Source organism: Pinus tabuliformis, chromosome 5_2 (assembly GCF_031772625.1).
Source record: "Pinus tabuliformis cultivar Carrire ecotype Pingquan chromosome 5_2, CPIR1, whole genome shotgun sequence".
NCBI lineage: Eukaryota > Viridiplantae > Streptophyta > Pinopsida > Pinales > Pinaceae > Pinus > Pinus tabuliformis.
In genome coordinates, this window is record NC_142306.1 from 1,004,478,766 (window position 1) to 1,004,622,944 (window position 144,179).

At 38.5% G+C, this 144,179-nt stretch overlaps 1 protein-coding gene across 2 annotated transcripts; it reads left to right on the forward strand.

Moving 5' to 3' along the window:
• The first annotated feature begins 13,746 nt into the window (after positions 1–13,746).
• Positions 13,747–110,196, forward strand: LOC149162684 (V-type proton ATPase subunit F). Of its 2 annotated transcripts, none has more exons than XM_089437340.1 (5): positions 13,747–13,925; positions 34,915–35,061; positions 62,293–62,374; positions 86,814–86,896; positions 109,806–110,196. In XM_089437340.1, the coding sequence occupies exons 2-5, from the start codon at positions 34,999–35,001 to the stop codon at positions 109,968–109,970; spliced, it is 393 nt and encodes a 130-aa protein (XP_089293466.1). In that variant the 5' UTR covers positions 13,747–13,925; positions 34,915–34,998; the 3' UTR covers positions 109,971–110,196. The 2 variants fall into 2 exon arrangements, with proteins under 2 accessions (XP_089293466.1, XP_089293467.1); XM_089437341.1 differs by lacking the exon at positions 13,747–13,925 and adding an exon at positions 14,222–14,328.
• The last annotated feature ends 33,983 nt before the right edge of the window (positions 110,197–144,179 follow it).

Consider the following 144,179-nt stretch of genomic DNA (forward strand, 5'->3'; position numbering starts at 1 on the left):
ACCTTCAAGGAAGGTTATATCAGAATGCTTGATTGACAAAGCAAAGACTGCTTGTCTGAAAGGTGTTTGAACAGCAAGAGGCTGATTGTAAGCTTGTTTTGCAGACTGACTATTTTCCGAGTTTGCAAAGGTAAAGGGAAAGCTGTTGATAGTTCAATCTAGGAAGGACAAATAGGAAGAAGGGTTGAAGGCATTCTTCTATCCCTAAGACCTCAAGGCAATCCAAAGCACAAGAGGTTTGTTGCAAGAGGTTGCTTAAATAACTCTTTATTTATCTTGTTGAAGTTTTTTTGTTCATTGGCATAATGACAACTTCTAAAAGTGGGTCCTCAAATTCTGTTCTCTTCACAAGATTCTTTGATGAAGACATGAAGCAAGAGTTGTCCACCATGATGGATATGGTGAGAGAAATGTATTAGGATGGAAGGAAGAGCAACATGCTTAGAGAACAACTGAATTCCATGAAGGAAGAGAAGCAGTTGCTTGCTGACAAATTGCAGGAAATGGAGAGGCAACTTCATATTGCAAATATGAACCTAAAAAGGATGCATGAGTTAGAGACACAGCTCTTTGTTGCCCAAGAAGCCTTAGTCAAGTATCAGCTTGAAGAAGAGGTAAACCATTATAGTTTGTCTTCGAATTCTTCTGAGAATGCTTATATTGGTTCTTTTGAAAAACATACTAAAGACATAATGGCAGAAGTGTCCTCAGACACATAATTTTATTAATCAGAAAAAAAAACAACTATATAATTGATTTTGCAAGAGTTTACACCTGAACAACCAAACACTCTTGCAATGAGCTATTTATAAGCTCCATGTCCTAACTACCTCTAATTATGGATCACTTATTAAATAACAAGTGTCCATTTACATTAAATGCTATTCAAACCAATTAGCTAACTAATCTCCTAAAATAGAGCCTAAGATACGACACATTTGGAGAGTCATATCTTGTTACAACAATATACTAATTCTAATTGTCTCCATTAAATAATTAATCATTCTAGAATAATAATTATTAATTTAATTTCTTAAATTAATAATTATTTTATTTCAATTTTATAACCTATGATAATAAATTATTTTTGGATCATCTAACATTCCCCCCATGATCCAAAGATACATTACAACAAATACCAAGTTCATCCCTGAACTTAGTAAATTTTATTCTGCCAAGCGGTTTCGTGAAAATGTCGGAGATCTGATCTTCGGAAGGACAATAAACTGGCTTGAGGACATCTTTGGCAATGAGAGATCTGATATGATGATACTTGGTGTCCACATGCTTTGTCTTTGAATGAAAAACTGGGTTCTTGGCAAGTTTGATGGCTGACTGGCTGTCAATGAATAATGATGTAGCTTCTGCCTGAGAAATGCCCAAGTCCTGCAAAATTCTGCGCAACCAAACAATTTCACATGCTGCTTCCCATGCTGAAATGTACTCTGCTTCTGCTGAAGAAGTGGCCACTGTAGCTTGTTTCTTACAACTCCAAGATACTGCTGCTGACCCCATATTCATTAAATAACCTGATGTTGATGCTCGATCATCAATACTCCCAGCAAAGTCGGGATCGGAATATCCACCAAGTACAAAATTTTTAGTCTTTGTGTAAAGAAGACCAAAATCTTTTGTTCCTTGGATATATCGAAGAACTCTTTTGGCTGCATTCCAGTGGCTGTCTCGTGGTTCCTGCATAAAACGTGAAAGAATACTGACTGCATAAGATAGATCAGGACGAGTATTTGTCAAATAAATCAAGCTGCCAATCAACTGTCTGTAAGTTGTACTGTCCAACTATCTTGCATGCCAAATCGCTGAAGAACCTTTGCGGCATACTTACTCTGAGAAATGAAAATATGATGTGGACGTTGGAAGACTTCAACTCCAAGATAGTAGTGAAGTAATCCCAAATCTGTCATCTTAAAACCTGCATGTAACTCCTTTTTCACCTGTGCAATATGATCATCATGATTGCCAGTGATGATCAAATCATCTACATACATAACAAGAACGACCAGATATTTTCCCTGTTGTCACACATACAAAGTATCATCAGATTCACTTCGTTGAAAACCAACTTTCTTAAGGTATTCATCCATCTTTGCATACCAAGCTCGGGGAGCTTGTTTTAATCCATATAAAGCCTTGATCAATTTGCAGACTTTATGTTCTTGTCCTTCAACTTCAAAACCTGGTGGTTGGGTCATACACACTTCCTCCTGTAAATCCCCATTGAGAAAAGAACCTTTCACATCCATTTGATGAACTTTCCATCCTTTTTGAGCGGCCAATGCAAGTGTTAATCGGATGGTGTTCCATTTAGCTGTTGGAGCAAAAGTTTCTTCATAATCAATGCCTTCCTGCTGCGCAAAACCCTTTGCGACAAGTCGGGCTTTATACTTTTCAAGTTCACCCTTCTGATTATACTTAATTCTGTAAACCCATTTACATCCTATGGGTTTAACATTTGCTGGACAATCAACAAGTTTCCAAGTGTTGTTATCAATTACTGCTTGATATTCTTCAACCATAGCCTGTTGCCATTCTTTATGTTTTACTGCTTCTTTGTATGTGGAAGGTTCAGTAAAGTCATTTGCTATCAAGGCAAAATTGCCTTCACTTCTATGTGCCCTTCTGGTGCCAGTTTTATTCTGTTCATCAGGCTTTACATCTTTCAAAAGTTGAACTACCCATTTCGGAAGTTGGTGCTCACTTGTTTGTGCTTCTGTAAAGTCCCCATCATTGTAAAGAGGATTAATATAAACTGATGTTCGTCGTTCAGGTGAGGAATGTGGAGAATCACTGTCAGAAGAACTGCTGCTGCTTGGAGATGCAGATGAACTGCTAGAAGACCCAGATGATGTTGTTGATGTAGATGGACTGGATGACTCATCTTCAGAGGAAGGAAAATCAAGTTCATACCAATTTGGTGAAGTTGGTTGACTTTGCATTTTTCCATTTCTTTTACTTGCCTTAGTTTCTAACTTGTGAAGAAGATTTTCAATTTCTTCAGCACTCTTACTCTCTGTTTCATCAAAAATGACATCCCTGCTCACAATGAATTTTCCATTGGTCAAAAGACGATACCCTTTCTTCTCATCAGAATAGCCAATCATTATGCATTTTAAACTTCTTGAGTCAAGCTTAGTTCGTTTTTCTTTCGGAACTAAGGCATAACACACTGAACCAAAAACTCTAAGATGTTTAACTCGAGGTTTGAAACCAAACCAAGCTTCATAAGGTGTGATTCCATCTAAAGAAGCAGTTGGAGATCTGTTTCTTAAGTAGACAGCTGTATGGATTGCTTCTGCCCAATATGTTGGACTTAACCTTTTGAAAGTTAACATGGATCTCGCCATTCCTAACAAAGTGCGATTCATTCTTTCGACTACTCCATTTTGTTGTGGAGTGTAAACATTAGTAAGATGTCGTCTTATGCCATATTCACTGCAATAAGTTTTGAATTCATTCGAAGTGAATTCTCCCCCATTATCTGTCCGGAGAGTACCTATCTTTTCTCTGACTTCATTTTCAACAAGTTGGCGAAAAATTTTAAACTTATCAAATGCTTCTAACTTGTTCTTCAAGAAGTAAACCCAAGTCATTCTGCTGAAATCATCAATGAATAGTAAGAAATATTTACAACCGCCAAATGAAGTTTGTAGTGGACCACAAACATCACTGTGAACTAGTTGTAGCCGCCTGTTTGCACGCCATGAACTTGTTGGAAAACTTTCTCAATTTTGTTTGCCATAAATGCAAGCTTCACATTTTGCATTTTCCCTTTTGAATGTGGGAAGTCCTTTAACCATTCCTTGTTTCTGCAATTGAGAAAGACTCTCAAAATTCAAATGTCCATATCTTACATGCCATAGTCTTATAGGTGGAATACCTGTAGTCACTGCCCCTGCAAAATCAGAATGCCTTGGAATAACTGTCCCTTTCATCCGTAACCGTTTTCCATCTTCATAACCTGTCATCACTGTTTTCAAGTTTTGTTTCACTGAATTAATCTTCACTAAACCATCTTCCATAATCACCTGATGTCCTGCTTGTCGAATCGTGACTAGAGAGAGCAAATTTTTCTTGAAAGTGGGTACATACCATACATTGGAAATCATTTTTTCTCCAATACCAGGGAAAAACTTTTACTACTCCTTTTCCATAAGGAGTATGTTTTGTATCATCAGCAAGAAAAATGGAATTAAGTTGGCAATCTTGAAAATTCCAGAAAAAATCACGTCGACAAGTCATGTGCTGAGTTGCCCCGGAATCCAAGATCCAGGCATCTTCATAGTCACTTCTAAGATGGGATGAAATTTGTGATGCTGGTGAGGAAGTAAAAACATATTCTGAGTTATCTTCATCTTGATCATTTGCAAATTGTGCTGAATGCTGCTGAAACTTGGGAATTTTATTAAGTGATGTTCAACAATCTTCAGCATAATGGCCAACTTTGTTACATCTTCAACACACAATTTGACTTAAGTCTCTTCCTCTTCCTGAAGATTGTCCTCTGCCTCTGCTTTGACCTCTATTTTGAGATTGTCCTCTACCTTGATTATTATATCCTTGTCCTTGAAAATTGCCTCTTCCTTGGTTGTTTCCTCTACCTTGAAAATTATTTCTTCCTCCTCTGTTAAAATTGTTGCCTCTGCTTTGGCTTCGACCTCGATTATGTGCTGCTTGATTCTGATTCCCTCTGCCTCTTCCTCGAGAACTATCTGCTGATGACTTACTAGTGCTGGCCTCTGTGAGAAAAACATCTTCACCAACTTTCTTCTTCTTCCCAAAAGTTTTATCATGTTGACTCAACATTTCACAAAGTTCATCAAACTTTAGTTTTTCTAATTTCCCAGTTACTTGAAGAGTCTCTAAAAAATGCGTATAGGAAGAAGGAAACCCGGCAATTACAATTGTGACCATAAAGCTATCATCAATTGCGAGAAAACCAGCATTAATAATTTCTTGCCTGATATTCTTAAGTCTTGAGAGATATTCAAGAACATCACCGCCTTCAGTTAATTTTTGTTGCAACAATTTTAATTGTAGATCGACTTTCTTTGATTCAGGCTGAGTATCAAAGAGGTCTTTAAAAGTTTTCAAAGCAGTCCATGCATCTAAAGCATTTTCTATATGGACATACATTTCATCATTCACAGACGATTTAATAAGAGCTAAGGCTTTAGCATTCTTGATTTCCCATTTTGCTAGTGCAGCTGCATCTGTGGGTTTATTTGGCTTAACATCTCCATCACATATTCCCTGCCATAATTCATTGTAAATGAGTGTGCTTTCGATGAGTCGATGCCATGTTTTATAAGATTTGGTGCCTTCAAGTTTGTCGGAATCAGAAAACAAATTAATCAACTTAGACATTTTAGCGTTGAAGCGTCGCACCAAGAATCAGAACAGAAATGACAAGATAGTCAACACAACATGCAAAAAACACGATCTATCGGGGCTTGGCCTTGACCCTCGAATAGTCGTCAAAACAGGAGACAATTGACTGAGCTTTGCACTTGGCTCTAGTCAATTTCTCAAATTTTTACAAGGCAACTTTCAAAATTTGACTTTTTACAATGGTGCTTTTGCACAATCTGGTAAAAAATATTTACCCCCCCTCAAAGTAAAATTACTTTGAGTTACACTTATCTCTCCAAAAATTACAATTAAAATCCCCTTAATATTCCAAAAACAATAAATTCCCAAAAAAATCACCAATCTCTCCAAAATACAATATACCTTATCTCTCCAAATATTTGCAAAATTAAAAATATTCTTTATCTCTCCACAAAAATTACAAACAAGGGAAAAACCTTATCACTCCATTAACATTACAAAATTAAAATATATTTTTTATTGCAGGAACGCTGACTTGTTGCTGACAGGCTGGCTCATGCTGGCAGGCTGGCTCACGCTGGTAGGTTTCACTGGAGTTTTAATTCCAATAACCCTTGGAGTAACCAAATTCTGAAACAATGTCCATGACTTAATGAAATGATTTCAACAACAATTCTGAAATGGAACTTCAAAATTATGAAACGATGTATATTAAAAACATTTTCTGCTTTTTTTTTAAATTGAGAAATTGCATGAAGAAATATGTTATGGATCAGGCAATGATAATTTCGTGGCTTGAAAAGAGATTGCATACCATCGAGCAGCAGACGATGATATGTAAAAATGGCAATATATTCTGCGTTCTTCAACATTTACTGTTCCACTTAATAAACACAATTACTTCAACATCAACAAAAATCTGTTCACAAGACTGACATCGCTCCAGAAATTTTGGCGCTCATTCAATCTACAGGTCGATATTAGAATTGAACCCCTCTGACAATTTCCTCTGTTCAATGCAGACTCTTGCTACGTGACATTCCAATCATAAGTCGAAATCTTCAATTCTGGATTGTTTAAACACACGAGCAGGCAGCATTGCTATCATTATGCATTTCTTTCAACATTCAAACTGTATTTAAATTACCTCTGTTCCCATTACATCTCGTTGGTCTTGAACCGAGTCTTCATTTTGTTAAAAAATCTTTGTCGCCTTCAATTGTTTATTATGCGCCCTTTATACAGCAAATGGATTCTCCAACCAATCGATACCATCCTGTAGCAATTGCTGAGCAATTCAATGGAGTTTTGCACAAACTTGTAGGGCTGGAATCTCCTCTTCACATCCACTGCAGCATTACTGGAGCTCCGATACCACAATAATGGCAGAAGTGTCCTCAGACACATAATTTTATTAATCAGAAAAAAAAAAAAAAAAAAAAAAACAAAAAAAAAAACAAAAAACAAAAAAACAAAAAACAAAAAACAAAAACAAAACAATTACATAATTGATTTTGCAAGAGTTTACACCCGAACAACCAAACACTCTTGCAATGAGCTATTTATAAGCTCCATGTCCTAACTACCTCTAATTATGGATCACTTATTAAATAACAAGTGTCCATTTACATTAAATGCTATTCAAACCAACTAGCTAACTAATCTCCTAAAATAGAGCCTAAGATACGACACATTTGGAGAGTCATATCTTGTTACAACAATATACTAATTCTAATTGTCTCCATTAAATAATTAATCATACTAGAATAATAATTATTAATCTAATTTCTTAAATTAATAATTATTTTATTTCAATTTTATAACCTATGATAATAAATTATTTTTGGATCATCTAACAAGGCATAGGTTCCAAGCTAATGTCCAAGATGGGCTATGAAGGAAAGGGCTTGGGAAAGCATGCACAAGGTATTTTTGAACCAATAATGGTTGAAGAAAGGCCTAAGTATTTGGGTCTTGGCTATGGACAGAGTTCCAAAGCTGCCATGAAGGCCATTGAAACAGTCCCAAGAAGGAGTTTCATTTCATGTCCTCTACCTCAGAAGTGTGAAGGTTGTATTCTAGATAAATGCAATGGCTTGAAACATCACTTGCAGAATGCAGGTGTTCAGGAGCACACACTTGAACCACAGAGTTGGGGAGACTCCAACAACCTTGAAGAGATTTATGGTGTTCCAAAGGGAGCCACTTCTTCATTTGCTTCACCTCCACATGAAGGCAATAGAGGTGAAAGAGAAAGGTATAAATCTGGTTCTAAACACATTCCTTTTGATTGTGCAAAGCATGATAAATTTCCACATATGTATGGGAAAATAATTGCATGTTCCTTTTGTGGTTTGGATAACCATGATGTTTCTAGATGTTGGAAGAGAATGTCCACATACAAGAAGCAGAAGAAGGAAAAGAAGCAAGAAGCCAAAGGTTCATTGGACAAGGCAAATCATGTTGTCAAGAGGATGCACATGCAATGCACTTACTGCCATAAGCAAGGACATCTTACTGCAAAATGTTGGACTCTGAATCCAACAATGCTTTCACAAACGCTGAAGAAAATGGAAAGAGAAGATGGTAGAAATGGAAGTGAAGATTCCATGAATGATGTGTCTCAGAATGATTCACATATTGATATTGATGTGCAGACAAAGGTAGTACCTTTGGAAGGGATTGGTAAGGAACGGTTAAAGTTCTTATTCGATTAAGATTGCATGTCTATTGATGCATCTACATTATATTTCATTTCAGCTTCGAAACTATAGTGTGCTTAAGTGAAAGTTGAAGGATGAAATGCATGCATGAGCATGAGATGCATGAACACAGGGATGTTGATGATTTCCTTGTTTTTGAACATGTATGTGTAATTAACTTGTAGGGTTGATTGCTTTAACATGCATGTGATGCCATGTTGACTTGGAAGAAGTTAACTTGGTCTCCAAATGGAGATAATGATGAAGTGTTTCATCTTTTGAAAAAGAGTCCTAATGGTCTTTTTTCTACATGCTTAACTTGAAGGGTCATTTGTTTAAATGCATGTTTTGTGGGTTTGTTATCTAGTCCATCATTTGTATGTAGATGTAAGACATGGAGGTGTTCATAAGATGTGAAATCTGTTTCTTTTGTTGAAGCAGGAGTTAGTCCATCTAGTTGTTGTCTGTATGCCTGTTGTTGTTAATAGTTATTGTTGACAGCTTGTCCAATAGGCACAAATGAAATTTTTGTGGAGTAGATGTACTTCACATTTGTTTGAGCCACCTTGGATCAATAATCAAGGCAAAGAAGTTCAAAACACCTTCTATGATCAGTTCAGCAGAAGTTCTGCAGGAAGGCAAGGAGGAAGATAATTCTTCCCAGAAAGACCAGCGCATCCAAGAAGGGAGTGGTCAGAAACTTTGGTTCAGAGACACTATGCAAAGGCAAGTGTAGGGAGGCTGAAAGCAGAGGGTGAGTCACTCTCATTTACTGTTCAGATCAGTATATCAGTCTTTTGGAGACCAAAAGTTCTCTTAGTGGGAACGTGTGATCCAAAAATGGCTCCTGAATAAACCTCTAAGTCTAAAAGACTTCATATAAGAGGTAAAAGGTGCCAAATAGCACAAATCCTTTGTAAATCAGAGGAAATTGAAAGTAGCAGGCTGTTGTCATAAATAGTCTCATTGTAGAGATCTCCTCATTCTGAATCCAACGCAACTTGAATGGGCGAAAACGGACTTCAAATGCAGAAGCTATCATAAAATGAAGTTGCCCTTTTTCAAAGGAAAAAGAGGCAAAACAATGGCTTGGGCAGTGTATACAAGGCAAAGGTCCCGGGTTGATGTGATGGTGTGATCACCGAAATTGGTGGATCGCAATCGACGAAGGTAGTCGAGCGCATAACGCGATGGAACCAGGCCGCTGCGATACCGCGATCGCTAATATCGGCGGATCGCAATCGGTGAAGACAATGGAGCGGGGCTTATGTATATATGCGATGCGATATGCCAATCGCCGACGATCAGATCGACGAATCGGTATCGGTGATGGCCAGACCCGATGGAACTTATAAATGCCTCTGTATAATATTTCAAGTCTTATAAGCGGGATTTTTCCATGTTTTAACGTATTTTTAAATACAAAGAGGAAAACCATGGAGCGGGCATTGCGACATGCGATGGCGACTTACGAGTGGACCCGATAGAAATATAAGGCGGGATTAAGGACTTTTGAAGTCCGAGAGACAATGTTTCTGTGGATTTTCCCGTGTTTACAGCGTTCTCTGTGTAAACAGAGAACGACTGTTTCTGAAGGTATTCAAAGCGCAGGTGGCTCCCTTCCATTATCAAATAGGTGGCATTCATCCCCGAGGGCGTTTAGCAATGATTGCTAACGCTCAAAGAAGAGATTCAAGCGAACCAAAACAGGAAGACGAAGAGACCGAGAGGCAAATGAAGCAACAACGCCATTTTGGCTTCAAAGCCATGGATGTCAAAGACAGAGGGGCTGGCTGAGTTGTTGGGGCGCTGTTGAGTGATTGTTGGTTGCTATTGTTGATTATTGAGGGTTTGCTGCTAAGGCAGAAGCCAAAGAGAGCAGCGCAAAAAGGCAGTAGTAGAAAGAGAGCACAGAAATCAAAAGCAGAATCGCGCGCAACCGAGGGAGTCACTTGGAGTCCAAGTGAAAAGCCAAGAGAGAGCTGTAACCTGATAGAAGGCAGAGAGAAGCCAGAGCCAAGAGCCAGAGCCAAAGAGCCAGAGTCAGAGCCAAGAGCCAGAACTAAGAGCCAAAGAGCTAGAGTCAGAGCCAAGATCCAGAACCAAGAGCCAAGAGCTAGAGCTTTAAGAGCCAAGGGATAAAATGGTGTCTGAACCCACTGTTTATGTGTAGAAAAATAGGAGTTGAGCCAAAGAGCTTGTAAAAAGACTTATACCATAATCCCAGAGAGCCTAGTTGAGTTGACCAGAGCTCACGGAGATGTAGCCCAAGAGTTGTGGGTGAACTCTTAATTAAACTGTTGTCTTGTGTGTTTGTTTTTACTGCTATTTTATTTACTGTTATATGCATTTATATATCAGTTTCAGTACATTAATTTACAACACAACAACATAAATTAAAGCAAGTAATCAGTTGAAAACAAATACAAGCATACACCCATATTTTCAAGCATTTCTTAATTCCACATTGGTTAATCAATAAGACTTGGGAAAATTTAAAGCTTTGGAAGTGGGAGAGGTTCTTGTTGTTGGACAAGAAGCCTAAGTGCCCCATTTTCAGATCATGGATGCAACAATCACAAACACAAAGTGAACAAATAGCACGTACAACACCTAACGGAGTAGTCCATACGAGTGCGACAGTCGTTATGACAAGTTTACAAGAATGAATCTGTCTAGTGTCCGGCGAAGTAGTCCACAAAAGTGAGACATCGATAACAACTGATACAACACATTTCCAACAACATATGCACTAAAACAATTGAAATAGTTCAACTATCTTAGTACAGGTTAAAGCAACATGCATTACAAGTGTCCAAAGAATAGTCTTACAAACAAATATAATACATGCGTGAAAACGTGTTGGCTTGTTAACGGGCTTCTAAATTAAGCGAAAGTTCCAAGACACATCTGTACAGCATACATCACTAACCCCAATAGTGGGGCGTTGGAGCCGTTGCTTGCTCCTCAAAGAAAAGACTACAGACTCTCAAGTCTATGTGGGAGGAACCAAGGTGAAAAGTCTTTTGCATGTACAAATGAGGGGTTTATATAGGCAAAGGTGAACTTTACCCTCGTGACTCTTCGACTTCCCTCATGACTGTTTGACTTACATGACTCTCCAACTTCATATGTAGGTCTCTTGGATTTCCAAATTATATTACATTGATTACAACAATATGGCCCATGGTAGTGATGTGGCCGAGACAACTCATGACATGACTCGACATGACACTGCTGGTATGTTCATGCTGATGGTGGTGTCCATGTTGAGTTGTTGTGCTGCTGAGTGATGATTGTGTTCTTGGTGTATCATAGCTTCACCTCCACGTGACAAGATGTGCAGAGTCTTCAATGGTCTTGGTGTTCGCTTGATGTTGCATGTGCATGTGTCCCCTTCGTTGGTACTTGGCATGTTTTATGTTTTCATCCGTTTGTGAACAAGTCTCCTAGCATGCGCTCCTTCTTCATCCTGTTCATTGTCGCACCATGTCTCATCCATGTACCAGTATTTGTAATCACTCATGATGAGATGACATCAAATCTAGAAATCTCCTAGTCTACCATGATACATCATCTTTTGCTTTCGGGTGCAGGTGACCTGGAGAGAGGACAAGGCTCTGAAACTGCGTAGAGCACATTTCAGGCTAGGATTCGAGGCTCCGAGGCACTATCAGCAAAAATCGTGCAGAGGTCACTAAGAGGCTGGGTTGAGCAGTTCGGGACAACAGTGACATCTGTGGGATCCGGCTTAGCTGGGAGGCAGAATTGCACAATTTTTCTGCGGAAGGCAATGCGGGCGGCAGGAGGCATTGGCAGTGAAAACTGCGCAGAATGCCTTAAGAGGTCGGGATCAGGTTGCGGGAACCTGCTGGTCAGAACTGCGCAGATCTGGGAGGCAATCAAGGAGGACATGTCTGCGCAGTTTCTGGGTTGAGCGGGGTGCCGGGCAGCAGATGGACTGTCCATGAAAACTGCGCAATTTTTAGGAGTGGCAAGCAGGCCGACAGGGGATTGTCTGAAAAAATTGCACAAGTTCTTGGGACAGTGCAGTGACAGGCATGGGGTTCCTATCCCTCATGTCTGCGCAATTTCTTTAGGCGGTGCAAGTAGGCAGGTTGATAACTTCTGCACAGTTTTGGGGATGAGTGCATCCCTGGGTCACTGCTTAAGTCAAATTATCCGATTAACTAGCGGGAGGCTTGATGGATAGGCTTGCAGGAAGCGCAGACGAGAGGTCTTCTTGGGCAACTTTTGTGCTGTTCCGGGTGACAGTCGCCCAGGTTGATTCCAGGATTGTGCAGTGCAGACTGCTTGGAGGGCAGCCTCAAGCTCTGCGCAGTTTCGGGCAACAATGTTTGGTCAATGAGGGCTGAGATTGTGTAGTGCAGCTCAGTGGAGGTCCGACTGATGGAGGGTGGTCCGATTGACAGATCTTCGACAAAATGGTTAAGTGTGTGAGCGAGTGAACTCATGTATACATGACCTTGCGAACACACACTCAACATGACTCGACGACAAGACACCTTAAACCAACAAGACAACATATGCTCAGTGTGATTGACTAAAGGGTGAGAGCAACAAGTGCAACACTTGAGATAGATCATTGAACGACTGTGATGACATTTGCGCGACGTTTCATACAACTTCGTGTGTGAGCGCAATAGATATTTACAAAGCGAACACAACTCATACACACAAATACATACCTTCATCATAGCCAGAACAAGACCGCAAGCATGACATTGCAACCAACATTCTAAAAGACAACCGATGATCGGTCAAGCAAAGAGGGTGTAAAGGCTCGACATGAGCTTATGGGATGAGCCCAAGCCCATGTGTTTGCAATCATCAAGGAAAAAAAGCTCTGAAATTGGATGCATGCCAAAATTTTGGAGGGTGTTGCAGCCACTACAATAGGATGTCAAGAAAAGGAAGGCTCCCATTGATTTCACATTCCATAGTAAACTTTATGGAGCTAGACTGATTATTAAGAAGATGGAGAAAAAGATCCAACTTATCCCGACCATGAGGCTAGATAAAGCAGGTGTCATCCACAAATCTTTTCCAAAGCTTTGATTTGTATTGAGTTGAGGACAAAACCTTGGATTCAAAATCCTCCATGAACAAATTAGCTACAACAAAAAAAATGACGAATAACAAATTTAATAAAATATATAATATTTTTAATTAAAAGTTAATTAGAAGCAAATTAGAAAGCACAACATAATTAAATCCTTTTATTGAGAATATGAAGGATGCGGGGATGAAGAGAATGGAGAAAAATATAATGACCACCATGGACGAAGAGAATAGAGGAGTGTGAGATATGGATGAAGTAAAAGATGAAGTGTTAAGTTAGAAGTGGAACTTTGCACGCGAGTGCATGGCTCGTTGGTTGGGGCAGTCGGCTGCCACGCTCCCCACCAACGTTCGATCCGGACCGCTGCGCAGCAGCATATTTGAAACATTGTGATTGTATATCAGATTGATAGAGATTGATGTGACATGTATATATTGTAAATTATGTACTCTTGGACCTAATACAGCTTCTACAGGGACTAGCCCCCATTTAAAAAAAAAGAAAAAAGAAGTAGTTAGAAGTGGAACTTAAAATGATATCACGGCAGGTTACGCTGGAATTAATATTATAATATAAAATGTTGTTACCATTAATATTATAATTTAAATGTTATTACCATTTTGATGTTAAGGTCACGTTTCGTTGGCAATAGCGCGAGGAGAGGAGATCGTCGGCTCGCTTTGGATAGCTTGGGCGCTGATTGAGGAAATCGTGGGCTCTGAACTGTGTGATTGCGTAAAGGATTGAGTCAATTGGGCGAGCAGCAGCTTGGCGATACCAGATCAGGTTTCCAGGTAATTGTAAACTGACGAGCTTTGAATCAGCCGGCAAAGAGGATGAGGATTTTATGCTATTTTATTACGATGCGATATTGCTATATTCATTGTGCAGATTTGATTTGCGTCCACATTGATATTTGCCCTCTTACTTTAATTTAATTAATAATCTATTCTTAATATTTGAAGTAGGATAAACTATCCAGGCGTTGCAAATTTGGGCTTTGTCCTTTTTAATCCATCGCCAATCCATAAAACTGTGTGGGACATTGAAATCAAGTGAAGGGTGGGTTAAGGAAATGAAATTTGACCATAAATATAATGATAAGAAATCCATAAGGCAGAGTTGGCACTGCTTTGTATCGGTGCTCCTGTCGAACTGGGCGAGGCTTCTTTCTGGAGATTAATATCGACCTCAAAGGTGATCAGCTCATTTCCATTGTAAAATTTAGCCTGAATTTTCACATATTCTGCTAAGTTGCAGGAAGCATTTTGGTTTTCCCCATCCGCAAACTAAAGGTTCAAGTTATGCTGAACTCGATCAATATTCCGGTCAATCTGTTGCTGGGAAGGGTTTGGTAATGACCGATGCAGGATACTGTTTAATTATCAGTTTAGCGACATGCCTCAAGCATACAAGAGAAAAACCCAGACACATTAAAACTATCAATAACTATTACTAATAATTACACAATGGCAAGCGGAGAAGGAACAATCTGGTGGTGGCCTCTTTCATTGCAATGAATCAATATCTTTGGGTCATTTGTCTGTAAATCCTTTTAAGTTTTGTCTCATCTTTATCCCAGATCTCCATTTCTGAAATTTCGGATCTCAAAGTATAGGAATTTTATCACAGGCAGACTAGTACCATGCTTTATACATAACAAATGATACGGTAAAGGTCTGGGCTGTTCCAATAAACTGTCTCTGATTTGATTTTAGAATGCTTTGAATACGTATTTGGGGATTGTAATCGGCATATTGTATTTGAGTTTACGTTCAAATCGAGAGTTTGAATGCGTTTTTGGGGATTTTACAATGCTTTGAATGCCCATTTGGGTATTGTAGTCTACCTACTGTATTAGATTTTACAATGCTCTGAATGCCTATCTGCGTATTGTAATGCTCTTATTTTGTTTAATTTTACGATATTTTGAATGGCTATATTGTATTTCATTTTGCAATGCTTTGAATGCGGTATTGTAAACCACTTATTATATGTGCTTTACTATACTTTGAATACTTGTTGGGTATTACAATCTGCTTCGATACGAACCGAACCAGGATAAATATAAATTTCCCTTTTTCAGGATAGTTGAATTAGAGTCTTTTTGATTTTTTTATTTAACAGGATCTCATAAATGTGTTATTTATTTTACAAGGGATTTGGCTTTATTGCAAGAAAGTTGACATCCCCATCAAATAATTCACTTTGTTTGATTTAATTTTCTCAGTTTTCCTCGTTTTTATAAGTTGCTTTGTAAAACATTTCCGAAGGTTGGTGGTGCACCATATAGAATGGATTTCCCTTGGATCAGGTGCCAGGCCTGAGGGCTATATATGCTGCCAAATTTGCCTGGTTGTTGCACCTGGCCTCATCATGCCATTCACATTGAGCAGAGTACAGCAAGAATTGAATTCTGGTGGATTCCTCACTAGTGAACCAAGGTTGCTAAAATAATGACATGTTTTCACAATTGACTGTTTTTTTATGTATACTATTCAATTCAGCATTTTCTTTTCAACCGGCCCTGTCCTTGCAATTGATGAAGGCTTTAATCATGAATTTTGTTTTATTGCTTATTTATACTCGCCCAAGTCATATATTCCCACCCTTTACCATTAGCAGTGGCAGTGCTCTAGTGATCACTATTTGGGGTTATTTCTATGTATACTGTTCAATCCAGTGTTTTCTCCTTAAGAAAGCTGTCTTGTCCTTGCAATGCATGAAGGCTTCTACTCGCCCAAGTCAAATATATTCCCACCCTTTATGATTAGCAGTGGCAGTGCTACAGTGGTCCCTATTTGGGACTATTTCTATGAATGCTATTCCATTAAGTGTTTTCTCCTTTAAAAAAACTGCCTTGTCCTCGCAATTCATGAAGGCTTCATTGGAAAATTCTGTTTTATTGCTTATTTATACTTGGCAAAGTCAAATATATTCCCACCTGTTATCCTTAGCAGTGGCAGTGCTAGATTGATCCCTACTTGGGGCTATTGTAAGTGGTGCAGTGGATTTACACCCAGCAAGATTGTAATATCCCCAATTAAATTAATTTTGTTAAAAAGAATTTCTATTTTTGCAATTTGGGTGTCGAGAAATATTTTGGCATGTAAAACTTAGGAAAGTGGGTTGAGGGAGCCCCCACTTAATTTTTAGAGAAAAAGAGGCCACCAACATTAGAGAAAAGGAAAAATTAATTTGGTAGTGCGATGTGGGGCCACCTAAAGAGGGGAATTTGAACCCCTTGGGAAAATCGAGTTAGGGAGGAAGGAGAGAAAGGAGGTTGAATGGGTGGAGCCCACAAGGAGAGAAGGGGGCAGCAAAGATAAATAGAAGGAAGAAACATCATTTTGGGGCTTTTTGACAAACTGAATTTCTGAATTAGAGTACTCTTGAAAGTTGAGCTGCTTAGCCAAGACTACCAGTACTGCTTAGCACAAAGAGAATTTCCAGGTGGAGATCTTAGAGTGCCACCCTAGGGGAGTCACTTGATACCTTGGGAACTATTTTGGAGCTAGGACAAAGATCTTGCTTCCACTTTTGCACAACATTGGGAGATTGGAGGAGAATTCACACTTCTTGGGGGAGTCAACTGTGGAGCCGCTCAATTACCAGAATTTTCAGGGCTGAATTGGAGCTATATTTTCAAGAGTTTTTGGGTGGTTTGGAGGTCAGCTACTGAGGGAGATATCAGGGCCAATTAATTGCATTCCAGGGCCCGCATAGTCTTCTGGCAGAGGCACATGTGGGGGCATAGGAGTAGCATAATTTGTGGGCTTGGTGGCTGGAGGAATTAAGGGAGAATTTGTGGGGAAATTGCAGGAATTTTGGGGAGCCCTTTTCTGGAAGCTTTGAGTAGTAGCAGCTCATTTCCAAGCAGTGCGTTCAACTCGTGAGATTGGAAATTCGCAGTGGTGGGGTTAGGGACCAATTCCTTTCTGGGTCTTGTGGTGAAATTTTAATGGAGGCATCAACTGCATTTTCAGAGGAATTTCAGCTCTATTACAGCAGATGATTTTCTGTAGTTATCTGGCAGCTAGTTCGGAGGAGTAAGCTTAAATTTGGGGTCCTAGGTGGTCGGTAAAATTTGCCCAAACCCTTCCTGGGTTTTTGTGGGTTTTATGTGGGGAGACTTCAACAAAAATTGCAGAAATTTCTGGGCACTTTTGAGGGGTCAAATATAGGGCCGTTCCAGTTTACAGCAACAATTTACACTAGGCAGGGCGTAGTTTATTCTGGGAGCTTTCCGATGCTTGGAGCCATTGATTTGACACCTGGGTTTGGCCTTAAGCCCATGTTTCTCTTATCATAATTATTGTACTCATAATTTATCATATTAATATAATGGCTTAGAGTTCTTGCCCACATTTCAGTGCTTAATTGTGTATGGCTGTGCATGCTTGAATTTTATAGTTGTAGCTAGTTCTTTGCTTCTGTTATCTACTGTATTTCCCCATTGGGAACATTACAGTGGTATCAAAGCATGATCTTGGCCAACTGTGGGGAAACTAGCAAGATGATGGAGGTTTTGGTCATGCATGCATAGTCACTGGTGAATTTATGTGCATTCTAATGACACAAAAAGGGAAGAGTACATAGTGGATCATGTAGGACTCATGAGTTGATGAGGCAGAACTAACAATTGAGGAGGCAAAACAACAGGTCCTAGAGAGGATACAACAAATGATGGGGACATTGAGACCAGTGTTTTAAAAATGGCCGGTTTGAATGGTAACCGGTCAAACCGGCCGGTTAGCAAGCCCACCGGGTCAAACCGGCTTAAAAACCCGGTTTACCTCCTCAAGTCGCCTTTTTTTTGCCCTAATTGTGGTCAAACTGGCCGGTTTATTGCCAAGGCAACTATAACCCCCACAAAATGCGTTTTTGTGAGTTTTGAAGTTGGTTTGAGGGAAATTTGGGGTTGTTTTTCTCCAAAAATAGTCCCTCCAAGAAAAACACGCCTACCCTCTCATTTTCCTGACACATCTCAACCCTAACAATGTTGGCAATTAATGGTAATGTTAAATTCTTAAAAGTGACATTTCCTTTAATTTTCATTTTCATCCTTTTACTTAAATTTTTAACATTACCATGAAATGACTCAGGATGTTTGAGAGTGGTTTCAACCTCGTTGGATTTCATATGCAGAAACTAGAATTTTACATTTCACTCAAAATTCAGCAGACTTAATGGTTTTCAGGATTTCATGGTTTGGGGGTTTGCAATGTTTCCATTTGATTCTATCATGTGTGAGGGTATGAGATTGGCATTTGATCAAGAGCATGAAGCCCTTTAAGAACCTTGATTGTGGTGGCATTGATTGTTGAACTTTGTTGATGTTGGTGGTACTGATTGTTGAAGTCCTCTACCATGGCCTTAACAAGAATGCACCCTTCAACCAAAGGAAAACCACTGGTTAGGCATGGTAATCTTTTTCTACCACATTATAAGGTTGAGGAGATGAACCCTATACTCAAACCAAAATCATTGGTTAGGCATGTTAAACCTTTTCAATTTCTATTATGTTATAACCTTTTCAATTTCTATCATGTTATAAGGTTGAGCAATCCAAGTCTGAAGAGTTTGAGCTAGATGATGTTCATGTATCTCTTGTTGATGATGTTTATGTATTTCTAGTAGTGTTGAATCAATGATGAGTTTCATGAGTGACATGTTGATCAATGGTTTGTATTTTTGATGTCTATTTTTGCTACTACTAAAGTTGTAGAGGAGTTTTAGTAGTCCTCAAACTCGGAGGCATATTATTTATGTATCTCATGTTGATGATCTCTTGTCTAGTAGTGGTGATGAGTTTGATCATGATGAGGAGTGATCATGTTGTTGATCATTGATATGTAGACTTGTAGTAGTTTAGTGACCCCATAGCTTAGAGCATTGTTTGCGGACTCTAGAGGCCATTTAGAGCCTCATTGATTATGTATTTTTTTGTGGATATATATTGCATTCGATGCCATTTTGATATATTCACCTTTACATGGTATATAGATGAGCAAACCTTGCATATTTTGTTTCTATTGGCTTGGAATCATGGTTTTAAATTTTAATAATAGTTTTGTTTTCATTAAAAATTAATTATTAATGTATTTTTTTAAACCGGTTCGTTTAGACCTAACTAGTCCTGCTTCGAAACTCGGTTCATTAGGTGGGCCGGTCTGGTCACCGGTTTCGGTTTTTAAAACATTGATTGAGACATAACTAGCAGAGAAGCCACACACATGCATGCACAGTCCCGCAGAGCAATACCCATGGCAAACCCAGTTGACTAGCATGCCTCATTCTCTGGATGAACCGGAGAAGGAGAGGGAACCAGACACCTTTGTAGGTCTGATGAGGTCCTTCGTGGATAGGATTGATGAGTGTGAGGCGTTGGATCCTAGGATCAGGAGGGCTCTCTCATTTGAGAAACATGGATCAGGGACTAGATCATCATATAGAGGAGGATAGTTAGAGGATGAGACCATGAAGCACTTCTGCTACTGGGGACCTGACTTTAGATATAAGGAGCCCAAGGAGGAGATTGAGCAGGAGGCCAACGACACAAAAGAGTGCGAGGAGCATGTAGACATACCCAGTGTGACGTAGCTGTCACCATTGTTGGAGATCCCTTTGCTAGCTCCGGTCGACACCTTAGTGGAGAGAGTAGGGCATACACTCAGAGGACCACCTGTTGATGAGGTGTCGTCAGTTGGTGAGGTAACCAGGGTTGTGATAGCTGGCCACATTAGATTGATGAGGTGCTAGGAGACACAAGGATATCCATTGATGGGGTGCCGTCCACTGATGAGGTGCCATCCATTGATGAGGCACCTGTTGATGAGATGTCTAGGACCTTGATTGAGTTTCTAGATGATAGCCATCCTCAACGAATTCGAGAGCTTAGTGCCAGCCTTCTAGCATTGGGAAAGAAGGCCAAGATAGTTAGGGAGGTCATTCTACAACAAAATGAGGAGTTGGAGGGCATGAAAGCGGTTTGTGCCGAGTCAGCGACCAAATTGACTCGCGTTGGAGAACTGTTGGATTCCAAAATGGTACAACTAGAGCCCACATTGGAGCATCGGAGCAACCCTCTTTAGACATACATAGATAGGGCTCATAGTGCTAGTGGATTGCCCTTGCACATTGGAGAGGGAGAGACCGAGTTACCTAATCAGATCTCATGTGTTGACCAAGACAGTGAGACGAGGCAACATGAGTTGCGGAGGGTGCAACATTCACATGTTGAGGTTGTTGCACATGCTGGTATAGTGCATTTGATCCTGCCCTTGGGGTTGGATGGCGAGAGATTCTGAGTTAGTACTTGGTGGAGTGGACGAGATTTATGGGGATGGTCGTGGTCGGAAGTGAAGCCCAACAAGAGCTCCCAAACATTGGGGACACTGGAGGCCCAGGTTGGCATTGGGATCCAGGTGGAATTCCCCACCACCTTATGGATTTGGCTAATGAGGGTATTGGTGGTATGATGGTTTTGGTGATTGAGCATCCACACAGTTTCGGGTCACCATCAACATTAGTGATGGATTGGATTAACAGGGGAGCAGGCAGACTTCACGAGTTGTTTGGGGATGCTGGCCATGCATGGATTCACGAGATGACTAGCACGCTTTGGCAGAGGCTTGTTAGAGGAGGTGGCATTGGCAGGTCGCTGGATAGGGCACTGTATGGAGATGATGCTCTCCCATTGATGTATTAGGCACGAGAGCCATGGATGACAATGATATCCCCCCCTAGCATGTATGGAGTTGGGCCGCTCAGGTCTACCAGGATAGGTGAGGAGATATGTCACGCATCATGGTGGGTCCACTAGCAGAGTGGCAGATACATTGGCACGCGTGGGATGCCTTAGGGTGCAGGGTAGCACGACAGTAGGCAGTGTTATCCAATGGGAGCACATAGGTGTATGGAGGTGTACTGTGATGTGTGGGCTTGCCTTGTAGAGTAGGAGGAGCGATTGACACCCCTTATAGTTTCCGCATGGAGTGACGACTGGTTCGACACGAGGGATGCCAACTGATGCAGGATGATATGGTAACTGGTAGTGGTATCCAACAGTGCACAAAGGGGTGCAATTGGGTGCAGTCGTGTGCCGAGGGGCACAGAGATACATGTTTGTATGTAGGGGAGCGTAGGGGAATTTGGCCGTATGTAGTGAGTTGTGAAGCTGCCCATGAGGACTTTGGAGTGTTACCTCTAGGGAGACTGCCTGATGGGGACGACAGGCATGCCATTGGGTATAGTTAACTCAGGATCAATGACGACGCAGATGATCATCATTTGATGACATCCATAGGGTCTTGCGTGCCTGCGTCACTGCCACATTGCTTGCAGGCATAGAGGAGTTGGAGGAGGCTCACTTGAGACAGTGAGTTATGACACAAAGTATCCAGAGAGGCTTTTCAGCGGTCGCATTTGGTCAGGGCACGAGATGACAGATACAGGCTTGGGGAATGCGTGGGTTATTGCAGAGGTCGTGTATGCTCCACTACTTAGGGAGGTGACTAAGAGGGAGCTGCATGGTGCACTTTTAGCAGGACAACTCGAGTCGTTAGGTGAGCATGAGGTACAAGGGATGGTAGTCCTTGTTGGTAGGAGGATGCCTAGGCTTCTGGCAGTATCTGAGCACATCATCAGGAGCTGGGATAACAGATCTTGCTGTGTGATTTGGCAGGTGTAGAGCAGTTGGTTATTTGTGGGACAAATTCTTGAATCTCAGTGCCTACCTATTGGATACATGCAGGAGTCAGAGACGAGGCACAAAGGGGTCCCAACAGTGAGCAGCATACACAACAACTGGCAGTGAGGATTGGGAGTTGTGGACCTCCAGTATGGTTATGGGATCGAGGGATCTAGTGGGTTGTTGACATACTCCACTTCTCAGTGAGCATGGTCAGGATAACAGGTGATCTGTTTCATTCTCAGGTTGACACATGGGGGATCACCGAAGTCTTCACCAAATGGCGAGGCAGTTTGTTGCTAAGGATTAGGGCTAACCATGGAGTGTTAGGCATTGACATTGTTGAGTCGCTTTTGCAGGTTGGGCCTAGCCTCGATCATCACATATATTACGACCGAAAGTTACAGGAGGGGAGGCTCTAGTATGAGCATTCTAGGCGACTCGGTCATGACCAGAGTGTCATAAGTTAGCAGGACAGTTTCTTGCTGCGATGGGCGTGGGACCCTAGCGTCATAGTACTTAGTAGTTCAGTTACCCGTAGGGGTGAGTTGGTTTCTACAGGGGAGGGTCATCTAGATCTTCCATCGGGTTTTAGTGATTCATTGATGGCGTGGGGGACTTCCATAGTGTGGCAGGGTGATCAACAGGTGGAGACCAGGGGAAGCTCATGCGGACAAGGATTCAACCCCATAGGGTTTGGATTGTGACTTCAGGAGTCTACTCCTGAAGTGCATGAGAGGGACTATTCTGTAGAGCAGTTTCATGAGGAGATGAACAGGATTTACTACTTGATGCTCTACTTAATAGGGGTTTGCAGAGGGCGTCTGGTGCCTATGCTGAGCTGGATAGTGAGCAGAGGAAGGGATGCCTCATGCTGATCATGATGGCTTGGGATCTTAGCAAGACAGGGCACAAATCAGGGATGATTCGGTGGCACATTTGGGACCCTGGTATTGTGTGTAGTGATTGTTTGGGTCAGCTGATCGAGAGGGTGCTTGTTCAGGCATTGCTTGAGGACAAGCAATTTTTGATGGGGAGGACTGTAATATCCCCAATTAAATTAATTTTGTTAAGAAGAATTTCCATTTTGCAATTTGGGTGCTGGGATACATTTTGGCATGTAAAACTTAAAAAAAGTGGGTTGAGGGAGTCCCCGCTTAATTTTTGGAGAAAAGGAGGCCTCCAACATTAGAAAAAAGGAAAAAATAATTTGGTAGTGGGATGTGGGCCACCCAAAGAGGGTAATTCAAACCAATGTTTTAAAACTCCGACTCCGACTCCGACTCGGCCGAGGATCGACTCCGACTCCGACTCCGAAACGGTAATGACTCGGCCGGCTCGATTTCAATGACTCGGTCGTTGTAAAAAATACATTAAATATTTATTTATTTTTATTAAAAAACATAATTTTAAATATTTTAAACATAATTTTAAAGATTTTCATTCATGTTTCCAAACACACAGCATTATAATATAGATGGAAGACAACATATGATCAAAGTAGGCTCATGAACCAATCCACTATATCAAAATGGTACCCAATGGCAATAGATAGTCAACTGTCATACATGATCAAAGACTCAAAACAAAATACAAATAACCAAGGAGGCTAGAAATGGTCTCTACAACAAAAGTAAACTGTGATGGTGACCAGACTGCAATACTAGTACTACTGGGCCACTGGCTAGTAGCTACTGCCAGAGGAGCCAAGATCATCTCGACCAATCTCTGGATCATCATCATCAGAGTCAGACAAGGGGCCCCATGGCTCCTCCTCATCATCATCGTCTCCAACTGCAACTGTAGAAGTGGTGCCAGTACCACTAGCAGGCTGTGCAGCAGATGCAAGCTGAGATAGAGTAGATATGCGGCTGCGCTTCTGTCGTGGCTGAGCAGAGGAAGCACCTACAACTGGAGTCCTTGCTGGCTGTGAGACTGAGGCTGGTGGATTGGGATCTGCATTCAACTGAACAGGCTGAAGTTGAACAACATGTTCAAGTTCAACTGATGTCTCCATATCTATATCTACATCAAGATCCTCATCAGGATCAAAATTTGGTGGACGACTCTCCACTACCCAATCTGATGTTGGATCAATGTCTTCCAACACAATGGGATCTGAATCAGGTCTTTTGTTCAGCAATTGGTTTCGTCTGAGCCGAAGGTTGTATTAGACAAAAACTAGATCATTCAACCGTTTTTGATCCAAACGGTTTCTCTTCTTTGTGTGAATCCTCTCAAAGACAGACCAATTGCGCTCACACCCAGATGCACTGCAAGTTTGACTCAAAATGCGAATTGCAAACCTTTGCAATTCAGGGCACTGGCCACCAAAGGCCTCCCACTATTGTGCTGCAAAAAACATAGGAGTGTAATGAATTATGAGTTAGATGAAGGCTGAAGCTCAACAAAATTACAAATTATATCTAACTTTCAAATTATAAATGATTTAACAAACTTTAATAAAAAAAGTAAAACCATTAAGAAATTGAAAATTGAAATTTTTGTTTACTTGGCTCATCTGCTTCTCTTGCAATCTTTGCTAGGTTCTTCCCAAAGGTACCTGTTGCATTGCTAAAGGATGTGACCTGTCGATGTATCTCCAGCTGATCAGACTTCGATGGGATCATGCGTTCAATGCAATCAACCAGTCCATCTCTGACCTCCCCCCTCAAAGCTTCTGACTCCTTAGCTTTATAATGATACCGTGGATTCAAAAAATACCCAGTTGCATGTATAGGGCGATGGAGTTGATTGTTCCATCTTTCATCAATGATTGCCCAAATGGGCCCATACTTTGCCACTCTATCCTTGTATGCTGTCTTTATTTGCTCCTTTGCTTGATCCATAGCCTCATAAATGAAGCCCATAGCCAACCTTTCCCCATCCACCAACCGCAACACCTTAACTAGTGGCTCAGCAAGCTTCACAATCTCTGCTGCCTTTCTCCAAAAAGTTTCTTCATGGACTTTCCTTTTCAATTCTTTGCCTTCTGGTTTGTTAGACCAATTGCTTTGATTCCATTCATCACTGGAAAACATCTTTTGCAAGTTTCTATGTTGGGAAAGCATAGATTGCAATGTCAAAAATTGTGTAGCAAATCTAGTGATGGCAGGCCTAATAATATCCTTGCCTCCAGTGTGTTTCCTCATGAGACTCAATACCAGTGTATGATTGCAGATAAATTTTGTTATGCTTTTGGCATGATCTACAGTGTTTTTGACCCATTCTAATTTTCCAATATCCTCAAGCATGAGGTCTATGCAATGTGCAGCGCATGGGGTCCAAAAGATGGTCTTGTGTTTTTCCTCTAACAGTTTACCAGCAAGAACATAGTTAGAGGCATTATCTGTGATGATTTGAACAACATTAGCCACCCCCACCTCCTGAACAACCTGATCCAATAGCTGAAACAACAAGTGGCCATCTTTTACCTTATTAGATGCACCAACTGATTTTAAAAACATGGTTCCCTGTGGGCAGAAGACAAGAAAGTTTATGATGGTACGGTTTCTTTGATCAGTCCATGCGTCTGACATGATGGTACACCCTGTTCTTGCCCATGAGTCCCTGAACTCTTGCAAATACTCATTAATGGATTGAATTTCTTTATGCAAACGAAACCCCCTTAGCTCATGCATAGTAGGGCCTTTGAAGCCTTTTCCAGCAGCATGTATGGCATCAAACATAGGCTCATAATATGGTGAACGAGCAGCATTAAAGGGGATATCAGCATCATACCACCATCTAGCTATGTAGTCACAAGCAGTCTCCCTCAATTCTTTCTTCCAATGGTCATCTAAAGTGGGCTGAATTTGAACTTTACTAACTTCAGGACCATGTGCATCTGATGGAGAGGAGGGAGTGAAATAACTTTTGATAGTCACATCACCCTTTTTCAAATTCATTCTACCCTTTCCCTTATCTTGAACAGAACCAAAAGAGGGAGGAACATAACGGAAAGGGTTGGATGCCTCAGTTTGAGGGATAGAGGAAGAACCCTCAAAATCATAGTGGGGGTTGGTAGCCATCATTTTTTGTATCTCCCTCTTCCTCCCAATTTCAGCCTGTATCTCTTTTTGCCTAGCCTTATCTTCTTTAATTTTCTCAAAGCTGGCCAACAAATTCTTTCTAATCTCCCCAATTTCTGGTGAGGTACATGGGGTAATTTGGCCTCTAATCCCTGCCAAGTGTTGTTTCAGCCTATTAATGCCCCCAGGACCTTCCTTAATTTTCCTATGGCAAAATTTGCAATGCATTTGACTATCAACCATTTCAACATATGCCCAAGCAGGATCTTTTGCTCTAGGTGCCATTTTTTGACTAGGAAAACAATCTGAAAATGAAAAAAAATAAAAAATTGATTCAATGTTCATTTATTTGACAAAAAACACTCTCTAAGCTTTCTTGATATGCACCTAAAATTTACTAAGCAAAAACAAATTTATAGAGGTGGAAAAAAATACCTCCAGGCACAAACTGCCTCCTCAAGCTTGCTCCAAGAATCAGCTCCTCAATGCTGCTCCAAATGGCTGCCCAAGAAGCTCCTCACTCCAGCTACAATGCTCCTCCAAGACTCCTCACTGCTGCTCCAAAACAAGCTCAAGAACTGCTCACTAATTCTCAAAGCAGACTCTCACTCAAATGCATAAGACTGCTGTGAGTGAATGAGAACATTTGGGTGTCTTGAATAGGGTTTGGGAGGGGGAAATGGACCCCAAAAACATTTAGCAAATTACTATAACACTTTGAATCCATAAACTGCATTAAACATTTGAAAAAATACCAAAAAAATGTTGTTGTTGTTGTTGTTTGTTTGTTTGTTTGTTTTATTTTTTTTATTTTTTATGTTTTTACGCTGCCCAGCTGTCCCCTTGTGACTCGGCCGAGTCATATCGGACACGGCCGGTTGACCGAGTCATGTGTGACTCGGTCAACCGGACCGGTTACTTGGCCGGGTCAGTCCTCAGGCTATTGAAACGGTTCGACTCGGCCGAGTCGGTTTCGAAACGGCCGGTTTGTAAAACAGTGATTCAAACCCCTTGGGAAAATCGAGGTAAGGAGGAGGGAGAGAAAGGATGTCGAATAAGTGGAGCCCACAAGGAGAAAAGGGGGCAACAAAGATAAATAGAAGAAAGAGGCATAATTTTGGGGCTTTTTGACAAACTGAATTTTCTAATTAGAGTACTCTTGAGCTGCTTAGCCAAGACTACCAGTGTTGCTTAGCACAAGGAGATTTCCGGGTGGAGATCTTAGAGTGCCACCCTAGGGGAGTGACTTGATACCTTTGGAGCTATTCCGGAGCTGGGACAAGGAGCTTGCTTCCACTTCTGCGCAGCATAAGGACGCTGGAGGAGAATTCACACTTCTTGGGGAGCCAATTGTGGAGCCGCTTAATTACCGGAATTTTCAGGGCTGAATTGGAGCTATATTTTCAGGAGATTTTGGGTGGTTTGGAGTTCAGCCAGTGAGGGAGATTTCAGGGCCAAATAATTGCATTCTAGGGCCTGTGTCGTCTTCTGACAGAGGCACACGTGGGGGCATAGGAGCAACATAATTTGTGGTTTTGGTGGCTGGAGGAATTGAGGGAGAATTTGTGGGGAAATTGCAGGAATTTTTGGGAGCCCTTTTTTGGAATATTTGAGGAGTTGCAGTAGCCCATTTCCAGGCAGTGCGTTCAGCCCGTGAGACTGGAAATTCACACTTTTTGTGGGTTCTCCAATGGTGGGGTTAGGGACCAATTCCTTTCTGGGTCTTGTGGTGAAAGTTTAGTGGAGTCATCAGCTGAATTTTCAGCTCTATTACAACAGAGAATTTTCTGTAGTTATTTGGCAGCTAGTTGGGAGGAGTAAGCTTAAATTTGGGGTCCCGGGTGGTCGGTAAAATTTGCCCAAACTCTTTTTTGGGTTTTTGTGGGTTTTATGTGGGGAGGCTCCAACAAAAATTGCAGAAATTTCTGGGCATTTTTGAGGGGTCAAATATAGGGCTGTCCCAGTTTGCAGCAGCAGTTTACACCAGGCAGGGCACAGTTTCTTCCGGGAGCTTTCCAGTGCTTGGAGCCATTGATTTAATATCTGGCTTTGGCCTTACTTGCTGTAGCAAGCTCAGGTTTCTCTTATCATAATTATCGTACTCATAATTTATCATATTAATACAATGGCTCAGAGTTCTTGCCCACATTTCAGTGTTTAATTGTGTATGGCTGTGCATGCTTGACTTTTATAGCTGTAGCTACTAGCTAGTTCTTTGCTTCTGTTATCTACTGTATTTTTCCATTGGGAACATTACAAAGATAGACCACAGAACTCAAAATAACATGGATAAAATGCTAACACGTATCACACAAAAAGTTGACAGCAGTGAAATTTGATATTGTATTAGCAGATCAGAAGATGTACGACAAGCAAAAATAGAGTTCATAACCTTTCTATGATAGAAGTGACTATTAAATACTATTCTCATGGTACTGGATTACCTTGTATTCCCAACTCTTTAACACTTCCAATTTACATTATAATTGTTATGAAAATAATGTACATTGAGGAGGATGAGAAACATTAATGTGTTGTCACTAGGCTCCACATGTAGATATTTGTGCTTCTTGGCCATATTGGCGAAGATATCATGGGAACCCGTAATGTGACAACATGCTTCATTGTCCACAAACAAACACCCCTCTTGTAATGGTGCTAGAAAGACAGGATACTAGAGCAAATTCCTTCTCAAAATTTTCAGCCAACTCATCCATCTGTGTAGATGCCACTGTTGTTGTTTTCCCCTTGCCTTTCTTCTTGTTTGGACATTGTTCGGCATAATGACCGAACTTATGACATGCAAAGCACCTGAATTTGCTCATGTCTTTCTTCCCTTCTGCAAATGCTCCTCCACTCTCGTTTTGCTTGGCTTTACCCTTGCCCCTCTTTGCTTTCCCAACAAGAGCAAGGTTCTCCTCATCTCCACCTTTTCGCTGCTCACCGGTCATGGATTCCTCCCAAATCTCCTTTTGGGTGAAATCGTCCCACAATCTACCCAATCAAAAAGCTTGTCTCTGGCCAGGTACCTGTCACAATGTAGCCCACTACTTGGTACACCCTTCTAGTGCTACTTTGACAGATCCATCTCATTCACATCTTCCCCAATCGCTGAAAATTCATCACAAACTTGTTGAATCCTTGTGAAGTATGAGGCCATAGTCTTAGATATGTTCATAGGTTATTCAACTTCTCGCTTAGTACCATCTTGCTGTTCTGGTTGTCACTCTGGTACAACTTTTTCAAAGCTGTCTACATTTAATAGGCTAATTCTCTCTTTGTTATGTGAGGGATTATGTGATCCTTCACACCATCCATAGTGATGCCCCAACTCTTGTATCTTTTATTTTATGTTTAGTTGCTTGGGAAGCATCTTGAGGAACTCAAATGTCTTGGCTTGCAATTTCCCATAAGCCTTTCACCACTAAAACTAGGGTGATTCGCTCCTTCAATGGATTGAAGTTTACAGCCCCCGCCAACCTTTCTTCATATCTCAGACTTGATGATGCCATATTACTAGATCAATTTCACCCACGAAAACCTCATTGCAAAATAAAAATTCTGATGCCATAAATTAATTCACTGATGTAAAACCCTTGTGATATATGATCCCCCCCACAGAGTTTCTATAACTCTCATACCATGTTGAATTCTTTTATACTAGATCTGATTTACTTCAACAATTTAATAAAAACCAAGAAGATAATATTCTCAAATATTTCTAAAATTGCTAATAAAATAAGCACATTGGTATATTAACCTAGAAAATAAAATGTAGTAGAAATAAAATGGAGAGATCAATCACACTACAACAACAAATTTGTGCTTGTTGACTCTGCTGCCTACACCTACCTACAAGTTAGTGAGAAAAGCCTTCAACCCCACAAGGTGTGGTTGGTGGCAGGGAACTCAGAGAAGGGGCTGTCTAATTAATCCCGACTCTCTCCGTTTGAGCTATCTTCTAGGTTTGCTAAGGGGGTGGTCCCTAATGAAAAGTTAAGTTAAAAGATGTGAGTTTCTAGGAGAATCATTAGAGTTAAATAGATTATTTCTTTAAAATTTATAAGCGAAAACTGATATGAGCAATAACCATCAATACATAATATAAACATGAAATACATAAACAACCAGTGCCTTCAAAGTATTTCTCTTTAAGAAATGAAATTGTATTTGCTTAAAATGAAGTGAAATTCTTTCAAATGGAAAGCCAAAGTAACCCTGAAAAGTGAAACAATAAATTGTTAGCACAAGATATTATAAATGCTTTTAAGATGAATAAGTCTACAAATCAAAGCATGGAAATTATCTTGCTCAAAAGGATACAAAAAGAACTCAAATGTTAGACCAAGATGACAACATGCAATTAAGTTTTCAACCCAAAATAATAGTACTCGAAAGTGAAATCAACCATTCATGACAATATGCAATTAAACAAAAAGATGAGTCAATTTCCAAGTACAAGAAAATGAAACTTGTTGCAAAATTAAAAGATATTACAATGCTTTCTTCCAAAGGGCCTCTTGAAATAAGATTTGTATGTGTGACTTTAAACTATCAAGATAGCAAGAAATTTAAGAAACTTTGCAAACAAAGCAAATGCGATGGAATGTTGTTCTTGGTTTATTTTATTAATTAGTGCTAAGGCAAAGTTACAATTGAACTCTAGTCTTCAGACCTCATCTTTGCCCAATTATTTGGATCTCACAATGAGGAGTCAATAAAGGTAGAGGGTCCCTAAAAAGTTTATTCAACCAACTTAAGTTGGAGGTAAGTTTTAATGATGCTTGGGGCATGTAAATAAATTAACCAAACAATGAAAATTAACTTCTACTTGAAATGTAGTTGTTTGACATGAAATAAGATGTTACTTTATGGAGAAAATTTGTCCCAATAGTTGATGCATGTAAAATGTGTTTAATGGTGAAGCATAAGTAAACTTGGAACTATGTTCAAGCCAAATAAGATCAAATAAAAAGTGATTGCATGCAAAGAATCTGAACTTGTTATGGATTTAAAACATGTAGTAAATTAAATTAAAGTGCATGCAAAATGAGTGTGATGCATGTTGTGTCAATTTATCAATTAGATGATATGCATGCAAAATGAAATAATCCAACAAAATCAAACCGCTAAGCCTCGCCAAAAGGTGGACAGATAGGGATAACAATGGGTAAAACCCACGCTCCCAAAATAATTTTTTTATTAGTTGTTACAAGAAGGAAAAGACAACGAAGTTTTCTATAAAATCCAAGGAAAGTCTTAACAAATTGGCATCAAACCATAGACCTTTCCTCACTGAAAATTTCTGTAATTTGAGGCCCACAAAGACTCAACAAAATGCAGTTTTTTTTTGAAGAAGAGAAGATAAGCCTCCTCTATGGCCACGGCCAAGAGAGAGAAAGAGATGGCCAAAATGAACTTGGCCTCCCTCAAGAAGAACACGGCCTTATCCAAGATGAATTCGGCCTAAAGGTGGAAGTAATCACTAAATCTGAGCTCCAAGGTCCTGCATGCAAACTTGTAAGTAATTTTCTGATGATGAATCTTGCAAGTAGCTGCAAGAGAATAGATTAGAAACAATCTACAACAACAAATGTTAGCTCAAGATATCTACAAAATATGTAACAAAAATAATCTACAAGAGGCTAGGCCAAAGAGTATGAGCAATCTCTCCTCTTTGACTAGCCATGACTTAGCTCTTTGAAATAGCCAGATATTGATAAATGAAGTACAATACGTACAAAAGATAATTTTTATCCAAGTTTGATATTTTGATGCACGAAATAAAAGCTTTAAGAAACTTGAAAGAATCCCTGGATGAGACTTTGGAGTTCAACACATGCGGGTTTTCCTTGAATATTTTTCAAGAATGTGTTGATTCTTCCGAGAATTTCCCTTCACACTTGAAAAGCTTGACCAAATAATGATTCATTTACAAAACTTTACCACAAATCATTAAATCGACATGAAATTAAATAAGTGCAGTGGAAAGAATTCCTAGAAATACATCTATTATCCACTAGAAGATTTCTTTTCCTAACACAAATAATTAATTCTTATGCTAATATGAGATAGCTGCATACTAATATAACTTGAAACAATCATGAAAGAAACAATGACATAAGGAAATAAATAGAAGCATAACAACAAGTCAAGAATTTACCGCACATGCAAGGAGAAGAACACCATCACACTTTATCCCAAAGACTGTTGTATTATATTGCAAATAGTGAATACAATCCCACAGAGTCTCCTCAAGCACAATAGCTCGTATTACATGATACAATATGAGAGCACATAGCCTCATTATATAAAGAGTTGGGAGCAAATCCCAAGGAAGAATGCATGTGAGAACTGAACTTGGAGCAAATCCCAAGGAAAGATAAGTCAAGTTCGATGTGGAGAAGATAGAGACACCAGAGCAAAATCGAATTCCATATGTGCACCTCAAGGGAAATCGAATTCCATATATGGCATAGTAAACATATCCATGAGTGAACCAAAGCAATGAGATAACTCCAGTCAAACCAAATCAAACTCGAACCAAGTGCCGCCACTTCAAATGATGATCCCAAAGATGCTCTACGCAGATCCCTAGGAACTGCGTGATTTCCTCAAGTGAAACTCGTAATCCTCCATGTGAAGTGCTAAGTGTAGAAGCAACTCGAATTAACAGTGAGATAATGCCCCACGAAATCCTCAGTCTAAATATTCTGTAGAATATTCCTTCAGTACATGAGTTCCTCTAATAAATTTGATTTTCCACATGTGCAATTGTTGCTTTATCTCTGGGAAATTCGATTTTATGAAATAATGGTATATTTATGATGCAGTGTGCTCAGTCATCTTCCACATGTCCGTTGACTCAACTCTTTGACTTAGGATAATTTCCAAGTCATTTTGTCACATGGAATAATTTATTTCTCTCTATTTTATTTAATTCTAGCGTAATTAAAAGCCACAATTTCCACTAAAGTTAGGAAATGTGGGTTTTGAGGGTCCAAAACGCATTATCAACCCCTCAAAGTTTGTCATAGTAGAAAGTTGAGGGTGAGAGGTGTAATTTTTATTATTCATACCCCATACAACTTCTCTAGACTACCCTTGTTACAATTTAAATACAATTTTATTTGCGATTTTTGACTTGCGGGAAATTTAAAAATTTAAAAAATGACTACCTAGACCTAACCAAATTCCACGAATTATTTTGTGTGATCTAGTATGGCAATATGCATCAACTCTAGACACTCAGATGTGTTAGGGGTTCAATCTTCAAACCATCACCTTGACTTTGGGGTAAAAAGTGAGTGAAAAAACCCAGAAAATTATCCGCCTCTGAAAAAGAAGGGATAATTAACCAAATAAAAAAAACACTCCAAGGTGTATTCGTTTGCTAATCGAGTCCCAACATCCTAGCCTTGTTACAGACTCAAAACTCATCATTACTAGTATCACTTATTACAATTTACCGCAGGGTGTGGAATCTGGGTATAAGAAAGATGATGAGAAAATACAAGTAGAGTTAAAAAACTCGGTTGATTGATGATATCTGATGGTACAAGTGTCCCCTAGATCATCCTTGGGCATGGAGTCTTTCATATAATTATCAGGTGTCATTCCAGTGGTCAATAGTACTCAACACAAATCTTCCTTCATATTATTAAACTCTGGAAAAATTTGGGTTAGACCAATTAGACCCACAAAGAATACATAGAAAAATACAACTGTTGGGAACTTGGGAAACTTGATCCCATTGGGAAAATCGGCCTCAAGGAAATCAACCCTTGGAAATTGACCCTCCTAAAGGAACTCGGCCTTGGAGAATTAGTCTTGTATCACCAGCAATTCGGCCCCTCTCTTCTCACCTTGTATGACCCTTGCGCACTTGAGAAAATTGACCTCTTTGGAGATTTAGGTCTCCTCCACAATTATGCCCTCCTCTTCATCAATTCGGCCTCCTTGAAGTTCTCCCGAAATTCCTTGATGCACTTCTACTCACTTCTCTCTCGTCTAGTCAATTCTCTTTCTCTAGAGAAAATCAGTTTCTCCACAATTGTGTGTCTTCACCTCTCCCTTAGGCTTATTTTATAATTTCAATTTTCATTAAACCAAAATCCCTAACCCTAATCTCTTAAGTGATCGATGGCTATGATTAAATCCTAAGCCTCACTTGAGATCAACGGTTGAGATTATATCTAAGTCACTCAAAAAATCCTTAGAACTTTGGCCTAATAGTCCACAATAATTAATTAAATAGGTTAACTTACCCCATCAAGTAAGCACCTAAAGAGGCAACCGAATATTTTCTACATGCTAAGACTCCAAGCCGACGTAGAAGACCTTTTGAGGCTAGAAAATCAACATGTAGTGAAGTGGGATAGTTTCTTGAATATCTGATTAGTTCTTAGCTTTGTACATTTATATTTATCATAATCTTATAGTTTACATTTCCAACATACTGGTCTCACATGAACGTTTTAAGTAGTGGCATATCTTTCTGTTAGAATTGCATGAAAGCAGTACAATCCATGAATGGCAGCCTGACTCATTATGCTGACCAGCTCTGGCCTCCAAGAAGGTTCTTCGCTGTGTGTGGGGCTTCCTGTTATTTTAGTTGGCAGAAGTTCATCTTGTAATTGTAGTGGCAGTAGTGTCGAGTGGTGGTAAAAATCATCAATTTTAGCGAAAGATGGACATAAATATCAAAAGCTCATTGCTTTTTGTTGTCAATTTTAGCACTATTCTGCGGTTGTTTAGAGAGTTAGGTCAACCGAAATGGGAATATAAAACCCTCCTTTTCTTCTCTCTTCACATGACCCTATTTTTCTTGTGTTTTTCTCTACCCTTGTAGCTTTAGAAATAAAACTGTAAGTTATTTGAGTGTGGTTTTTTTTCCAGTGCAAAACTAAATGTCAACATGTTTCTTTACATGGCGTCCTCAATCTTAAGTTCTGCAAAAATTGAAGGCAAGTGGCTCATTGAAATTCCTTGGCATAGATACAATCTTTTCATAAGATGTTTAGTGAAGACTGTCTTGCTAACTCTCTCTGTATTTTACAGGTTAGTATTCCAGCTTTGTTTGCAATCGTACAATATTACCAGAGGAGAAGATTTACATTTGAGCTGGCTTGAGTTTCTTCTGCAATGGCTGGAAAAGCTACAATTTCATCCTCTAATTCTGCAATCATTGCTATGATTGCTGATGAGGTACTTATTACCCTGTCAGTTCAAAAGCAGCATCATTTTGTTTTGATAACTAATTACAAAAATTTTCAACTAAGGATTTAATATTTTTTTTAACATATAAATAAATTCTACATCTAGAATTACATGAAGAATAATTTGTAGGCATTTACCTGTGAAGGACCATGTATTTACTTTCAACAGATATCATGCTAATCAGGACAGACTACAGAGTTAACATACTTGTTTAAATGATATATGCTCTCACAATGAAGATTACCATAGTAGGTCTTGATGGACCATTACAAGCTGGAAACTTGAGGGGACTGAGAACTAGAGCCTTGAAGTTTGACTAAATGTTAGGCCTGTAGACAGTGTGTCTGTGGGGGTTGTGGCACGAAGGTCTAAACTAAGAAGACTTGGGACACAACTATGGAGTTGAAACCCCATGATACTCGGGCTTGCACATTTTTTTTTATATAACCCCAATTAGTGAAGGTACATGTATGTGATACACGGATAGCTTGCCCTATTGAAGGGGAGCTTGAGGACGCTGTAGGGATTTTATGTCCTGTAGCCCCACCCAGTTTTAATTTGTTTAACACATCAAGTTTAATGCCCAAAGCCCATGTTCTTTGCTGAGATTTAACTTGAATATAAATTGCAACTGAAACACTAGAAGCTACCACTACTTTTACACTTTCAGCTGATAATTTTACAAGCATGCACACAAATTTAGACAGTAGATTTTTGGTTAACAGACCCTGGAAAAACCCCGAAGGGAAAACCAGTAGGAAGAGGATTTTATTTGCTTTTATCTCAGAGAAGTTTACAGCATTAATTACAACACTGGTATTTATCTCCTTCCTTGGAATTCGGGTCAGCTTCTAGAAACTCGTGCTGCTGTCCAGACTGCCTTGAATTTTGTGCCATAGTCAGCACTTTTCTGCCCTGAAAATCATGCCACTGGACTGACAATTCTGTCCTCAAAAATCGTGCCTGTTTGACAAGTCTCTGCCTCGAAATCTGCGTGGTCAGACTGACTCTCCTCGTTTTTGTGCCTGTCAGACCTGAAATGTCTACCTGGAAATGTGTGCTGTCAGACTGATATTTCCTCTTGGAAATTCATGCCTTGGTCAGCACTTCAGCCCCTCAAAATTTATGTTAAGTCTCTCCGATTTTCGGGCTGCTGAAAGGTTTGTGCCTCCTCGATTTGCATGCTACAGCTCTGCCTAGGAATGCATGCCTGTAGCTGCCTTTTCCTTGCTGCAAATTGGTCTCTCCTTCAGGAAATGCCAACTATCTCAGCAGTCTCCTCTCTCGTCTCCTCTTCTCCAAAAGCTACACATGAAGAATGATCTCCTTTTTGCCTTTTTCCCCTTTTTAGTCTCCTTAAGGATGAGAGGACCTATGCCTAAGATCAAGGGCTGAGACTAGATCTCAGCTTCTCTTGATCAAGGGTGGAGATCTAATCTCACATTGACCCCTTTGTGAAAATTTCTGAATTTAACAAACCATAAATCTTACTGCAATAAACTGATTTGCAATACCTACTTGTGTTCTTCATTTTAACAAGTTATTTTCAGAAATATTCAGAAAATATTAATGCAAATACACTGCAGCCTACACCAATATACAGATCAAGTACTGAAAAATAAACGAGACAATCACACAAAGGGCACACTTATTTTTGGATTAAACATCCTCGAAAAAACCCAGTGTGGGAAAAACGGTGCAGCAGATATGAGGGTTTTATTATTAAGCGAATTTCTGAATACAACTAGGGTGCCAAATCCGGCTCACCCAACAAAGAATAAACCCGGCAAAAGTACCTCAAGTACCTCTTTTCGAGAGGACCAAAATCGACCTAAAGATCATCAAATTTGGATAAGGAGAAATAGGTTTTTGAATTTATGTTCTCTCACATGTAAATCGTCAAGGTTGGCCTCATCTATATGTCGGTTCATCAAGCCCAATAGTCACGTCTCTTCAATCCCATCTACTAGTATATATTGAGGTGCCTACAACCTTATTTCACACATTCATTATCAAGAATATCTCTGCGATATGGACAATGAGTTAGAGGTAGCTTGGTGCAAGGAAGACGAGGTTCTTGAGGAATAATTTTTGGGTGCAGATTTGCTGTGAAAGTAAGCCGCAGTCCTAGGGCAGCTTGAGCTAGACGGATTGTTTAAGGCAACTTCACCTGTGATTTAGTGCGTCTTCTCTATCAGATCAGGTAGCTAGAATGAATGTGAATTTGAGGTCTAATCTTTCATGTTTTTATACTCTGGTTTGGACTGCTTTAAATGCTATTACAACAACTAGTTGGAAGCTCTTATGGAGAGGCCTAATGACCTAACTAGAGTCCTCTACCTTAGCGGCAGTCAAGGAAAGAAGGCCATAGTATAAACAGAGGATGTTACACTAGTTTGTGGGCAGATTCATGTCATTGTTAGTTCAGAGCTGCTGAAGGGTGCCTTGACAAGGAGCCTCAAGTCCTTGTTCTTTGTTGAATGCGTGGAAGAGGTCAACTATAGGAGCAACTCATTAGGAGAAGGTTGCTTAGTGACTTCTTGGAACCCTAACCTGGCAGTAAGCTACATCAACCAGATTTGTCGACTTTGCAAAACAATGATTTGGCAAGTTTGTTTTGACTTATAATATTGTATTCTCTCTCTGCTGAACATTTGATATAATAATAAGAAGACTTGATCAAAGGGTTTTCCCCATATTGGGGTTTTTCCCTGGCATCCACCAAATTTGGTGTCCTCTTGTTTTGGCTTGTATTCTGCATTTATATTTGATGTTCTTTCATCAATTATTGTCATGGCTAATGTGATAACTTTTGGATTAATGGAATCTTAATGGGCTAATGGATAAATGAAGTATTTGATCTAAGCAAAGAACATGTTAACTAAAAAATTAACATGGTATCAGAGCTCAGGTGAGGGCAAGCTCAAGCAAGAGAGAAAGCAATCACTAAGATGCTTATTGACAATTCTTTATGACCTCCTTTGTCACCAAAGATCAATCATCTTGTAGCATTGAACTATTTGGTCTCACTTGCAAAAATCCTTGATTTTTCTAAGCTTACTTTTGGGCTCATTCAGCTACGTTGATCTCACCATATTGTTATTGGCATGACTTCGACTTTGTAATGGGGCACTGCTTGTTACACAGAAATGTGTGTTAGGCACCAAAAGGTGAAGACTAAAAAAAAAAATCTCCTCGGCCCTTGTGACGAAGTGTTGCATCAAACGCGAGGGTTTAAGAAGAATCAATATTCAGGGTTTTGTTATATTTTCTTTTGAGTTTTGTTTTGTTTGGGGATTCGTTGGGTAGGTGCTCATTGTAGCTAGAAGATCAACCTATGTGACATATTTGGAACAACCTTTTGTTTCTTCATGAGTTGAATTTTGGGTTGCTGCCATCTCTGAGATTTGACCCTTATCTAGGGCACAATTCATTATCTCTTAAGACAACGAAATTATTTAGTTCTTCCTTTTGAAGCAATGGAATATGATAAGCTATTGTTCCAACCTCAAATTTCTGCAGACATATGGCTACTATGATGATGTATCCTGATATATATTTATATCTACAGCCTACAACTATCGTTGAAAGTTTTCTAGTGGTAATTCATTATAGCGGACTGTAGTGCTTGAAGTCTTCGGAACATCTTGGGTCATAATCTGAATTGAAGGTGTTGTCACACAAAATGTCTAGACACCGCGACAACGGCTCAGATCGGGGGCTGTCACACTGATCCCCAATCACTTCGTTTGAGTTGTCTCCCAATAGCAGACTAAGGGTGGTAGACCCTATGGAATTGGAAAAAGGAAAGATTAGTTGGGAACCAACCAACTTGGAAGACACAACTAAGTAACCAATACTTGTTTTAGATTGCGCAATATTTTAAGGATTCAAAATGATTTGAAGAAAGTGATACCAGTGCCTCGTGGAGTCAACTATCTTGCGAAGAAGATAAGGTTCAATTAAAAGATGGGACACTGCTGCTGAAAAGACTCGAATGTCTCGTATGCAAATGAAAAATTTAAAACTATGTGAAATGCAGGGACTTGGTTAATTTTAGTTAAATGAGGGCCTAAAATTATTTCTGAAATATGTCTTAAATGTTACTTAACTTAAGGCTCAGAAATGTGGTGATCTAAATGTGAAAGTAGGTACTTATACCAACACTGCAAAATGTAAAATCTGCACAAATAATCACTGAAATGCACAATGGATTGAAAGTTGAAACGTAAAATGCTGGAAATAAATAACTTTTAAATTCAAAAATTGATTTGTATGAAGTATTCAATCAAGGTCATTAGATGCATAAGTAAAACTAGAGTACTCCTACTTGCATAAGCATGTAAAAAACAAATGAACTCCAAAAATTAAATTAAATGTTTTAAACTCATATCACATTAATGAAATATCAGTCTAGTAATCCGCTTTTACATCAAATCTTAGAACCAACAATATATTCTAAAACAATAGTCCTCTAACCATGCAATATTCATAAATTTCTATGTATAACAACATGAAATTTTAAATGACAAACTGATAACTACAATTCATAAAATTTCTGAGTTTAATTATTTCTAATCTATTAATGTATTTGATCTAAAAACTCAGAAATAAACTACCCAACAATAGTAATTTTTTTTCAAGAAATTTGTTTGCAAAAGTTACTGAAACTAACTTCTATTTCAATAATTATACAACAGTAAAAATGTAAATTAAATATGCTGCTAAATTTAGAAAATTTCTGAATTTAATTTTTCTGATCTATTGATGTATTTGATCTAAAAACTCGGAAAATTACTGAAAAAAGAGTGAAATAACATTCAAAAAATAGCATGCAAAAGTTTCTGAAAGTAATTATATTTTTGAAATGGAATGCAGTGAAAGATACAAACTAATTTGCTGTTAAATTTTAGATACCTAAAATTTTATGTCAGTATTAATCTTGCTTTAAATTAGATCAATGAAAGAGGTAAGGGTTTAGAGGATGCCCACCAGCCAGCCCCTAGGGGCTTGAAGACACTTGAAGATGGGTTGCCCAAGTCATTGAAAATCCTCAACTCAGATTTTTTTTGTGAAAAACTTTTTTAAATTTTTTTTGGGAATTTTTTTGGAAAAAATTTAGGAAAAATTAGTGAAAGAATTTTGGTGAAAGAGGGGAGGCTGTAAGGCTAAAAGGAAGACCAAGAAAGAGGCTGGAGATGGCCAGCGCAAGGCCTCGAGGCCCTAAATTTTTTTTGCCCACGATCTTCTTGAAATTTATCTTCAACCTGCAAACAAAATGGAGATGCCCTTCGGGGCTTAGATCTCTCTCCAGAATCCACAAAAATTACCTGCAATTTTTAGATCTGTTTCTGCACAAACAAAAGATAGAAAAACCCAAAGCATGTATATACAAAAATATGAAATACCCAAAACCCCAATGAATTAAAAAAAATTGATATTTACAAATCTACAATAATATTCTACAGATCTAAGAGATTTGTAGATCACAGCCCTCTATTAGTCAGATTTAAACAGATTTTTGCACAATATTTAGAAATAAATTTGAAATTTTAAAAATGCACAAGCGCAAGCAAAACCCTGCAAATAAAATATTCTATAAAATGACTTCAGAAATTAAAAAGATAGTGGGCTCTTTTAGATTCTGTAAACTGAGAGTCAGTTGGTCCAGCTGAGGACTTCCCCAAACGCCCAAATTCTGAATGATAACTTCTGCACACTTAAATTTGCTTGTTAGATTAATAGAGATTTAAAAAATGATCATAAAATTATCAAGAAATAAAGATACCTGCTACTTTTATCAAATTAAAATGATATTCTAAAAAACCCAGAAATCTGTGCAAGATACCTGTACACAGATCAATCCTCAAAGGCTATTAACCAACAAATGCAAATAAAAGCAGCAAAATATTAAGAACAATATTACCACATAAATCTGAAAGAGGAACACCACGATCTGAAATCCCAAAGTCATTGCATTTTATTAACCATAAAAAAGTTACAAGAGCTTTCTTAGAGCAAGTACACGATTATTTAATTTGATCCAAATAATGGAGAGAGGCCTTTCATTTATAGAAAAATTCTCCAACGTCTAGTTGGCTTGATCCCCATCAAAGCAATCTCAACCGTTGATGAAGATCAAATGATCTTTTAATCATCACCGTTGAAATAAAGTTACTTTTTGAGGAAATTCGAATTTCACTTTTAATTTCCTTTTAATTAACTCAAAAATGATTATTTTGAGTTAATTGCCGCAAAAAGTTGACTTTGAATTAACTACTATAGCCCAAGGGTTCAAAATATCTTGAAATTTTCAATATTCCCTTGGCCGGGGACCTCAAAAAATTAAAAACTTTAAAACCCACGAATTTTAAATGTTGGAGAATTTAATTTTTCCTAGGACCTAAATTAATTAAATTTCTGGCTTTAGCATTTTAATTTATTTTAGCCAGAAATTTTAATTAATTGACTCATGAGGGGATTATTAATTTTTTCAACCCTCTAATATTTAGCCATGGTGTCTAACTATGAGAGACTATGAACTAAATATTTTTTTATATGAAATATTACATTTTTAACCCATGAAGGAGGAACACTCGTTCGTTATAGACCCTCAATAATTATCCGTTTCTGCGACACAAAATATAATCTAGTAGACTAAGTGACTTGTAATAAAATAATTTAACCAAATAGTTAGAATTATTCCCCAATCACTTTTACAGAGACTTGATAAATAATATTAGGACTCATTTAAAATCCTGACGACAAAATCCACCCTAGCTTTGGGGTGAGGCTGGAGGGAAAAACTTTGCCGATCATCCGTGTTTAGAAACACACATGAATTGGTGAGACTAAAAACCTCCTAGGATAAAAATCATCATCAGAAAAAATAAATTTACCTAGGTTGTTACATACATTTGCCTTACTAGGATCATGTACATTACAAAATGCAGAATGAGTTTACAAAACTCAACATATAGCTGATAATGATGAATCTGTGGATCATCTGAGTGCTCGGACATGATGGAAATCCATGCGCGAAAAGATGTATAGCTATGGGGTAGTTGACATGTAGTGGGGGCAATTTCTCTCTTTATAACTCGATTCAGATATTTTGTATTAAATCAACTGAAAAGGGTGTTCTGGAACATCGACATGAAGCTTTGATGTTACACTATAAATTTATGAAATGGATCTCTAAGTCTTAGATCTGGCATTATAAAAGGTATTCACCTTTTCATGCATCACTATCCTCATCAAATCTAAGCCGACACTCATGGAATTATGCTGTGAGAATCTATTGCACTTTTGGAATACGTTTCATAAAGTTAAGAATCTTTCGGTCCAGTGCAATTGTAATCCGATGCGACCTGAAAATCTGTTAAAGCATCTCAGTAACATCATTCTTTTACAGCATCGTTAACTAAAGCACTGATCTATACTCTCAAGCCTGAAGTATCCTCTACAAGAGGCTGCGTCCCTCACATAGATTTGAAGCCACTATGTTTCTCATCTGAAGTATCTTAACAGTTGTACATTTTTCCAGATCTTGCAATCTGAGTTGTTGTAAGATATTGAAGCCCTAGGCAACGAACTATTCAGTAAAAGTTACTGTGGTATTATTTCCCTTGCTTATCATAAACAAGAAAGGGTTTGGTCGAACAAAAGGTATAGTAGGGTAGTCACCAATATTGATCTGGCAGTCAGTACTTCAGTTGACATTCATCTACAATATGGGTTTCAGTTGAGGCAGGCTCTCAACAGTTAAGGTTTTGAAGGGTCATAGTATTGAAAATGTAATACCATATCCCTGCAAGAAGTTTTGTACAACAGGAAGAACATCTTCATCAAGTCTCGGCCTTATCTAGCAGCAAACCTATCATTTTTCAGAGTTGCTCCATTTTTGCCATAGTGTGATGGAAAGACGACTTATGACGGTATCAGCACCTTGACAGCAGAAGTCCACAATCTTCTGCTACCTTTGAAGGAATCTAATACATCAGCAGTCATACATATTCTAATGAATCTAGCATCTGTTGCTAAGAAGTAACTTAGCACATCTTGATTCGACCTATGATGGCAGGAGATGTTTGGAACGGTGCCAATATCAGTTAATCACCTTGATACAATCAGACTTGTAACAGTCAGTTAAAAAGTAGCAGAGCTGAAACTCTACTGAAGGCATGTCTCTGGGATAATATCTTGAATCTCTTCCTGTAGTATGAAGACCTGAATCTACCAGTCATGAATAGAACCCTGTGCAGTAAAGTTCTTGGTTACTTATATATGGCATTAGTTCTGCTCTACCCTTTGTATGGCATCTCAAGATATACAACTCAACATCTTTTATTGTCTCGTTTCAGTCCCAAATTTCATTACAGTTCAGCAGCTATGTTGATATGTTGTAACCCCAGTTGATTGATAGTCTTGTTCACAAACGAAGTTGTGAACAAGACAAATGTAAATCTTGGATAGCTTATCTTTTGAAAGGTTATTTACTATGAAAAAACTACTGGGATATGCCAGTGAAACTAATTGCAGCACCTTTGTCTTTGATGAGAGGTGCATATTACCTGAAGCTTTTACTCTTAAAAGGAAGTGCATGGAACTCTGGAATATTTCTTTGTATCAATTCATTGTTGTTTAGAATCATTGTTGGGCAAAGCATGTCTGGTCAATTTAGCTGATATAGTTGAGAAGCACAGTGATGAAGGCTAAATGATCAATTGAAGTAAGAATTCACAGGGAGCTATAAAATAGCCTGATAACTCTTCTTGCCTGGGAAAAAAGAAGAAGAAGGATAAGACATAAGCACTAATTATGATGATTCTGACAACGCCCTTGATATATCCCTATTACTTGAAAAGCTGCATAATCATTAACCTAAGGGTCTAAAGAAAGAAAAGGAACAGGTTTCAGGTGGCTTCACGACTGTGTTTCGGCAAGGTCACTGTCTCCATATGTAGAGGGAGTTATGGACAAACCATTAGAGTTGATCTTTTTAAAGACCCAGTCTGAATGAGGTGAAGAAGCCACTAATCTGCATATTGTATACTTTGTGGGATCCCTGCTGTACTTGATTAATCACCCTATCAGTCATATGCCTCACTATGAATTGATCTATGGATGAGCCTCATATATTGTAATTGCTCAATGAAATATCTCTGTGATGTTATTATCTCCTGGAATCTAAGACACCATAAATATTCTAATGATAGCCCGGTTGACAGCTTGATATCTCATGATTTGGGTATACTAGAAGCACTGCTGAGACTGAAGGGTCTTAGCAGCAAGTTTGTCCATGAGCCATTTGAATATCATATATTGGATATCCTCCAAGCTTTATCACTATTGATGAGATATGCAAGAAGTAGAGGATTTCTAAGTACTGCCAAGAATCAATGTGTTTGCTGTTGAATAGAGCTATGAGGCTCCCATCAATCTAGTCTTGACTTTCAGAAAGCAGCTGGCACTATTCCCTATATAAAGGGATCTTTGGTTAAAGATTAAACATTGAACTCTGGGAGCTCCTAAAGACTTGGGGACCAGGGTACTTATTAAGCTATAAGCAACCATAGGGTGAGTGGTTCACCTCCCCCTATAGGTGCGCAATGTACAAGGTGAGTGTTTCACCATCCCCTGTGACAAATGACATGTGCGTAGGGTGAGTGGTTCACCTTCCCCTACGACTGATGACACGTGTGTAGGGTGAGTGGTTCACCTTCCTCTATTGTTGATGACATATGCATAGGATGAGCGGTTCACCTTCTCCTATGACATATGAGCAAGATGAGTGGTTCACCTTGTCCTGCGGATCCCAGTGAGAGATGCTTATATGCATCTGTTGACATGCCAATGGGACGTGTTTCATCCTTTCCCCACATGTAGGATGCTTATTCCCTATGATCTGTGGGATGTGGTTCATCCTTTCCCCATGTATAGTATCCTTCCTACTATTGTTGGTTTGCATGCGTGTCGGATGTGGCTCATCCTTTCCCTACTCTCGGTGATTTGCATGTGTGTAGGACATGGTTCATCCTTTTCCTACTCTTGGTGTTTTGAGTGCATGTAGGACGTTGTTTATCCCTTCCATACGATGATTGTGATATGTGACTGTAGGAGGTGGTTCATCCTTTCCTTACGTGTGGTTATGACAATTGTTTGTAGGATGTGGTCATCCTTTCCCTACGTGTGATTATAACATGTGTTTGTAGGATTTGGTTTCGCCTTTCCCTATGAGTGGTTGTGAGCAGGATGTGATATATTCTTTCCCTGTTGATGTTCTTGCATCATCCTACCCATGTAGTCCAAGACACATGGGTAGTACCTCTCATTTGGCCAATGAGTTGGGAAAAGTGGTTTGGGACCATAACACTACTGATGGACGCATCATGTATTGCCGTACTCCCTATGTCTAAGGATGAATGATGTTTATTCAACTTGATCACTTGGGATCAAGTCCGATTGGAGTTCACCCTTTGATTATATGGACTGACTTTTGTCAGTGGAGAGAGGCAAGGTCTTGTGACTCACTCTTGATCGATTCGTCTTTATTATTCATATCAGTGTTCAGCATAGCAGAGCAGAGATGAAATACCGAGATGGTTCATGACGACAGAAATGCATGATGATTGATGATGGATGGATTAGCTAGTGAAATTCTCCCTAGTTGAAAGGGAATGTTAAAATTGGCAACTAGGGCCAAATTCCACTTTGGACAACTCCTTTGGGGAAGATAATTGTAGCATTGAATTTCGCTTTTCGAGAGGACCAAAATCAACCTAAAGATCGTCAAATTTGGATAAGGAGAAATAGGTTTTTGAATTTATGTTCTCTCACATGTAAATCATCAAGGTTGGCCTCATCTATATGTCGGCTCATCAAGCCCAATAGTCACGTCTCTTCAACCCCATCGACTAGTATATATTGAGGTGCCTACAACCTCATTTCACACATTCATTATCAAGAATATCTCTTCGATTTGGACAGCGAGGTAGAGGCAGCTTGGGGCAAGCATGATGAGGTTCTTGAGGAATAATTCTTGGGTGTAGATTTGCTGTGAAAGTAAGTTGCAGTCCTAGGGAAGCTTGAGCAAAGGCTAAACAGATTGTTTAAGGCAACTTCACCTGTGATTTAGTGCGACTTCTCTGTCAGATCAGGCAGCTAGAATAAAGGTGAGTTTGAGGTCTAATCTTTCATGTTCTTATACTCTGGTTTGGGCTGCAGGAAATGCTATTACAACAGTTGGTTGGAAGCTCTTATGGAGAGGCCGAATGACCTAACTTGAGTCCTCTACTTCAGCTGTAGTCAAAGAAAGAAGGTCGCAGTGTAAACAGAGGATGTTACCCTAGTTTGTGGGAAAATTCATGTCATTGTTAGTTCAGAGCTGCTGAAGGGTGCCTTGACAAGAAGCCTCAAGTCCTTGTTCATTTTTGAATCCTTTGAAGAGGTCACCTATAGGAGCAACTCATTGGGAGAAGGTTGCTCAGTAACCTCTTGGAACCCTAACCAGGCTGTAAGCTACATCAACCAGATTTGTTGCCCTTGCAAAACAATGATTTGGCAAGTCTATTTTGACTTATGTTATTGTACTCTCTCTGCTGAACATTCGATATAATAATAAGAAGATTTGATCCTAGGGTTTTCCCCATCTTGGGGTTTTTCCCTGGCATTCGCCAAATCTGGTGTCCTCTTGTCTTGGCTTGTCTTTTGCATTTATATTTGATGTTATTTCATCAGTTATTGTCATGGTTAATGTGATTACTAATGGATTAATAGAATTTTAATGGGCTAATGGATAAATGAAGTATCTAATCTAAGCAAAGAACATGTTAACTCAAAAATTAACAAAGAGCAAAACGAGCATGTCCTTGAATCTCAAGCTATAATTTTGCTCTTAAGATTGTTTGTTGTGCCATTATTTTTGCTTCCATATGACCTTCCATGGCTCTATGTTGTCATTTTCATGCTAGATAAATTTTGCAAAAAACTGTATGGTCTACTGCTTGTGAGCCTCTGAAGTACTTTAGCCTTCTTGCTTGAACTTGTCTTAGCCTTTAGACACTCTTGAGGTCTTCTGTGAATGGTTAGCTTGACCTCCTACAAGTTGATTTTCTACATGAGCCAACATAATCTAACCATTCCCATCTCCTGTTTGCAGATCCTAGACATTTTCTTATTTTCCTTTACCAACCACACACTACTCTATCCTATAAACACACTCTATTGCTTCCATTTGATGTTGTGGAGACCCATGTTACGAGCGATGGTATGTCCAAGAGTGGTTTCTGGGAGAAACCTGTCATAAATGAAAAACTTGTCAAAAACATTATTTTTGGGATGCTTTTGTAATATTTTAGCATGTAATGTGTTGTGGGATAAGCTTAGTGCATTTTGTGAGAAAACTATTTGTTTCTCAAAGAAGTGTTGAAGTTAGTGGTAGCTTCAGAAGGTCTTCTGCATAGGTTTGGTGTCTTAACATGTGGTAGACATTATTTGCCTCTTCTAAGTGCTTACTTGGTGGAGTAAGTGATTTATGTCTTCTTTCCTAAGTCTTAACTTAGGAAAAGTACAATAATTAAAGTCAATTAATTATTGTGGACTATTGAGCCATTTTCTAGGAATAAATAATTTAATTATTTAAGTGACTTAGGAATAATCTCAATTTTTGACCTCCAAGATGGTTCTGGAAGGGAGATTGGGGTTAGGGATTTGGACTCAATGAAGATTATAAAGGGAGCTCAACAAGGAGGTGAAGACACAAGTTGTGTGAGGGGGTCATCATTCAGAGAAAGCAATTTTCTCGAAGTGCAAGTGGCTCTGTGGACTAGGAGCGCAGAGAAGGAGAGGTGGGAGTGGATTGGGGCGAATCCAAGAGGGCCAAGTAGGAGGAGATTGCAAGGCTGAGTTGATGAAGAGATCGATTTTATCTGGAGAGGCAGAGTGGCTGGAGGGTCGAGTTTTCCCTAGTGCGCATTAGTGGCAGGTAAGGACGGTGCAGGGCAAGTTGTTGACTGAGTATTTGGGCCTAGTTCTCTAGGCCAATTTCATCTGGAGGCTAATTTCCTAGAGGCTGAGTTCCTTGGGCCGAATCCATTTTGAGGGAGTTGTGTTATAGGTTCCGGGGTTTTGTATTTTTTCTTGTATGTCTGTGGGTAGGAAAACCCATATTTTCCAGATAATCAAATGACGAAGAATTGTTGTGGGTGATTTTATTTTGCAATGTGTGATTAATCTCTCTGGTTTATTTCTGCTGCATATATTTAATTATAGAAGTTAAAATACCAATGATTTTATTTTTTGGTGATTCACTTGTTATTTGGGTAAATAAATAAATTGTCGGGGATAAATTAAATGGCGTGAGAAAATAAATTTGGCTGGTATTAGAAATTTAACAAGAAGCACCATCAATTACTACTTGCATTTCTAAAAAATGCTAAAAAATGGGTTTGTCCAAAAATATTTTAAATATTGCATAGAAATTGACAAAAAAGATGATCACAAAAACCCTAGACCTAAACTCATTACTATAAAAACTCATAATTTACCTACTGCCCCTTACAATCATTTGGCCTCATAGAGTTTTGAATTTGTTTGACGCTGTTCGTCTAAAGCTTGTGTTGTTCGGTTGAAATGGTAAGTAACCAAACCTATATAAAGGAACTAATCCAATCAATTTCGAACATATGCAAAGGTATCTGTTAATGGGCTCTTGAGTTAATTTTCAGCAGCATAACTAGTAACAAATACCACAAGTTGAACTTCAACCTCTATTCTATCATCTAGTACAACATCCTTAATGGGAAAACTCCAATTCAGAGATTTTTGAAGTAGGCCACCTTCCTTTGCTATTGGAAACAAACTACTCGGAAGTGATGGAGTGTAGCAAGAAGATAACTCCTCAACATGGTTGTGATCTAAAGCAATGTCATACTTTGTAAGGGAAGTTTTTGGTGCAAGTAAATCTCCATGAACTTGAAGATACCCATTTTTGCGTAAGAAAAGTGGGGAAAATTGTAAAAAACATCGGCAAGAAGGGCCTTCTTTTTCAACTAAAGATATAAGTTTGTTAATTGTGTTTTTTCTTCAGATATATAGTTTTGCTTTAACTTTTATATAGATTTTGATATATCATTGTGTAAGTAAAAATTGAATGATTTCCCAAATTTTTAAATTTTTTGATTTATTTGGCATATTAAAAAAGTCTAGAAATTCCTAGAAATGTTACTTGTGTGAAACTTGAGATCATTATTCGTAATGCCCTGTTTTGCATTTCTTGTTTACAATAACATAGATGGAGATCGTTGACCATTAACTTAAATTTCCTAAGTTGATCCTAAGAATATTAAATCCCTTAAAGTTTAATATTTCCTAGCCTTAACATTTCTTATTTTTAATATGCACATATATATTTACTAATTTGGCATTCTAAAACACATATACATGGTTTTCTCTTCCTTGGAGAATCCAGATGGAGGGTGATGCCAACTAGCAGTTGCAAGAATGAATGGTAACATCGAGAGAGTTAACTGGATTGGAATTTGCGACCTCCTCATTGGTAAGATGCCTTTAGTGGATGATCCAATTGATTGAGCTAATCCTTGGGGCTTAAAACACACACACACACACACACACACACACATATTTGTATGCTCGAATCCTCCCCAGGCCACTTCGTTATTGGGATTTTTATGGAATTACTGCTCCATGCTGTCACTGTAGCTTCACTCTTGGGGTCTATGAACTATGTTGCTTGAACCCATGTGTAGGAGTGATTGGGTGTGAAACTATGTTGTAGGAAGTGCTTAGTACAGGACCATACTAGGCTCGTTTCCATACAAAAATGTGGAAATGTATGTGGTACAACCTTGAAATGTGTTTTCGGCCATACCTCATCAAAATTCACATGGAGAAAGTAGAATTTCATATCCCATTCAAAATGCACGGACTTAATAGTTTTTAGGATTTTAGTATTGGCAGTGTTAGTAGTTACTACAAAATCTAGTACCCCTAATGTGTAAAAGTCCCAAGCAAGAGGTGTTATTTTATGTAATTGAGGAAGGCTACCCATTGTCTTGACAGTAGCACTTCCACTCTCTTTAGGGTGGTTCCTCCCCAACTCAAGGGGGGTGTCCCTGTGCAAAATCTAAGTCCAGTTTTTTCAAGTGCATCAATGAAGTTTATTGGACCAATGTGTTTGTGTTTTGGAATCTTGTAAGCACGTTTTTCAAACAGAGGTGTGAGTGAAGTTTCCAAATCAAGTTGTAAGTCTTGTTATAGTTATTTATCAAAGTTTATTAGACTTGCTTCAAATATGAAGGTTAATGATCTTGTAGAGGAATGTTGTTTCAGATTTGCACATGAATTTGTTGGGAATCACGATTGCCGTTAGACCAAAACCTGCAGGTGTTAGTCAACGATTGCATCGCCAAAGATAAGGATCCACGAGAGGTGGTTAGTCCATGTCACGAAACACACGGGGAGCGTTGGTTTATCCAATGTCCAACAATCTCCCCCCAACGTGTGCCGGGTGTGTATCAAACTCGTGACCTACGCTCTGATACCACTTGTTGAGAATCACGGTTGTCGTTAGACCAAAACGCGCAAGTGTTAGTCAACAATCGCATTGCCAGAGATAAGGATCCATGAGAGTCGGTTAGCCCTTGTCACGAAACACACAGGGAGCGTTGGTTTATCCAATGTCCAACAAAATTAAGCACACTGAACGAGAGAAGTAAACAAATGAAAGCACAATGCTCAAATGCAATTTTGAAAAGTAAATTTTTACATTTAAATTAGATACAAAATGCAAAATTTTTTTAATCTAACTTTCAGGTACGAGTTTCAAAATGCTTTCCCCACAAATTGAAGCAAAATTATGATTCTAAGATGTAAGTTCCAGACCTCAAACAATTCTGGAAATGATCTGGATTGGATCATTATATTGTTTGTCATCCATCTTGATGCATTTGGAGTGGAAAAAGTGGAGGAATCAACTCACGGGACTGTTTTTACCGGCAGGACCCAGTTTGGCGAAACGGGGTCTGAAAACTTCCAGGAGCATTTTGAGGCATCAAATGATGTTTTTTGGGGATAAAAATTTGCCACTTTAGTGTCACACCATTTCATGCTATTCTACACACAAAGATCTTTCCAACGATGCAAGAAGCGCATCAATCATAGTACATATGCAAAATTTATGCCACTCAGAAGTTGACCTTCTTTTTTTCACACCTAGAGTTCGGGAGGATGCCACGTCAACCCCCATTATTGATGGAAAATGAGCTAGCCACGTGATTATGATGTAAAAGACTCTAGAAAAGTCTATATTGTAACTCTAGTTAAGAGTTGATGTAGTCAAAATTAACCACTAGTAGGCTATCGGGCTGTGTTATAACCGGGCCACTAGAAGGAAGAGGCATTCCATTCTTTCGAGAGCATTTTGTTCCATAACTGAGCAAAGATAGCTAGGAGAGATAGGAGGTAGAGCACACAAAGAGGATCTGTGCACTGTAGCAGCCCACGGGCCACATGCATTACTTCTTTGTACCTGCAACCATATTTCTAGACAGAGAAAGGGAGTGAAGCGACCTCACTTTCCAAATGGGTTTTCTTCCGAAGGGGTTTCCCAGAGAGCATATCTTGTGTCTTGTGTGTGTGTGTGCTTATTTTGTCTTTCTCTACTTTTTTTGCATAATTTCCATTTGCATGCATGCACTAATTACAATTAAATCTACAGATCTTAAAGTTTAATAAAACTGTGATAGTGTAGTATCTCAGATTTTTAATATAATATTATCAGATCTATTGTGACGAACTGTCTAGTGGAATATCCATGACAGTTTATGGATTAGGAAATTGAAATTTTTGCAATAAGTTAATTGCTGGAAACAACAATTAGCTTAGAACATAAAATAATATACAAGTTCCAAAATGTGGGAATTAGAAATGCCTAATTATGATGCAAGAAATAAAGCTCCTAGGCAAAAGTAACGCTGAATACAAAGTTCTAAATGTGAAAAATTTAATGGAATTGATATAAACATTCATAAAATTTTAATCTAATTTTTAATGAGTGTTGGGCTAATTTATAGAGTAAATTAACACAAGTATTTCATTATCAATCCAAGGTAAAGAGAAGGAGTGCATGTGTTTGAATAACTTTGGGGGGGGGGGGAGGGCGCTAGGGCTTCATTAGATGTGAGCCACACAAACAAAAATAAAAAGGAATAAAGAAATTGGGGGGTGGGGGGGAGGGCGCTAGGGCTTCATTAGATGTGAGCCACACAAACAAAAATAAAAAAGAATAAAAAAAATTGCAATTTTTTTTTGGCTAGCTTGCTTGTGTATACACTATACGGAACTGGTTGGACTAGCTGGTTCCACCGATTTTGGTTCGGGTCTAATAGCATTGCATCTAAGAAAGCCCTAGGAAATACACCACCAAGCTAGAGGACACCACAATTGGGAAAAAGACTTGAACCTAGCATGAAATGACCAAGAGAAAGTAATGACTGGAGCAAAATGAGCACAAGATAAAGATATAGGAGATTTCTTTAGCAATAGTCAATCATGGAGTACCACCTGCAACAAGATGAATACACATAATATGTCATTGAAGCAACCTCCACCAATGACACAACATATGCCTAATAAATTTGATAAGTTGAAGTGAGCAAACGAACATGATAATGATACAACCCAATCATCTTGCACACATGTCACCTTCCCTTTTGGTTGGCCAACGATTATATAAACAATGAGGGTAGCACAAAATAACTCGTGCATTAACAAAGTGCCCATGGATCTACAATTGTTACATAGAAGGTCTATGAGTGTCATCTTGCTAGGTCTCATGAATTGGTCCTAAGACATTGTTTACAAATGTATGGTGTAACATGCAGGATTGTATCATTTTCATTGGATTCTATTGTGTATGAGGGTATGGGATTGGCATTTAATCAAAAGTACCAAGTCCTTCATCTACCCCAACCTTAGTGGTGTTGATTGTTGAACTCCTTTGTCATGGCCTTAGTAGAATTGCACCCTTGACTCAAGCGAAAATAATTTATCAAGCAAGTAAAGATTTTTTTACCCTATTTTTAAGTCTTGGATTAGGTAATTTCATAAAAAATGGACGGTGTTGATTGATGTCCATGGAGGATCAAGTTAGAAGCACATGCTAGACAAGAGGCAAAGTGGTGATACTAATGATGAGGATCCTGATATAAGAGATGGTGGAACATTGCTTGTCATTAATGTTCTTGTTCATTTATTCATAATGTTTTCTTTCAAAGTTTCAATATGATGTGTTATTTATTTAGCTCATTTTATACATGACAAGCGTTGTTCCACCATTGCTTATATATATGCGACTAATGATAAGGATACAAATATAAGCAATGGTGGAACGTTGCTTGTCATATATTAAATGTGCTATTTTATAAATAACACATTATACTAAAACTTCAAAAGATAGCATTATGAATAAGTGAGCAGGAACACTGTGTGTGTGTCCTCGTTTCAAAATTTTTGAGGCGTCATGTTTCTAGCATGTTTTTGTTTTGGAAACTTGTACCCATTTTGCTGTATTGTGAAACTTAGGCGTGAAATCTTATCCTATCAAGGTCCATCCTTTAATAGAGTTAAAATCTTTCCTAGGGTGAAGCCTCTTTAATATTGTTATGCTCATCTATGTAGTTTCCCTATGGATCCTGATTTTTATTGAAAAATATGTGATTTGCTTTTCTAACAATAGCCTCAATTCCTACCTATGCCTAGATTGCTTCCATTCCATTCCTTAGATTCCTTCATTTCCTTTAATTCAAATTCCACAACAAAAAGTGTAAGGGAGTGAAGTTCATATGAATTTTGGAACACTTTTTTCTTCCTCCCCTTATTTCTCTGGAAAGACTTCATTCTTCATAATGATTCTCGATGAGGTAAATTCTTTCCATTAGCTTTACACTTATACAAAATTGTTTACGATTTCTTTTTAGTAAATTACTAAATTTACATTAAAGGAATAGATGTTCCACATTTTCTTCCTTTTCTTGTATCGGTAGACCTATTTGGCCCATGGAAGCTTCTTCTTTTTCTAGTTGGTGATGATCTTGTTATAGATCATTAGCCAATTGAAAACCAAAATGTTTAGCAATATATTTTGGTGTCGTATTTTCTTCCCAATACTATCTTCTAGCCCCCGTAATGGGCTAACATGGTGCTATGACTAGGATTGACTGTATAGATGCCACTCTTTTGTTGTTCTTTATGTGTATTTGATGTTCCATCCTTTAATGGAGGTTAAAATTTTCATTCAGATTTTTACAGGCATGAGACATTTATGTAGAGACTATATGGAACCCTATGTGAGATTTGAATTCATCTCCAAGAGCTTTTACTTGTAGGAATAAAAGGAAATTGAAGACCAATAGTAGTAAATCAATTTTAATTTATCAAAGTATATGGCCATTCATTGATAATATTGGCTTGGTCCTTAATTAATTATTTTGATTTGAGTTATTATCACTCTTCTTATTCTTAAGGGCGTGAATCATCGGTCTCCAAGAGTTTGCCATGATAAGATCATCATCCTTGTTAAAATTATGAAGATGTTTTGCTATTTTGACAGCCTCCTAGATGTGTCTCTTATTGTAATATTCTCCTGGGACCAAGCCTCTATAATCTCATTGTCCTCATCTATGTAGTTTTCTTCTGGATCTCATTTTGATTGAAAAACACTTAAATTGTTTCTCTTTTTATGCTAGGTTCTTTTCATTAATGAGGTTTTAACATATACGGTGTTGACCTTGAGTGACCTCTCTAACTAGATCCCATCAAGTGGATCACCTCTTCCTTCCCTACTATCTTGTTTGTTGGCGACAACAAAGCAGAGGTTGAGGTCCATTCCACTACAAACACTAGATCAATGATACCTTGGATTTCTTCTTGAACCTCCCCAATGGGTCGACTGACCTCCACAAGAATTTTGCGAGCTCCAATCCCAGATCCCACCAAGTTTGCAGATAGACCAGCTCTAGGAGGTCGTAGCGATGGACTTGGTTTGCACAAAGCATTGCTCTATGAGGTCATTTGTGTAAACCCATTTTCAATTCAGAAATTCCTCCTTCAGCCTTGTATGTTAGGAGTGATGGACCTTTTACAACTCGGGTCTTCTCCTTAGATTACAAAGCTAGCCTCACCTCAAATTTGGGCATTTTTACACGACATCATTAGATAGTGCATTGGTGCCTTTGTAGTGGTTAATGACTTTGTTTGGGATTTGTTAAATTTGGACAACTAGGTCCAAACTCCATGTTCTGATGCTCAGATTAAGAGGCTAATATTTTTGTTGGATTCCTCTTTCTGAGAGGTGTAAAATCCATATAAAAATAGTCTTAATCCGATGAGCAGAACTTATATTTTGAATTTATTATTCTTAATAAATTATATGTGCAAGGTCAGCCAGTTTTGTAATGTAGGCTCACATGCCCAACAGATGTGTCACACACCCTCATTGATGGATATATATACAGGAAAAGTTGGAGAGAATTTGAACATAACTCACATCTTCCTCTCTCATCCTAAAAAGTACGAGCTACCTGGAGGACGAATTTCAGCCACACGTGGGAAGGACGAAGAGGATTTTTTCTGCTGCTAGGGTTTCTGCTGCTAGGGTTTTGCAGAAGTTTGACCAGCGTTGACTTTGGTCAACGCTTGGTCCAAACAAGCTGAAAACTTGTGGGAGGTTCGATTTTTGAAGGCCGTACTACCTGGCACAAAAATCGAGGTCAAAGGGTTGACCGTTTTGCTGCTGCGTTGACTTTTAGCTTGCTGCCCCTGCGTTGACTTTTCAGGACAGCGTTGACTTTTGTAGAACTGACTTGGGTTGACTCATCTACTGGTTGGAGGGTTGTTGTGACACATGCTGGGCTGGCTGACCAAAGGAGACTTTGCTGGTTGAAGCATCCTGTTGACCACCGAAACGAACACATACATTTTTCTTGTTTCTGATTTGTCTTCTGTAAGATCTGCTTATATGTTCTATCTGCATTTTGCTTATCTACTTGTATGATTGCTGTGAGAAAAGTGAAATTGCTCTTAGCATAGAACATCTACAAAACTTTACATGGTATCAGAGCTGAGGTGAAGACAAACTCTATCTATAGCAATCATCATCGAAGGAAATGGATTCCTCTAAGCTTGAATTCAGGGAGAATGACAAGCTGACTGGAAGTGATGACTTCCATGCCTGGAAGATGTTATTAGATCTCAAATTAGAAGATCATGATCTCCTAGATCATGTGACAGGGAAGATTCAAGAACCTCCATCAAATGCCTCTGCTGCTGTTAAACACAAGTATAAGAAGGGAGAAATCAGAGCAAAGCTGCTGATCAGGGAATCCATAAATAAGAGTCTGGTTGCCTACATATCTGAACTAGGCACATCCAAGGAGATGTATGACAAACTGATACTTATGTTCCGAGTAAACAATGTGAACCAAGTGCTATTCCTCAAGAACAAGTTGAAGAATATGAAGAAGGGCCGAGACGAGTCTATTCAAACTTTCTTTATGAAGTTGACCGAAACCAGGAACAATCTGCTAGCTATTGGGGAGACAATAGCTGATCGTGAGATGGTTCTCACCGCACTTGGAGGACTTCCATATGAATGGCAAGTATTCACAACTACCATTCTCAACAATAATACCATCCCTAACTTTGATGAGCTTCTGTCTAGATGTATACAAGAAGAAACAAGGATGAAGGAATTTGATAATGAAAGAAATGCTGCCTATGTTGCTCATTCCCGAAAGAAGAACTCTGGTGGTTCCAAGGACAAAGGAAGGACTAAGACTCAAAAGAAGAAGGGTAAATGTTTCACCTGCCATAGGACTGGACACTATGCTAGAGAATGCCCCTTCCAGAAGAATTCTCCCGATAGTGACGACAACAACAACAACCGAAGGAATGGGAATCGAAGAAATGACAAATCCAAAGGAAAGAGGAAGGCTCACTTTGAAGGAAACAATCCACCTTCTAAAAGGACCAGAAATACCAGGTATGAGGAGTCTAATGTTGTTGATAAAAGAAATGAGTATATTCTAATATCTGCTCTCTCAGCTGCATCTCCGCCCGACACTATGGATGTCTGGCTAATCGATAGTGGTGCCTCAAGACACATCACCGGATTCAAGGAAGCACTTTCTGACATGGTTGAAAGGGATACTGATCTAGAAATTATCCTTGGGGATAATGCCACTTATCCTGTGAAAGGGACCGGGACTGTGACCCTCCACTTGTCTCAAGGACAAGTCCTCCATCTACAAGATGTACTCTATGTACCCAAATTGAAGAAGAACCTTGCGTCTGTATCTGCCATGGAAGACAAAGGATTCAATGTAACTTTCTCTGATGGAAAGGTACTCATGTGGAAGAAGAGCTTCAAGGAAGCTATCTCAATTGGTTTTAGGGTTGGTACACTCTACCAGGTTGGAGGGAGTCCGTTGGGAGCTATGACTTGTGATACTATCCGTCAAACCGAACTATGGCACCGAAGATTTGGACACCTTCATTACAAGGCTCTTCCCGAAGCAAGGAAGGTGGTGACAGGGATGCCTGATTTTGGAAATAATCATAAAGGTGTATGTAAGGGTTGTGCTGAAGGAAAACATACAAGGGGACCTTTCCCCTCAAGTGTCACAAAGACATCTGAGATATTGCAACTGGTCCATTCTGATCTTTCCGGTATGTTGCCTGTAACATCCCTGGGGGGATGTTCTTACTATATGACATTTACTGATGACTTCTCTCGCAAAACCTGGATATACTTCTTGAAGAAGAAGGATGAGGCTTTCATGTGGTTCCGTACCTTCAAAGCCTTGGTGGAAAATATGACCGGAAAGAAGATCAAGATTTTGAGGACTGACAATGGCACTGAATATGAGTCAAATGAGTTCAAAGACTTTTGCAGAGAAGCTGGCATTAAGAGGGAGACTACCACTGCATATACTCCTGAGCAGAATGGTGTTGCTGAACGCAAGAATAGGACTATTGTGGAAGCTGCCAGTGCCATGCTATGTGACCAAGGTCTTCCAAAGTTTCTGTGGGGAGAAGCTGCAAATACTGCTGTGTACATTCAAAACCGATGCCCTCATTCTGCTTTGGACTCCAAAACTCCCGAAGAGGTTTTCTCTGGTAAGAAACCTGATGTCTCACATTTTAGAATTTTTGGATGTCCTGTCTATTTTCATGTGCCGAAAGAAAAGAGAAGTAAGCTGGATGCTACTGGGAAGAAAGGAATGTTTGTGGGCTACAGTGAGACTTCTAAGGCATATAGAGTCTATGTACCTGGTCAAAGGGAAGTAGAGATAAGCCATGATGTCACTTTTGACGAAGATGCTTCCCTGAAGAAAGCAGTAGATCTTCCTAGATCTGAAGAAAACCATGAAGAAAGACCCGGAAATCTGGAAGAACCCCAGGATGAGACTATGCCTGATGTTGAAGGGCCAATGGACCTTATTGATCCTTCCCCTTCTCTAGGAAAGAGGCCATCATGGCTCAGGGACACCCTCGAAGATGCTGAGGGTCATGCTGCCCCAAGGGGAACATTCCGAGAAAGCAAGAAGCCGTGTAGATACCAAGGGTATCTAGCTGCCATGAGTACTATTATACAATCTGAACCTGGATCTTTTGAGGAAGCCATCAAGCATCAAGTCTGGAAGGATGCTATGCATGAAGAATATGAGGCTATTATGAAGAATGATGTCTGGGATGTGGTCCTGAGACCGAAGGACAAATCTGTTGTCACCGCTAAATGGCTCTACAAGATTAAACATGGATCTGATGGGAGTGCTGAAAAGTTTAAGGCAAGATTTGTTGCCCGTGGCTTCTCTCAAAAGGAAGGAATTGACTATGACGATATATTTGCACCTGTGGCTCGATATACCACCATCCGATCCATCATAGCCCTTGCTGCTACGCAAGGATGGAGTCTTCATCAGATGGATGTCAAGACCGCTTTTCTGCATGGTGCAATAAAGGAAGAGGTGTATGTAGAACAACCTCTGGGATTTGAAGTTCAAGATCGAGACACTTATGTCTGCGGGTTGAAGAAAGCCCTCTATGGGTTAAAGCAAGCACCCAGAGCTTGGTATGAGAGGATGGATAGTTACTTGATGAAGCTGGGCTTCACTCGAAGCAATGCTGATCCAAACCTTTACTTTAAGGTTGTGGAAGGAAAGCCTCTCATTCTAGTGCTGTATGTGGACGACCTCTTCCTGACAGGTGATGACCCTCTCATTCATCAATGTAAGAGGGAGCTTGCTGCTGAGTTCGAGATGAAAGACCTAGGACTGATGCACTATTTCCTAGGCCTGGAGGTCTGGCAGAGACCTGGAGAGATTTTCCTTTCTCAAGGAAAGTATATTGTGAAGCTTCTGGAAAGATTTGGGATGGTGGACTGTAAGTCCGTGTCGACACCAATGGAACTCAACTTTAAGAAGTTGAGTGGCAGCGCTGCAGGGCCTATCTTGGCCAATCCTACTGAGTATCGTCAACTCATAGGAGCTTTGATGTTCTTAGTGAACACCCGTCCGGACATATGTTTTGCAGTGAATACTTTGAGTCAACAGATGGTTGAGCCTCATCATTTTCACTGGGTTGGTGCCAAGAATCTTTTGAGATATCTTCGGGGCACGATAAACCATGGGCTGAGATACACTGCCGGGAGTGTGATACTCCGGGGATATACTGATGCCGATTGGGCTGGCAGTGTGGTGGATTGTAAGAGCACATCTGGATGCTGTTTCAATCTTGGTTCTGCTTCGATCTCATGGATGAGCAGGAAGCAGAAGTCGGTGGCTTTGAGCACCGCGGAGGCCGAATACATTGCTGCTAGTATGGCCCGTTGTGAAGCAGTTTGGTTGAGGAAGCTCTTTAGTGAGCTGTTCCAACATGTGCTAGATACCACTGTAATACTCTGTGATAATCAGAGTGGGATTCGTATGACTGAGAATCCTGTGTTCCACGACCGATCCAAGCATATTGATATCAGGTACCACTTTATCCGGGATATGGTACAGCGAGGCGCCGTAAGGCTCGATCATATAGGAACTGATGAGCAGGTCGCAGATATTCTCACTAAGCCCCTGGGGAAGGTCAAGTTCCTAACCTTCCGTGAGAGTCTTGGTGTCGTGGAAAGACCCTATGATGTGGGTCCTGTTGGACGATGAGCTCTGGGAGCTCTGGGGGGCTTTGGGGATAGCTTCTCGGAGCTATAAGCACTCATAATGCTTCTGCCCCACCCTTGTGATTATTGAGCTGGTTCGCCACTCATTTAATCTGTGCCCCGTATGCACCCTACCCATTGAGTTCAGGGCTCATGGGAAGTACCTCTCATTTGGCCAATGAGGTGTGGAAAAGCTAGAGACTATTAGCAAAGACTGATGGACGCATCAGAGATTGCCGTACTCTCTATCTAGGATGGCATGGTCCAACCACTTGATCTGGGATCAAGATTTGTGAGGTCTGGGACCTCTGGACTGATTATGTCAGTCGGGGAATGATGTCTTTGTGACTGACCCACTTCTGTTCTGAAATAAAGAAGCCAGCAAAGCAAGTTTCGGCGGGATGACTCACGATGTTAATTGCACTAATAGATGGAGTTCTCCCTAGTTGAGAGGGAGTGTTAAATTTGGACAACTAGGTCCAAACTCCATGTTCTGATGCTCAGATTAAGAGGCTAATATTTTTGTTGGATTCCTCTTTCTGAGAGGTGTAAAATCCATATAAAAATAGTCTTAATCCGATGAGCAGAACTTATATTTTGAATTTATTATTCTTAATAAATTATATGTGCAAGGTCAGCCAGTTTTGTAATGTAGGCTCACATGCCCAACAGATGTGTCACACACCCTCATTGATGGATATATATACAGGAAAAGTTGGAGAGAATTTGAACATAACTCACATCTTCCTCTCTCATCCTAAAAAGTACGAGCTACCTGGAGGACGAATTTCAGCCACACGTGGGAAGGACGAAGAGGATTTTTTCTGCTGCTAGGGTTTCTGCTGCTAGGGTTTTGCAGAAGTTTGACCAGCGTTGACTTTGGTCAACGCTTGGTCCAAACAAGCTGAAAACTTGTGGGAGGTTCGATTTTTGAAGGCCGTACTACCTGGCACAAAAATCGAGGTCAAAGGGTTGACCGCTTTGCTGCTGCGTTGACTTTTAGCTTGCTGCCCCTGCGTTGACTTTTCAGGACAGCGTTGACTTTTGTAGAACTGACTTGGGTTGACTCATCTACTGGTTGGAGGGTTGTTGTGACACATGCTGGGCTGGCTGACCAAAGGAGACTTTGCTGGTTGAAGCATCCTGTTGACCGCCGAAACGAACACATACATTTTTCTTGTTTCTGATTTGTCTTCTGTAAGATCTGCTTATATGTTCTATCTGCATTTTGCTTATCTACTTGTATGATTGCTGTGAGAAAAGTGAAATTGCTCTTAGCATAGAACATCTACAAAACTTTACAGGATTCCCCTACTTTCTCTCTCTGCCCTCATTCCACTTGTACCTCCAATATGGTTTGATGTCTAGACTATAAATTTTCTGCTCAACTTGGGTTTGTATCTGCACTACTTTCCACTAATTCTGCTTTTGATAGAGTAGTGATAGGAACTACTTTCACACTCCCGATGTGCTTTTACACTAGCTGTACTTTGAGTCCCATTTACCTAATTATTTTGGTCATTTCTTGGACATTTATTATCTTATTATCTTACCTGACCATGGCCTTGATTCCTATCCATGCCTAGTTGGCTTAGATTTCCATTGCTTTAAAGTTTAAATACCCCTTGCATTTCTTACAATTCAGATTCCACAGCATATACTCAATAAAATTATCTTCTTATTGCATATACTCTTATCTTCTTCAGATTCAATAAAATTATCTTATCTTATTGCATATTCTCGTACTTCTGTATTTTTTGTACCTAAAATGTTGGTGTATTTTCCATCTTTTTGGTTCTAGTTTTTCCCATATATTTTCTTGGTAACAATGGTTTCTAGAGCATAATTTTGATAACTTCTTCGGTGACTGTGCCTGGTGCAGATAATCTAGCGTGTCTGTTTGACTTGATTGGAGTAATTTACTGAAAAGTTAAATCCTTCTACTGAAATGCTTAGAGCCAGCTAACCCACTGAATCATCTTGAATTGCAGGATACTGTGACAGGCTTTTTGCTTGCTGGAGTGGGAAATGTAGATCTGCGTAGGAAGACTAATTACCTCATTGTAGATTCAAGTATGGTTATTATCCCTGTTCAAGAATCGACTTTTATAGATATACTTTTCCTTTTTCTTATTTGCAGTATGTAATACACTTATTGTCATTCTTAGTGAACATTAGGAGCCTGATGATTTCTTAATGCAAGTTTTAAGTTGTGGGGCAGATGGGGTATCCTTCACGGCTTGCTAAACAATTTTTTTCTACTTACAGTAGCTGTTAGCAACATTGACAATCACTCCCCTTTTCCTACATTACTATCAGTGCTTTCCTATCTTGAATCCAATTATCTCTAGAATAGTATTGTCAATGTTTATGTATGTAGTTTGAACTTTAAAGTCAGATATTCAATCTCATGTTCACCACTGTGTACAGTGCAATCTGATGGTTCTTTGCTACGAATATCTTGATATGATCTTTTAAGTGAAAAACAAAATTGTCGCATTGAGAAGGGATCAGACCATCCTAGATTAATTTTCTGTGTAGTATTCTGATCACTGGAATTTTGTAACGACTTGTTAGCATAAGACTCTATTGATGTTACGTCTTTATTCTCTAGAACATCAGTTTGTTGTTTCTGGTTTGAATAGTCCCGATACGTAGCTTGGTTGATTTGTCTACTCTCGTGATTCGGATATCAATATGGGACTTTACTTTCCCTTATTAAGTGTGTGGAAATTTTTTGATTTACTTCAGGGGATGATGCTGTTGAGTTCGTTACCAAACCTTCACTTGGGGTGTTTATCATTTGAATTGCAACATCCAAGCGCATCTTTTCTTCAACTTGCTTGTCTTCTTCCTGAGTTGTGACATTCACTGGATCGGTATTTGTTGTTTTGTCATCAACTTGAATTCTTACATTTGATGCTTCCTTCTCGATAAGTTGTTGTACCTTGTTTTCTAATGACTTCTTATCCTTCTTAAGTTTCTTAGTTTGCGCCAGTAATTTTTCACTATGGTTTTTGAGTCGAGAAACTTCTTTATTTTTGTCAACAGTGATTTTGTCAATTTCATTTTGCATATTTTGTAATACTTTTTTACCTTCTTGAGAAATTACTTTTGAAATATCTGATATATCTTCTGGCGTTACTGAATTTGGTTTCAGCGTAACATCTTGGAATGTTATTTTCTTCTTCTTGTAAGAAAATGTTAGAAACTTTTTATTCGTATTTAAGATGACAGATCCTACCGTTTCCATCCAGGGTGATCCCAAAATAATGTCACCTTGATTGTTCCATAGGGCCTGAACTAAGAATTGCGATACAAATGTATAATCTTCAATGTTTAACTGTAAATTGGCTATGTCATATATTTTATTGTGAAAAAATTATAATTTTTCAGTTATATTTGACTCTGGGATCACTAGTTGGTTTGTGATTTTAGGTGTTATATAATTTGCATCTTCTGTAGGAGAAATAGAAATAATAACATCTTTTCTTGTGAGATTTCCTTTAATGTTAAATAACGCTTTACCGTCTTTGGGTAAGTTTCTGGGAATCTTATGGCCTTCATTTTTGTATTAGACTCCATTTTTTCTTATCAATATGAACTTGGATTTTTTATTTTTTTAAATAACCCTTCTAATTTTTATAATAAAATACTACTTTTCCTTAATTTAAAGAAACGTTCCCTTGACTTGAACGAGGGATATTTTGTACCTTTTTTCTTTCTTTTTAAATAACCTTTTTTTAATTTATTTATTTTTTAAACCTTATAATTATGTAATTAAATTTGTTATGTAAGTAATGGAAAGTCGAATTGGGTAAGATATATGACTTACAGTTTATGAGAAATCATGACCGTTTATGTAAAAGATACGACTCTTGACGAAGAGTGACACGTAAAAACGATGGAGCGAAGGCTTGGTGAATGTGCAGTTAGACTGTCTGCGTAGGAGGGTTATCGATTATGGATGGTTGGAGCAAGGTGTAGGCGTGGCGTTGGTGCGGATAGTGGAAGCCCACTGCGAGTAGCTACGAGTATAGCTGTGGAGGCAACGTGTCCGTGGAGCGAAAGCCTGTGTGCAATAATGTGGACACAACAGCGTGGAACGGTGGCGTCTTGCTCAAGTGGCTGCAGTCGTTGTGGGAGCTATTTAGGCTCCGACGATAGTTTTGGTCTGCGGCCTGACGGTGGCGATTGTTGCAGAAACTGGTTGTGGTGACTGTCACTGCAACTGGTGGCGGCTGTAGGAATGGAAAAGATGGTTGGAAGAAGGTTGCAGGGGTGAGCTGGCAATGGAGGGCACGTACAAGAATGCAGGCTAGAACTGTGATTGTTGATGTGCAGTGGTGGCTTGCTGCTCTCAATGTCAGAACAATGTTGGCGGTATGTGGCACAATAATTATGCGGCTCACAGTGGCATGAATTGTAGATTGCGGCTTGATGGGTGGCAGAGTGCTCAAAATCTACGCAGGTAGGAGCAGACCACGACTGCAAAGTTTTTTTTTTTTGGTTTCCCGCAGATTGTTGCCGAAATCGATGGTGTCTACTTGTTGAGTGGCGTTCACTCTAAGTGATGGTCAACGGTGTGGTCCGACTACGACTTGAGATTGTGTGTGTATATATATATATATATATATATATATATATATATATATATATATATTTTATATATATTTGTATTCCTCCTCTCTCTTTGTTTCAATTTTTTCTTTTTTCATCACTTCTATTTATTTATTTATTTTTATATGAATTCTATTTTTGTTTTTTTCCCTTTTTTATAACTATTCCACTTTCTTGCTTTTTCTCTTATATAATTTTTTTTCTTTTTTTTTTTTTTTGGTATTTGTACTCTTTTTTTTCAAATGGCCAAAGGCCTTCTAACGAATCAGTGATGGAGAAACTCCCAGATTGCAACGAAATGCTTGAATTGCAACAACAATAAATTTGACGAAGAGTCGATGGCCAAGGGCCTGGATCGAAGAGTATGGCCCTGTGCAGCGGTGAAGCAGCCAGAGGATCGACTGCTCTGATACCAAATGAAGTGAACAAAGTTCCTTCTATAGACTAATTACTCCAAAAAATTTGGAATATCAAGATATCCATGAGGATACAAATATTATATATTAAATGTGTGAATAAGATTGAGAATGATTTACAATGATAACGAGAGGCTTGCTTATATATTAGGCAAGTGTCTCTTCATGGAGAGTCATGTCTCATTTAGACATGCCTCTTCAACCTAATTACTAATTATTGTTAACTAATCATTATTACAATTATCCTCGTTACTTATATTTATATTATTTATATATTTTATTCGTAACAAAGTCCTTTGGATGTTTAAATGGTGAAGCCAAGCTTAGGTTTTTTGATTAGAGGATGAACTCATAGAACTTCAATAAAACAAAAAAGAAACATAAAGATCTCAAAGATATGTTTTACAAAGAGTCAACGGAAAAAGACAGGGAAATTTTTCACTTGAGGGACCATGGCCAAAAATTACTTGTGCAGGTAAAGAAAACAAAAGATATGAAATAATATAATAAAAACCTAGAACAAGAAAAGGAAGAATTTGAGAAAGAATTCAACAAGAATCTAACATAGAAAGAAGAAGCAAATGTGTTTAAAAAACTTGAATCAAAGATTATTAGAACAAATTAGAAGTTTATAAAATGAGAATGAAGACACTCAAAATAAAGTCAATCTAGAGCATGGAGAACTTTCATGTTTAAAAAATCATAATCAAAATCTACTTAAGCAAAGTAAAAAGCTTAAGAGTGATAAGCAATGGTAGGAAAACAAAATAGAACAACTTAGCTAGATGGAAGCGTCAAAATCTTCAAGTAAAAAGGTCCCACTCGTGGAGAAGGGAACAAATACAAACCCATTACTCTCATAGTTCACAAAGATGTCAACCCAATTCAAGTTAAAACGTACTCAGAGGTTGCTGTACAGACGATTGAAATTCCAAGTAAATCCAACGATCAACCAAGCAACATTAGTACGTTAAGAAAATCATATACCTGAAATAAATCAAGAAATTGCCACAAGTATAAGGGAAACGCAGGTCCCAAGAACTCCTTATTGACATCCAAATCGTAAGAGAAAATATCTCAACCAATTAGTGTATTAATATCACCCAGGACAAAAACAATTGATGTAGGTTTCAAAAAAATATTGGTGCCAACACAATTAAGTCTTTTGAAAACAATTCATCACGGGTATTGAGTAAGTGAGTGCAAGTTTCCACAAAAAATGGAATTGGGATGGTTAGATCATTTTTCAGTTCAATAATTTTTCTCAACACTCAGAAGTTCATATCGTCTTGTATCATCAAAGATGATAGTTCCACGAATTGGGAAGGACACGAGGACATTATGAGACAAAAAAATATCAAGCCCTTTCATCAATATGCTTTGAGGACAAAACATTTCTAAAGGTGAAGGCAATGTTATGAACATAATAATAATAATACTAATAATAATAATAAGTTTCATTAATAATTATGAAAGGACATGTTTGTTATTTGTGACGTGACTATTCATGAAAGGGTATCTAGCCTAGTTGTATATACGGTGTCTTGATTGTATATATCATATCAATTTACTCATACATTTATATATAATATTATTTATCGAATGGATACTTTTATATGTCAAGTCTTTTGGTTGTTTAACTGTTGAAGCCAAGTTTGGCTATTGCACTCGTATCTCTTATAGGTCACAAAAATTGTTGAAGAACAAGAAGAGGTTGTAGTTAATTAGTGTCTACATTGTAACTGAAGCTTACTGATGGGCTTGGAGATATATTTGACACAAGATCTTTTGTGTCATTGTTATGTAAGCGTTTTCTAAATTAAAATATAGTTATAGTATCTTAGGCATAAGACCTTGGATCTAGAACACAATTATTACGATGATTTTCTTTGTAAAAATATATGACTAAAAAGGGAAGTAATTCTTTAGAAAACTAAAAACAATAGAATCTTAGTAGTTTATTATATGCTCCCAATAAAGGACATATAACTATTTGTAATTACTTATTTGTAAGAGAAAAAACCTCGATAAGAGAATGATGTTGATGGTGTGTATGTAATGAAGAGAGTGGTGCATGCGCTTTGTTTGCAATTTTGTGGAAGAAACATGCTAAGAAAAACTCAATTTGCACTTGTTAGTATTACCTTTCATGGTGTATAGAGACAATGTGCTTGATATTGTAATAGCTTTACGTTAATTTTCCTAAATTTAGCACTCGACGATTAGTTTGTAGTAGATTTAACGTAGATCTACTAGATAAATGCACAACTAGGTTTTTAACACAATTATTCAGCGGAAGCAAAATTACAACCAATCTCAATCACATGTGACACACATAAATTTTTCCCAATCAAATCAGTGCTTCATTAAATCTTAATCAGAACCTACTTGGGTTCCCGTCTTGAGATAACAGCCCAACTGAGAAATTTACAATTACAACATACCTTGGCTTTGATCCAGTTGATCAGGCCTTAGATCTGCCCTTGATCTCCTTGGTTGATCTGGATCTCCTTGATGCACTTCTGCACTTTCTTCGGACTTGGCACACTAGAGTATCACACTCTATGTGCATCTTTCTCCTCTCTTGAACCTTACTTTTATAACTTTACATTAAGGTAAATCCCTAACACTAATTTCCAAAGTGATTGGCGACCAAGAATGTTGTCTCACTTGAGAACAATAGTTGATATTACAACATAATCACTAAAGTAAATACTTCACTTTTCCTAAGTTTCTTTAGTATAATGACCAACATAATTAATTATGTGCTTTGCCTAAGTTAGACTTAGGCTAAGTTACAATAGCAACTTACTCAAGTGTCCTAAGGAGTCTTTGAGCAACTTTTGCATGCCTAGACACTTAGGCTTGTGTAGAATTATCTTCCTGAGCTACAATCATTAACATTTTTCTTCCAAAGAAAAATCAGAACTTTATATTGTGGAAAAAAAATACATTTTAGATGTGCCATCAAGCACAAGTATCAAGACCATATTGTCCACAATGTTCTTGTTACCCACCAAAAATGGGTAACCCTTTTTATTCATTTGACGACCAACCGACTAATAGCCCTATGATGGTCCACAGATAGCTTTGGATCAAAGTTCTCCACTTATACTCCGGTTAGTGATCTCTCCCATATGACATATTTCTTGAAGGAAAGTGGGTCATTTGTTAGAAGGTACACTAACCATTCATGTAATCATGTGCTTTCATTTAATTTTTTGGGCATATTAATATGGATCACAAGCCAAGCTGGAAGATTGACCGATCTTGATTGTACCTTTGTTCTCATGCTTCACTTAGGAGGTTACCTTTGCCCCTAGTCCAATGTGGCCTCCCTTGAGGTTCTTCCTTTAGGAGGGGCACTAATAGGAGGCATTGATTGAGGTAACATGCCCAAGGTACTCCATACTTACAACATTCCATGCCTTTCTTATTATCCACATCTGTTCTTTTGGTTGATTGTTATCTGTCATTGAGACTGGCATCTTACATCCTCATATATGAGTTAGGGCCTTGAAATGTGCCCTAAGAGGTTGATGTAGCTGAAAGAATGATAAAAGCATATAAAGCCACATCTAAAGAAAAGAAAAATGCAAAAGATGGCTGGGACTTAGTAAGCACATGGGAAAAATTCCTAGTGCGAGCTCAACCTCCCTCATTAGCTATCACTCAATTCCTTAGCTTTCCATGCTACATCATAAAGGAACTCTTGAATGCCCTAGTTTCGGTGAACGAGAAACTGCTATGCCTTTAAGGGGTATTGGAAAAGCATAAAGCAAGCTTAGTCTCTAAAGCTATGTTGCAGGAAATGTCCAAGAACTCGATGTTTTGGGCTGTGCTGATACCTGAAATGCCTAAATGCAGTCAAAACTCGGCCAAAATGCCGAGTGCTGTAATCTTCTATGAGAGTTAATATAGACTTGGTTTTCCTTCTACATTGTCAGCTATGGGTCTTATTCCTTTTTTTCTTGTAGGATAATGTGTTATTCACTTTTATTTTTATTTTTACTATATATATATATATATGAATAACATTTTAGCCGATGTTTTGGTCGACGTTTCCATTTTTGGGAGGTGATGTTTTTAAACATAACAGTTTCAGAAACTTCGAAAAGTTTCTGTGTTTCGTGCAACATAGCTCCTAAGCTATGCAATAAGATAATTCGCTAAAGTAAAAAGCACACCAGAGGGGTGGAAAAAGTAGGCCGAGGAAAGGGGTAACTTATGCCTCCATGATTGTTCCCCCTTCTCATTATAGTACTCGATGATGTTTGATCCCCTTTAGCTGGCACCATAGCTATGACCATATGACCATCTTCCTTGAAGTCTTGCCCACTCCATTACCATCATTATCACATGCACATATGGATTGATGGGTCTGCATGTGACATGTCCTTCCCCTTGGGGGGCTGGAAGTACCTGATAGGGCTAGATGTATAACCATCCCCAACACAAGTATGGTAACTTGCCTACAAATCCTAAGCTAAAAAGACATTGGAAGGCAAGGTTTGTGTGAACTATTTTTGTGTCCCTAACATTGAATATAACTCATGATGATACTTTAATGGTTTTTGTCCATGATGATGTTGATCAGACTTGATCTTGAGGGTATGTTTCAGCCTTCAGGTGGTTCATCACTCTTGTAACATAGATCCTTTGAAGGGAGACTTGTGTTGAAAACGGTTGTTATTAATGTCAAAGGTTGTCCAAATGAAAGAGAAAGAGGCAATGAAACTACATATTCCAAGACCTTTCCAATGATGTATGGCACACCTTCTAACTTCTCATGGTTGAGGAGAAATGATTTTTTGAATCTTCATTATACAATATACCAAGTCGGCCTAGCCAGTGGGCAATTCGACCCTGCTTTTGGGGGTTAAATACACTATATATAGGCGTTATGTGGAGGAACCTAGGGTTCACTCGCTCAAGCCAATTCGGGTCTATCTAAGCAAGTGAAGAAGTAGTTTTAATGTTCATACCTCCTGAACCAAGAGAAGTGAAGCCAACTTGAAGAGGTTTTTTGTGGGAAGGGTTTTTGGGACATTTTTGCACTCTTTGGGAAGGTTTTTGGTCCTGGTTAGAAGGTGAGTTGCAATGTTGTTCTAGAGGCCGAGTTTTAGCCCTGTTGAAGACAAGTTTTAGCCTTGTTGAAAATCGAAATTCAGTCTTGTTGAGGCCGAGTTTCAAATCTATTCTAGGGGCTGAATTTTGGTGTTTGAAGGCCAAGTTCAGGTCTAGTTTGAAGGCCAAGTTCAGGTCTGGTTTGAGGGCCAAGTATTGGTGCATTGAAAGCCAAGTTTAGGTCTAGTTTGAAGGCTAGTTTTGGTGTTTTGAAGGTTGAGTTCAAGTCTTGTTTGTGGACGAAGTTTCAGTCCTATTATAGACCAAGTTATGGTATGATTTTTGAGGTGATCGAGCTTTATTGGAGAACTATTGTAGGGATCTTTGGAGGTCGAGTCTAGTTGGCTAAGGCAGTGTTAAGGGAGCTGTTAGCTAAAGTAGTTGTGATGATAGGGCTGATCCCTATTATGGACAGAGGTGTAGTAAGAATAGGGGTATCGTGGACAATTTTTGTGGTAGGCCTATGGGCTGCACAAGGTGAGTGTTTAGTGCAAAGGTTGATAGGCTTTGTAGGAAGCAAACATTTAAGGTTGTAAAGGCTCGTTTGGTTCCAAGTGTGTTGAAAAGCCTTATGTAGCATAAAAAATCTATAGTGCTGAGTACAAGTTACTAGGTTGACATGCCTTCTCTTTGAACATATAATAAGCTTAAGCAGTGACAGTTGAACAATGAACAACAAGAGTTGAGGAAGTTGAAGTGCCAGATGGGCATACCTCTTTTTGATCAAATACAAAGAATTGACATGTAGGAGATCAAGTCTAAAGAGCCAAGTCAAGAAGTCTTGTTGAAGAGCAAAAAGTTAAGGTGTATAGGTCAACTGCTTGGGATTAAACTTAAAGGCAGAAACCTGAGGGTTGAATGGTTAGATGACAACTCATTGAAGAATTTGTTGAGGACCAAAAGTTATTAATGATGGATACAAGGAACAACATGAAGATGTAGGATGGTGCCTACAATTCGCTGTGTTGGTGCTAAACTAGGGGAGATTGGTGTCTCTTGTAGGTTGGTTCCAACTTCCTACATTTGCTGAGTTGGTGCTTAGCTAGGGGAATGAAATCTCTTGTAGGTTGGTGCCTATGAAAGTTGTAAGTTAGTGCTTACTTTGTATGAGGAAGTTTGAAATATTTACAAAGAAAAATTGTCTAAGTGTTTCTTATGTAAAGATATGTGTTTCATGATTTATGTTCATCAAATGTTTTAAAATATAAAAATAGTTAAAAATAATGAAATATTGACTCAGGCCCCCTCTTAGTATTTCCAACAACATGACACATATACAACACCTTTCAGAGGACATTTTGGCTATTGTTGAGGAGTAGTCATGAGCCTCTTTGTCACTTGCCTGATGGAGATTGTCCATTTTGGGAGGATGATGTCATCATGGAGAGCATTTTTGTGTGGGCGATTTTGATGCATTTATTATGTTTTACAACTATCTTAAGGTCTGCTTTGTGATATTTAGGCCTAGTTGAATGCTCAAGTAAACTCTTTAGGGCTTTTACTTGTAAATTAATGAAAAGTGACTTGGTTACCCTCATTTAAATAGAGGGGGGTCACTTTCATTTGGAATCATCACACAAGAAAACACTTCTCTCTCTCTTAAAAAGTGCGCATTAGCACTCTTCTCTTCTGTTGGATGCATTGCGATCTTGGTGGAGCGAATTGTTTTGGGAGGGATATTTTTGCATGAGGAGACTTATCTTGGATTGATGAAGTGATTCTTGATTGAATGGTGTAAGTTTATTGTTGATTTTCTTCCATTTTGCATGCAAATTTCTGATATTAGGGTTTCTTGTGCCATATCAAAAAGTGCATCATGAAATCATGTTTCTTTATGCTTAGCCAAATTAGTCTTTCAAGAATCCATCAGGGAAACTTGGTTCATGCATCCTTGGACCTTAAATGTCCACTTAAAGAAAGTCACTAGGATTTCGAAGAGAGGCATTTTTGTCCTCCATCCACCTCATCTAGTTTCCGCTATCATTAACCTTGCCATCATTGACTCCGTTTCCCAATTGAGAGAAGGCATTGGACTAATTTGTGGTGGTCATTTATTTTTTTCTTTTAAATTTATGGTAATGTTAGGGTTAGCATAAATCTGTGTTTAATAGCAATTTATTGTGCATTTGTTATTGCCCTATTGAAATTTCAAAGATATCACATTTAATAAATATAAAAAGACAAAATCTAGCGTTAATTGCATCTTGTCACCCCAAAATTAGGGTTGAAGTATTCACTGGGAAGAAACCAAGCGTGGATCATCTTCGAATTTTTGGTTGTCCCGTCTATATTCATATACCTAAGGACAAGCGAAAGAAGTTGGATCCATCAGGCATGAAGGGAACATTTGTTGGCTACAATAACTCTTTTAAGGCCTATAGCATCTACATAAAGGAAGGACATTGTATAGAAGTTAGTCGAGATGTGATATTTGACGAAAGTATTGCATTCAAGAAATCAAAGAATCCCCTGATGGACTCTGATGATGAAGAACTTTCGATATTTGAAGAAGAAGTTACTAGGGAGGAGGAATAATCAAATCATGAAGATGAAGGTCCCTATGAACCTATGCAGCCTGTGGTAATCCCCAAAACTAGAAAAAGACTTAACTGGTTGAAATCTACACTACTTGATGCAGAAGGTCATGGAGCAGTTCAAGGCACATTCAGGGAAAGCAAGAAGCCCAAACGATATTCTGGGTATGCAACCTATATGACGAAATTGATAGAAGTAGAGCCATCCACCTTTGAAGAAGTTGTCACACACCAAGAATGGAAGGATGCCATGAATGAAGAGTATCAATCAATAATGAAAAATGGAGTTTGGGAGATCATACCTAGGCCTGAAGACAAATCTATGGTAACTTCCAAATGGCTTTACAAGATTAAACATGCAGCAAATGGAAGTATTGATAAATATAAGAAAAGATTTGTGGCTAGGGGCTTCTGTCAACAAGAAGGCATCGATTTTGAAGAAACATTTGCTCCGACAACAAGGTATACAACTATACGTTCATTGGTCTCTTTGGCAAGATCGATAGGATGGAACATCCACCAAATGGATGTCAAGGTTGCATTCTTGAATGACAAAAATGATGAGGAAGTCTATATAGAGAAACCCTTGGGATTTGAAGTTAAAGATAGAGAGGCATATGTTTGTAGATTGAAGAAGGCATTATATGGCCTCAAGTAAGCACCAAGGGCATGGTATGCTAGGATGGATGCATACCTACAAAGATTAGGCTTCACAAAGAGTTCTGTTGATCCGAACCTTTATATTAAGGTTGTGAAGGGAGAGATGGTAATCATTCTTTTGTATGTGGATGATCTTCTCTTGACAAGTGTGGAAGGTCGAATTGAAGAATGTAAGGAACAACTAGCAACAAAATTTGACATGTAGGATCTAGGGCTGATGCACTACTATTGGGGACTAGAAGTCTGGCAAGGACTTGATGAGATCTATCTAGGTCAAGGAAGGTATGTGATCAAGATGTTGAACAGGTTTGACATGATGGATTGCAAACCAATGACAACCCCGATGATCACAAACTTGAAAAGACTAAGGAGTTCCAAATCAAGCCCTGTGGATCCTTCCAGGTATAGTATATTGATTGGCTCATTGATGTACTTGGTGAATATATGACCAGACATACGTTTTGCAGTAAATGTTCTCAGTCAATTCCAAGTGGAGCTGAAGCATGATCATTGGATAACAACAAAACATATACTGAGATATCTGCAAGGAACAATCGAATAATGCTTGAAATATGATAGGAGGAATGATGTCCATTTGATTGGATATACAAATTCCAGCTGGGGAGGCAGTGAGCAGGATGGAAGGAGCACTACATGAGGATGTTTTAGTTTGGGATCCTCCATGATCTCATGGATGAGTAGAAAGCAAGATACGGTTGCTTTGAGTAGTGCTAAAGCTGAGTACATTGCAGCGTGTGAAGTAAGCAAAGAAGTTGTTTGGTTGAGGAAGTTGATGTTCGACTTGTTTGAAGGACCAATGGACCCTACAGTGATACTTTGTGATAACACCAGTTGTATAATTTGAAGACCTAGTATTTCATGGAAAGACAAAACAAATAAACAAGTATCACTACATTCTGAAGCCAGTACAAGATGGTGTATTGCAGCGACGGTATATCTCCACTAGTTGATATTTTGACAAAATCTCTTCCTAACAAGAAGCTTGTGTATTTGAGAGACAAGCTTGGTTTGGTTGATATATCCTCCCTGGTTGAGAGGGAGAGATAGGCACATCCTTCTTGTCTTCACTTGGGAAGAAAGAATGGAGGATTTGGTAAGCATGTGGCATTCAATACTCTTTGAGGATATGGTAGGGCATCCACGATAAGAGTAGTTGTAGAGGATTGATCTTCTTTGAGGAATATCCAAGATAAGAACAGTCCTTGTGGAACATACTCTGAGAGAATCCGAGTGGGATATGTTTCGAAAGAGACAATGATGATGGTGTCTATAAATCATTGGTCTCGTCAACATTGTGCTTTGATGTTGTGGAGAGATAGAGCTGTTAGTTAAGGCCTTGCTATATGACAATGCTAGATGATATGATGCTAAACAGATGGGTTACCAATCCGACTCTTCTCATGAGATCTCTTCAAATTGAGAATGTCCATGTACCATTTATTAATACCTCCCTAGTTAAGAGGGAGTGTTGAAAAATGTGTAACTAGGTACGGTCTTCATAAATATGAAATGTACTTTTGATTCTTGTATATTGTAAAATGAAAGAAAAAATATTATTATTTTTGGAGCATTGGTTTCATGCTGAAGATCTTTTATTTTAGAGGTCAAGCACCCATTGGGTGCTCTAGGTTTAGTCCTAAGTCAAGAAGTCAAAAGAGTCATTGTCATAAGTTGAAGAAAATTATTTTGGTCATTAAAAGTGTCAAAACATCCTTCAAGGCCAAGTTGGTCTGGCAGCTGGGAAGTTGGCCTAATTTGAGGAGCCATGTCCACCTTAAGAAGCCTATACATAGGAGGGAACTCGACTTCCTTGGAGGACATTCATTCACTCACTCATCCAAGTGAAGAAGAAGAGCAAGAAAGGTAACGAAGAAGGAATAGGACGAAGAAAACTTGTTCTGGGCCATTTCTCTCTCACATGTGCGAAGGAAGGCTAGGGTTTTTGCTGTTGGACTAGGGTTTTTCTTTTGCAGGTTCGATCTTGAAGAAGGAAGAGAAAGAAGGTCAACGAAGGTCACATTGAGTCATCCTCAAGCACTAGAAGAAGGAGAAAGCCAAGCGAAGGTTTGAGGAAGCCTTGGGAGGCAAGAACAAGCTCACACACGTGGCAACAACTGCTGCTGGGGGGTCGAAATTCTGAAGCTGGGGGTCGAAGTTGTGCTACTGGAAGAGATTTGACTGGGTTTGACTTGATCTAAGGAAGCACATCATCCGAAAGGGTTGGACTTGGTCTTGGAGGGTATTGGTCTTGGTCTAGAGGTCGTGGAATTTGTCAATTGAAGAATTTATAAGAAGAGAAGAGATTTATGGGTTTTCCTCTCAAGTGGAGAGATTTTGGCCCTGGCTTGCAGCCTACATTTTGTGTTCTTGTGTACTATTGTTCTTCTTGTTTTGGTAGCTTTTTGATTATACACATATATAATAATAAGTGAAGAAGTTAATAAGTAAGAAAAATAAAAAGACATCACAACAATTATCAAGAAAAGAGAAATCACTCTAATCATTGCCCTATAGATTTCTCAACATGAGGGAGCTTGGGGATACCTTTGCATGGTGTTGATTTGAGTTATATTTCCTTTCTTTCAAGTAGATCTAATTGGAATTTCCATTTCATTGTCCTTTCAAGTTAATTTCTAGAATTTTCATTTTTATGCTAATTTCCTTATTTCACATGCTCATATCATTTCAATTTCATGCCTATTCACATGTTTTGATCTCCTGCTAATGTTCGTGCTTCATCTCATTTTATGTTGAGTTTCATTGGGCATCTTATTTTGCTAATGCTCACACAATTTTCATGCTAAATGTGCTAGTTTAGTTTCATCTTGCTCATAGTAACAATCTAATTGGAATTTCCATTTCATTGTCCTTATATGATTAGAATAGTTTCAATTACATTGCAAGCTTTATAATTTCAAGCTTAGTCGTTTCATTCCTACTTGCATCTTGTCTTATTTGGAGCTTTTTATTTGGAGTAATCTTTACATATTGAGCATATTGCAAGTTTACATATTGAGCATATTGCAAGTTGGTCTTCTGTCCCTGCAGCCATAGCAAAGTTGTTCAGGATTTGTTTGAAGGCTTGAGCTTCCTTGACCGTGGGTGTACCCTGCAACATGGTGTCGTCCACCAATGTTCGATGGGTCAAGGCATCCCCATGTATAGTGAGTTTAAGACCTTGGATTTTGCCTTCTACTTTGGCATATTTAATCGCATTGCCTAGCCCTTCCATCATGAGAATAAAGAGGAAGGGTGAGAGTGGATCTCCTTGTTTGAGTCCTCTCGAGGGCTTAAAGGTCTTGGATGGTGAGCCATTTAGCAGGATTGAAAAACTTGAGGTGGTTACAAGGGCCATTACCCATCTTATCCAGTTATGGTCAAAGCCATATGCTATCAGTACTTCCTTGATGTATGCCCAGCTCAGCTTATCATAAGCCTTCTCTAGGTCAAGCTGAATGATCATACCTGCCTGCTTATTGCTCTTAAGTGAGTGAACCACCTCGTGAGCTTGAATGATGTTATTAAGAATTTGCCTGCCTTCCACATATCCAGTTTGCTCCTTAGACACGAGAGTTGGGAGAAGGGGCTTAAGTCTGTTCGCAATTACTTTGGAAATAATTTTGTACACCACATTGCATAATGCTATGGGTCTAAATCTATCTGTTGTGATAACATTCTCTTGCTTTGGAATCAGGGCTATGAAAGAGGTGTTGAGCACCTTCATAACAATTTTTTTTTTCCTTGAGTCCTCCACCACATCGAGGATATCTTGCTTGACTATTTCCCAGCATGCTTTGAAGAAGTCAACGTTGAAACCATCCGGACCTGGAGCTTTCCCATTTTGCATTTCTTTGATGACTTCGCTGATTTCCTCTTCATTCACTGGCCTGTTAAGATTATAATTGTCTTCTCTTGTCACTAGCTTAGGAATGTGCTTTGTGAAGTCCTTGATAAATTGTGATCTGTCTATGAGAGGCTCCTCGGCTATGCCTTGGAAATGTTGAACCAGAACAATTTCTATTTCTTGGTGTGTAGTGAGCTGTTTTCCTTGAGTATCTTTGATTTTTGAAATCCTGTTATGCGACCTATGATCCATGGTAGATTTGTGAAAAAACCTTGTATTCCTTTCTCCTTCTTTTAACCATTGTACCCTCGATTTCTGTTTCCAGAAGATCTCCTCTTGCTTGCATAAGCCTTCCCATTCTTGTTGAACATAGTCAGCTTGTTCCTTACTCTCCTCGGTGAAGCCCTCTGTGATGAGGGTCTGGTTAATTTCCTGTAGTTTCCGTTCAACTGCTTTTTTGGCTTCGAATATATTGCCAAATTCATTCTTATTCCAATCTTTAAGCCTGTGTTTGATGTGTTTCAATCTCTGATGCAGAAGGAACATTTTAGTACCCTGAACTTGCGTATCTTCTGTCCACCATCTTTCAATATTGCTGATGAAGTCAGGATGGGTAAGCCAAATGTTTTCAAACTTGAAAGGTCTATTTCTTCGAGTTCCTATAAAGGACGCTTCAAGTATCATCGCTGACAAGTTATGGCCTGTGAGGATGAGGTCCTCCGAGATAATGAATCTGTCAAGTTTAGAGGCCACTTGAGACGCTCCTCCCCTCTTATTATTCCAGGTGAAGATACCATTACTTGTCTCTGTATCTACTAGCCTCATGTTGTTTATGAAATTTTGAAATGCTATGGAATCTCTGCCTAGTGATCTGGTCCCACCTTTTTTTTTTCCGATAGAGACCTGATCATATTAAAGTCCCCTCCCAGAATCCAGGGGATACCCGGATGTCTTTCTCTTAACTCCTCCAATGAGGTTAGAAGTCTGAGTTTATCTTCTGGCTTTTGTGGACCATATACATTTGTGAGCAAATAAACTTCCTTGTCCCCCAAAGGTTGGATGACCACTGATAGATAGTTCTTGGATGCTTCAGCATATGGGATACCAAGTTTCCAAGGGTTCCAAAGTGTGAGAATTCCTCCTGCTGCTTTGGCTGCATTAACTTCTAGATATTCATATTTAATAAGCCATTTGCTATGTATCTCTCTTATTTTGTCTATTGAACATTTTGTTTCCTGGATAAAAACCATATCTGGTTTTTCTTCTTTCATTCTATTGCTGAGATTTCTTTGTTTCCTTTTACTTCCTAGACCCCTAATATTCCATGTTGTAAGCTTCATTAAGAAAGATTTGTAAATGAGTAACTAGTTAGGTCTTTCATCTTACCTGAGTTGATCATGAGTTTTCCACACTCTGTCAGTAGCTCATTCTATTTTTTCCTTCCTCTTTTCCTGCTTGGGTTCTTGGGAGCTTGTCCCAATGTTGCCTCCATTGTTTTAACCCCTCCGTTGTCCTGACTATCATGGTTTCTTTTGACCCCCAAACCTTTTGCCTGAGTTCTCCAGAGGAATAGCTGTTGCACTCTATTAAACTCCTCTTGAGGTAGCGAATCCATTCCTTTGGTAGTTCCCTACTCCAGGAACTTTTCTAGATCGAGATGCTCCCTTTCAAGAATATCCTGCAGTTCATGATCCTCTGTTCCCACTTCGCTCGGGGTCATCTCTTGGTCCCTGTCAAGTTCCATAGTGTTCGGCAGATCCTCCTTTTGTTGGTTGTTTTCAGGTATATCCTCCATGCTATCATCCTTTTCCTTCTCTGCAGGGCTATCCTCCAGTATCTAGTTCGCTTTATCGTGCTCCTCTTCTTCTTCTAATACCTTGAACCTATTATGACTAAGCTGCTTTTCCTCGTTGATTTTCTTCTGGTTCTTTCTCCCTCCTTTACCTCTGCTCCCCACTTTGTTAAAGCTTTCAGTTTCTTTCCCTGAGGTTGCTTTAATTCTGCTCTCCATTTTGTTTAAGGGGCAGTCTCTGAAGAGATGCCTGTGTTCATGGCATTTGCGACATCTGAAAGGAACATGCTCATAGTCCACCGCTTGCACCCATTCTTCATCATATACTTCTAGAATTATTTCATTCGGTAGAGCTCCAGAAAGGTCCATCTCTACACATATTCGGGAAAGGAGGTATATTTTCCTCGCATTGTGGCCTCTGATATTTTAAAAAAATGCCCTAGTTTATTGCCTATGGCTTTTAATGATTTTGGCTGCCAATAATCTAGAGGTAGGGAATAGAGTTTTATCCATACGGGCACCGAAGTGAATGTCTCTCGCTCCGGAACAAAATTCATCACCCATGGCCACATATAGAGGCCTGCAGCAGCATAGAAGTATGGTCCTCCTTCAAACACCCTGTCTTTATCCTCTATGTTTGTAAAAACTACTGTGAAGAAACCCTTGGATCCAAGGTGCAGATCTATATCTCCCTTAGGTTTCCAATGATTCTTTATCCATGCATGTAAAGCCTTCTCTGTTGGCCATAACCCCATGAATTTACATATCACTGCATAAGTCGCCATGTGCTCCCTATGTGCCTGTAGCGCTGGATCACTTAACACCACTCGGGGTGTGATGGTTGCCCTAGGCTTACATGGTCCAGTCTGATTTCTGGGGTCAGCTTTCTGATTATCTCCTCCTATTCGCTTCTCTCGTCTGACTTCTTCCTGCGTATCTGCCTGCCCCTGTGAGCTTTTGTTTTCCTGTTTCCCTCTTCCTAAAACCCCGGTTTCAGCTTCCAGTGGTTTCTTGAATCGATTGGAGACTGCCTAACTGTAGGAGGGAGTGGAACTCCCCCCTCTCGCCTCTCCATGGTGCCCAACACTGTTCTCCTGCTGCAAACCCTAGCTCAGTGTGTTTTTCTTCAGCTCAGAATCGCTCCCTTCCCCGAAGATATTAAAAATCGCGCTTGATCTAATTTTCATTTTGTTTCACTTAGCTTATTTTCCCTAATTGCAATTTTACTCGCAACCTCACTTTGAGCAATATTTCATTTCGAGCAATTTACAATCAACAAATGGTTTTGCAATTTGTCACTTTATTTTGAACATCCTCTAGCAATTGCAATTCATCATTTCTCTCTAACATTTACCTCCAAGCATAAGCTTGGTTGATAGACTTTTAGGAAATCTTCTTGGATCTTCCCAAATCTGAGTTTAGAGAAAAGGCTAAACGTGTTGGAAAATGCCGGAATTAGGGCAGCTTATTATTTCATTTTCCATACATGACATTTATCTGTGATATTTGATTATTATTTCTTTGTTTATTATGCTTATGTTCATCATCAAATAAATGCCAAAACAATGCAGATCACAACCATAAGAGAGAGACACTAGAAATAGGCTCCAAGCCAGGGCAAAATCCCTCCACAAGGGGAAAACCCATGAGAACTTCTTCTTATAGAATCAAATCAAAGGAGACTTCCAAGACCAAACCCTAGACATTTGCTTCCATCAATCAATAAACCAGACTTCCTCCATAAGTTCTCCAAGGACAACGAAATTAGAGCTCTTCAAAAGAATGAGTTGTAGTACTCCCTTAACCTCAAACCTGAGGTAACCATAGGTACTGCATATGTAGAGCAGAACCTACCTCTTTCGTAGACCTTTTCCACCTTCGCACCTCCTTCTAGCCGTAGACCCAAACTCATTCTTATATGAGTTTCTTGTCTAGCTAATGAAGGTCGAATTGGTATCTTTATCTCAGTTTTAAAACTTCGACTTGGATTCAGAAACGACCGAGGGTCGACTTCGACTCCAACTCGGTATCGACTCGGCCTAGTTGATTTAAATGACTCAGTCGTTGTAAAAAATCATTAAATATTTATTTTTTAATGAAAAAACATATTTTTAAATATTTTCATTAATGTTTCCAAACTCAAAGCATTATAATATAGAGAGAAGACAACACATGATCAAAGTATGCTCATGAATGTATCTATTATACCAAAATGGCACCTAGTGCACTGTCCAATACATGTACTATATAGAGATCAGAACAAAAACACATAACCAAGGATGCTCTAAATGCCATCTACAACAAAACATCATTAGTTACTATTGCTAAACAAGGCAAGATCATCTGGCTGAAACTCCGAATCAGAATCAGACGGGAAAACCCATGGCTCCTCCTCACTACTGCTCCAAAAATGTTGCAGGAGCATACATCTCAGCGATTTCATTATGTTCTAGTTAACTTAGGGGTCTTGTGTTTCAAGGAAGTTGGATTCCTATGTATGTAATTATTAATGTTTTGAGTGATTAGAATAGGAATTAATTAGATATTGTGAGGATATTTGTAAATGCTCTCGAATGTAGGAGAACATGAGTGATGATGAGTGATGACGAGAGAGTTGGAAATCAATTATAAGTCTTAGACTAGAAAGTGGTGTCATGATTCGTGGAACTAGAGAGGATTCTTAGGGATTACTGAAGTTAAAAGTGGACTTAGAGGATATTCAGGATTTAGTTCAGCAGATTAAGGATCTGAACCAGAATTGGTTAAACAGAACCTTTTGTATAAATGTAAGGCTAAAAGGCATAGAAGGTAGAGAGTCAATCAGTCAGTCAGGAGTCAGAGAGTCAGTCATTTAGGCCTACAAGCAGGAAAGGAAAGGCCACTGATATTGAAAATCAGGCCGAGGAAGAAATTTCTGTGTAATGGTTGTTTATTAATACAAATAACTTGATTCTGAGTTTGTGTGATGTGTATTTGAATTATAAGTTGTGTGTGAACTTGAGTAATTTTGCGTAATGTAGGTTGCAGGTGTGCAGAATCAGAGAAGAAGTGCAGAGAGGAGTGTTATGGTTTTACACATAGATAGTATTGGAGAAAGCCTTTAATGTTACAGCGAAGGTGAAGGAAGCATAAAGGTGTGAGCAGAGATCGAGATCAGAACAAGTGAAGATCGTGAGGCGAAGACAAATACACAGGCAAAAAGCCGAATGGGCGATTATACAGTAAGAACCAAAAGAACGTAACGGTGCACAGGAACCATTGGATCTGTCAGATCAATGGACGAGTTGGTGTGCGATAGACAAACTAATATTAAGTCGCACAAAATAAAGTTAAGAAGATGAATGGCAGAGATTAAAACCACATGATAGAAGAAGGATGAAGCGGTCTTTGCAAGGGATAAGCAGTTTCTCGCGCGCCCTAAAGGTGGTAAGCAGTCTTTCAAAATTTCACGCGATTACATTTAGTGGTTGACACGTAACACACGGTGGAAAGAGAAAACCACTTTTCTCGCGTGCTTCCAATCTGATATCGGTTGTGCAAATATCTGCGCAAGATTGTGCGATAATCGTTGGATCGAGTGGGATTGATCAACGGTGGTGATCAACCAAGTTTGTTGGCGAGCGGATGACGCAATAGCCATTGGATCGGATGAGACAGATCAATGGTGGAGATCGGCTAAGCTAGTTAGTGATCGGGTGACGCAATAACTGTCGGATCGAGGAATGAGATCGACGACGGAGATTTAACGTGCTAAGGAGAGCATCAATGTATGTGTAAAGGTTTGTGGAATGGCGGAAAGGTAAAGTTTAAGTGTGGTTTATGAGATATTTCTGTTATACGGAAATTATAATAGAAATAAGCGGATTAATGTTTTATGGGTTAAGTTTGAGTTTAACCAAAGTCTAAAGACCATGGTATGGTTGATAAGCGTGGGTGTAATCTGATTAACGTATAATTAAATAGCTTTCGCTTAAGCATTTAATTAAAGAGAGTTAAACCTTGGTTACGGGAAGATTTATTTAAACAAGAACATTAGAATTCCTAGGACGTGTATACGACATGCATTTTATATGCATATTGTGGGTATATGCGGCTTAGGCTGCATCATTGGGGTATATGCAGCTTAGGATGGCGTCAAAAAACCAACTCCGACTCTTCACAAACTCCTCACAAATGCTCACACAAATTCAATGAGATAGATGTGAGTTAATGTGAGGGGGTTGGGTCACTTGGGTCACTCTTATAGGCTTGGGAGAGGGGTAGAGGCATTAAGAAAAAAAAACCAAAAAAAAATAAAATTTGAAGTCAGAGTTGCCGAGTTTTTTCCCCGCAGACTAGCTCGGCTCGACCGGTTTGGTAACAAACCGACTATCGGACCTGTTTTTCTATCTAGCTGACCTGGGCAGGGGTCTGGCTCAGTCCACCAAGCCGAATCCGATTCGGACCGACCTAGTTTTAAAACACCGATCTTTATATAGCCTTTACATGAGGCCTTCGAGCCCTCATAAGGCCGACTTCTTAACTTGCTGGCCGACTTGATTTATTGGAGCATCTAAATATTTCTAATATACAAAATAACAATTTTCTTTTCTTGATACATGAGCCCTCCAAGGGACTTTACATCATGACCTTGACTCTTTGACTTTTTCTTCATAACCCCTAGAGCACTCAATGGGTGCTTTGACCTAGGACAAATAACCATGGGAAAGAAACCCATTTATAAATAAATAATTTTTTTTACAAAAATATATTTTCATTTTCTTTCTTTTGACAAGTACAAAGATTACATCAAGTCATGATACAATTATGAAGACCAACACTAGTTACATTTCAACAAAACGCATGACCACACAGTTCTCTTGTGGCCTAAAACCTTGTAGGAACGATGGCATGGGGGTTGACTTGATGGGTTAAGTGGATACTTTGCTTTTGAGGTTAGACCTCTCCACTTAAGACTCCTCTTGCAATCACCTCAATCCTTACCAGGTTGACAGATTTGAAAAGAAGTAACGTTTTAGATAGGCACTTAACCAAGAACACCTTAATACACAAACACCTTGCAATTTTGAATGGTTTTGCATGCACTTGGGGCTTGGATCTTGTTGAGTATTTCGTTTTTTGCTCTTTCTCAAATACATGCAATATATTTTGGAAGCACTTACATCTCTTTCATTTGCATGTATTTCAGTTTCATTCTTGTACCTTGCTTATGCTCATCAAGCTTAAAGTTTTAGTGATGCTATAATATTTTATGTGAGCATATTTCCATTTGCAAATACAATCATTTACTACTTGCAAGCATTTATTTCCAATTAGCGCTTTCTTTTTTTCAAAGTTGTACCATCTTATTGTAGTTTTGGTTTGATTCACTAACACTTGTCCTGCAGCTTTTTATTTCATTGAACTTGTTGTATCTTGAAGACATTTCCATTATTGCAAGTGTTATATTTGAGCATTTATTTCATTTCTTGCAAGATATATTATTTGGCCCTACTTACATTTATTTGTCTTGCAGGATACATTGTTGAGTCATATTGATCTATTTACATTTTTAATGTTGAATACATGCTCATTTGCACTTGCTAAATTCTTTATTTATTTGCTTCAAGTTACATTTCAAGTCATTGAATGTTTGATGCTCTAATTGATCTGCAAATTATCTCCTATAACTTGTTAGTTTTAGCAACTTTTCCTTAGAAATCTTCCTTAGGGTCCACCAACCTTGGCTTTAGCTAGGAGAGAGCATAGATGGAGAGAGTTGGGATTAGGTGACAGCCCCTTCACTGAGCTTTGCCACCAAGGCCACACCTAGTGGGGTTAAGAATTTTTTCCACATTAACTTAGGTGTGTAAGCAAGGCTGCAACAGACTCCAAGGTCAAGACTCAAAACCCACCTCTTGTCTCACATATATATTGGCCTTCGTTGACCTCATTTGGCATCACACAATCACTCATTCATTTGACCAATCAAGGAGATCTGTTCACACGTCACAGGAGAAAGAAGAAGGATTATCTATGCATTGACCAGCAAGCTTTGACTTCGGTTGACCAGCATTGGCTTGACCAGATTTCTGTTGTTTGACCGACTTGTTTGTTTGCATAGCATTTGATGTTTGTATGACTGTAAAAGACATTAGCTGTTGATCATGGAGTAACTTGACTTTTGGAAAATCCTTCATTTTATAATGAAGCTTGTGTTCTGTTTCAGAAGAAAAAATGAAAATTGTTACATCTTTTCTGCTGGTATTTACATGCTAGCAATTTTTATATATTTATGATGCAATTTCGAGACACAGATCAATGAACAATTAATCTTTATTCCTAAATAAAAAGTAGCCATCAGAAAAGGGATGTAAACTGCATATATTTCTTAAATCCATACTGTGGACAGTTGACGTTGCCTTAGTTCGCCGCCTTAATAACACCAGATCTAAAATTTTATATGGAGAAGTAGGTTTGAAAAGCAGAAGCCAAAATAAGTCTCTGGTTGCTGGTTTGATAGGTCAAACAATTTTTTCTTAGCCATTGACCAGTGTTTAATTAAAATTATTATTGATAATATTCCCCTCAATGTAAGTTATAGTAATGCTGCATCAATGCTCCTTATTCATGTTCTCTTGCTGCCTGTCTTCTTTAGTCATGCTACGGAAGTCCAATGTTTTATTCTTCTGCAGTTCGTTCTGTCATGAACATAGGCAATTGGGGGATAAAATGGTTTGAAGTTTGATGGATTCTCATCATCAGGATACTCTGACAACGATATTCTCTTATTATTTGTATGTATGCAGTTGGCACCCTGTTTCCAGAAACCTGAATATGAGACTGACTTCTCATTCCATTCCCATTTTTGTTCCTATTCCTGTCTTGAGTCTTGACACCACATTAGATCATTACTGACCAACTTTATATGCATAATATATGTCGAGAGGATGTGGCTGCATGTTTTTTTTGTTAACAGAGGAATCGGCAATTGGAGCAGCCTCGCAACTCGCGTTACACGGGGCCGATTTTGACCGCTACCACTATAACCCCTGGGAAACTGCACCTGCCCCTCTCCACAGCTCTGGGTTAGTCCGGGGGAATTGAACTCGTGACCTTCAGTACAGAGCCCACCTTTCTAACGAACTTCACCGCATTGTGATTACCAAATCGCCTACCCCCGTGGGGCTGAGGCTGCATGTTTCTTATTCCCCTGAATTTCTAACAATTTCTCTTTCGGTTCCCATTGAGCATTTTGTTTTCTGTTTCTGATCCTGGTAATGTAAATTGGCACTCTGGTATACTTTCCAAGCAGTTGATCTGGCAAGATTGAAATTTAAGTAGATGAATTGGTACTTAATAGAGGATGCTGGAAATGAATATGTGATACAATCATAAATTAATTTCTCTGTCTGTTTTCTTATCAGTGTTTATAAATGTGTCCGTGTTCAACAGTCTTAAACTCCTTTTGTTTCTTGCTAATTCTCATAATTGTATTGTTCATTTTGTTTTATTTCAGAGACCACAGTAAAAGCTATTGAAGATGCCTTTAAGGAATTTACGACAAAGGATGATGTTGCTATTGTGCTAATCAGTCAGTATGTAAGTTGAGATTAGCCCATTTTTTAAATGTTATCTAGGGAAATCATTTTTATAGGCAAATGAAAGGTTAATTATGAAGGGGAACCTATATGAATATGGATAAAATGATTCATGTATCCTCTGTGAATGGGAATATGATGAAATGTGTGTGTGATGTGGATTGTACCATGGTACAAAGTGGTAATGTGGTGAATATGGTAAATGACGGGAAAATTTGATGAGAGTGAGTGTGTAAAGGTGAAACACTAGGGGAACACTGTGAGGACACAAACAACTAGGATCAAGAGGTGAACCCACCATGCAACAACCAAGTGAAAGTAGTGACTAAAACATCAAAAGCAAGGGGAATAATCATATGGTCTCCTCAACAATAATTGTCCATGGAAAAGCACTTGCAACAAGATGAAAGATACCTCATGTGCCGCTGAAGCAACCTCCACCAACTGCAAACATGAGCAATCCAACTGATATGCTGAAAATAGTGAAAGGGCATGTCACATGATAAATTGATCATGCCATATCATATTGTATGAAAGCTACCTTGGTCCTTGAGACTATGTTAGAACTTAGTACATTACTATTTTATTTTATATGCACAATATGTGCTTGGTGAGGTTGGGTGGGTGGTCATGTTATACCTTGAAAACTTCTAGCTCCATTTCTCATGCCATTCCCCTTTCCTATTCTGTTAGCACATTACTATTTTATTTTAGAACTTAGTACATTACTATTTTATTTCATATGCACAATATATGCTTGGTGAGGTTGGGTGGGTGGTCATGTTATACCTTGAAAACTTCTAGCTCCATTTCTCATTCCATTCCCCTTTCCTATTCTGTTAGCAAATTACTATTTTATTTTATATGCATGATATACACTGATGAGTTTTTTTTTATTTGGAGGGGGGCGGGAGACGTGGGGGGTCGTGGGTGGGCTTCATTTCTCATTCAATTCCCCTTTCCTGTTCTGTTTCCTGTTTCCTGTTCTTGTAATACAGCCAAAAATGGATCTAGGTTGGATCTGGTTGGCTGTGTTGAGAAATCCAAAGAGTGGCAGTTACACGATTTCTCTTGTTATGACATTATCTTGTGATGGTTTATTACTATTATGTGTTCATTCAATTTATCTTTTCATTATCATCAAGACTAATGCCAATCAATAAATAGAAGAGGACACAAGATGTAGGTACGTTGCCAGGGCAAAACCCCACTCTAGGGGAAAACCCGGTCAAAATTCTTCCTTCAGTAGATTCAAGATGAGATGACCAAGACCCTTACAAACTAAACTAGAGACTTCCTCCATCATGTCATCCTTGTTTGATCTTCCTTTCACTTATCACTGTGTTAGCACCAAACTGTGTTTACATCGAGACATCATCATTGTAATATCACCAAGACCTTATCCTTATAATGACACTGAGACCTTATTACTGCAAGAGCACCGAATTGATGTCGCTGTGATACCATCGAACTGAAGTCACTGTGATAGCTCCGAATTAAGGTCACTGTAATAACACCGAACAGAGGTGGCACCCAAACTGTAATACTGAAATAGCACTGAGTCACTGTGACATATCACCGAGATTGTGGTTACTGTGGAAGAACCGAACTGTGGTAATATCAAACTGTGGTAACACCAAACTGTGGGAGCACTGAATAGCATCTAACTGTATGACTGCAATAGGACTGAACTTCTGTGATGGCACCAAAACCTTCTCTGTATTTGAACTGAAATTCTGCCTCTTGTCTCCACCAAAAATCTTCTCTGAAATCTGCACTTGTATCACAGAAAAATTGTCACTGAAATCCAAATTTATGTCATTGTGATTACCGAAATCATCTCTGAAAAATGCGAGCCTCTGTTCTGTGATTTTATGCGAAGTCCTAGGCTTGTATATATAGCGTCTGTCCATTATAAATGAGCCGACATAATATTTTGAAGAGCAGTGTCACTGTATTGAGCCAACAAAAGTTCTTTTGAGGGTGGCCGACTTGATGATTATTTTGTGGCCGACAACAAGGAGACCTTGATGGAGGAGGATTCTTCAAACAAAAATATACTTTGACAATAACCTAAAGCCTACAATGGAGGCTTGATCTATAACAAATAAACCAAGCATGAAACCCATGCTTTAACAAGTCAATTCAATAATAATAAAAATTCTTTTTTCTTTTCTTTTGACAAATATTATATTTTGACTCGAGTACAATTTATGAAGACCGAACCTAGTTACATTCTTCAACAGGTGGTACATAATGGGTGGGCAGTTCAACACAACTAGGCTTTAGACAGCTATTTCTGCTTGTGGGGTGCTATCTGAACTTTAAATTTGGATGGTTGGAAGTGGACCAGTCTTTGTCATTTTAAAGTTAGGTACACTGGGGGTTTCTTGTTACAATAATTTTAACTGGTAGTGTCCTCAAGGACTACTAGGGAGATGTAGACCCATGTTTTGGGTATAAATATAATCTAAAGTTTATACTTGTTATGTGATGCATGTTAATATTCTGATGGGTGTTTATTGAGTGGGTGAAGTGTGTTACCGCTCAAAGTAGCGGGGGTCTTGTAAGGGGATCCTAGAGGGGCAACTGCTCGGTCAAGGGCAACAATGGAGCAATAGCTTACTGTCACTTCAGCTAAAGCTCCCTACTCTCTACGGACTTTCAGCGATAGGAGGAGACCCGGTATGAAGGGAATCACCTAGATAAATGGGTCAATAAAGGGAAAAGAGTGATTCCTAAAGAGGCCTATTCACAAGAGAGGCTCAATATATGGCTTGCTTGCCAAGGAGGCAAGATGAAAAACTCTCTAAGAAGGGCCAAGAGGGTCTTGGGGCTAGGTTTTGCGAATGAGACTCCTTAAATGGGTCAATAAAGGGAAAAGAGTGATTCCTAAAGAGGTCTATTCACAAGAGAGGCTCAATATGTGGCTTGCTTGCCAAGGAGGCAAGATGAAAAACTCTCTAAGAAGGGTCAAGAGGGTCTTGGGGCTAGGTTTTGCGAATGAGACTCCTTAAGGAGGGACCTAGTCGTAAAAACCCTTATGAAGACTTGGTTTCCAAATGGTCTTTGAAGAATTACCTTCCAAAAGTTATGGGACCACACGAGACCAAGTGGACTGTTAAAATTGGCAACTAGGGCCAAACTCCATGTGTGTCATCTTATTTATGGCAGCTGATATTTTTCTTGGATCCCTCTCATTGAGAGGTGTAGGATTGATCTAAAGATCATCCGATTCCGATAAGTATTCATGGAGTTATGAATTTATTTGTGTTATAAGACAATTCGTCAAGGTCGACCAACAACCAAATAAACCCCACATGTGCTCAACATTTTAGTATAAAAGGAGATGACTTGATAGTCATTTCTACACACACTTCTATCTTGATTTCTTTCCACTTGTCTTGGGTTTTAGTAGAAGAGAAATCTAGGAGTGGAAGCCCTAGACGTTCTAGGATTGAGGCTGCACTAGCAGCAATCAAGAAGAAGAACGCTACCCTAATCTAGAGGACGCAATCAAGTGAGAAGCCCTAACGCTACAAGGAGGACAACCCTAGTATCTATGCTATCAAGAAGAAGCCCTAGCCTATACGTTGGCCTCTACGCAGCCAAGAAAGAGGCTGCCCTAGACAACGTGTGAAAGAGAGGTTGTTTGTGTGCTCTTGTAGCGAGAAAGGCCGAAGTTTGAAGCTTAGGGCCGTAGCAAGAAGAGGCAATTCAGCGTGGGTGAAATAGGGCTGTTCTGAAGCCATTTTAGGAAGACTGAAGGGACGAAAGGAGGCTGAGTATCTTGCTAGAAGGTCGAGGAGAAAGGGAGCTGTTTGAGGGCTCGTAGAGGGTGGAACAGTCCTCTAGAAAGGCTGCCGCAGGCCTGTTCTAAGGGCTGTAGGATGCCACTATAATGAGAGGAGGGCAGAGCCATTATTAAGGGCTAGAAGGCTGCCCAAAATTATTGTGAAGGGGACAGCCTTTCCTTGGAGGACAACTGCATTAGTTAAGGGCAAATTTGGGCAGTTTTTAGGGGCTGTTTGGCTGGGTGTGTAAGGGCTGCCAAATGTCCTAACCAGTCACCACATAAGCAGCAGTGAAGGCAGCATTGGAACAACAGTGTTGTGGACAGCTAGGCAATGGAGCATGGTGGAACCATGATGCATGGACAGCAAGACAGCAAGGCTGCGATATGCCCAGAACAACAGTTTTTTGGGCATGACCTAAGTCACCTGACACGGGGATTCGGGACACGTAGGATTCGAGATTCGTGGTGTCGGATTCGGGACATGCTGACCCCCCGGAACAGGACACGTTAGGACTCGTTATATATTATTTTATTAAAATATATATATATATATATATATAATATATATTTAAAATATATATATATATATATATATATATATATATATATATATTAAAAATTACTAAATTATATATTATCATATTTCTTACACAAATTTTAATTAATGATACAAATTTATTGATTTCAAACATAGATCTTGATTCTTCATCTGCATAAATTTAAGGTAACACTAATAACTTATAACTTTGTCTATCTGCCTTTGGCTTTTTCAACAGCGGAATACTTTCTTCACTGAATTTCTGTGCTTAAATGGTCAAAGGCTAATACATTGCTGAGGGTAGGGTTATAATTAGTTAGAATGTTGTCTAAAGAACTTATATGGGCAATTCCACTGCATAGGAACTGCTTTTTATGAGAATAACATGGACATTTAAGTTCATTACGTCTAGCTGAAATTCAACGAGACACATTTTTGACAATTATGGCACATAATACCTACAAATAACATGTCTATTGCTATGCATATAGCTTGTTTCTCACTCCAAACAAGCATGGCACTGTTATAAACTTATAAACTTATATGAACATTGAATATCAATATTATTATGGTTGATGGCAGTTGCCTATAACTGGTACGATATTTTAAGAGATCCGAAGTACATTCAAGCTCAAGTAGCCTGGAATAATTATGCAACAGTGGCATATTCAAAGACAACTAATGTATTCAGAACTCCAAAAACGATTGATGCTCAGGAAAACGATAAAGTTATAAACTGTAAGACTACTGAGATGTCTTTTTAACCAATTCAAGGGCCCCAAAATAATGTTACATTAGCATTCAAGTCTGATTTCAGAGCAATAAAAATGATTACAATGCGTTGCCAGTTTGACCATTGATCCAATGATCCACCATAACCACGGTCCACTTCTGTTATAATTTATAAACTGCGTTATCTGGTGGACTACTTACCTCAGACCTGGTGGACTGTGGACGTTTGGTGGTCAATTCTCTTTGCTGAGAGTCCGCTCCTCGCTGCAACAGCACAATGAGTTGCCAAATGACTTGCAAAATGAGCCTGTCAACGAGCAAACACGCCCCTTTAACCTAGCAGCAGGAAACGAGTCCTAGAAACAGGACACGTCCCAAAAATTGCGACACGCTGTGCAAATTCGGGACACGTTATAGGACACGATGTGTCATAAAGGGACACGACGTGTCATGCAGTTTGGACACGAATCCGTAGAGAATCGTGTCGGATTCGCGATTCGACAAGACTTTTGGACGAATCCGGTATCCTAGGGCATGACTGTTAGGTACAGCAGTGCAGCAATAAAACCAGGACAGTTAGGCAATGGTAGATACATATTTGGAGCAGCGTAAGTATGTTATGTTGCTGTAAAGACAACAACAATGCTGGGTTTGCTGTAAGTATATTGAGATAACAAGCCGTGATGGAACAATAGTACTAGCAGCAATGATATTGTGCCACAATGTTCAATGGGACAACAACATGATGAGACAGAACAATGAAGGGATTGCCATGTCATTGTGTAGCAGTGGCACAATGGGACAACAAGCATGGACATCATGGATCGCTGTGGCAAGCAAAAGAGACATGTTGTATGACAACATGGTTCAACCATGGCACATGGGACGACAGTGCAGCCTTAGGTGCATCAGTCATGAGGTCCATCATTGTGATGATGGGTGCAACACGGTGAGGTGCAGCTGATGACGAGATGCAACACGATGATAGGTGAAGGAGTCACCTTGGAGAATCAGTTGAAGCAACATGTCTTCAACTAATCTCATGTATCATCTTCTTAGAGATCTATGCTCTTATCTAGATAAGTCAAAGTGTTGACTTCTGTTCTAAATGTACTATCTCTCTCTCTCTGTTGAACTATTGAAGAACATAAAAGAAGAATTGATCAAGGGTTTCCCCACATTGGGGTTTGTCCCTGGCTAACGTCATATCTTGTGTCTTCTTGTCTTGGCTTGTCTTCTGCGATTTATGTTTCTGTTCTATCTGCAGTTTACTTTAATGCTGATGTGATTGCTAAGATGGAAAAGATATTGATCTAACTATGAAAATTGAAATAAATTGCTCTAAGCATAGAACATACCTAAAATTAACATGGTATCAGAGCTAAGGTGAAGACAATGCCTAAGCAAGAGTGAAAGAACAATCACCGAAGACAGTTGAGAAAGGACAAAAGGATCAATGGATTCCTCATCCCTCTTCAAATTCACCAAGGGTGAAACCGAAGCAGAGAATATTATCAGAATGGCGCAGCGGAAGTTTCTGATGGCCTACCTAAAGATCACTTCATTGGGAAGTCCGGATCTAAGGGTGGAAGGAAAGGAAGATGCCTTGTTTGTAAATAAGTTTGACCATTATGCGAAGGAATGTCTGAATGGTACAGACACATCACTTGATGATGATAACAATCATTCCAGGGACATCTTCAATGATCAGAGAAATGACAGGTAATGCAGGTCATCAAGGAAACGACCAACTCTTCAAGAAAGCAAGGAACCACAGGTATGAAGAATCAAATGTTGTTTCTGATAAGATAAAGAAGTGTTATCTTGTATTGGCCCTCTCCTTCAGATTCTTTGGGATTCTGGCTTATTGATTGTACCGCTTCAAGGCACTCCATCAGATAGAAGGGTGCTCTCTCTAATTTGGTAGAGATGGAAACAATCGTGGGATTATACTTGGAGCCGATGCCACCTATCCCAGAAAGGGTGTAGGGAATGTTACCCCTCAATTGAATAAGGGTAACTCGATTCATTTACAGAATCTCTTTTATAGAAGAAGAACTTGGTGTCCATTTTGGCAATAGAAGTCAAAGGTTACAAGGTGGCATTCATCGATCGATGGAAAGGTACGTGTTTGAAAATAAAATTTCAAAGATGCTTCTACTCATGGGTTAAGGGTTGGAAATTTGTATCAAGTTGCAGGATGCTCCATTGGGGACCATGTCAGTTGTCACATCTCATCGATAGCACCGAAGGTCTACTTTATGGGACCCTACCCGATGTGAGTAAGATGGTGACAGGGATTCTTGAATTCAAGAAGAGCATGAAGGTACATGTCCGAGATGTACCGAAGGAAAATCTTACAAGGGGACCATTCCCCTCATGTAGCAGGTCCACAGGTTTGGAACAACCCGAGGGGTTTGAGATTCATGATCTGGAATCTTATGTAGGCAGGTGGAAGAAAGCCCCCTATGGCTTGAAGCAAAACACCTCGGGCGTAGTATGAAAGGATTGATAGCTGTCTGATGAAGCTGAGATTCACTAGGAGTGAAGTTGATCCAAACCATTGCTTGAAGGTTGTGGATGATAGACCTTTCATACTGACACCTTATGAGGACGACCTCTTTCTGACAGGTGCAGACCTCTCATTTGCAGAAGTAAGAGGGAGTTGGATTCCAGATTTGGAATGGTGAACTATAAGCCTGTGACTACCTCAATGGAGCTTAACTTTCAGAAGTTATGTGGTAGTGATGTCGGACCAGATTTGGGAAATGCCTCTGAGTTTCCTAAACTCATTCGCTTTGATGTTCTTGGTGAACTTCCATTCGGATATATGTTTTGCAGTTAGCATGTTGGGCTCATATTTGGTTGAGCCTCACTAGATTGGTGCCAAGAATCTTCTGAGATATCTTCGGGGCACAATCTCTCATGGATTGAGATACACTGTTGGAAATGTGAAGCTGCATGATTATGGAGGATCTCAAGAGCACTTCTGAGTGCTGATTCTCTTTAGGTTCTGCTTGATATCCTAGATGAGTAGGAAGTAGAAGATGGTTGCTTTGAGCACCGCTGAGACCAAATATATAGCTACGAGTATGACCTCGTGTGAAGCTGCACGGTTGTGGAAGCTCTTCAGTGAGCTGTTTGTACACATGATGGATACCATCGTGATCCTCTGTGTCAACCAAAGGGAGATTCGATTGTTGAGGAATTCCGTATTCTATGATTGCTCCAACAGATAGACATCAGATACTACCTTATCTGGGATATGGTACGTCGATGAGCGAGGAGGCTCCATCGCATTGAGACTGATGTACAGGTCATAGACATTCTGTCAAAGCCCCGGGGAAAGGTCAAATTTGTGACTTTCCCGAATGACTTGGAGTCGTTGAGAGACCTTCTTATGAGGGTCCTGCATGATGCATGCATTGAGCTCTGGGAGCTCTAGGGGGATTGGGGTACTTATTGGAGCAACAAACGACCATAGGGCGACTCACCCTCCCCTAATGGTGCGTTGTGTACAGGGTGAATGGCTCAACCTTCCCCTGTGATACCCCGTGGCGACTTAGGGACAGGATGAGTGGTTCTCCTATCGAGGCATCCTACCCATGCAGTCTGGGACTCATGGGAAGTACCTCTCATCTGGCCAATGAGCAGGGAAATGGGGTTAGGGACCATAGTAGTACTATTGATGGATGCATCGTTGTATCTACCGTACTCCCTATGCTAGGATGACCTCCATTGATCTGGGATCAGTATGAGTGGTTTGAGACACTCTTGTGATATTGATCTAGGATCAATAAAACTGACTTGGGGTCAGTAGAGAAGGGTATGAGACATTCTCGATCAATTCTTCTTCTTCATGGTTTAGCAGAACAGAGCAGAGTAGAGCAGTGCAGGGCACTGATGGCAGAGATAGCATAGTCAGACATATGGATTAGCGGATGGAGTTCTCCCTAGTTGAGAGGGAGTGTTAAAATTGGCAACTAGGGCCAAACTCCATGTGGGTCATCTTATTTATGGTAACTGATATTTTTCTTGGATCCCTCTCATTGAGAGATGTAGGATTGATCTAAAGATCATCCGATTGCGATAAGTATTCATGGAGTTATGAATTTATTTGTGCTATAAGGCAATTCGTCAAGGTAGGCCAACAACCAAATACACCCCACATGTGCTCAATGTTTTAGTATAAAAGGAGATGACTTGATAGTCATTTCTACACACACTTCTATCTTGATTTCTCTCCACTTATCTTGGGTTTTAGTGGAAGAGAAATCTAGGAGTGGAAGCCCTAGACGTTGGAGGATTGAGGCTGCCCTAGCCGCAGTCAAGAAGAAGGACGCTGCCCTAATCTATAGGATGCAGTCAAGTGAGAAGCCCTAACGCTACAAGGAGGACAACCCTAGTATCTGCGCTATCAAGAAGAAGCCCTAGCCTATATGCTGGCCTCTACGCAGCCAAGGAAGAGGCTTCCCTAAACAACGTGGGAAAGCGAGGTTGTTTGGGTGCTCTTGTAGCAAGAAAGGCCGAAGTTTTGAATCTTAGGGCCACAATAAGAAGAGGCAATTCAGCGTGGGTGAAATAGGGTTGTTCTGAAGCCATTTCAGGAACACTGAAGGGATGAAAGGAGGCTGAGTATCTTGCTAGAAGACCGAGGAGAAAGGGAGATGTTTGAGGGCTCGTAGAGGGTGGAACAGTCCTCTAGAAAGGCTGCTGCAGGCCTGTTCTAAGCGCTGTAGGATGCCACTATAATGAGTGGAGGGCAGAGCCATTATTAAGGGCTAGAAGGCTGCCCAAAATTATAGCGAAGGGGACAACCTTCCCTTGGAGGACAACCACATTAATTAACGGAAAATTTGGGCAGATTTTAGTGGCTCTTTGGCTGGGTGTGTAAGGGCTACCAGATGCCCTAACTAGTCACCACATAAGCAGCAGTGAAGGCAGCATTGGAACAATAGTGTTGTGGACAGCTAGGCAATGGAACATGGTGGAACCATGATGCATGGACAGCAAGACAGCAAGGCTGTGATATGCCTAGAACAACAGTGTTTTGGGCATGACTGTTAGGTACAATAGTGCAGCAATACAACTAGGACAGCTAGGCAATGGTACATACATATTTAGAGCAGCATAAGTATGTTATGTTGCTGTAGGGACAGCAGCAATGCTGGGTTGCTGTAAGTATATTGAGATAACAATCCGTGATGGGACAACAGTACTAGCATCAATGATATTGTGCCACAACGTTCAATGGGACAACAACATGATGAGACAGAACAATGAAGGGACTGCCATGTCATTGTGCAGCAGTGGCACAATGGGACAACAAGCATGGACAACATGGATAGCTGTGGCAAGCTCATGAGACATGTTGTATGACAACATGGTTCAACCATGGCACATGGGACAACAGTGCAACATTAGGTGCAACAATCATGAGGTCCAGCATTGTGATGATGGGTGCAGCATGGTGCAGGTTGCAGCGCGGTGAGGTGCAACTGATGACGAGATGCAGCATGATGATAGGTGAAGGAGTCATCTTGGAGAATCAGTTGAAGCATCATGTCTTCAACTGATCTCATGTATCATCTTCTTAGAGATGATCTATGCTCTTATCTAGATAAGTCAAAGTGTTGACTTCTGTTTTAAATGTACTATCTCTCCCTCTCTCTCTCTGCTAAACTATTGAAGAACATAAAAGAAGAATTGATCAAGGGTTTCCCCACATTGCGGTTTGTCCCTGGCTAGCACCACATCTTGTGTCCTCTTGTCTTGGCTTGCCTTCTGCGATTTATGTTTATGTTCTATCTGCAGTTTACTTTAATGCTGATGTGATTGCTAATTTGGAGAAGATATTGAGCTAACTGTGAAGAATGAAATAAATTGCTCTAAGCATAGAACATACCTAAAGTGAACATGGACCCTAGGTTAGGTCAAGGGAATTGGATTGAATAACCAATGGTGTACTTGAACTAATTAGGGAGGAGAAGGGGGCCAAAGAAAGGTTTTTTTATGAAAGGTAATGCAATGATCCAAATGAGATTACTAGCCAAGGGAGACTTAGGGCAAGAAATGGTCCTCGAGTTAGGGCTTGCAATATCTCGAGATCCCACCGTCAGATTTGCTTCAATTTTGGAGGGCCTCTACAGCAAACATCAGCGTAGATGTGGACCAAAAACAAAGTGTTTGGATGGCTAGATTGTGAGATAATTGATGCCCTAGGTGACCTATGTAGGCTAGGCCTAGAGAGAAAAAGAGAAAGGTGAGAAAAATATGTTTTTAGGTGATCACCTGTGGAGGATCAATGCCTAATCCTCTGTGAGAAACGGAGTCCCGATGATTCCAATGCCTAGGTTGGTTTCATTTAATCAAGGAGGCCTCTAAAACAATTTCGCATGTCAATTAGGGCATGAGAAAAATTGCTTCAAGGTCTTTATACTTCAATGTGCAATATGTGATGACTTGTCAAGTTAAATTTCAATGAAATATCTCTAGGAACATTCACTTATTTAAACATGGCCCATAACATGATGCAACACTAACAAAAGACAAATTTATACCCTTTTACCCAAGAAAAGCAACAAAATTTCGGCCTAGTATAGCGAAAATCCCAACATCATTTATGTGACATAGAAAAGAATGACAAAATAGCATTAAAAGAGCACTTACATGTGAGAACAAGTATATCCAATCATCATCATATGCCAATATAGAAGCTCTGTTAGGATTCCAAGAAACTCTCCTAGGTTGTAGCTCAGAGATGCCTGGTAACATATAAATTCAACTTATTGTTGCAATGGATGAATGATGCTTGTCCAAGCAAGATAACCACTTCTACTTTGTCTCACTCCAGACATGCGTGAACACTCCTAGACTACAAGGCTTTAGACCACCAACTACTCACAGTTTAAGGATTAGGTGAATATGGAGAATACTGACCACACCAGCAGATGCACAAGACCATGTGATGGCCGACTGCAACCAGTAAAGAAGTCTGCAAATCTAGTCTCCTAATGCACAGACAGGATGACAGCTCTCTGGCACTAGATGAAGAGAAACCTAAATGACTTATTCAATGATACATACAAGATTTTAACACAGAGATAGGATGACAACTACTCTAATGCTAAACATCAAGAGCTCAAGAATACAGCATATCAGGCACAACTTGGAACAGAAGGGAAATGGAAAGTGAGCAATTAACAACAAAAGAAGCTTGTATTAGCTGAAAATGAAGACGAGACGCTGCAAGTGTCAAAATAGTTACAGTCTCCAGAAGTTGAACCTTACATCAAAACATCAACCATCAACCCTGATTACATCTTGTTTTTGGGTATATATAGAGTTTCATTACAAAGGCACTTGGTCGTTTAGGTATGGAGGGGTCATAATTGACCACCAACTGCATTTAACTGCCTGATGGAGTCTCTGAGTGTGTTTGCTTGCTTCAGTGGGTGAATCTGATCTTTTCAGGTGCTTTGCTGTCCTCTCAGGCAGCTGGAGTGTTCGTATAAATGAAGTTCCATAACTGCTAAATGCAGTTACATGCTCGTGCTCTGTCCTTTTTCTCTTTGGCCATACTGTTTGTTAAATATGGTTGTTGAGGAGCAAATGTGACTGGTACTAGTGAGCCGGTTGCCTTCGTCCTTCGGGCACACGGAACAGTCAAGGGACGTGGACTGCATGGCGAGTGGACGAGTTGGATGAGGGAGAAAGATCGGTCGTCGGATAGGGAGAATAGACGGCGGAGATGGCTTGGTGGAGGATATCGGAAGAGGTGGGAGCGGGATGAACGTGGGCCGTTAGATCTCAGGCGGACATATCTAACGGTGATCAGGTGGTGAAGGTGCGCGGGAGTTATCAGGCGGGAACGGAAGGTTAAGCGATAAGCAGTATCGATCGCACCGCCTTTGGGCGTTGGGCGGTAAAAGGACGAGGGTGTGTGATCCCATTCAGTGCATGATACGTAGTGGTAGAGGAGAGAGAAAAACCGCTCTCCATCGCGCGCTAACGTTCCAACACTTCGTGGGCGTGAAACGTGCGAAGGCCGTCGATCTCGGCGGAGATGATCAGACGGCGGGGAAACAATCGTGCAAGTTTCTTTGTCGGGTGTGATGGGAGCCATTGGATCAGTAGGCGGAAATCGACGGCTGTGATTAAAGGCGATGATTCTATAAAGGCGCAAAGTCGTATGGGTGCGGTTTTATGGGGTTTTTTGGCTTTAGCGCTTGGGGCTTACAACAAAAGGGGTTTTGTTGGCTTTTTAGAAGAAAAACAGAGGAAATAGAGATGAAGGGAGAATGAGTGGGGCTAAGGAAAAAGGCGAGAATGATCATTATGAGCTTCCTTTAAGCATAACCGAGCGGACCAAGTTCATTTCTGACCTTCAAAAATCAAAGCTATGTAGCGGAGCTAACAAGTTCCAAGACAAAAATGAATGTATCCAAACATCAAAATTCATCCATCCATCCAATTTCGTCCTCCAAAGAGAATAGCGAAAATCTCACAAGAGAGTATGATCAATCCAAGTGATGATGCTAAAATGAATCCTCATCACTTCTATTTATACACTTCTAATGAGTTTGATTTAGCTACCTGGGCTTACATTAGGAGCTAGAATAAAATAATGTGCAAAACAACTAACTTTTGGTGACAAGCCCACCAAACTAGCTTATGAACAAAAGAATAAGCCTCTCAAGAGGTTGAATGATCAATACTACATGCCGTTGGGCCTTCTAAGAAGCTTGATGAAGTCCACAATTGTCACAATGATGAATAGGACTCCCAAAAGTAATGGACAAGGGGTTGCCCCCTTGTTCTCCAGATAATAAACCTGTGGTGCTCCCAATGGGTGTGAGGGCACACAAGTAACCTCATGGGTCTCCAAGTAGATCGAAGATCACTGTAGACCATTTATAAGGGCTCAGATGATGGTGTAAGTGATGCCACATCAACATACAAGTCTTGGGTCATCTGCCAAGTTCGTGGTACAACTGTGGGGCCGACTAGGAATGGTGAACCTGGTGCATATTCCTCGTCCAATAGGTGAATCTCGAGTAATATTTGAACATCTCTGGGATCCATGGAGTGCTGTCTACTGCTGTGGAGGCCCATGGCTCTCTACACACACCTTACATGTACCAATGTAGCCCTCTGGAGGGTTAGTTACTCGTATACGAAGACCAAACGCAAGATGGAGACCATTTGCAATCCTGCATAGGATCCAATGCCTCTCCTAGCCTTCTCGTACAACAATTCATTTAAGGAAATCGAGTTAAAGAGCTTAAAAACCATGGACAACGGGTGGGCAATTCATAATGGCATGCCCTTACATAGTGGGCTTTGGCATGTGCTAATGTCTCCAAGCTCCAAATGGGGTTAACAAAGTACCCTATTACGTGGTTTCTACCTTTAAAGGGGATAGTATGTCCAAGGTACATGCTTCAAAGGGTGGTGGCATGTGATAAAGAGATGAATGGAGTAGGGAATGAAAGGGGTAGCCCTAGGCCACATGTTGCAGTACAAGGGTAGCTAGTAAAAGGGAAACCCACACTAGGGTATGTAATGTATAGGAGGGAGCAATCGTGGTGCATGAGGTGCCCTGGCCTTGATTTTTCCATCATTCTTTATATGCCTTTTGCCTTTTATGATTTTTCTTTGATTAATTGCTTGGGGCTCAAGGGATAAGAACATGATGTGTTAAGGCATAGCAGTGGATATCTCCTTTAAGGTAGGGCGGTTCATTGCCCACCAGGGGTTGGGACAATCATGGGTTTCTAAATGATAAAGGAGGCTCATCTAGGGCCTATAGGAACTAGGGTGATGGCCATGATAAGGGGTAGAGCTCATGTATTGGCTTTTGCCCATGTGCTAAATGTGTTTGTCCCGACCATCGTTTGCATTTTGTGGTACATTTTCTTGTTGAATGTGGCCAATTATGCTCTTACTTTTCTTTTCAGCTGCATCAACCTCTGGGGCATCATTCCAAGTCTGACCCAATGTGTGGGCAAGGGGAGGGGGAAGGCTAACCCTATGTGGATCCAGGAGTGAGAAATGATGAATGGGGTTATAATGAGCCGGAGGGGAGTGATATATGTGGATAAGGGAGCGGGACCACACAACCAAAATCAGGTTTTCCCATGTAGTACCATCCCTAAAGCCCAAAGGTCAGTAAAAGAGATCCCATAAGACTAGGGTCCAAGGTTAACATCCAAAAGAGGTCTAGGGGAGAAGAGCACAAACCTAGCCCATTATTTCCGCTGAACCCCCGCATTAATCCATGCCCAGAAGTATCCATGATAAGCAAACTACAATATTCAATTACCAAATGACAAGGCATACCTTTAGGTTCAGGAGGCCAACCTTCAAACATATGATCATGACAGATGGGTGAGGGACCACATGGTTGGCTCGGGTGGCAGAGAAATGGCACAAGAAGCTAGTTTGGGGATGCTGGCTGCCGGTTGAGGACCATCTTGGAGAAATTTTTTTCTCCTAGGGATCTCACCCACAAAATGTTGGGTAACAAAGTGTACAAGAGAAATTTGCAATTTGCTGTGCTCATCCTCTTCCTAGTAAACTATAGAAGGTTGATAGTGAAAGATTAGTTTGAGAAAAGAGTAAAGGAAGATGGTATTGTGAAAATCACATAAGTTTTAATGAGTATGCTGTGCCATGGCAACTATGTAGGTGCAAAAGGCTTTCATTGGTCCTTTGAGTCTCTGATTGGAGAATTTAACACAAAAAACAATATGGGAGCACGTGTCCTCATTAGTCATTTAATGGAAATAACATGTGAAAGATGCCAACGTCAGAGCTTCTCTTCTACAACTGTACAACATAAATTTGCAAGATCTTACAGCAACTTTGTGATTGACATCCAACTCCTCGTGGTAAGTACAAAAGGATCTCATGCATAGGTCTAGTATGTTCGCTGCGAGGCATCAAATTATAAATTGTTTCAGGACAATGATTCTGGAGTTAAGCTCAACGAATCTTCAGGTATGAGTTAGATTTCACAATCAAAAAGTATACCTTGGCAATGTGCCTCCTAAATGCTTAAATAATTGTAGGTCCAAGTATGTTTATAAGGTGAGAATGCCTTCAGGGATCTAGTGCATAGATCTAGTATGTTGTGTCTTGTGAAATATCAGGTTATCAAGGATATCGGGAAGATGATTCTAGAAGTAAACTGTTAATTTTAGGTATGTTCTATGCTTAGAGCAATTTATTTCAATTTTCACAGTTAGCTCAATATCTTTTCCGAATTAGCAATCACATCGGCATTAAAGTAAACTGTAGATAGAACATAAACATAAATCGCAGAAGACAAGCCAAGACAAGAGGACAAAAGATGTGGCGCGAGCCAAGGACAAACCCCGATGTGGGGAAACCCTTGATCAATTCTTCTTATATGTTCTTCAATAGTTCAACAGAGAGAGAGAGAGATAGTTCATTTACAGCAGAAGCCAACACTTTGACTTATCTAGATAAGAGCATAGATCATCTCTAAGAAGATGATACATGAGATCAGTTGAAGACATGCTGCTTCAAATGATTCTCCAAGGTGACTCCTTCACCTATCGTTGTGCTGCATCTTGTCACCATGCTGCACTTCATCATGCTGCACCTTGCTGCACCCATCATCACAATGTTGCATCTTATCATGCTTCATCAATCATGACAGTACCCATCACTATACTGCATCATATAACATCATGTGCCATTGCTGCACCTTGTTTTGCCACCATGTGCTTGCTGCACCTTGTTTTGCCACCACATGCTTGCTACACCTTGCTTACCATACTGTTGTCCCAATTGCTATTGCAGCACCATGTCTTGCTGTTGTCCCAATTGTTATTGCAACACCATGTCTTGCTGCTGTCCCAATTGCTATTGCAACACCATGTCTTGTTGCTGTCCCAATTGCTATTGCAGCACCATGTCTTGTTGCTGTCCCAATTGCTTGCTTGCTATACCTTGCATGCTTGCTGTCCCTTACATGCTACACCTTTATTACAATGCTGTCACACCTTATTATATCATGCTACTGCACTTACATCAGTTCATTGTTAGGGGATTCTCTGATTGCCACATTGCTGGACTGGTAAGGGTATTCTAACAACTGCTTGGACAACCTTCACAACTTCTGTCCCAAGGCTATGATCACCCTTACCTAGCATTCCTAAACCACACGTTGGCTTGTTATATCCCAGCAGTCACAACTAGCCCTTACACCCTCCTTATTAGCCTTAACGTAGACCTGTAGGTGTATAAGGGACTGCAGCTTGCTACAACAAGCCTATCCCTTGCTGCGGTTAGAGCTTTCATTTTTCCTTAGACTGCGCTAAGGTTCTAGGGCATCCATCTAGGGTAGAGACCCTTTTCTAATCTGTGTTGAGGGCTTACATTGCTGCCCTTCTTGACTGCGTATACCTCTTCATAGGTTATGTTAAGGCTTCTCAAAAGGGCAGAGTTAGGGATTCTCCATAGGGCAGCGTTAGGGCTTCTCCAAAGGGCAGCGTTAGGGCTTCTCCAAAGGGCAGCGTTAGCTCTTCTCCATAGGGCATCGTTAGGGATTCTCTATAGGGCAGTGTTTAGATCTCTCCGCCGTAACTGCGTTAAGAGCTAGATCATCCTCCTTAGGACTGCGTTAGGGCATCCTCCTTAGGACTGCGTTAGTGCTACTTCCTCCTAGATTTTTCTCACACTAAAACCCAAGACAGGTGGAGAGAAATCAAGAGAGAAGTTGTGTGTAAAATGACTCTCAAGTCATCTCCTTTTATACTAAAACGTTGAGCACATGAGGGGCTTATTTGGTCGCTGGCAGACCTTGATGAATTGTCTTATAACACAAATAAATTCATAACTCCATGAATACTTATCGGAATTGGATGATCTTTAGATCAATCCTATACCTCTCGATGAGAGGGATCCAAGAAAAATATCAACTGCCATAAATAAGATGACCCACATGGAGTTTGGCCCTAGTTGCCAATTTTAACACTCCCTCTCAACTAGGGAGAACTCCATCCCCTGATCCATATGTCCGACTGTACTATCTCTGCCATCAGTGCCCTGCACTGCTGTGTTGTGCTGTGCTTTGCTCTATCGAACCATGAAGAAGAAGAATTGATCGAGAATGTTTCATACCATTCTCTACTGACCAGAAGTCAGTTTTATTGATCCCAGATCAATATCACAAGAGAGTGTCTCAAACCATTCATACCGATCTCAGATCAGTTTCATTGATCCCAGATCAATGGAGGTCATCCTAGCATAGGGAGTATTGTAGATACAACGATGCGTCCATCGATAGTACTACTATGGTCCCTAACCCCATTTCCCTGCTCATTGATCAGATGAGAGGTACTTCCCATGTGTCCCAAACTGCATGGGTAGGATGCCTCGACAAGAGAACCAATCATCCTGTCCCTAAGTCGCCTCGGGGTATCACAGGGGAAGGATGAGCCATTCACCCTATGTACACAGCACACCATTAGGGGAGGGTGAGTCGCCCTATGGTCGCGTGTTGCTCCAGTAAGTACCGAACCCCCCAGAGCTCCCAGAGCTTCAATGCTTGCAACATACAAGGACCCTCATAAGAGGGACTCTCAACGATTGCAAGTCGTTCAGGAAAGTCACAAATTTGACCTTTCCCCGGGTCTTTGATAGAATGTCTGCGACCTGTACATCAATCTCAATGCGATGGAGCCTCCTCACTCATTGACATACCATATCCATGATAAGGTAGTATTTGATGTCTATCTGCTGGAGCAATCATAGAATACAAGATTCCTCAATAATTGAATCCCCCCCCTGGTTGACACAGAAGATCACGGTGGTATCCATCATGTGTACAAACAACTCACTGAAGAGCTTCCACAACCAGGCAGCTTCATAGGAGATCATACTCGTAGCTATGTATTCGGTCTCGGCAGTGCTTAAGGCAACCGACTTTTGCTTCTTGCTCATCCATGATATCAAAGCAGAATCCAAAGAGAACCAACACTCAGAAGTGCTCTTGCAATCCTCCACACTCCTTCCGTAGTCAGAATTTGAATAATCATGCAGCGTCACATTTTCGGCAGTGTATCTCAATTCATGAGAGCTTGTGCCCCGAAGATATCTCAGAAGATTCTTGGCACCAATCCAGTGAGGCTCAACCATATATGAGCTCATCATGCTAACTGCAAAACATATGTTCTCACGGAAGTTCACCAAGAACATCAATGCAAATGAGTTTATGAAACTCAGAGGCATTTCCCAAATATGGTCCGACATCACTACCATATAACTTCCTGAAAGTTAAGATCCTCGAGGTAGTCACGGGCTTGCAGTTTACCGTTCCACATTCAGAATCCAACTCCCTCTTACTTCTGCAAATGAGAGGGTCTGCACTTGTCAGAAATAGGTCGTCCTTAGAAAGAGCCAGTATGAGAGGTATATCATCCACAACCTTCGAGCAATGGTTTGAATCGGTTTCACTCCTAGTGAATCTCAACTTCATCAAACATCTATCAATCCTCTCATACTATGCCCGAGGTGTTTTGCTTCAAGCCATAGAGGGCTTTCTTCCACCTGTATACATGAGATTCCCGATCATGAATCTCAAACTCCTCGGGTTGTTCCAAACCTGTGGACTTGCTACATAAGGGGAATGGTCCCCTTGTAATATTTTCATTCGGTACATCTCGGACATGTACCTTCATGCTTTTCTTGAATTCAAGCATCCCTGTCACCATTTGACTCACGTTGGGTGGGTCCCATGATAAGTAGACCTCTGGTGCTATAGATGAGATATGTCAATTGACATGATCCCCAATGGACCATCCTGCAACTTGATGCAAATTTCCAACCCTGAACCCATGAGAAAAAGCATCTTTGAAAATTTTATTTTCAAACACGTACCTTTCCATCGATGAATGCCACCATGTAGCCTTTGACTTCCATTGCTGAAATGGACACTAGGTTCTTCTTGTGATCAGGTACATAAAAGAGATTCTGTAAATGAATCGGGTTACCCTCGTTCAATTGAGGGGTAACATTTCCTACACCCTTTTCGGGATAGGTGGCATCGACTCCAAGTATAATCACACAATTGTTTCCATCTCTACCAAATTAGAGAGAGCACCCTTCGATCCGTTGAAGTGATTTGGAGCACTACAATCAACAAGCCAGATTCTCAAAGAATCTGAAGGAGAGGGCCAATACAAGATAACGCTTCTTTATCTTATCAGAAACAACATTTGATTCTTCATACCTGGGGTTCCTTGCTTTCTTTGAAGATTCGGCCGTTACTTGCATTACCTGTCATTCCTCTGATCATTGAAGATGTCCTTGGAATGATTGTTATCATCATCAAGTGATGTGTCCCTGCCATTCAGACACTCCTTCGCATAATGGCCAAACTTATTGCAACCAAGGCATCTGCCTTTCCTTTCACCCTTAGATCCGAACTTCCCATTGAAGCGATATTTAGGTAGGCCATCAGAAGCTTCTGCTGTGCCATTCTGATAATGTTCTCTGCTTCGATTTCACCCTTGGTGAATTTGAAGAGGGATGAGGAATCCACTGATCCTTTTGTTCTTTCCCAACTGTCTTCGGTGATTGCTCTTACACTCTTGCTTGGGTTTTGTCTTCACCTCAGCTCTGATACCATGTTAATTTTAGGTATGTTCTATGCTTAGAGCAATTTATTTCAATTTTCACAGTTAGCTCAATATCTTTTCCAGATTAGCAATCACATAAGCATTAAAGTAAACTGAGATAGAACATAAACATAAATCGTAGAAGACAAGCCAAGACAAGAGGATACAACATGTGGTGCTAGCCAGGGACAAACCCCAATGTGGGGAACCCTTGATCAATTCTTCTTATATGTTCTTCAATAGTTCAGCAGAGAGAGAGAGAGAGAGAGAGTACATTTACAACGGAAGTCAACACTTTGACTTATCTAGATAAGAGCATAGATCATCTCTAAGAAGATGATACATGAGATTAGTTGAAGACATGCTGCTTCAACTGATTCTCCAAGGTGACTCCTTCACCTATCATAGTGCTGCATCTCGTCATCATGCTGCACCCATCATCACAATGCTGCATCTTATCATGCTTCATCAATCATGATAGTACCCATCACTGTACTGCATCATATACCATCATGTGCCATTGCTGCACCTTGTTTTGCCACCATGTACTTGCTGCACCTTGATTACCATACTGCTGTCCCAATTGCTATTGCAACACCATGTCTTGCTGCTGTCCCAATTGCTTGCTTGCTGTACTTTGCGTGCTTGCTGTCCCTTACATGCTGCACCTTTATTACAATGCTGTCACACCTTATTATATCATGCTGCTGCACTTACATCAGTTCACTGTTAGGGGATTCTCTGATTGCCACATTGCTGGACTGGTAAGGGTATTCTAACAGCTGTTTGGACAGCCTTCACAACATCTGTCCCAAGGTTATGATCACCCTTCCCCAGGTTTCCTAAACCACACGTTGGCTTGTTATACCCCAGCAGTCACAACTAGCCCTTATGCCCTCCTTATTAGCCTTAACGTAGACCTGTAGGTGTATAAGGGACTGCGGCTTGCTACAGCAAGCCTATCCCTTGCTGCGGTTAGAGCTTTCATTCTTCCATAGACTGCGTTAAGGTTCTAGGGCATCCATCTAGGGTAGAGACCCTTTTCTAATCTGTGTTGAGGGCTTACATTGCTGCCCTTCTTGACTGCGTATACCTCTTCATAGGTTATATTAAGGCTTCTCCAAAGGGCAGTGTTAGCTCTTCTCCATAGGGCAGCGTTAGGGCTTCTCCATAGGGCAGCGTTTAGATCTCTCCTCCATAACTGCGTTGAGAGCTAGATCATCCTCCTTAGGACTGCGTTAGGGCTACTTCCTCCTAGATTTCTCTCACACTAAAACCCAAGACAAGTGGAGAGAAATCAAGAGAGAAGTTGTGTAAAATGACTCTCAAGTCATTTCCTTTTATACTAAAATGTTGAGCACACGAGGGGTTTATTTGGTTGCTGGCCGACCTTGATGAATTGTCTTATAACTCAAATAAATTCATAACTCTGTGAATACTTTTCGGAATCGGATGATTTTTAGATCAATCCTACACCTCACGATGATAGGGATCCAAGAAAAATATCAGCTACCATAAATAAGATGACCCACATGGAGTTTGGCCCTGGTTGCCAATTTTAATAAACTGATTAGGATTAAAGCACAATTACTATTCCATGACTAAAAGTTTCCCTCTTTAATGGTAGAATCTGCATCCTGAGTTCCAAAGGCATATTCAGGTTTAGTATGTTTATCAGGCGGGAAATGTCTCTAACAGTCTAAAGCAGATGTCTAGTATGATGTCACTTATGGAAACATCAGGTGATAGAATTTTGGGAAGGTGATTGCGGATGTGAACTCATTGATCCTTAAGGCATATGCTACTTGTCATGACTAAAACCTGCCCTCTAATGGTAGAATGTATGCCCTCAGTGCTAAAGGACAGAAAATCTGTAATAGGCCTATGCCATTATGAATGTCTTGCATAATTTTAGTGGACTTAAACTATGGTATGGACGGAATTGCTTGTGATAAATCAGTTAATTCAAATTACGAAACTGAATATATATAGTAACTATGGTAAGCTTTTCTTTTGCCACACATTATTCATGTCCTCCAAGAACGGAATTGCTTTGTGGTAAATCAGTTAATTCAAATTATGAAACTGTATATATATAGTAACTATTGTTTTAAGCCTTTCTTTTGCCACACATTAATCATGTCCTCTAATAACATTTTTTAGTTTCTTAATACCATTTGTATGATATTCACAGGTCGCAAACATGATTCGTTTTCTTGTTGATAGCTACAATAAACCAGTGCCAGCAATTCTAGAGATCCCTTCAAAAGATCATCCATATGACCCTGCACATGATTCAATTTTATCACGAGTGAGGTATTTGTTCTCCAGTGATTCATCAGAGTCGGCTAGGCGTTGAGCTCTTTTCAATTGGTGAATTTGGTGTTTGAGGGACATATTCTTTCTAGTTTTACACCTATTACATTGGTAATAATGAGATTCCCAATTGACATGAACTGGATTACATTAATAGTTGGCCAGATGATTGTGCTTTTCATGTTGTAATCTATCCAAAATTATGTTGGGAATAACATTTTAGTTTGGAATGAGGATAATCTTTATGCAAGTAATTTTATTTTGGATTATGTACGGATGATATGAACGAAAGGTAAGGTGGCCAACTAACAGAATGCAATGGGAGATGTGAATATTAGTTAGCAAATCCATAGTACAATAGGTGGAAATTTTAAATCTTATTCTTTGTGTTGAGCATACTCTTTTTTGTTCAACACCTTGGATGAATGTATGATAGTTTTGTTTACAGTCTACATCTTTACAGAGTCTAGTGATACATGCAGTTAAATGTTGTGCATGGCATCACTTTATAGTTTGTCTGATGGTTAAATATTCATCAGTACCTCAGCTGTGAATGTCTCTGATTACAAATAATTGTTCTCAATGTTTTTTATCCAATCAAGCAGCAACATTTTCAACTTCAAAACACAAAGGTAATAGTAGCATATTTGTAGTTGGGAAAATTCAAGCTAATGCTTGTTTCATAAGAACAAATAAAGTATTTAAAAAGTATGAAGCTAGAGAAAGTATGTTTGTTTGACAGAAACCTTAAAATAACACTACTATGCTAATCTCAAAGCCAAGGTAAAAGAATGCAAATCTGGTAACTGCAGGAAGAAGTATGCTATTGATAAAGATAGCACACCAATGAATTTTGATGATCAGAAGCGTTGAAATCAACTTCAATTTTTTTAAATATGGTAGAGAAACCAGGGAAACTGAAGGAAACTCTTTTTCCCCATTTAGAACCAGACAATATGCTACTTTTTTCAAAGCATTTTTCCTTGGGAAGTTTAATGCCCAACCGAACATAGTTTTACGCTGCTGTTTTGAAACATGAATATTTTCTAAAGCATGAAACACATAAGCCTACTCTAATTATAAATTTACTGAGAATAACATCAACGGTCCCCAATTTAACACAGTGATTTTTTCGTCCAAAGCCCGTGGAAAAACCCCAAATGGAAAACCAGTGAGCTAAGTCACCTGACACGGGGATACGGGATTTGTAGGATTCAGGATTCATAGTATCGGATTCGGACACGTTGACCCCCCGGAACAGGACACGTAGGATTCGTTATATATTATTTTATTAAATATATATATATATATATATATATTAAAAATTAGATATTTATTACACAAATTTTAATTAATGATACAAATTTATTGATTTCAAACATAGATCTATAGCATGCATAGTACGTACAAAATTCAAATACATGTCAGTGGTCACATAAATCATGATTCATAATTCATAAATGAAAGACAACTTACAACTACAAGATAGTAAGATAAACACACTGACAACTGTAGTTTTCTCATTAAGTCATCAAATCAAAATGCCAATATGACCAGTTTGGGAGTCCCTGTCAGAAGATATTGGCATTCCAGACATACATAGGTAGTTACAGAATAAGTTGATAAATACCCCTCATGTAAAGCTGTTTAAAGGGGCATATATCACTTGGAACACTAGATTGCTTCCAGTCATCTGCAATATTTCACTGAATGGCCATTGGATCACATTAGACTGTATAAAGTTTAAACAAGTCAGGCTAGTAACTAGATCAGCTGGATGAGGATCTAAAATAAGAATTGTCAATTAAGCGTGACTCCCATCCAGACATGGATTCACTAAAGAATTGTGAATGCAAAGATGTTATAAAAGTCTTTGGATTGTTTGTTCTTCCCTATGAAGAATTACTGTTTGACATGACACCAGCCATGTCCATTAACTTGGTAACATTATTAGTTATCATTCAAAACCCACAGAATGCATGAATTTTTTTCCAAATGATGTGCACAGGCACTTTCTGTCATAATATTTTTTATCATACACTGTTCAGTGTTAGACATCAAGTTTTCATGCAACTAAGTGTGTCAATATGGAAAGTCACGAGGTTCAATCTTCAGACCATGTGACCCAGCCATCTGTTAACCTTCCTTGAGTAACTGATGTAGATTTGATTTCCTATGCTAAAGCACAGCAGCAGAATTAAACTCTAAATTCTTTCTTTAACACAGCATAATGGATGAAACCTGAGAATGTAAAATCAGTTTACGTAACTTTAAATCTAGAGGTTTAAAAGCATCAACACATAAAATTCACACCATAAACAGCGTGACTGAAATGAGGAAATGCGGCCTTTTTTAACCCGTGGGAGTCTCTTTTCGGTGAAACGAATCCTGGAAATCGGGACACTCTGGCAAAATTCGGGACACGTTTGGGATTCGAAGAATCCTGATAAGATTCGACGAATCCTATTTTGGGACACGTTTTTTGGTCGAATCGTATCTGACACGCCGGATTCCGGTTCGCCAGGCCATTTGGACGAATCCGGTTACTTAGCTAGTCAGGAGAGGGTTATATTATTTATTCTCGGAGAATTTATTACAGCAGTTGATGATAGTAAGCACAATGAACTTATCTCCCTGAATTCATGCCCAGAATTCCATGGAAACTGTGATATTGAAGCTCCTCGATTTCTATGCCTTCTTGCTCAAAAATTTGTGCCAACTTTAGTACTGTCTATCTGTGCCCTTTTGCTCAGTCCCCTCGAATATCATGCCAGATAACCCCTCAAATTTCTGCCCAGACTTTCTCAATTTCTGTGCTGCTGTAGCAGCTCTGGCAACTCTTCAGATTCTCTAAAATTATGCCCAGAACCTTTCGAAATTCGTGTGGTCGTGCCTTGAATTTAATTCCTGAAATTTGCAGCTCTGAAAGTACAATAAAACGACTGCACCTCGATTTTTGTGCTTGAGTCCCTAAAAAATCATGCAGAAATTTATAAGTACACATTCGTAAATTACCTTCGCACAATCGTAAAATTACCGCTGTGGGCCCCATTTGAAGCAATATCATGGGGCTGCACGGGAGAACCATGTTCTGGGTACAGTCCGCTATCAACGGACTGCTTGTTGATATTGTTGTTCCCCTTCTTAAAACAAAGCAACACATTAAATTTATGGACGATATCAAACATGATTGTATTTTGTAAGTAATGAAAGGTTAATGTGGATTGATTTTTATTTACCGTGTCCTTCAAACTGGATCTTGGAGTTTGTCCCATTTTTATTTGGCAATCAACAACAACTTGAAATCCAATCTTAAAACCAAGTCGGAAGTCTTCCTCTGTGGTTTTGGTTTTGAACTCCTCACCCTCCAGTGCGTAAGAGTTTTGATTTTTGTTATTGGCTAGCGCAATTCCTAGATAATTGGAAGGAAATATAACAAATAATACTGTTAAAATTTTTGGGTACTTACAACTTGTGCGTATAACTTCGAATAGCCGCCTTGGCCTAGTTTGTGTTGGCCATGTTTCTCAAGCCTTGCCTTGGTGGCTTTCGAAGTGTCGGGGAGCCTATGAAAAGTTTCAAGTATGTTATATACCACAATTTTGTTTAAAACTAAAGAAATTTAAAAGCATTGAATTGAAAATGTAATTTACCTTGGTGCTCTAGGTGGTTTTTTTTCCTTCTTTTCTCTGTTTCTTCTCTTCTGCGTTGGTGATGAGGGCCTTCCATTCCCTCAGAAGAGTCATGAGCAGACGCTCATACCGAGAGTTCTTTTCCAAGTCACCTCTATATGTGTCGTATACATTTTAAATAGTTGCTGACTGCAGAGGTGACCACGCTCTTATTGAAGGTACCTGCCCCAATTAGGTTTTCAAGGTAGTCCATTAGCTCTTTCTTTAGGTTGGAATTTTGTGATTTCCACCCTATGCATATGGTGGGCCCAAAAATCAACAACGATTTGTCATTCATGTGTTTATAGAATAAGTTGTTTTCTACATGCAGAAATATACGATCATTAATTTGACAAAAAAATCTAGATGATTTATGTTTGAGAGAGACGACATGAAAAAAATAAAGAATTAAAAATTACTTGGGATTTTTATTGGAATTCCTTGCTCATTCACCAAAAATGTGCAAGGAATTGTCCTTGTATTGGTAACATGTGATGATGCAGGGAATGAATCCATAGTCTCATCAATGGGGTCACCTCTGTCACTACCTCCAGAAGCTCGCTGTGTGTTTGCCTCTGGGGGCGTGTGCTCAGGGGTCAATGCCAAAGGTGTGGACCCAACCTGACTACTAGGATTATGACGACTCGAAGGTGGAGAACTAAATAGCCTCATAGCTATATGCTGGCTCGTGGTGGCCAGACGTTGTGGTGTTTGCCAAATAATCCTATAGAATAAATAAAATGTTTTTTCGATTAGATAATGTAGAAGTTAAAAAAAAAACTTTCATAATTCAACTTATGACATAAAAAAACCATCACTTTAAAATATGGTTATCACCTCATATTGCTTAAGATCTTTGTTCAAGCATTGATGTGGAAACCCCGAATCCAAAATAGTTTTGGTTGTAAAACTAATGAATCGCACGTTAATCAAATTTTACACGTGGATTTCTCACTGAAGGTCCCACTTACTTGACCAATCTTTGTCGGTCCCACTTTGACTTTTCTACTCCCTGGGCGCTTCAGTCTTCACTGTTGATCTGGTTTACCCAAATCCAACGGATATCGTGCAATATTGCGCGATAACTAGCACGATAGATATCAGGTGGAGAGCACGCGAGATAGGTGGTTTCTTCACGCTTTGTGTCAACCCCTTAGGTTAATTGTGCGATTTAAGAAATACCATTTACCATTTTTTTCCACGCAAGATACCATTTATTGTTTTGGAATACTGCCCACGTTCCTTTCTAATGAAAAAGGGTTAGCACTTAATCTTGAAATTAAACCCTTAATACTAATTAATTGTGATTATCAATAAAATGCATAACTAAAGGATAATACCCGATTAGGGTCTAAACCACCAATACATAGATTACATACGGATTTCTACACCAGAATAACACGTAACACCACACTTAAATCAATTTATTCAAGCAAATAAGAGTTACAGAGTCCTGACCCTCTCGGCTCGATTACATCAATTTTCTGACCTCCGTTTCTTTTACTCTCCAATCCTATCTCTATTCTCTCTCACGTGCCCCTCTATCATTACATTTTTTTTTCTCTTTTTTTGGATCAATCCTATTCTAACTGCATCGACAACTCAATCTCTATTTTTATTTGTTCAACAATTAAATCCCTATTCTCAAGCTTTAGTAAACACCTATACTAACACCTATCACTTATTCTTAAAATAATACAGTGATTACGATAATTGAAAGTAGAGATAAATCCGAGAGGTCAAACCCTATCTACTAAGAATTGATTTGGCAACTCAGGTCAATGAAATTCACTTCATGTTAGCTACAACATGTGAACATACAATCACATTGCTGGCTAAGTCCGGATGCTCCTGCATCATGCATCCTCTGTTTCATCTCAGGAGTTTGATCTCTAATGCGAATCAAACAAACAAGTTCTTTGTTCGCTTAAACCACAAGCTTTTTGATTGTTTCGATTGGGTTGGGAGAAATGAACAACTCCTCCTCATCAAATCAATCACGATCACTGTGGTCATGTTTCCTGGACTACATAGTTCAACAAAATAAAGCTGTTTTGGTTATTTAAATAGATATTCAATTTCACATTGAATATAAATCAAAATTATTAATCATTTATGTGTTTTGACTCTATTGGCGCTTTTCCATGATAGTCCTACCACATTATAATAACATTTTTGGCTTAATAAATACATAATAAATCAAATGAATGCCAAATTTGGACTCTGGTTAGTTGGATCATGTATACCCATTCTTATAAAAAATTTAGCCATAGATTCATTTATTTACCCTTCAAAAATGCAAAATGACAATAAATATGACTTTTTTGACAAGCTAGTCATATGATGTTCATTGGCCATGAAATTTTGATACGTACCACCCCCATAATAGCAATGCGACCGTATCTATTTGATCAACAACCCCTCTCCTGCGACTATTCATTTTATTGCGCATACAAATACATGATTTCTTTCACATCCTTCAAATATGCAATTGGGTTGCTTATTTGTTGTCTCGAATTGTATAGTGTTTTAAACCCTGCAATATTCCATGATGATTTTGACATTCTGTCAGTATAAATAGATGTTCCTTTATTTTTATCGTTTTCTCTTCGCTGAATATAATTTGCAACCAGTATGTATCTCTGCATACCTCGTGTATATTGGACCAACCACATCCAATTGTTGTAATTGTAACAGGGTCTGACATACTCCATAAATTTAGTTCCACTGTAACAAACCTTTTTTCCATCCATGGAAAATAACACGAAAGCATGTAACGATGATGCAACAATACGATATATCCTCTCGTTGAGACAAAAATCAGTGTCTACTTAAGGACGTCCTTGGATGCCCATCATTCCACTAGATGTTTGTACCTCAAGGGCACCTCGATGTCGTCTATGCTCTCAACATCATAAGAACATGACCCTCATTCAACAGGGAAAAATTCCATGCGTCTATGAAATTTTCTTCTAATCTTCTCACCTATAGTTGATCTCTGCATGTTAGACATAATAGATCTCTGATCTTTCTCCACTCTACCTTAACTTCCCTTGCTTGACAAACATAGATTTGACAGGTACTTTTTTGGTTGTACCTATAGTCCATAGAATGAGAGAAACCGTTAGTGAAGCAATCTAAGAGAACCTCATTAACTCATAATATGGTTCATCATAAATTTGGAAGCAATCTAAGAGAACCTCATTGACTCACAATATGGTTCATCATAAATTTGGTTTGTATGTATGTTGTTTTGGAAAGCATATGCATGTTGTACCAAGAACATGATGAAAACTCTATAGCTTTGCAAACTTGGTTGTGGGATGTCATTAAACAAAGGAAGTATGGGCAACATCTTTAACATTGTTGAATGAAACAAGTAAATGGGAAAGGAACTCCTTATTATAAGTATTCAAAACCTTCTATGAGGATAAGGATTGGTTCAGTGGATTGGATCAATGGAAAATTCATGATGCGTAATTTTTGTGAAGTACCGTGTTATGCAGAGGCACAAATTCGAAAACGTAATGTGTTTGTTTATATATATATATATATATATATATATATGCATTTTTTACCTATGGTGAAAACATGCACATGTACTTTAAACAAGAATGCCATATGTCATTGTGGCACAATATGGTTTGTACAACCCCCAAGGTGGTGCACCCTCTAAGTATATGTGTCCACATGTCAAGCACTTCTCTAAGCAAGATGGTGCATACTCCAACAACGACTTTTCAACTCAAGTGCTCCTCCTCAAAATATGTGCAAGGTGGCTCTAATGCTCCTAAGAATCTATGCCCAACATCCCAATGCATAACACCCTAGTCCAAGGTGATTATTCCACATGTTTTAAGTGTCCATTATCCTCAATGAGAGCCCCCCTTAGAATATGTCAAATTAATACGTGTGCCAACTACCACATCAAGAAGTGTTTTCCCTGTTGTTGAAAAGTATAACTAGGTTTGGTATTCATAATGACATGTAATTGTGACTTTTGTAAATGATGCAATAAAAGAAATAAAATTATTTTTGTATGCTTTGCTTCATGAGCAAGATATTTTATTTGTTAGTGGCTCCCATTGAGAGCTTTAGGATTTATCATTAAGTCAAAGAGTCAATGTCATGTATGAAGAGCTCTTCTTGAGCATGAGTCAATGTATACAAGTATATGAAAATGTCTAGAAGCCCTCCAACAACAAGCACTAGTCCTTCTCTTGAAGTTGTCCTCAAAACAGAGATAAATTTCATGTCGGCTCACATTAAATAGACACACCTATTCGGATATGCATGGGTCGGCTTATTTTATGGGACTAACCACTATAAATAGGTGGGTATGATCTTCGCATAAGCATAGTTCATAATTTAGACATCTCTCTGAAGTTTCGGTGAACAGTGACAGTGAACAAGTTCAGATCTCCACAGGAAGACAAGTTCAAATGTCTCTGAAATTCGGGTGTACAATTTTAGTGAAGAATTCAGATGTCACTACAGTCAAGATCCCTCTGAAATTTGGGTAACCGAAAGCACAGTGACATGTTTGGATATCAAATAGTTGACTACAATGATGCATTCAGATCTTGATACAGTTCGGTGTTGAAGCGAACAAAGTTCCTTCTTTAAATTAATTACTCCAAAAGACTTGGACTAACAAGATATCCATTAAGGATATAAATATTATATTAAATATGAATAAGAATGAGAATAAGAATGGGAACAAGAGGCTTGCTTATATATTGGGCAAGTGTCTCTTCTTGAAGAGTCATGTCCTATCAGACATGCCTCTTTAACCTAATTACTAGCTTAACTAATTATTATTTGTGATTATTATCATTTACATTATATTTATATATTTTATTCGTTACATTGCGTTCTTCCTCAGAAAGCTTTGTCCTCAAAGCTTGTTGATGAAAAAGGCTTGATCTTTTTTTCGGCTTCGAACGTCTTTCTCTCTCGGAATATTCATCCTCGTCGATACAAGTTGATATGATTTTCTTAGTGACAAACAAAATTGTCGCACTGAGAAGGGATCAGACCATCCTAAATTAATCTTCTGTATAATATTCTGATTACTGAAATTTTGTAACGATTTGTCAGCACAAAACAGAATTGATGTTACATCACTATTATCTGGAACATCAGTTTGTTGTTTCGGTTCTGACTGGTTCAAATATGTAGCATGGTTGATTCGTCTGTTCTCATGATTCGGATGCCGATATGGAACTTTTTTGGTTTGATTTCTCCTTACTAGGCATATGCCAATTTTTATATTTTCTTCTGGCAAAGACGTTGTTGAGTTGGTTATGGAACATTCACTTGGGATGTTCATTATCTGAACTGCAACATCTACGCGTGTCGTTTTTTCAACTAACTTGTCTTCTTGAGTTGTTATATTCACTGGATCGGTATTTGTAGTTTTGTCATCAACTTGAATTCCTACATTTGATGCTTCTTTCTCGATAAATTGTTGTACTTTGTTTGCTAATGACTTCTTATCCTTCTTAAGTGTCTTAATTTGCGTCAATAATTTTTCATTATGGTTTTTAAATCGAGAATTTTTTTTATTTTTGATAACAGTGATTTTATCAATTTCACTTTGCATATTTTGTAATACTCTTTTTTTCCTTCTTGAGACATTACTTTTGAAATATCCGATATATCTTCTGACATTACTGAATTAGGTTTCAGTGTAACATCTTGTAGTGTTATTTTCTTCTTCTTGTAAGAAAATGTTAAAAACTTTTGCTTAGTATTTAGAATAAAGGAACCTAGAGTTTTCATCCATGGTGATCCCAAAACAATGTCACTATCATTAAAACATTAAGGTTTTCACGGTGAATTGTGAGGTAAAAGTATAATCTCCAATATTTAGGTGTAGATTGCTTATATTGTATTGTTCGTTACATGTGCCAAAAACATTTGTTTTAATTATATTTGACTTAGAAATCACCAATTGGTTAGCACATTTAGGACTAATATAATTACTTGTTTAAGCAAAACTAATAGAGATTATGATGTCTCTTCTTGTGAGCGATCTTTTGATTTTAAATAATGATAAACACATTTACCAAAGGTTTCAGGAAATCTTTCATTACTAGTCTCCATTTTACTTTATATTTTTTTTGTAATTAAAATTTTCTTCTATTCTTTTTTTTGGTCACTTATATATATATATATATATATATATATTAATTATATCAAATTTATATATACTTTTTTGAGACCACTTTTCCTTTTATATGTAACTATATAAAGCTTATATAGCATCATTATATATATATATATATATATATTATATTTTATTTTATTTATTTATTTATTTTTAACAGAAAATTTGGATGAGACGTGACTCTTGGTACGGTCACAATCTTTAGATTTGAACGATTAAAATTATTTGGATCACATCCTTTTTCTCCAATGTTATCAAAATATCTTTTGTTGCATATAACTTTATAAGGCAGCAGGTGACAATATATATATATATATATATATATATATATATATATATGTAATGTTCTCCAAGTAAAAAGTAAAACTTTCTTTTCTTGTAATGAGATTTTGTATCCCTTTTGTTTTTTCTTTTAGTTTTTAAAATACCGTGGGCAATTACCATGGGTTGTTTGTAAAACCACGGGCTTCTCCACGTAAAAAGTTTTAAATATCATTTGGTATGAGATTTTGTATCCCTTTTGTTTTTCTTTTACTTTTAAAATATCATGGGCAATTACCATGGGTTGTTTCTAAAACCATGGGCTTCTACCAGGTGATTTTTTATTTTATATTATTATTATTATTTTTTTTTTTTTGTAATTTGATTTTTTTATGTTCTTATATATATATATATATTTTTTTTACTTTTTCTTCTTCTTTTTTTATTTATTTACTTATATATATATATTTTAATTTTATGGCCAAAGGTCAACTAGCGAATTTTCTTTCAATTTTAATTTTAATGCCCAAAGGCTTAGAAAAATGGAGAAAAGGAGAAACTCCCAAGTTCTGAGCAAAATGCTTTATTGTACGACGATACGTTTGACGAATTTCGATAGCCAAGGACTAGGATCGGAGAACGAGCTCTGTGCACCGGTTAAGCAACCTAGAGGACTGAACTGCTCTGATACCAAATGAAGCGACCAAAATTCCTTCTATAAATTAATTACTCCAAAAGACTTGGAATATCAAGATATCCATTAAGGATATAAATATTATATTAAATATGAATAAGAATGAGAATAAGAATGAGAACGAGAGTATCAGGCAAGTGTCTCTTCCTGAAGAGTCATGTCCTATCAGACATGCCTCTTCAACTTAATTACTAGCTTAACTAATTATTATTTATGATTATTAACATTTACATTATATTTATATTATTGTATATTATTTTATATATTTTATTCATTACAGGTGTCATGTTAACTAGACAACAGTTCGGATAAGGATATATATAAACACAAGATGGTGCCATAATAAAGACCACTGCTTAGTGCTATGAAGGAGCTGCATATCACAGTGATTCTGTGGGCTCTCAGTATAAGTTTCAGTGCTACCTTAAGAAGAAGGATATTAGTGTTATGTGAAGAGATATGGCTCGGTGCCATCATAGAAGGTCCAGCTAATATGACAGCAAGAAGGACGACAGTAAGAAGATCTTGATGATGCCATGAAGGTCGAAATCAAAGAAGAATCGAGGAGGTTGATTGTCCAGAGGATATGTGTCATGGTCTTGGAGTGGCAAATAGGTTAGGGGTCTTGGTCTTGGTATTCGTTAATTGGAATCTCTATAAGAAGAATTTGTGTGGGTTTTCCTCTCAAAGAGTGAGTGGTTTTGGCCCTGGCTCATAGCCTACATGCTGTGTCTCTTGTCTATTTATGTTCATGCATTGGTTACTTGTTGATGAAAAAGAACATTAACAATCTAACAAGAAGAAGATCTTTATCTAAACAAGTAAAAAGCATTCATAAGAAGTCACTGATAGAAGAGAAATCACCTAATGCTAATGCCCTAGATTTCTCAACATGGTATTAAAGCTAAGGTGCTGAAGTCAAAGGAAGGGAATCTAATCAAAGAGACACTCAAGGATCGAGTTTCAAGAAAGGCATCAAAGCAAGTCGAAGGTTATCAAAGCAAAAGATCAAGATCTACATTGAAGGATAAAACCCTAGATCAAAGAAGCAGTCTACAACAACAAAAGTTTTGATCCTCTAATCATCATCAAAATACCACAAAAACCCTCATCAAGTTATCTACAAAGCAAGGTAGCTCGAAGGACTTTAAAGATGAAGATCACATCATCTTGAAGAACGCCGAAACCCTAGTAGAAATTCTGATCTGCACTCATTCACTACCAAAGTAGTTGAAGTATCTTGAAAGCAAGAAGGCATTATCATCTTCAAAGCTATGAGGCAAGTTCCCTCTCATTCAAGCAAGGTTCCTCTCCTTGCCCTTGAAGAAGATCATCCAAGGAAGCAACAAATACATCTTCTTCAACCATCATCAAAGTGATGAAGTAGAATATTTCATCTTCACTTGTCAAGTAAGTATCTTTCATTCTTTAATCAATTTGGTAAAATGACTTCATGTTTGCAAGGAGATCTATAAGTTGGATGGGTCATTGAAATTCCTTGCATGGAAAATCAGGATAGATATAGTCCTCGAAGAAAGTGAATTCATTGAACATGGCAATGGATAGGTCTCCTTTGAATTCATGGAAAGGAATTCTTATTAAAGGTCCCCTCATATAGCAATATTGGAGACATCAAAGATATGTATATGATAAACTCGTAAGAATACTCTCTGAAGATGTGGTAAAGAAGGTCACATGACTTAGATCTGATCTACACAAAAAGTAAAGGTATCAAAGGATGAAGGATATCTTTATAAGATCTCATCTACAAGACCTAGGAAAGAAGATAATCATCATCGATCTAAAATGCACTAACTGATGAACAAGGTAACAAATATCCATGGGGATAAGAAAGTTACCTCATTTGACAAATTGTAGTTTCTATGCAAGATAGAAGAAGACAAGTTGAGGACAAAATGTTGAAGTTTAAAGGACTCAAACATTTGCAGGAAAGAAAGAGAAGTTGGAAAATTTTGGAAAGAAGAGCATAGATGTGATTCAATGCTATGGAAGTAAAGACTATAGACTTTACAGAAAATATTGTCTTAAAGAGACAATATCAAAAGAAGAAAAGAAGCCCATTCATCGAAGAAGTGGAGGAAGCCGAAAATAAGAAGTCCAAAAAAAGAGGAAGTAAGAGATCTCTACTATGTCTGAGATAGTTTCCTTCACAAGGGTCTTGACATATCTTCTAAATATTATGTTATAGGATATGCTATAATAAATAATAAGATGCATCGTGGCATCATGGAATCATTATAAACTAGAGCTCGTGACATTGCCTTAGGAAACATGAAGGATGTCTGATAGTCAACTTTGAAGGATATAACTAGTTGAAAATAATTAATATTATTTTTGTATTAATGGAGAAATGGTTACATAGTTGTAACGTATCTCCTTAGTTTAGGATTTTTTCCTAGAGTTTAGGAGTGTGGTTGCAACTTTCTGATTTCCAGAGTTGTATTTAATGATGTAATCTTTTCATTGATGGTAATAGAGTGTACGAGAGTGATCTCTCTGTTTTGTGAGTGTAGTCTCCAGGTGCAGGCCACACCTGTGAGCTACATCTCCTTCTTTTCAATTCTGTTCACATTTTATCTTGGTATCAGAGCTCAGATTGGGTGAGCCTGATCTTTTATCACCTTTGTGGCTGAAGTGCCTTTGTAGCTAGCTTGCCTGTGTGGTAGAATTGCCTGTGTGGCTTGAAGTGCCTCTGTGGCCGCGTGTACACAAGAGCTCTGTGCTCAATTGAGCAGGTGGACTACAGAACACCTGGCTCGGACTCAGATTTTTTTTTTTTTTTTTTTGCCTGAGTAGAAGGGGGTTGGCGCGGGTTTCTGGCTCGGGAGCGCGCCATAATTCTAGATTGGCGCGTCTGTTCGGTTATTAAGCGCGCCACCGCGCCAGAATACTGGATTGGCGCGGAATTTAAGGGGGAAATCACGCCAGACATTTTAACTCGCACCGATTTTATCTTGGCGCGGGATTTTCGCTCGGGAGAGCGCCAACTCACCTTCAAGGGGATCTGCGGGAAGCCTCATCTTCGTTTGGCGATTTGCGAGGGGTGTAGATCGGTGAAGTTGCAGATCTATCCGGGAGAGGCAGATCAGATCAATTTTGATCAGATCAATTCTTCGGCTGTATTGAAAACGCCGAATTTGCTCATCGGAGCGGGATTGCCAGACACTGTAGATCGGTGGCAGAGGTGATAGATCGATCTGACAGGTATCATTTTTTGTTGTTGGGTAGATTCATTTTGTAGATCTGATCAGAATGAGTAATACGATGGAATCTTACCTTCACGAGTCTGGTAAACTTGATGGATCTAACTTCACGAATTGGAAGTTTAAGATCCAAACCTTGCTTGAGGGTGCGAATGCTTGGTCCATAGTTACAGGTGATGAGCAGAAGCCGAACGCAGGGCCACAGGAGCAAGATTGGGAAAAACGAGAGAACAAGGCCAAAGTCTTGTTGAAGATGTCCGTGAAGGACAGTGTTATCCCCCACATCAGAGACTGTAAAACGTCCGCGGAGATCTGGACGACCATCAAAAGCCTGTATCAGACCCAGAACACCAGTCGAATTATGGCGCTTAAAAGCAAGCTATTTTCAATGAGGATGGACGAAAGGGAGACTGCTACTGCATTTGTTGCGCGAATTAAAGATGTGAAAGACGGATTGGGGGCCATCGGAGAGACAGTGTCTGACTCTGATCTCGTCTCAATCACACTGAGCGGGATGCGCGATGAATTTCAAATGTTTGTTACTGGATTGGCGGCAAGGGAGAAAGCGCCCACATTTGAAGATCTGACAGGGATCTTGCTGCAAGAGGAGGAGCGGCGGCAGAACCTGAACCCCCAGAATGATGATCTTGCGTTGATGGCAAAACGACGATCATTCAGAGGAAAGCAGTCACAGCAGCAATCAAAGCAGAAAGGAGGAACATCACATAAGAATTCACATTCACATAAAGGTATGCTTGCAAATCATTCTGAAAAGAAATGTTATTATTGTGGAAAGAAGGGTCATATACAGAGTGAATGTTATAAGAAACAGGCTGATGATGCAAAGAGGAAGCAGGAAAATGCAAAGCACAGAGGATACTTTGTTGAAGAAGAAGATAAAGACTTCAGTCATGAATTTCGACTGTTCACAGTCGACTGTGCCCTTTCAACATCTAATGAGGACGATATTTGGTATGTCGATTCCGGAGCATCCTCTCACATGACAGGTAAAAAGGAATTTTTTGATAGTCTTGAAGAAAGTATAAATGGATCAAAAATCTACCTAGGAGATGATAGTGGATACGAGATTAAAGGTTATGGGGTGATTTCAGTCAAGTTACCAAATGGAAAAATTAGTCACCTTAAAAATGTTTTATATGTACCTGGAATTAAGAAAAATCTGATATCTGTATCCATGATGGCTGATCAAGATATGCAAGTCGAGTTCTTCAAGACTCATTGTGTGATAAAGGATTGCAAGAATGAAATAGTTGCAACAGGCATGCGAGTTGGAAGCCTATACAGACTGGATGCAAAAAGTATACCAAAGCAAGCCATGGTTGTAGGAGGATCGACAACCGAACAACTCTGGCATTAGAGGTTTGGTCACTTGAATTTGCAGGACCTCATGTTATTGCAGAAGAAAGGTATGGTTGAGGGGCTCCCTATCTTTCGTAATATTCAGTTAAATTGTGATGGTTGTGCCTTAGGAAAAATGCATAGAGAACAGTTTCCTGTGCATGATAGGAGGAAGGAAACAGATATTTTAGAACTAGTGCACACTGATGTATGCGGACCTATGCAGACAAGGTCGCTAGGAGGAGCATATTATTTTCTGTTATTTACTGATGACTGCACTAGATATTCATGGGTTTATTTTTTGAACAAGAAAAGTCAGACTTTCCAGTGCTTTATAGAATTTAAAACCTTGGTGGAAAAACAGTTTGGTAAGAGTATAAAAATTCTCCGATCTGATCAAGGGGGAGAATACAAGCTAAGGGAATTCATGAAATTCTGCAAATCTCACGGGATTGTTCAGCAGTATACAGTGCCACACACACCACAACAGAATGGAGTTGCAGAGCACAAAAACAGAACCTTGGTGGAGTGCGCAAGGAGCATGTTACAAGGTAAGGGTCTGTCTAATAGTTTTTGGGCAGAGGCTATTAACACTGCTGTATATTTGAAGAATAGAAGTCCTACCAGGTATCTTGGCTTCAAAACCCCTTTTGAAGCTCTATATGGATTTAAACCAGCAGTAAACCATCTAAGAGTATTTGGGTCAAAAGCATTTGCCCATATACCCAAAGCTGATAGGAAGAAATTAGACCCTAAAGCAGTTAGATGCATCTTTGTTGGTTATGGCATAGAATTTAAAGCATATAAATTATTCAATCCTGAGTCTCGTAAGACATTTGCAAGCAGGGATGTAGTGTTTCATGAATAGGTACAGGAAGGGAAAGATGACGTTGGTGATGATTGGCACATTCCATTGTTGTTGGAGGAAAGCAGCGAGGATGAAAGAGAGCAGGAGCAGAAAGAAGAGCAAAAAGAAGAACAACAAGAAGGTGATAATGCAAGCCCAGTTATAGCAGAAGAAAACAAATTTGAGGTAAGTCCCCTACCAAGGAGATCAGGTAGGAAGACTCAATTACCATTAAAATTGAGAGACTATGCTTTGATGTCAAATGTTTTGAACATTGTAGAGCCCTCTAATTACAAAGAAGTTAGTCAATTTAAGGAGTGGAGGGCTGCAATGAATGAAGAGATGGAATCAATTCTTAGAAATGATACTTGGGATTTAGTTGAGCTGCCTAAGAATAAAATACCCATAGAATGTAAATGGCTGTTTAAACCAAAAATGAATGCAGACGGAAGTATAGAGAAATTAAAAGCCAGGCTGGTTGCAAAAGGATATTCACAACAAGAAGGTATAGATTTTGATGATACTTTTGCACCTGTAGCAAAGTTAAATACAATCAGAATGCTTATTGCTTTAGCTACTAAATGTAATTGGGAATTACACCAGCTTGATGTTAAATCTACATTTTTAAATGGTGATTTAAAAGAGGAAATTTACTTAGTACAGCCAGAAGGATTTGTAAAGCAGGGGCAGGAACATCTTGTTTGCAGATTGAAAACAACTTTATATGGTTTAAAGCAAGCACCCAAGTCTTGGTACGAAAAGGTTGATTCTTTCTTTTTAGAGCATGGCTTTCATAGAAGTTTAAATGACCCAAGTTTGTATACCAAGTACAATAATCAGGGGCAGATTATTTTGATTTCTTTGTATGTGGATGACATGATTATAACAGGAGATGCAGATGATTTAATTAGAGGAATCAAAAGGCTTATGGCACAAGTTTTTGAGATGAAAGATCTCGGAAGCCTTCATTACTATCTGGGATTAGAAGTATGCAGGGATACTGGGCAAACTTTTCTTACCCAAGGGAAGTATGCCAGAAATCTGTTGGAAAAGTTTGGTATGGCTCAGTGTAGATCAGCAGTGACACCTTTGCAGCAGAATCTGAAGTTGAGCACTGATGATGGCACTAAAGAGGTTGATGCTACAATGTACAGACAGCTGGTTGGCAGCTTGATATATCTTACAACAACTAGACCTGACTTGGCATACTCTGTTAGTGTGTTGAGCCAATTCATGTCGAAACCGCTTGAAAGTCACTGGGTAGCAGCAAAAAGCGTGTTGAGGTATCTTTGTGGTACTGTTAATTATGGTATTTTATACATTGACGCATTTGATGTTACTCTAGCAAGTTTTTCAGACTCAGACTGGGCAGGTAACTTGGATGATCGGAGGTCCATCACAGGTTACGCATTCAACATAGGATCTGGGGTCATAGCATGGAGCAGTAAGAAGCAAAGCACTGTAGCCTTGTCATCGTGTGAAGTTGAGTATCAAGAATTGTGTGTAGCGACGTGTGAAGCGATCTGGTTGAGAAGGCTTCTTAATGATGCAGGAAAAGAACATAAGAATTCTACTTCCATCAAAAGCGACAACCAGAGCACCATTAAATTGGCACACAATCCAATGTTCCATAAAAACACCAAACATATAGACACTCAGCTCCATTTTATCAGAGAGAGTACAGTCAAAAGAAATTGTTATTGAATATTGTAAAACTTGTGACAATATGGTTGATATTTTTACAAAGCCTCTTGCACGAGTGAAATTTGAATTGTTTAGAGGGATGTTAGGAGTTCAGGAGAACCCTTTCTCCATTAGGGGGGGAGTTGAAAATAATTAATATTATTTTGTATTAATGGAGAAATGGTTACATAGTTGTAATGTATCTCCTTAGTTTAGGATTTGTTCCTAGAGTTTAGGAGTGTGGTTGCAACTTTCTGATTGCCAGAGTTGTATTTAATGATGTAATGTTTTCATTGATGGTAATAGAGTGTACGAGAGTGATCTCTCTGTTTTGTGAGTGTAGTCTCCAGGTGCAGGCCACACCTGTGAGCTACATCTCCTTCTTTTCAATTCTGTTCACATTTTATCTTAACTCTTGGTGACCTCATTGAAAAATCAAAGGAAGAAGTCATCCAGGACAAGTCTCATCATACATCAGTTTAAAAAGGGAAACATTTGTTGAATAAGGGTATACGAGATGGAATCCTCATTGGAGGATTCACTGATCTAGAGAGGAAGCAAGTGTTTCATTAGAAACTCCAACTTGTGGAGTTCATGGGATGATGGTATGCTGACATGAGAGATGAAGCGGATCAAGGGGTTAAAAATATTTTCAATTAAGGAAGCCGCTGAAAGAAGCCTAGATGACCTATAGGTAAATAAGGTATGTATGCTTGTATTTAATATTATAAAGTCATGTCGTATGGTTGCAGGTAACAAGGATCACTACTTCTATTTTGAGAAGCATGATCAAAGGAAATGAATCCCCTCCTATGATAGAATGTCGAAAGGCACGAGTCACACTAGATGAAATCAACATAATATGTCCTCATATGGAGTATGAGGTGGTTGACTATGATTGAGAAACTCTGATTGGAACCCCTTGGGAATGAAGTGTGTGAAAAGATAGAAAGAGATCGTGACAATATGCAATGAAGGTAGAAGGCATTCAACATCCAAAGTCCAAGACTATTTGACTAGAAGTGGTTGACTATGATTGAGAAACTCTGATTGGAACCCCTTGGGAATGAAGTGTGTGAAAAGATAGAAAGAGATCGTGACAATATGCAATGAAGGTAGAAGGCATTCAACATCCAAAGTCCAAGAATATTTGACTAGAAGATCTCCTGGAAGGATGTGAAGACTCTAATGGAAAAAGATAGAGATCCTTGACACTGAATATCTGTGGGAGATGTGTCAATCTGCATGCAAGACGCTGATACTGTCAGGAAGATGTCATGGTGAAAAATCATCACAAAGGTAATTTTGATTTGAAGTGTTCACTGATTGTATTTGAACTAACATTTGGTTGGGCTTATGTAGGACTGCCAAAGGGAAACCTATGGATGAATTCCAAGTGAACCATATAGAAGGATGTAATGTCCTTTTGAAATATATGGCATGGAAGTAGAGTAACATGAAGAAAAGCCAGATGGAAAATCTGATGATCACTTTCTGATGAGTTGAAGACATGACTAACTCATGAATAAAGTGATGGATGATCTGTGCCTTATATAGAAGTTCCTAAACGTTGAAGACTCCTTAACAAAGAAGAAATTCATGACATCGAAGAAAGGAGCTCTTCATGCAACTGATTGTTTTAGTATCTCCACATGAAGAGCTGTGATAGGTCCTTGGTTAAGAGGGAGCCTGAGAAGAAGTTTCTTACTTGGAAGAAACTTGGAAATTCCTAAGCTGGAAGCTTAGGTACATTCCTCTATGATAGGAATGAGTACATTCCTTTAATGCAATAAAACTTCCTAGTATAAAAGAATGTGATAAACATGTTGTTTTGATCTTCAGTTGGGAAGATAGAATGGAGGATTGTGTAATCATTTGGCATCCGATGCTCTTAGGGGATGAGATAGGGCATCCCATGAAAGAGTAGTCATGGAGGACCGATATTCTTTTGGGACTGGGGAGTCCAAGAAAAGAATAGTCTGTATGGAGCATATCCTAAGTGAACCCGTGTGGAGTATGTTCGTAGAGAGAAAATGATGAGTATGCCTATAAATCATTGGTCTTGCCAACATTGTGCTCTGATCTTGTGAAGAGAAAGAGATGTTAGTCAAGGCCTTGCTATATAACAATGTTGGTTGATATTATGCTATACAAGTGAGTTACAAATCCGAATTCTTCTTATGAGAAATTCTTCAGATTGAGAATGACCAAGTACCATTATGATTACCTCCCTAGTTAAGAGGGACTGTTGAAAAGTGTAACTAGGTTTGGTCTTCACAATGGCATGTAATTGTGACTTTTGTAAATGATGTAATAAAGGAAATAAAATTATTTTTGTATGCTTTGCTTCATGGGTTTCATGAGCAAGAGATTTTATTTGTTAGTGGCTCCCATTAAGAGCTTTCGTGTTTATCATTAAGTCGAAGAGTCAATGTCATGTATGAAGATTTCTTCTTGAGCATGAGTCAATGTATATGAGTCTATGAAAATGTCTAGAAGCCCTCCAACGACAAGCACTAGTCCTCCTCTTGAAGTCGGCCTCAAAACATAGATAAATTTCATGTCTGCTCACATCAAATAGACACACCTATTTGGATATGCATGGGTTGACTTATTTTATGGGACCTGTTGTTCCTTAAGAAACCAATTTCCTGGCTGTGGGGGAAATTGTGCTTAAGACATTAATAAATATTATTTACTATCACTTATTGTTTGTTGTGTTCTCAAATGGCTGACCTGTAAAACTTGGTCTTTAACTCTTAATACATGTATGACTAGAACATCTCAGAATGCCATTTGTTGTTAGATATAAATGATGAATGAAGAAAGTTTGAAGGAGAAGATAAAGATAATATGCTGATTTTTCACAAAAACTACTATCTGTAACTTAGAGGAACTTTGATAATGAGAACTAAATCATAGATAATATGCTGGTCTTTCACAGAAACTATTATCTATAACTTAGAAAAGAAATGAGGACTTCAAGTATAAGAGCGCTTTTTAAAGGAATTTTAACTTTGTCTACATAAGCAAATAAAGCACTGCAACTTCATTACTATACTTGAAAAGAAGACAACATAGCATGACACATGACAGAGAAGCTTACAAAATTATATGCAACAATTCATGAAAACTTCTGATTCTTTCATTAATCAACGATGATATCAGGAATACAGTGGCCTAGTCTCCGGGTTCTCCAAAATTCCAACCATCAACCATTTCTCTGTAAAATTTCCTCCTTTTATACATTTGTGAAACAATTGTGAAACTGTCAATTGTGAAACTGTGCCAGGTCAACCATGCACCTTATGCTCTGACAAGGGTAATCGTATGTTTGTCTCTCAGTCCCACTTTTTCCCCATTATCCCTTGTGTCAGTCCATCAGTCACATTACTATTTTCCCTCATGCTTTAGTTGAGGATCCTCATTGCCTCATTTATCGATGGCCTTATTCTGTTGACATTAGCTCATTTATTCCAGAAGAATGGCCTAGAGGGTGGTGTATCTTAGTTCTAGCTTCAATTCTTTTTCAACACCTTGGATTGAGTAGAGGGTCTCATTATTGCCCTTTGACTTGGTCGTTTCATGTTCGTGATCCATACACTTGATGGCCCATTAATGCAGTAGATTGTACCAGTGATTCCTGGGTGTGCGTGAGATGTTTCAGGCCTCATGGGGGGGTGGCCCTTCAGGTAGCCCCCCACATACCCGGATGAATACCTACTATGCTACAACCTTAGATGCAGTTCCGCAAAGTTGGTGGGTTCGGTTCCTACCGATTGCAGTGTTCATAGCATGCACGTCTCCTCCAGATGATTCATTTAGTTTTGCAGAGCCCTTCCTTGTTCAACAGGGCTTCTCCGGTTGTTCTACCCTCCCTCCCACCCATTTTTTGAGGGAAGGGACATTGTATCTCATGTACTCAGATATTATTGTATTCAGTCCTGGCTCATGTTTTATCTAGGTGTATTATGTATATGGAACACATTGTATTATTTTCTGGCTCTGTTACGCCAACCTCTCATGTACCATTCAGCATGTACTTCATTGCTCAGTTTTATATTTCTGGGAGAACCATTATTTTTGTACTAAGTTATCTCGACGGGCATGGGTATGCCTCCCCCACCTTAGTGAGGTACGATACCACAACATAAAAGGTGACTTGCATTAGTCTCGCCTCCTCTGTCCCTATCCTCTTTCGAACTCAGTTTCATTAATATCTCTCTCTTTGACTCCCCTGTGTTGTCTAATGATCGTGTTTTTACAACGTACTTCGGCCATACATTTTGCTCCTAACACTCGTACATTGGGGGAAAATCTGTTATCATCAAAAAATTGATCATCTAGCCTAATTTACTAGATGGATCGAAGTACCCCATGTAAAGCCAATTTTACCATAGTAAAATTGCTTTCATTGTAAGAAATTACTTAATAAATCACATTTTTTAAGTAATTTATAGTTAAACCCATGAAGAATAATTAAATAAATCACTATTTATTTGATTTTCTTCTAGGAATAATTAATTAAACCATTGTTTTATTATTATTCCTTGTCATATTTGACCCAACCATGAAAAATAAACATATAAATCATTATTTATCTTTTTTTTATCTAAGAATAATTAATTAATCACTAATTAATTATTATTCGTTGTTAAATTTGACTAAATCTCTTAGGAATAATTAAATAAATCTTTATTTGTTTATTATTCCTTAACTAATTCCTTGAGATGATAAATACATCATTTATTTATTTATTATTTCTAAATAAAAGTTCAAATATACTTTTGCCTCAACAAATATAATAAAATATTCTAGGTGGTTATTCTAAAAATGGGATCAATAATATTTTATTATTGCTCATTATTCGAGGATAACTCAATATTTTGTTATAAATAGAAGAGTTTTCCATTCATTATTCACTTTTGATTATTTTCATTATTGCACTCATTGTTGTAAGTTTGATTATTTTCATTGTCACACACCATACTTTTGCTGGGTTTATACATTATAAAGGAGAGAGATTCTACACAAGATGAAGACGTTTGAAGATAGCTAAGAACCCATCCCATAGAGTGGGACTGATAACATTTATTTATTTCCTTCACAGGTGTTATAATAAAATTATTCTTTATAGATCCGGTTTCAATTGGAGGATTGAAGTTATTACTCTTTCTTTTTGTTGTTTAACTATGATTGTGGCATAGATCCAGACTTTGGCAGGTTTTGTTTCTATCTGTTGTTGCATATCTACAATGTTTAGCAGCCATTTATATTGTTGAGAAGTTTGTCATCCACAATCTTAAGTGGGTTCTTTTCGTACATCTTTGAGAAGAAAACAGTACAACAATAAGATTATATTACATCATAAATTTTAAAGGGAAAAAAAATTATTTTTTCAACTTGTATTTTCAACTTATCTCCCTATGTTTTTACTCAGATTTCCAGCAAGAGCACTTGTTAGATGAAAAATTTAACTCCTCATCCAAGGAGTACCCATGTTGCATACTTTTGAGACCCTGTTACACAAAAAATAAGAAATACATGAAAAAAGTGATTGCATCACTTTTTTTATGTATTTATCATTTTTCGTGTAGTAGGGACCATCGAAAATATGAAATATTGGTACTTCTTAGATGAGGAAATCAATTCTGCATTCAAAGAGCGTTCCCACTCGGAATTTGAGTAAAACCATAGGGAGATAAGTTGAAAAAGTAGTTTATTTATTTATTTATTTTTTTACCTTTTTACACCAAAAATGGTGAATCATCCCACACGGCCAGTGTTGGAATTTGACGAGCATTTTCCCTGTCATGGGGCAATTTTCTTGTCATGGGGAAATTTTCTCGTGATGGGGCAATTTTCCTGTTAAATACATTTAAAATGTGTACATGAATGTTTTTCGTGATGTGTTATGAACTATGCCAAACATATTTTTGACGGTTAATTTTTTTGGGAAAACATTATTAATACTCCATTTTAAGCTGGACTGGGGGCTCTATATGTCACTAACTTACCACTCACCTATAAAAGTTATGCCACATCGCAGTGTCACTGTATAACATTGGAAGTGTCATTTCAATTGCATTTGTACCAAATCTTTTAAAAAGACTTGAAAGTTATGGCTCCTGAAGAACAATGTTACAACCATTTATGAATTTTTTGTTGGGAATCACGATTGTCGTTAGACCAAAACCCACAGGTGTTAGTCAACGATCGCATTGCTAGAGATAAGGATCCATGAGAGGCAGTTAGTCCATGTCACAAAACACACGAGGAGCGTTGGTTTATCTAATGTCCAACAATCTACCCCTCAACGCGAGTCAAGTGTGTATCGAACTCGTGACCTACCCTTTGATACCACTTGTTGGGAAGCACTATTGCTATCAGATCAAAATCCGTAGGTGTTAGTCAATGATCACATCACCAGAGATAAGGATCCACGAGAGGCGGTTATTCCATATCATGAAACACACGGGGAGCATTGGTTTATCCAATGTCCAACATTTTTAAAAACACCTTACTTACTTGATTGTAGACTCTCTATAAAAGCTTAAAAGATATTCAATGGAGCACAGAAAGCGCGAAGGTAAAATTAAACTACAATTTTAGTTAAATCATATACAAATCTTATGGCATAGGATACAAGTAATTGGTCACAAAAAATCAATGTGTACTATTAAAATGCTTTGTGTCTCTATTTTATCTATTTTATTTAGGGGAAGATTAAATGCCTATATACTCCTCCTCTTCCCTCTTTCATGTTGATAAACCTCTCTGCAACACAGGGAGTTCCCACATTTGTAGTAGTTTGTAAAGTTGTTGAGGCTCACATGGATGGTATATCTCCATATTGACATGTTGCATGTATTCTCCCGCCAATATAGGACCAACAGATGTGCTCAATCTCCCCAAGCTCCAGTTCTCATCGTATTCGAGCATTTACAACTCTGGGAGTATCCGAGCAATCCCAAGCGATAAAAATATAGAGTGGCACGTCAAGAAAGATACAATCTCTACAATAACTACTTTACTACTTCTTGTAATGTCTGTGAATAGAGAAATGACATCTCTGGTTGCACGGGATTTCCAATTCATTTATCTCTATCCTCTAAAAATGGAGCTAATACCACTACTAACTCCTATGGGCAAGGTAATTTCTTTATCTTTGACTCCCAATATACACATAACTTCCTCAAAGTAAATAGAAATTTAATGCATTAGCAGTTAACAACTTTTCAAACTCATTGAGAATTTTTTAAAATTTATCTTGCTAAATATCGTTAAATAAATAATGATTTTATTTAGAAATTTATTTCCTTAATACTTAGTCTTGAAGCTATTTTATCATATTTAAATAACAAATTATGAATTTGAATTTTGAATTTATAAGAGTTGAAATATTTTATCGGATTTAAATTATTTACATAATGAAAGTGATATAAATTTTTGTGTTTATTAATTACCATAAAAAACAAACTTACATTGTTATTTATTGTATTTAGATAATACTTATGAATTATAATCAAATTTAAAGATTATAAAATATTTACATAAACTTATCTTTAGGCTTTTATATATATAAAGTGATATAAATTTTTGTATTTATTAAGTACCAGAAAAATAAACTTACAGTGTTATTTATTGTAGTTAGATAATAATTATAAATTATAATCAAATTTAAGTATTATAAAAATTGACATAAACTTTTATATATAGTTCATAAAAATTTATTTTTGACTACAGCTTATTGTATTTAGATAATAATTATAAATTATAATCAAATTTAAGTATTATAAAATATTTACATAAACTTTTATATATATAGTTCATAAAAATTTATTTTTGACTATTTTCACAGGACAGATCATTTTAGTGTTTTTGGGAGAGATTGTTGATATGCCAAAATATACCATTATAAAAGGTTTAGTACAAAGTTGTATTATTACATTTAGAGCCAGTATCTCAATTTAAGAAGGAATTTAAGTCAAAGTATCTCTATTAGGAAACAATTGGTAATGTTTTAATGGTTAGTTATCAAAACTTAAAAATTTAAAGTACGTTATTTATTTTTAACTATGTTTAATTAATCAATTTGCAAGATGTAGAATAGTGGATAACAAAATATATTATTAAATATTTGTATTAGGTAAAAATTATCAATTCAAAATTAAATTTTAATTAAATTTATAATTTATAAATTTTTGAGATAGGTTCTTGGTGATAATCACATCAAAATTCATTTGCCAACACGTTTCGAACTAACAAGTGTGGTTCATCGTCAGGACAAGATGAAGCAGATCCAGGCATAGCTTAAATAGAGAGAGATCATTCAAGCAGATCCAGGCATAGCTTAAATAGAGAGATCATTCAAACAGTTAAAAAAAACTCCGTATTATTGAGGTGAAGTTCTATAATTTTAGTAGATGTTTTACTTAGTAATTTATATATAATTAAATATGTTTAAAATTACAATCATATATTAATTGATTATCATTTAGGTGTATTCCTTATCATATTTGGTTATATAAAAATAAGATTAGTAATAAAAATAAACATAATATACTATATTATAAGTTATTTAATTCGTTTTATTAGTAAAAATAAATGAGTAATCAAAATATTTTTAATTAGATATATTTAGATTTATATGAATTAAAAATGATTAATAAGTATTTTGATTTAAAATTATATTTATTCTATAACAAAAAAAAATCTAGTTAATACCATAGTAACTTATAGGTTGGATGAGTTTATTTATTTTTAATAAAAATTATTCATATTTGGTTATATAAAAATAAGTTTAGTAATAGAATTAACTAATTAATTAACTAATTAGATTAAACATAATATAATATATTGTGAGTTATTTTAATGAGGGTAATCAAAATATTTTCATATGAATTAAAAATGATTATTTTTGGTAAACTAATAAATATTTAGATTATAGTTCCTAGGTTAATATATTTTTAAATTAGATTAAAAATAATTATATCAAACGAATCAATTAATGAATTAATTGTCTCTTGAACCAGTCAAATATAGCTGTTGCCCTGTCCTTGTGGTCAAATTTAGCTGTTCTTGGTCAATTATCGCTGTTTTTTTCTAACTATTTGAATGATCTCTCTATGGATCTGGTTCTTCATGAACCACACTTGTTGGTTCGAAACGCTTTGGCAAATGAATTTTGATGTGATTATCGGTCAATTATCGCTGTTTTTTTCTAACTATTTGAATGATCTCTCTATGGATCTGGTTCTTCATGAACCACACTTGTTGGTTCGAAACGCGTTGGCAAATGAATTTTGATGTGATTCTCGCTGAGAACCTGTCTCAAAAATTTGATATGGATCACAAAAGCTTCAATTCAGTAATTTTTAATTTTTTATTATTATTATTTATATTATTAAACTATTTTATTTTTAATATAAATTAATTTATATTTATATGATTAATTTTAAATTAAATTATGTTATAAATTTTTGTTTTTCAAAATATAAATTATTTTGTTAAAAATACTTAATTATATTATAAAATTAAAATATAAATTTATATTATTTTTAAATATAAATTATTATATAAATAGGTATAAATTAATTGATGGATTTTGTTTGGTTAAGAGCTCATTTTCTTAGGACATAAGGATATAGATTAATGGTTGAATATAAAAATTCGTTTAGAAGGAGTGAAACGTGACTAGCAGTAATTCCAGGTGGTGCGATTTTCCTTGAATAAAGGTGATGATTCAACCTAAATGAGGGAGGGAATCACATTGGAATCAAAACCATTGATGGCTTTCATGACTACTATTTTGACAACTAAGTTAGGATAGATTTTCCTACTATGTTAAAAAATAAAATAAACTAATTGATGACTTCGTTTATTTTCATTCACTTTACTAAAGAAAATTGATTTATCATAATGAAATTTAAGATTTGATACATTTGTTTAGATATTCGATTTATAAATTAATATCTTTATCATTCTTGATACGAGAGTAATCATGAGTTTTTATAAATGTTAGAACTAATTTTGGAAAATATAAAAAAAATATTAATGATTTTGATAAAAATATTTTTGTTTTTATTTTTAATTTTAATATAAAAATTAAAAAATAAAATTTAAATATTAAAATTACTTTATTTTATAATATATACAAATTTAAAAAAAATTCATGGGGTTCTCATTTGTTTCAACGATGTACACACAATTCCACATTTATTAATATAGTATAAATTCCACATTTATTAATATAGTATAAATTCAAAGTAATATATTGATAAATGAATTTAAAAAAATATGAGATTTTAAATTAAAAGATGAATTTGGTAGGGTTATGTTTCTGTGTTTATTGAAGTGTGGCTTGTATATGGAAGTGAAACATCTACACATAATATGGAAAATACAATTAAAAACATCATATTTGCTTGTCTACAGGTTTTGTAGAATAACTTAAATTTTAAGTTTTCTATTTAGTTTTGATGTTTCTAGTATTATTAGAGTGAGTTTGTTATGATTTTATTCAATATTATTTTAATATAAATTAGTTTAGTTTTGTTGTTTATATATATATATATATATATATATGTTTTAGTTGGTTCTAGTTTTCACGGTTAAAGCACTTTTGCTATTAAGAGGTCATATATTCAATTATTTTGACACTTTGGAGGTGAAGCTCTGTGTTTGAGTTGATGGAAGGTGATCCCTGAGGATGGATTTTCCTAGTCCATTATTTCGTCTATGTAGCGGTCACTAATCTATGGAAACGGTGAAATACAAAGAGTATATGTGTGTGTATGTTTAATTGTTTATATATATGTACAATAATATATATGTGTGTGTGTGTGTACAATAATATATATCTATATTGATCTTGTTAAAATTTTCTCTCAAAGAATGTAATAATGGAGGAAATCATAACATAATCCTAGAACATGATGTTAAGAGATCCGCAATATCCATTTGTTATAAGTTTAGCCTTTTGATTTTTGAGAGGTTCAAATACTATGCATTCAATCTTGTGAATATTAGTCTATATCCAATGATCCAAAGCAATGCTAAAATATATATTGTCAAATGTATACTTTGTCTTTAAATATGATAGTATATATTAGATTATGTAAACCATATCATAAACCATATTAATTAATCTACTTTTGAGTTATTATTGGTAACATTCAATAGTTTTACTTTGTTGGTCTCTTATATGTCCTATAAGATCTAGTTAGTCATTTCTCATACGATTTAAAGGTTATGAATATTTTATTGTGAGTGTTCCATGCGATTTCAAACCAAGATTCAACATTAAATAAGTCATTTGTGTGTTATGGTTATTTTGTTTTTTTTTTCTTATGATAAATATGTGAATTTGTTTAACATGAATCTGTTATTGAAAGGTAATTTTTTTAATGAAATATTTATTGGTGAAGGGTTAGTTTATTATCAAACGTGATTTTTGAAGGGAAATTTTTTAAACATAACATTTATTGATGGGAAATATAAAGACCCAAAACGTCATTTTTTATTTATTTGATGGGTAAAAGAAAATCCAAATTCCAACCCTGCCCAAAGTTGACATCATAATCTTGAATCCTATTGGTTCTTATAAATTTGACGAGATAAATGACTTAATTGTTTGTGATATTAATCCTCAAAACAACATCATTTTCCTGTCAAAAGAATTAACATTCTTTGTTGCTATTCCAAATTGTGAAAGAGTGAGAGAAGTGCATGCAAGTGAACCAGCCACAGAAAAACAACAACCACGGGAGGAAAGGTCATTCGAAATGAACCCATAGTGCTCAGGGTATGGGACCAGGCTCTTGCGATTCTTGAGTGTGCCAGTAGGCTACAATATTTGACCAGATTACAGGGATTTCACGAGGAGGTGACACTTGAATTTCTACAGAATTTGTAAAATGGCCACACAATGGTGAGAGGCAGGAACATAATGGTCTCCAAAGAAATCATAGCTGAAGTCACTAGACTACAAGTAGAAGGAACAAGATGGAAAAACAAACATGTTCTTCTGTAGGAAGCCATCACAGTCTTTCAAGGTCCAGACAAGCAATTGGTGAGAAAATGGAAAGGCGTTCACCTTGCAACTTTGAGACAACCATAACAGGAATTGGAAGCCATTGTGCAGAGGTACATCACATGCGGCTGACAATAGGATGTGGTACAACCTCGCCAACTAAAACTATTATCTATTTTAAAACAGAAAATTACAGTTAACCTACTATTTTATTTAAATTCTGCATTGCATGATGTTGCTTGTCGGGTTAGAAAGGCAAAGGACCCACATAATGTCATCAACCATCATGGGCTGATCAAACTAATCATCACTCATGGACTAGTGTAGTAGTAACTAACCTGGGACAACCTTGTGAACCCTACTCTGGCCCCACCTATAGAAAACCCAGCAATTGAACAGTGAAGGCCAAGAATGATAGGTCCAAAAAGGACACAGAAAAGGAAGAATCCCTCTTTGGCCTTGGGCCCAACAAAGCGAAGACACTCTGCAAGGGTAAAGTCATAGTGACACACCCTAGTTCAAATAGATGAGGTAGGTCCATCTCACATATCCCCTCCAAATCCACAAGATGTCTCTTTGCAGGACTATGAGGAAGAGCTTGCCCAAGTGCTGGAAAATATGGGGATATTTGGTGAAGGAAGGGAGTAATATGGGAATTCTAAAGGGTAGAATTATGCCCCCAACCAGTCTGCCCCTATTGGTAGCCCTGATCACGATGAAACCCTGCCATTTACTGATAATGTGGAAGAATAGAGGGAACAAGTTCCTCCTATGGAAGAGCCCCTTGAAGAAGAAATGCATTCAGAGGAAACCATTAGGGAAGGAAATCAAGCAGAAAGTACTGGTCCACTGGAGCCCCCAGCTAAGGAAAACCTTACAAAGGAAACCTTGGAAGGTGAAAATCAACCAGGGACCACCATTTTTATCAAGTCCCCAGATGATGAGGCCTACCTTGAAGTAGACTATGAAAACGATAATTACCCTGAAAATAATAATTGCTCAGGAGACACCATTCCATTGGGGTCTCATCAGAGGGAAGCTCACGGAGATAGAGACTTGGAAGGTGAAAATCCATCAGGGGAAATGGTCCCATTAGAACCCCATCCTAATGTTGACACAATTCCACCTGAACATGGACCTAAAGTGAATACAGCCGTGCCACCGTCGATTAGAAGCCTCACAACAAAGAAAAAATACAAAGACAGACTGAGGAAGATGCTTAAGCAATATAGGAGGCAAAAGAAAACAATTAAGAAGCTCAGATAGTTGTTGAAGGAAGTAGTTAGTGTTAAGAAAGTGAAAGTAGAATTGGAGACCAAAAGGACCCAAACTAAATATTTCCCTAGGGAAGATGTTGAAACCCAGACAAAGACCTTGTTGGTTTATTCAAAAGAAACCCAAACATAGCTATGTCTTTTAGAAGACAGTGAAGTGTAGACAAAAGATCCTTGTGTTTTCCCACAGGAAACCCAAACGGACTTCCCTACTGTTGATGTTGCCATTCAAACTGATAGTGAAGAAAAAACCCAAGCTAATTGTTGCATGATTCGAGAAGCGACCGAGGCTGCTGTTCAGACTAACCCAATGGAAACATGGGACTATGAGGTCTAGATAGAGGAGATGCCTACCTACATTCCCTTGGCAAGGGAAGTGGTCATTAGGAAATTGCAGAATGAGTTAGTCAAGACTCACGAGGAACTGGCTTGGCATAAAGAGGAAGTAGTGCCCCTATAAGTACGCCAAGAATTACGAAAGACATTTTAGGCACTCACGGTCACAGAGGATGAGACTTTCATAAATTACAAGGATTACAAAAGCAAGTCGAAAAAGCATAGGTCAAGTTGTAGAAAGCTAAAGAGAAATTGGAGACTGTTTGCTCTATTTATTCAGATGCCTTGTCATGTCAAGCTCTTGCCACCAACTACGCACTGTTATTACTAGAGAGATATCTCTTATTGAAGGTCAAATTTGTTAAAGCTGGAAAATTAGTAGAAATTAAGACCACCCCATTTTTGCTAAGTGCTTCAAGGAGAAGAATGAACAGGTACAACGCCTCCTGTGTGAAGTGTACATGCATAATTTCTTTTTAGAAGATGACTTAGACAATAATCCTAGCCCCTTCATAGGGGATATCCAATTCCAAGCTTTTCTTTCCTTTGCCACTAACCAGATCAAATGGGCAAAGGCCCATAATACTTTTAGAAAGCGAGAATATGGCATAGACTTGTGGGTTAGGGGATAACCTACAAAACCCTTGCACCTCTCTTTCCAGCACAAGCAGTTCATGAAATGAACGAGTGTTGTGGGCCAATTAGGACTGCTGCGCACAGACATTATACATGTAGGGAAGGAGTACTTCCAAGAAATCAAAGAAGAAGCTTTATCTGCAACCAGACAAAGGTGGGAAGCCTCTAGCAATACTATCAGGAACATAGAGCCATTTGGATTCAGGAATTTCAAAGCTACCTCCAATCGCTTACATAAATACAGAAACATGGCCCTGAGCATGGGCCCTGAGTGGATAAGGTGCCGATATAGAAGCCCAATTATCTGGTATCCCCCATATGGGTACCACAGTGATTATAACTTGACAGATCAATAAGTGAAATAGGCTTTTGCAGTGATTAGAAAGAAAAATGGTTTCAGGTTGTATAAGGAGGAAGTATATCCAACCTATTCCTTAACTCAATTACACCTTACCCATTTGATTGCATGAGGACATGCAATAAGGTAAGCTAAGGAGTATGTTGGGACGAGGAAAAGGTATGCTTTATCCTCGTAAATAGCCTAATTAAGCATTTGTCTTCACATGCTTATCTTCATTTTATGGATCAAAATAGAGGAAACAATAGAAGAAGCTAGGTAAAATCGATTAGTAAAAAATTAGATAAATATTGGGGAAGAAAACTCACTTTCACTATCTTTATATGCAGGGGCGCGGATTGGACGATAGTTGTTCAATCGATAGGGCAACAACATCCAGTAAAGGAAAAGAGACAACATCCTGAGCATGGAAGAAAGCAGAAGACTATGAGGACCAATGCTATTTTATGATGAAATTAGATCGAGTATTTTGAAATCCTCAGGATCCCCTAATCCTGAGGATTCGCTTTTATATATTTACTTTTCCAAATGTTATATAAAGTTGTAAGGCGAACTCAACAACTAGTTTAGGAATTCGTAGATTGTAACTATTATTTTTGGACATATAATACTTTCATCTCGGTGATGATGTAACTTTGTTATTGATTTTAATGAAGAAGACCATGTTTAATTCATAACCATATTCTGAGTATTTAACAGCGAGGACTTCTGGAGACTTTGGGCCCAACCAATAGAAGATCTATTGCTCTAATTGTGTTATAATTATTTCTGTTTATTATTCACTATTCATTATTATTAGTTCGCAAAGTTAGTATCATTCTGATTACTATGAGGATTGATGGTTTTGATTTGCGTTGCTGTTAAGTCAAGATTATAGATTTAGCTGTGTGATTATATATGCATGATTCTCTTTATTGAAATGGTTATGTTGTATGCGTGATGCTCTTTATTGAATTGGTTATGTTCATTCCAAGTTTCTATTCATTCTAAGGTAATGCTATCATAGATTTCAAAGCTAGAGTGATTTCCTTCCATGAGATGTTTATATGGTTATTTGTTGTTCAAATTATCATAGCTTTCCTTCTTGTTAAATGAGTGAGTTTCAATACAAGTTAGATTGTCAAGTGTGATTCTTTCTATTTGCAATCTGATTCAGTTGCTTGCAGAATAGATTAAGTAGCTTTGAAAGTGTGTTATGAATTATTTTTAGAAGTGTTTGGATTAAACTTAGAGAATTAGACTTTAGCAATTGCAACGATTCCAACGTAGATTGACCTATGAATTCATTGCATATATAGTGTTGACACTCTTGAAATAACAAGAATTTCCCTGCGTTGATAATGAATGTAGGTATTAAGATTGCTTGTAATAAGACATCTTAGTGCACCAACAAAGTATCAACGAAATATGGAAGCAGATAGCGAAGTTAAGTAAGATTCAAAGGGGCCTTAGTCCCTTGTATGGGTAGGTGATAGGTCAGTTTTGAGACTCACCCATGGTCCGTGGGCCATGGTATATAAATGAAAAGGCTATATATAGTTGAGTCATAACGAGTCTAAGTATCAAACTTGTGATAGAGACTAATTGTAAGGGCAAGGTGCTAAGGTAGGAAAATTTTGTTTACTATACATAGGCAAAAGGGGAAGGCTCCTACAATTGAGTGCGCAAAGACCTTGGTAAGTCCGCAGCTAAGTGCATGGGCC

Bases quoted from the DNA above. Each gene is read 5' to 3' on its own strand.
- LOC149162684 (XM_089437340.1), top strand. From the start codon at position 34,999: ATGGCTGGAAAAGCTACAATTTCATCCTCTAATTCTGCAATCATTGCT. The intron at 35,062-62,292 runs GTACTTATTACC...CTTGAATTGCAG, and splicing joins TTGCTATGATTGCTGATGAG to GATACTGTGACAGGCTTTTT. The intron at 86,897-109,805 runs GTAAGTTGAGAT...TGATATTCACAG, and splicing joins TTGTGCTAATCAGTCAGTAT to GTCGCAAACATGATTCGTTT.